The following is a 128,621-nucleotide window of genomic DNA, read 5'->3' as shown; positions in this document are numbered from 1 at the left end:
ACGCAGGAGGGAGAGGCCCTGGAGACAAGGACGCAGGAGGGAGAGGCACGAGGCCCTGGAGACAAGGACACAGGAGGGCGAGGCCCTGGAGACAAGGACACAGGAGGGAGAGGCCCTGGAGGCAAGGACACAGGAGGGAGAGGCCCTGGAGACTAGGACACAGGAGGGAGAGGCCCTGGAGACTAGGACACAGGAAGGAGAGGCCCTGGAGACAAGGACACAGGACGGAGAGGCCCTGGAGACAAGACACAGGATGGATAGGCCCTGGAGACCGGGATACGGGAGGGAGAGGCACTGGAGACCAGGCGCAGGCGGGAGAGGCGCTGGAGACAAGACACAGGATGGAGAGGAACTGGAGACAAGGACACAGGAGAGAAAGGCACTGGGAACAAGGACACAGGAGTGAGAGGCCATGGAGACAAGGACACAGGAGTGAGAGGCCATGGAGACAAGGACACGGGAGGGAGAGGCGCTGGAGACAAGGACACAGGAGGGAGAGGCGCTGGTGACAAGGACACTGGAGGGAGAGGCGTTGGTGACAAGACACAGGAGGGAGAGGCCCCGGAGACAAGACACAGGAGGGAGAGGCCCCGGAGACAAGACACAGAAGGGAAAGGCGCTGGAGACAAGACACATGAGGGAGAGGGCCTGAAGACAAGACACAGGAGGAAGAGGCACTGGAGACAAGGACACAGAAGGGAGAGGCCCTGGAGACAGGACACAGGAGAGAAAGGTGCGGAGACAAGGACACAGAAGGGGGAGGTCCGAAGACAAGACACAGGAGTGAGAGGCCCTGGAGACAAGACACAGGAGGGCGAGGTCCTGGAGACAAGGACACAGAAGGGAGAGGCCCTGGAGACAAGGACACAGGAGGGTGAGGCCCTGGAGACAAGGACACAGGAGGGCGAGGCCCTGGAGACAAGGACACAGCAGGGCGAGGCCCTGGAGACAAGGACACAGGAGGGAGAGGCACTGGAGACAAGGACACAGGAGGGAGAGGCACTGGAGACAAGGACGTAGGAGGGAGAGGCCCTGGAGACAAGGACACAGGAGGGAGAGGCACGAGGCCCTGGAGACAAGGACACAGGAGGGCGAGGGACTGGAGACAAGGACGCAGGAGGGAGAGGCACTGGAGACAAGGACGCAGGAGGGAGAGGCACTGGAGACAAGGACACAGGAGGGAGAGGCACTGGAGACAAGGACACAGGAGGGAGAGGCCCTGGAGGCAAGGACACAGGAGGAAGAGGCCCTGGAGGCAAGGACACAGGAGGGAGAGGCCCTAGAGACAAGACACAGGAGGGAGAGGCCCTGGAGGCAAGGACACAGGAGGGAGAGGCCCTGGAGGCAAGGACACAGGAGGGAGAGGCCCTGGAGGCAAGGACACAGGAGGGAGAGGCCCTGGAGACAAGAACACAGGAGTGAGAGGCCCTGGAGACAAGGAAGGAGGAGGGAGAGGCCTGGAGACAAGGACACAGGACGGAGAGGCCCTGGAGACAAGACACAGGATGGATAGGCCCTGGAGACCGGGATACGGGAGGGAGAGGCACTGGAGACAAGACACGGGATGGAGAGGAACTGGAGACAAGGACACAGGAGAGAAAGGCACTGGGGACAAGGACACAGGAGTGAGAGGCCATGGAGACAAGGACACGGGAGGGAGAGGCGTTGGAGACAAGGACACAGGAGGGAGAGGCGCTGGAGACAAGGACACAGGAGGGAGAGACTCTGGAGACAAGGACACAGGAGAGAGAGGTGCTGGAGAGGAGGACACAGGGGGGAGAGGCCCTGCAGACAAGACACATGGGAGAGAGGCCCTGGAGACAAGACACAGGAGGGAAACGCGCCGGAGACAAGGACACAGGAGGGAAACGCGCCGGAGACAAGACACAGGAGGGAGAGGCCCCAGAGACAAGACACAGGAGGGAGAGGCCCTGGAGACAAGACACAGGAGGGAAACGCGCCGGAGACAAGGACACAGGAGGGAAACGCGCCGGAGACAAGACACAGGAGGTAGAGGCCCCGGAGACAAGACACAGGAGGGAGAGGCCCCAGAGACAAGACACAGGAGGGAGAGGCCCCAGAGACAAGACACAGAAGGGAAAGGCGCTGGAGACAAGACACATGAGGGAGAGGCCCTGAAGAAAAGACACAGGAGGAAGAGGCACTGGAGAAAAGGACACAGAAGGGAGAGGCCCTGGAGACAGGACACAGGAGAGAGAGGTGCGGAGACAAGGACACAGAAGGGGGAGGTCCGAAGACAAGACACAGGAGTGAGAGGCCCTGGAGACAAGACACAGGAGGGAGAGGCCCCGGAGACAAGACACAGAAGGGAGAGGCCCCAGAGACAAGACACAGAAGGGAGAGGCCCCAGAGACAAGACACAGAAGGGAAAGGCGCTGGAGACAAGACACATGAGGGAGAGGCCCTGAAGACAAGACACAGGAGGAAGAGGCACTGGAGACAAGGACACAGAAGGGAGAGGCCCTGAGGACAGGACACAGGAGAGAGAGGTGCGGAGACAAGGACACAGAAGGGGGAGGTCCGAAAACAAGACACAGGAGTGAGAGGCCCTGGAGACAAGACACAGGAGGGAGAGGCCCCGGAGACAAGACACAGGAGGGAGAGGCCCCGGAGACAAGACACAGGAGGGAGAGGCCCCGGAGACAAGACACAGAAGGGAAAGGCGCTGGAGACAAGACACATGAGGGAGAGGCCCTGAAGACAAGACACAGGAGGAAGAGGCACTGGAGACAAGGACACAGAAGGGAGGGGCCCTGGAGACAGGACACAGGAGAGAAAGGTGCGGAGACAAGGACACAGAAGGGGGAGGTCCGAAGACAAGACACAGGAGTGAGAGGCCCTGGAGACAAGACACAGGAGGGCGAGGTCCTGGAGACAAGGACACAGAATGGAGAGGCCCTGGAGACAAGGACACAGGAGGGCGAGGCCCTGGAGACAAGGACACAGGAGGGCGAGGCCCTGGAGACAAGGACACAGCAGGGCGAGGCCCTGGAGACAAGGACACAGGAGGGAGAGGCACTGGAGACAAGGACACAGGAGGGAGAGGCACTGGAGACAAGGACGCAGGAGGGAGAGGTCCTGGACACAAGGACACAGGAGGGAGAGGCACGAGGCCCTGGAGACAAGGACACAGGAGGGCGAGGGACTGGAGACAAGGACACAGGAGGGAGAGGCACTGGAGACAAGGACGCAGGAGGGAGAGGCACTGGAGACAAGGACACAGGAGGGAGAGGCACTGGAGACAAGGACACAGGAGGGAGAGGCACTGGAGACAAGGACACAAGAGGGAGAGGCCCTGGAGGCAAGGACACAGGAGGAAGAGGCCCTGGAGGCAAGGACACAGGAGGGAGAGGCCCTAGAGACAAGACACAGGAGGGAGAGGCCCTGGAGGCAAGGACACAGGAGGGAGAGGCCCTGGAGGCAAGGACACAGGAGGGAGAGGCCCTGGAGGCAAGGACACAGGAGGGAGAGGCCCTGGAGACAAGAACACAGGAGAGAGAGGCCCTGGAGACAAGGAAGGAGGAGGGAGAGGCCTGGAGACAAGGACACAGGACGGAGAGGCCCTGGAGACAATACACAGGATGGATAGGCCCTGGAGACCGGGATACGGGAGGGAGAGGCACTGGAGACAAGACACGGGATGGAGAGGAACTGGAGACAAGGACACAGGAGAGAAAGGCACTGGGGACAAGGACACAGGAGTGAGAGGCCATGGAGACAAGGACACAGGAGGGAGAGGCGCTGGAGACAAGGACACAGGAGGGAGAGGCGCTGGAGACAAGGACACAGGAGGGAGAGACTCTGGAGACAAGGACACAGGAGAGAGAGGTGCTGGAGAGGAGGACACAGGAGGGAGAGGCCCTGGAGACAAGACACAGGGGGGAGAGGCCCTGGCGATAAGGACACAGGAGGAAGAGGCCATGGAGAAAAGGACGCAGGAGGGAGAGGCCTGGAGACAAGGACACAGGAGGGAGAGGCCCTGGAGACAAGGACACAGGAGGGAGAGGCCCTGGAGACAAGAAAACAGGAGGGAGAGACCTGAAGACAAGACATATCAGGAGGGCATAGGAGACATGACACAGGAGGGAGAGGCGCTGGAGGCAAGGACACAGGAGGGAGAGGCACTGGAGGCAAGGACACAGGAGGGAGAGGCCCTGGAGGCAAGGACACAGGAGGGAGAGGCCCTGGAGACTAGGACACAGGAGGGAGAGGCCTGGAGACAAGGACACAGGAAGGAGAGGCCCTGGAGACAAGGACACAGGACGGAGAGGCCCTGGAGACAAGGACACAGGACGGAGAGGCCCTGGAGACAAGACACAGGATGGATAGGCCCTGGGGACCGGGATACGGGAGGGAGAGGCACTGGAGACCAGGCGCTGGCGGGAGAGGCGCTGGAGACAAGACACAGGATGGAGAGGAACTGGAGACAAGGACACAGGAGAGAAAAGCACTGGGAACAAGGACACAGGAGTGAGAGGCCATGGAGACAAGGACACAGGAGTGAGAGGCGATGGAGACAAGGACACGGGAGGGAGAGGCGCTGGAGACAAGGACACAGGAGGGAGAGGCGTTGGTGACAAGGACACTGGAGGGAGAGGCGTTGGTGACAAGGACACTGTAGGGAGAGGTCCTGGAGACAAGACACAGGATGAAGAGGCCCTCTAGACAAGAATACAGTAGGGAGAAGCGCTGGAGACCAGACACAGGAGGGAGAAGTGCTGGAGACAAGGACACAGGAGGGAGAGACTCTGGAGACAAGGACACAGGAGAGAGAGGTGCTGGAGAGGAGGACACAGGAGGGAGAGGCCCTGGAGACAAGACACAGGGGGGAGAGGCCCTGGCGATAAGGACACAGGAGGAAGAGGCCATGGAGAAAAGGATGCAGGAGGGAGAGGCCTGGAGACAAGGACACAGGAGGGAGAGTCCCTGGAGACAAGGACACAGGAGTGAGAGGCCCTGGAGACAAGGACACAGGAGGGAGAGGCCCTGGAGACAAGGACACAGGAGGGAGAGACCTGAAGACAAGACATATCAGGAGGGCATAGGAGACAAGACACAGGAGGGAGAGGCGCTGGAGACAAAGACACTGGAAGGAGAGGCCCTGGAGACAAGGACACAGGATGGAGAAGCGCTGGGGACCAGACTCAGGAGGGAGAGGCACTGGAGACAGGGACACAGGAAGGAGAGGCCCTGGAGACAAGACACAGGATGGAGAGGCCCAGGAGACAAGGACACTGGAGGGAGAGGCCCTGGAGACAAGGACACTGGAGGGAAAGGCCCTGGAGACAAGGACACTGAAGGGAGAGGCCCTGGAGACAAGGACACTGGAGGGAGAGGCCCTGGAGACAAGACACAGGATAGAAAAGTGCTTGAGAACAGACACAGGATGGACAGGCACTGGAGACAAGGACACAGGAGAGAGAGGCGCTGGAGACAAGGACACAGGAGGGAGAGGCGCTGAAGACAAGGACACTGGAGGGAGAGGCGCTGAAGACAAGGACACTGGAGGGAGAGGCCCTGGAGACAAGACACAGGATGGAGAGGCCCTGGAGACAAGGACACAGGAGAGAGAGGTGCTGGAGAGAAGGACACAGGAGAGAGAGGTGCTGGAGAGAAGGACACAGGAGAGAGAGGCGCTGGAGAGAAGGACACAGGAGAGAGAGGCGCTGGAGAGAAGGACACAGGAGAGAGAGGCGCTGGAGAGAAGGACACAGGAGGGAGAGGCCCTGGAGACAAGGACACACTAGGGTGACGCACTGGAGACAAGACACAGGAGGGAGAGGCACTGGAGACAAGACACAGGAGGGAGAGGCCATGGAGACAAGGACACAAGAGGGAGAGGCCATGGAGACAAGGACACAAGAGGGAGAGTCACTGGAGACAAGGACACCGGAGGGAGAGTCACTGGAGACAAGGACATAGGAGGGAGAGGCCCTGGACACAAGACACAGGAGAGAGAGGCGCTGGAGACAAGGATACAGGAGGGAGAGTTCCTAAGACAAGGACACAGGAGGGAGAGGCCCTGGAGACAAGGACACTGGAAGGAGAGGCCCTGGAGACAAGGACACAGGATGGAGAAGCACTGGAGACCAGACACAGGAGGGAGAGGTGCTGGAGACAAGGACAAAGGAGGGAGAGGCCCTGGAGACAAGACACAGGGGGGAGAGGACCTGGCGATAAGGACACAGGAGGAAGAGGTCATGGAGACAAGGACGCAGGAGGGAGAGGCTTGGAGACAAGGACACAGGAAGGAGAGGCCCTGGAGACAAGACACAGGAGGAAGAGGCACTGGAGACAAGGACACAGGAGAGAGAGGCACTGTACACAAGGACACAGAAGGGAGAGGCCCTGGAGACAAAATACAGGAGGGAGAGGCCCTGGCGGCAAGGACACAGGAGGGAGAGGCCCTGGAGGCAAGGACACAGGAGGGAGAGGCCCTGGAGGAAAGGACACAGGAGGGAGAGGCCCTGGAGGAAAGGACGGAGAGGTCCTGGAGGCAAGGCCACAGGAGGGAGAGGCCCTGGAGGCAAGGCCACAGGAGGGAGAGGCCCTGGAGACAAGGACACAGGAGGGAGAGGCGCTGGAGACAAGGACACAGGAGGGAGAGGCCCTGGAGACAAGGACACAGGAGGGAGAGGCCCTGGAGACAAGGACAGAGGAGAGAAAGGCGCTGGAGACAAGGACAGAGGAGAGAAAGGCGCTGGAGACAAGGACACAGGAGGGAGAGGCGCTGGAGACAAGGACACGGGAGGGAGAGGCACTGGAGACAAGGACACAGGAGCGAGAGGCGCTGGAGACAAGGACACAGGAGGGAGAGGCGCTGGAGACAAGGACACGGGAGGGAGAGGCGCTGGAGACAAGGACACAGGAGGGAGAGGCGCTGGCGACAAGGACACTGGAGTGAGAGGTCCTGGAGACAAGACACAGGAAAGAGAGGTGCTGGAGAGAAGGACACAGGAGGGAGAGGCCCTGGAGACAAGATACGGGGGGAGAGGCCCTGGCAATAAGGACACAGGAGGAAGAGGCCATGGAGACAAGGACGTAGGAGGGAGAGGCCTGGAGACAAGGACGCAGGAGGGAGAGGCCCTGGAGACAAGGACACAGGAGGGAGAGGCCCTGGAGACAAGGACACAGGAGGGAGAGGCCCTGGAGACAAGGACACAGGAGGGAGAGGCGCTGAAGACAAGGACACGGGAGGGAGAGGCACTGGAGACACTGGAGACAAGGACACGGGAGGGAGAGGCACTGGAGACAAGGACACGGGAGGGAGAGGCACTGGAGACAAGGACACGGGAGGGAGAGGCGCTTGTGACAAGGACACTGGAGAGAGAGGTCCTGGAGACAAGACACAGGAGGGAAAGTTCCTGGAGAGAAGGACACTGGAGGGAGAGGCCCTGGAGAGAAGGACACTGGAGGGAGAGGCCCTGGAGAGAAGGACACTGGAGGGAGAGGCCCTGGAGTCAAGGATACTGGAGGGAGGGGCCCTGGAGACAAGACACAGGATAGAAAAGTGCTCAAGAACAGACACAGGATGGACAGGCACCGGAGACAAGGACACAGGAGAGTGAGGCCCTGGAGACAAGACACAGGAGGGAGAGGCACTGGAGACAAGGACACAGGAGAGAGATGCACTGTACACAAGGACACAGAAGGGAGAGGCCCTGGAGACAAAATACAGGAGGGAGAGGCCCTGGAGGCAAGGACACAGGAGGGAGAGGCCCTGGAGGCAAGGCCACAGGAGGGAGAGGCCCTGGAGACATGGACACAGGAGGGAGAGGCCCTGGAGACAAGGACACAAGAGGGAGAGGCCCTGAAGACAAGGACACAGGAGGGAGAGACCCTGGAGACAAGGAAGGAGGATGGAGAGGCCTCTAGAGAAGACACCGAATGGATAGGCCCTGGAGACATGGACACAGGATGGACAGGCACTGGAGACAAGGACACAGGAGAGAGAGGCGCTGGAGACAAGGACACAGGAGGGAGAGGCACTGGAGACAAGGACACAGGAGGGAGAGGCGTTGGTGACAAGGACACTGGAGGGAGAGGTCCTGGAGACAAGACACAGGATGGAGAGGCCCTGTAGACAAGAATACAGGAGGGAAAAGAGCTGGAGACCAGACACAGGAGGGAGAAGTGCTGGAGACAAGGACACAGGAGGGAGAGACTCTGGAGAAAAGGACACAGGAGAGAGAGGTGCTGGAGAGGAGGACACAGGAGGGAGAGGCCCTGGAGACAAGACACAGGGGGGAGAGGCCCTGGCGATAAGGACACAGGAGGAAGAGGCCATGGAGAAAAGGACGCAGGAGGGAGAGGCCCTGGAGACAAGGACACAGGAGGGAGAGGCCCTGGAGACAAGGACACAGGAGGGAGAGGCCCTGGAGACAAGGACACAGGAGGGAGAGACCTGAAGACAAGACATATCAGGATGGCATAGGAGACAAGACATAGGAGGGAGAGGCACTGGAGGCAAGGACACAGGAGGGAGAAGCCCTAGAGACAAGACACAGGAGGGAGAGGCCCTGGAGGCAAGGACACAGGAGGGAGAGGCCTTGGAGGCAAGGACACAGGAGGGAGAGGCCCTGGAGACAAGGACACAGGAGGGAGAGGCCCTGGAGACAAGAACACAGGAGGGAGAGGCCCTGGAGACAAGAACACAGGAGGGAGAGGCCCTGGAGACAAGGAAGGAGGAGGGAGAGGCCCGGAGACAAGGACACAGGACGGAGAGGCCCTGGAGACAAGACACACGATGGATAGGCCCTGGAGACCGGGATATGGGAGTGAGAGGCACTGGAGACCAGGCGCAGGAGGGAGAGGCGCTGGAGACAAGGACACAGGAGGGAGAGACCTGAAGACAAGACATATCAGGATGGCATAGGAGACAAGACACAGGAGGGAGAGGCGCTGGAGACAAAGACACAGAAGGGAGAGGCCCTGGAGACAAGGACACAGATGGGAGAGGCCCTGGAGACAAGGACACAGATGGGAGAGGCCCTGCAGACAAGGACACAGGAGGGCGAGGCCCTGGAGACAAGGACACAGGAGGGAGAGGCACGAGGCCCTGGAGACAAGGACACAGGAGGGCGAGGCCCTGGAGACAAGGACACAGGAGGGAGAGGCACTGGAGACAAGGACGCAGGAGGGAGAGGCACTGGAGACAAGGACGCAGGAGGGAGAGGCACTGGAGACAAGGACACAGGAGGGAGAGGCACTGGAGACAAGGACACAGGAGGGAGAGGCCCTGGAGGCAAGGACACAGGAGGAAGAGGCCCTGGAGGCAAGGACACAGGAGGGAGAGGCCCTAGAGACAAGACACAGGAGGGAGAGGCCCTGGAGGCAAGGACACAGGAGGGAGAGGCCCTGGAGGCAAGGACACAGGAGGGAGAGGCCCTGGAGGCAAGGACACAGGAGGGAGAGGCCCTGGAGACAAGAACACAGGAGGGAGAGGCCCTGGAGACAACGAAGGAGGAGGGAGAGGCCTGGAGACAAGGACACAGGACGGAGAGGCCCTGGAGACAAGACACAGGATGGATAGGCCCTGGAGACCGGGATACGGGAGGGAGAGGCACTGGAGACAAGACACGGGATGGAGAGGAACTAGAGACAAGGACACAGGAGAGAAAGGCACTGGGGACAAGGACACAGGAGTGAGAGGCCATGGAGACAAGGACACGGGAGGGAGAGGCGCTGGAGACAAGGACACAGGAGGGAGAGGCGCTGGAGACAAGGACACAGGAGGGAGAGACTCTGGAGACAAGGACACAGGAGAGAGAGGTGCTGGAGAGGAGGACACAGGAGGGAGAGGCCCTGGAGACAAGACACAGGGGGGAGAGGCCCTGGCGATAAGGACACAGGAGGAAGAGGCCATGGAGAAAAGGACGCAGGAGGGAGAGGCCTGGAGACAAGGACACAGGAGGGAGAGGCCCTGGAGACAAGGACACAGGAGGGAGAGGCCCTGGAGACAAGAAAACAGGAGGGAGAGACCTGAAGACAAGACATATCAGGAGGGCATAGGACACATGACACAGGAGGGAGAGGCGCTGGAGGCAAGGACACAGGAGGGAGAGGCCCTGGAGGCAAGGACACAGGAGGGAGAGGCCCTGGAGGCAAGGACAAAGGAGGGAGAGGCCCTGGAGACTAGGACACAGGAGGGAGAGGCCTGGAGACAAGGACACAGGAGGGAGAGGCCCTGGAGACAAGGAGACAGGACGGAGAGGCCCTGGAGACAAGACACAGGATGGATAGGCCCTGGAGACCGGGATACGGGAGGGAGAGGCACTGGAGACCAGGCGCAGGCGGAAGAGGCGCTGGAGACAAGACACAGGATGGAGAGGAACTGGAGACAAGGACACAGGAGAGAAAGGCACTGGGAACAAGGACACAGGAGTGAGAGGCCATGGAGACAAGGACACAGGAGTGAGAGGCCATGGAGACAAGGACACGGGAGGGAGAGGCGCTGGAGACAAGGACACAGGAGGGAGAGGCGTTGGTGACAAGGACACTGGAGGGAGAGGCGTTGGTGACAAGGACACTGGAGGGAGAGGTCCTGGAGACAAGACACAGGATGAAGAGGCCCTGTAGACAAGAATACAGTAGGGAGAAGCGCTGGAGACCAGACACAGGAGGGAGAAGTGCTGGAGACAAGGACACAGGAGGGAGAGACTCTGGAGACAAGGACACAGGAGAGAGAGGTGCTGGAGAGGAGGACACAGGAGGGAGAGGCCCTGGAGACAAGACACAGGGGGGAGAGGCCCTGGCGATAAGGACACAGGAGGAAGAGGCCATGGAGAAAAGGATGCAGGAGGGAGAGGCCTGGAGACAAGGACACAGGAGGGAGAGGCCCTGGAGACAAGGACACAGGAGTGAGAGGCCCTGGAGACAAGGACACAGGAGGGAGAGGCCCTGGAGACAAGGACACAGGAGGGAGAGACCTGAAGACAAGACATATCAGGAGGGCATAGGAGACAAGACAAAGGAGGGAGAGGCGCTGGAGACAAAGACACTGGAAGGAGAGGCCCTGGGGACAAGGACACAGGATGGAGAAGCGCTGGGGACCAGACTCAGGAGGGAGAGGCACTGGAGACAGGGACACAGGAAGGAGAGGCCCTGGAGACAAGACACAGGATGGAGAGGCCCAGGAGACAAGGACACTGGAGGGAGAGGCCCTGGAGACAAGGACACTGGAGGGAGAGGCCCTGGAGACAAGGACACTGGAGGGAGAGGCCCTGGAGACAAGAACACTGGAGGGAGAGGCCCTGACGACAAGACACAGGATAGAAAAGTGCTTGAGAACAGACACAGGATGGACAGGCACTGGAGACAAGGACACAGGAGAGAGAGGCGCTGGAGACAAGGACACAGGAGGGAGAGGCGCTGGAGACAAGGACACAGGAGGGAGAGGCGCTGAAGACAAGGACACTGGAGGGAGAGGCGCTGAAGACAAGGACACTGGAGGGAGAGGCCCTGGAGACAAGACACAGGATGGAGAGGCCCTGGAGACAAGAACACAGGAGAGAGAGGTGCTGGAGAGAAGGACACAGGAGAGAGAGGTGCTGGAGAGAAGGACACAGGAGAGAGAGGCGCTGGAGAGAAGGACACAGGAGGGAGAGGCGCTGGAGAGAAGGACACACTAGGGTGATGCACTGGAGACAAGACACAGGAGGGAGAGGCACAGGAGACAAGACACAGGAGGGAGAGGCCATGGAGACAAGGACAAAAGAGGGAGAGTCACTGGAGACAAGGACACCGGAGGGAGAGGCGCTGGAGACAAGGACATAGGAGGGAGAGGCCCTGGACACAAGACACAGGAGAGAGAGGCGCTGGAGACAAGGATACAGGAGGGAGAGTTCCTAAGACAAGGACACAGGAGGGAGAGGCCCTGGAGACAAGGACACTGGAAGGAGAGGCCCTGGAGACAATGACACAGGATGGAGAAGCACTGGAGACCAGACACAGGAGGGAGAGGTGCTGGAGACAAGGACACAGGAGGGAGAGACCCTGGAGACAAGGACAAAGGAGGGAGAGGCCCTGGAGACAAGACACAGGGGGGAGAGGACCTGGCAATAAGGACACAGGAGGAAGAGGCACTGGAGACAAGGACACAGGAGAGAGAGGCACTGTACACAAGGACACAGGAGGGAGAGGCCCTTGAGGAAAGGACACAGGAGGGAGAGGCCCTGGAGGCAAGGCCACAGGAGGGAGAGGCCCTGGAGACAAGGAGACAGGAGGGAGAGGCCCTGGAGACAAGGACACAGGAGGGAGAGGCCCTGGAGACAAGGACACAGGAGGGAGAGGCCCTGGAGACAAGGAAGGAGGAGTGAGAGGCCTGGAGAGAAGACACCGAATGGATAGGCCCTGGAGACAGGGATACGGGAGGGAGAGGCACTGGAGACCAGACGCAGGAGGGAGTGGCGCTGGAGACAAGGACACAGGAGGGAGAGGCACTGGAGACAAGGACACAGGAGAGAAAGGCGCTGGAGACAAGGACACAGAAGGGAGAGACACTGGAGACAAGGACACGGGAGGGAGAGGCGCTGGAGACAAGGACATGGGAGGGAGAGGCACTGGAGACAAGGACACAGGAGGGAGAGGCGCTGGAGACAAGGACACAGGAGGGAGAGGCGCTGGAGACAAGGACATGGGAGGGAGAGGCGCTGGAGACAAGGACACAGGAGGGAGAGGCGCTGGCGACAAGGACACTGGAGGGAGAGGTCCTGGAGACAAGACACAGGAAAGAGAGGTGCTGGAGAGAAGGACACAGGAGGGAGAGGCCCTGGAGACAAGACACGGGGGGAGAGGCCCTGGCAATAAGGACACAGGAGGAAGAGGCCATGGAGACAAGGACGTAGGAGGGAGAGGCCTGGAGACAAGGACGCAGGAGGGAGAGGCCCTGGAGACAAGGACACACTAGGGAGAGGCCCTGGAGACAAGGACACAGGAGGGAGAGGCGCTGGAGACAAGGACACGGGAGGGAGAGGCACTGGAGACAAGGACACGGGAGGGAGAGGCACTGGAGACAAGGACACGGGAGGGAGAGGCACTGGAGACAAGGACACGGGAGGGAGAGGCACTGGAGACAAGGAAACGGGAGGGAGAGGCGCTTGTGACAAGGACACTGGAGAGAGAGGTCCTGGAGACAAGACACAGGAGGGAGAGTTCCTGGAGACAAGGACACAGGAGAGAGAGGTGCTGGAGACAAGGACACAGGAGGGAGAGACCTGAAGACAAGACATATCAGGATGGCATAGGAGACAAGACACAGGAGGGAGAGGCGCTGGAGACAAAGACACAGATGGGAGAGGCCCTGGAGACAAGGACACAGACGGGAGAGGCCCTGGAGACAAGGACACAGAAGGGAGAGGCCCTGGAGACAAGGACAGAGGAGGGAGAGGCACGAGGACCTGGAGACAAGGACACAGGAGGGCGAGGCCCTGGAGGCAAGGACACAGGACGGAGAGGCCCTGGAGACAAGACACAGGATGGATAGGCCCTGGAGACCGGGATACGGGAGGGAGAGGCACTGGAGACAAGACACGGGATGGAGAGGAACTGGAGACAAGGACACAGGAGAGAAAGGCACTGGGGACAAGGACACAGGAGTGAGAGGCCATGGAGACAAGGACACGGGAGGGAGAGGCGCTGGAGACAAGGACACAGGAGGGAGAGGCGCTGGAGACAAGGACACAGGAGGGAGAGACTCTGGAGACAAGGACACAGGAGAGAGAGGTGCTGGAGAGGAGGACACAGGAGGGAGAGGCCCTGGAGACAAGACACAGGGGGGAGAGGCCCTGGCGATAAGGACACAGGAGGAAGAGGCCATGGAGAAAAGGACGCAGGAGGGAGAGGCCTGGAGACAAGGACACAGGAGGGAGAGGCCCTGGAGACAAGGACACAGAAGGGAGAGGCCCTGGAGACAAGAAAACAGGAGGGAGAGACCTGAAGACAAGACATATCAGGAGGGCATAGGAGACATGACACAGGAGGGAGAGGCGCTGGAGTCAAGGACACAGGAGGGAGAAGCCCTGGAGGCAAGGACACAGGAGGGAGAGGCCCTGGAGGCAAGGACACAGGAGGGAGAGGCCCTGGAGACTAGGACACAGGAGGGAGAGGCCTGGAGACAAGGACACAGGAAGGAGAGGCCCTGGAGACAAGGACACAGGACGGAGAGGCCCTGGAGACAAGACACAGGATGGATAGGCCCTGGAGACCGGGATACGGGAGGGAGAGGCACTGGAGACCATGCGCAAGCGGGAGAGGCGTTGGAGAGAAGACACAGGATGGAGAGGAACTGGAGACAAGGACACAGGAGAGAAAGGCACTGGGAACAAGGACACAGGAGTGAGAGGCCATGGAGACAAGGACACAGGAATGAGAGGCCATGGAGACAAGGACACGGGAGGGAGAGGCGCTGGAGACAAGGACACAGGAGAGAGAGGTGCTGGAGAGGAGGACACAGGAGGGAGAGGTGCTGGAGAGGAGGACACAGGAGGTAGAGGCCCTGGAGACAAGACGCAGGGGGGAGAGGCCCTGGCGATAAGGACACAGGAGGAAGAGGCCATGGAGAAAAGGATGCAGGAGGGAGAGGCCTGGAGACAAGGACACAGGAAGGAGAGGCCCTGGACACAAGGACACGGGAGGGAGAGGCGCTGGAGACAAGGACACAGGAGGGAGAGGCGTTGGTGACAAGGACACTGGAGGGAGAGGCGTTGGTGACAAGGACACTGGAGGGAGAGGTCCTGGAGACAAGGACACTGGAGGGAGAGGTCCTGGAGACAAGACACAGGATGAAGAGGCCCTGTAGACAAGAATACAGTAGGGAGAAGCGCTGGAGACCAGACACAGGAGGGAGAAGTGCTGGAGACAAGGACACAGGAGGGAGAGACTCTGGAGACAAGGACACAGGAGAGAGAGGTGCTGGAGAGGAGGACACAGGAGGGAGAGGCCCTGGAGACAAGACACAGGGGGGAGAGGCCCTGGCGATAAGGACACAGGAGGAAGAGGCCATGGAGAAAAGGATGCAGGAGGGAGAGGCCTGGAGACAAGGACACAGGAGGGAGAGGCCCTGGAGACAAGGACACAGGAGTGAGAGGCCCTGGAGACAAGGACACAGGAGGGAGAGGCCCTGGAGACAAGGACACAGGAGGGAGAGACCTGAAGACAAGACATATCAGGAGGGCATAGGAGACAAGACACAGGAGGGAGAGGCGCTTGAGACAAAGACACTGGAAGGAGAGGCCCTGGAGACAAGGACACAGGATGGAGAAGCGCTGGGGACCAGACTCAGGAGGGAGAGGCACTGGAGACATGGACACAGGATGGAGAGGCCCAGGAGACAAGGACACTGGAGGGAGAGGCCCTGGAGACAAGGACACTGGAGGGAGAGGCCCTGGAGACAAGGACACTGGATGGAGAGGCCCTGGAGACAAGGACACTGGAGGGAGAGGCCCTGGAGACAAGACACAGGATAGAAAAGTGCTTGAGAACAGACACAGGATGGACAGGCACTGGAGACAAGGACACAGGAGAGAGAGGCGCTGGAGACAAGGACACAGGAGGGAGAGGCGCTGGAGACAAGGACACAGGAGGGAGAGGCGCTGAAGACAAGGACACTGGAGGGAGAGGCGCTGAAGACAAGGACACTGGAGGGAGAGGCCCTGGAGACAAGACACAGGATGGAGAGGCCCTGGAGACAAGAACACAGGAGAGAGAGGTGCTGGAGAGAAGGACACAGGAGAGAGAGGTGCTGGAGAGAAGGACACAGGAGAGAGAGGCGCTGGAGAGAAGGACACAGGAGGGAGAGGCCCTGGAGACAAGGACACACTAGGGTGATGCACTGGAGACAAGACACAGGAGGGAGAGGCACTGGAGACAAGACACAGGAGGGAGAGGCCATGGAGACAAGGACACAAGAGGGAGAGTCACTGGAGACAAGGACACCGGAGGGAGAGGCGCTGGAGACAAGGACATAGGAGGGAGAGGCCCTGGACACAAGACACAGGAGAGAGAGGCGCTGGAGACAAGGATACAGGAGGGAGAGTTCCTAAGACAAGGACACAGGAGGGAGAGGCCCTGGAGACAAGGACACTGGAAGGAGAGGCCCTGGAGACAAGGACACAGGATGGAGAAGCACTGGAGACCAGACACAGGAGGGAGAGGTGCTGGAGACAAGGACACAGGAGGGAGAGACCCTGGAGACAAGGACAAAGGAGGGAGAGGCCCTGGAGACAAGACACAGGGGGGAGAGGACCTGGCGATAAGGACACAGGAGGAAGAGGCCATGGAGACAAGGACGCAGGAGGGAGAGGCTTGGAGACAAGGACACAGGAAGGAGAGGCCCTGGAGACAAGGACACAGGAGTGAGAGGCCCTGGAGACAAGGACACAGGAGGGAGAGGCCCTGGAGACAAGGACACAGGAGGGAGAGACCTGAAGACAAGACATATCAGGAGGGCATAGGAGACAAGACACAGGAGGGAGAGGCGCTTGAGACAAAGACACTGGAAGGAGAGGCCCTGGAGACAAGGACACAGGATGGAGAAGCGCTGGGGACCAGACTCAGGAGGGAGAGGCACTGGAGACAGGGACACAGGAAGGAGAGGCCCTGGAGACAAGACACAGGATGGAGAGGCCCAGGAGACAAGGACACTGGAGGGAGAGGCCCTGGAGACAAGGACACTGGAGGGAGAGGCCCTGGAGACAAGGACACTGGATGGAGAGGCCCTGGAGACAAGGACACTGGAGGGAGAGGCCCTGGAGACAAGACACAGGATAGAAAAGTGCTTGAGAACAGACACAGGATGGACAGGCACTGGAGACAAGGACACAGGAGAGAGAGGCGCTGGAGACAAGGACACAGGAGGGAGAGGCGCTGGAGACAAGGACACAGGAGGGAGAGGCGCTGAAGACAAGGACACTGGAGGGAGAGGCGCTGAAGACAAGGACACTGGAGGGAGAGGCCCTGGAGACAAGACACAGGATGGAGAGGCCCTGGAGACAAGAACACAGGAGAGAGAGGTGCTGGAGAGAAGGACACAGGAGAGAGAGGTGCTGGAGAGAAGGACACAGGAGAGAGAGGCGCTGGAGAGAAGGACACAGGAGGGAGAGGCCCTGGAGACAAGGACACACTAGGGTGATGCACTGGAGACAAGACACAGGAGGGAGAGGCACTGGAGACAAGACACAGGAGGGAGAGGCCATGGAGACAAGGACACAAGAGGGAGAGTCACTGGAGACAAGGACATAGGAGGGAGAGGCGCTGGAGACAAGGACATAGGAGGGAGAGGCCCTGGACACAAGACACAGGAGAGAGAGGCGCTGGAGACAAGGATACAGGAGGGAGAGTTCCTAAGACAAGGACACAGGAGGGAGAGGCCCTGGAGACAAGGACACAGGAGGGAGAGGCCCTGGAGACAAGGACACAGGATGGAGAAGCACTGGAGACCAGACACAGGAGGGAGAGGTGCTGGAGACAAGGACACAGGAGGGAGAGACCCTGGAGACAAGGACAAAGGAGGGAGAGGCCCTGGAGACAAGACACAGGGGGGAGAGGACCTGGCGATAAGGACACAGGAGGAAGAGGCCATGGAGACAAGGACGCAGGAGGGAGAGGCTTGGAGACAAGGACACAGGAAGGAGAGGCCCTGGAGACAAGACACAGGAGGAAGAGGCACTGGAGACAAGGACACAGGAGAGAGAGGCACTGTACACAAGGACACAGAAGGGAGAGGCCCTGGAGACAAGGACACAGGAGGGCGAGGCCCTGGAGACAAGGACACAGGAGGGAGAGGCACGAGGCCCTGGAGACAAGGACACAGGAGGGCGAGGCCCTGGAGACAAGGACACAGGAGGGAGAGGCACTGGAGACAAGGACGCAGGAGGGAGAGGCACTGGAGACAAGGACGCAGGAGGGAGAGGCACTGGAGACAAGGACACAGGAGGGAGAGGCACTGGAGACAAGGAAGGAGGAGTGAGAGGCCTGGAGAGAAGACACCGAATGGATAGGCCCTGGAGACAGGGATACGGGAGGGAGAGGCACTGGAGACCAGACACAGGAGGGAGAGGCGCTGGAGACAAGGACACAGGAGGGAGAGGCCCTGGAGACAAGGACACAGGAGAGAAAGGCGCTGGAGACAAGGACACAGAAGGGAGAGACACTGGAGACAAGGACACGGGAGGGAGAGGCGCTGGAGACAAGGACATGGGAGGGAGAGGCACTGGAGACAAGGACACAGGAGGGAGAGGCGCTGGAGACAAGGACACAGGAGGGAGAGGCGCTGGAGACAAGGACATGGGAGGGAGAGGCGCTGGAGACAAGGACACAGGAGGGAGAGGCGCTGGCGACAAGGACACTGGAGGGAGAGGTCCTGGAGACAAGACACAGGAAAGAGAGGTGCTGGAGAGAAGGACACAGGAGGGAGAGGCCCTGGAGACAAGACACGGGGGGAGAGGCCCTGGCAATAAGGACACAGGAGGAAGAGGCCATGGAGACAAGGACGTAGGAGGGAGAGGCCTGGAGACAAGGACGCAGGAGGGAGAGGCCCTGGAGACAAGGACACAGGAGGGAGAGGCCCTGGAGACAAGGACACAGGAGGGAGAGGCCCTGGAGACAAGGACACAGGAGGGAGAGGCCCTGGAGACAAGGACACAGGAGGGAGAGGCGCTGGAGACAAGGACACGGGAGGGAGAGGCACTGGAGACAAGGACACGGGAGGGAGAGGCACTGGAGACAAGGACACGGGAGGGAGAGGCACTGGAGACAAGGACACGGGAGGGAGAGGCGCTTGTGACAAGGACACTGGAGAGAGAGGTCCTGGAGACAAGACACAGGAGGGAGAGTTCCTGGAGACAAGGACACAGGAGAGAGAGGTGCTGGAGACAAGGACACAGGAGGGAGAGACCTGAAGACAAGACATATCAGGATGGCATAGGAGACAAGACACAGGAGGGAGAGGCGCTGGAGACAAAGACACAGAAGGGAGAGGCCCTGGAGACAAGGTCACAGACGGGAGAGGCCCTGGAGACAAGGACACAGAAGGGAGAGGCCCTGGAGACAAGGACACAGGAGGGCGAGGCCCTGGAGACAAGGACACAGGAGGGAGAGGCACCAGGCCCTGGAGACAAGGACACAGGAGGGAGAGGCACTGGAGACAAGGACGCAGGAGGGAGAGGCACTGGAGACAAGGACGCAGGAGGGAGAGGCACTGGAGACAAGGACACAGGAGGGAGAGGCACTGGAGACAAGGACACAGGAGGGAGAGGCCCTGGAGGCAAGGACACAGGACGGAGAGGCCCTGGAGACAAGACACAGGATGGATAGGCCCTGGAGACCGGGATACGGGAGGGAGAGGCACTGGAGACAAGACACGGGATGGAGAGGAACTGGAGACAAGGACACAGGAGAGAAAGGCACTGGGGACAAGGACACAGGAGTGAGAGGCCATGGAGACAAGGACACGGGAGGGAGAGGCGCTGGAGACAAGGACACAGGAGGGAGAGGTGCTGGAGACAAGGACACAGGAGGGAGAGACTCTGGAGACAAGGACACAGGAGAGAGAGGTGCTGGAGAGGAGGACACAGGAGGGAGAGGCCCTGGAGACAAGACACAGGGGGGAGAGGCCCTGGAGACAAGGACACAGGAGGAAGAGGCCATGGAGAAAAGGACGCAGGAGGGAGAGGCCTGGAGACAAGGACACAGGAGGGAGAGGCCCTGGAGACAAGGACACAGGAGGGAGAGGCCCTGGAGACAAGAAAACAGGAGGGAGAGACCTGAAGACAAGACATATCAGGAGGGCATAGGAGACATGACACAGGAGGGAGAGGCGCTGGAGGCAAGGACACAGGAGGGAGAGGCCCTGGAGGCAAGGACACAGGAGGGAGAGGCCCTGGAGGCAAGGACACAGGAGGGAGAGGCCCTGGAGACTAGGACACAGGAGGGAGAGGCCTGGAGACAAGGACACAGGAAGGAGAGGCCCTGGAGACAAGGGCACAGGACGGAGAGGCCCTGGAGACAAAGACACAGGATGGATAGGCCCTGGAGACCGGGATACGGGAGGGAGAGGCACTGGAGACCAGGCGCAGGCGGGAGAGGCGTTGGAGACAAGACACAGGATGGAGAGGAACTGGAGACAAGGACACAGGAGAGAAAGGCACTGGGAACAAGGACACAGGAGTGAGAGGCCATGGAGACAAGGACACAGGAGTGAGAGGCCATGGAGACAAGGACACGGGAGGGAGAGGCGCTGGAGACAAGGACACAGGAGGGAGAGACTCTGGAGACAAGGACACAGGAGGGAGAGGCCCTGGAGACAAGAACACAGGAGGGAGAGACCTGAAGACAAGACATATCAGGAGGGCATAGGAGACAAGACACAGGAGGGAGAGGCACTGGAGACAAAGACACTGGAAGGAGAGGCCCTGGAGACAAGGACACAGGATGGAGAAGCGCTGGGGACCAGACTCAGGAGGGAGAGGCACTGGAGACAGGGACACAGGAAGGAGAGGCCCTGGAGACAAGACACAGGATGGAGAGGCCCAGGAGACAAGGACACTGGAGGGAGAGGCCCTGGAGACAAGGACACTGGAGGGAGAGGCCCTGGAGACAAGGACACTGGAGGGAGAGGCCCTGGAGACAAGGACACTGGAGGGAGAGGCCCTGGAGACAAGACACAGGATAGAAAAGTGCTTGAGAACAGACACAGGATGGACAGGCACTGGAGACAAGGACACAGGAGAGAGAGGCGCTGGAGACAAGGACACAGGAGGGAGAGGCGCTGGAGACAAGGACACAGGAGGGAGAGGCGCTGAAGACAAGGACACTGGAGGGAGAGGCGCTGAAGACAAGGACACTGGAGGGAGATGCCCTGGAGACAAGACACAGGATGGAGAGGCCCTGGAGACAAGAACACAGGAGAGAGAGGTGCTGGAGAGAAGGACACAGGAGAGAGAGGTGCTGGAGAGAAGGACACAGGAGAGAGAGGCGCTGGAGAGAAGGACACAGGAGGGAGAGGCCCTGGAGACAAGGACCCACTAGGGTGACGCACTGGAGACAAGACACAGGAGGGAGAGGCACTGGAGACAAGACACAGGAGGGAGAGGCCATGGAGACAAGGACACAAGAGGGAGAGTCACTGGAGACAAGGACATAGGAGGGAGAGGCCCTGGACACAAGACACAGGAGAGAGAGGCGCTGGAGACAAGGATACAGGAGGGAGAGTTCCTAAGACAAGGACACAGGAGGGAGAGGCCCTGGAGACAAGGACACTGGAAGGAGAGGCCCTGGAGACAAGGACACAGGATGGAGAAGCACTGGAAACCAGACACAGGAGGGAGAGGTGCTGGAGACAAGGACACAGGAGGGAGAGACCCTGGAGACAAGGACAAAGGAGGGAGAGGCCCTGGAGACAAGACACAGGGGGGAGAGGACCTGGCGATAAGGACACAGGAGGAAGAGGCCATGGAGACAAGGACGCAGGAAGGAGAGGCTTGGAGACAAGGACACAGGAAGGAGAGGCCCTGGAGACAAGACACAGGAGGAAGAGGCACTGGAGACAAGGACACAGGAGAGAGAGGCACTGTACACAAGGACACAGAAGGGAGAGGCCCTGGAGACAAAATACAGGAGGGAGAGGCCCTGGAGGCAAGGACACAGGAGGGAGAGGCCCTGGAGGAAAGGACACAGGAGGGAGAGGCCCTGGAGGCAAGGCCACAGGAGGGAGAGGCCCTGGAGACAAGGACACAGGAGGGAGAGGCCCTGGAGACAAGGACACAGGAGGGAGAGGCCCTGGAGACAAGGACACAGGAGGGAGAGGCCATGGAGACAAGGAAGGAGGAGTGAGAGGCCTGGAGAGAAGACACCGAATGGATAGGCCCTGGAGACAGGGATACGGGAGGGAGAGGCACTGGAGACCAGACGCAGGAGGGAGAGGCGCTGGAGACAAGGACACAGGAGGGAGAGGCCCTGGAGACAAGGACACAGGAGAGAAAGGCGCTGGAGACAAGGACACAGGAGGGAGAGACACTGGAGATAAGGACACGGGAGGGAGAGGCGCTGGAGACAAGGACATGGGAGGGAGAGGCACTGGAGACAAGGACACAGGAGGGAGAGGCGCTGGAGACAAGGACACGGGAGGGAGAGGCGCTGGAGACAAGGACACAGGAGGGAGAGGCGCTGGCGACAAGGACACTGGAGGGAGAGGTCCTGGAGACAAGACACAGGAAAGAGAGGTGCTGGAGAGAAGGACACAGGAGGGAGAGGCCCTGGAGACAAGACACGGGGGGAGAGGCCCTGGCAATAAGGACACAGAAGGAAGAGGCCATGGAGACAAGGACGTAGGAGGGAGAGGCCTGGAGACAAGGACGCAGGAGGGAGAGGCCCTGGAGAGAAGGACACAGGAGGGAGAGGCCCTGGAGACAAGGACACAGGAGGGAGAGGCCCTGGAGACAAGGACACAGGAGGGAGAGGCGCTGGAGACAAGGACACGGGAGGGAGAGGCACTGGAGACAAGGACACGGGAGGGAGAGGCACTGGAGACAAGGACACGGGAGGGAGAGGCACTGGAGACAAGGACACGGGAGGGAGAGGCACTGGATACAAGGACACGGGAGGGAGATGCGCTGGAGACAAGGACACGGGAGGGAGAGGCGCTTGTGACAAGGACACTGGAGAGAGAGGTCCTGGAGACAAGACACAGGAGGGAGAGTTCCTGGACACAAGGACACAGGAGAGAGAGGTGCTGGAGAGAAGGACACAGGGGGGAGAGGCCCTGGAGACAAGATACAGGGGGGAGAGGCCCTGGCAATAAGGACGCAGGAAGGAGAGGTCTGGAGACAAGGACGCAGGAGGGAGAGGCCCTGGAGACAAGGACACAGGAGGGAGAGGCCCTGGAGACAAGAAAACAGGAGGGAGAGACCCTGGAGACAAGGACACTGGAGGGAGAGGCCCTGGAGACAGGGACACAGGAAGGAGAGGCCCTGGAGACAAGACACAGGATGGAGAGGCCCTGGAGAGAAGGACACTGGAGGGAGAGGCCCTGGAGACAAGGACACTGGAGGGAGAGGCCCTGGAGACAAGACACAGGATAGAAAAGTGCTCAAGAACAGACACAGGATGGACAGGCACCGGAGACAAGCACACAGGAGAGCGAGGCCCTGGAGACAAGACACAGGAGGGAGAGGCGCTGGAGACAGGGACACAGGAAGGAGAGGCCCTGGAGACAAGACACAGGATGGAGAGGCCCTGGAGAGAAGGACACTGGAGGGAGAGGCCCTGGAGACAAGGACACTGGAGGGAGAGGCCCTGGAGACAAGACACAGGATAGAAAAGTGCTCAAGAACAGACACAGGATGGACAGGCACCGGAGACAAGAACACAGGAGAGCGAGGCCCTGGAGACAAGACACAGGAGGGAGAGGCACTGGAGACAAGGACACAGGAGAGAGATGCACTGTACACAAGGACACAGAAGGGAGAGGCCCTGGAGACAAAATACAGGAGGGAGAGGCCCTGGAGGCAAGGACACAGGAGGGAGAGGCCCTGGAGGCAAGGACACAGGAGGGAGAGGCCCTGGAGGCAAGGCCACAGGAGGGAGAGGCCCTGGAGACATGGACACAGGAGGGAGAGGCCCTGAAGACAAGGACACAAGAGGGAGAGGCCCTGAAGACAAGGACACATGAGGGAGAGGCCCTGGAGACAAGGAAGGAGGATGGAGAGGCCTCTAGAGAAGACACCGAATGGATAGGCCCTGGAGACATGGACACAGGATGGACAGGCACTGGAGACAAGGACACAGGAGAGAGAGGCGCTGGAGACAAGGACACAGGAGGGAGAGGCACTGGAGACAAGGACACAGGAGGGAGAGGCGTTGGTGACAAGGACACTGGAGGGAGAGGTCATGGAGACAAGACACAGGATGGAGAGGCCCTGTAGACAAGAATACAGGAGGGAAAAGAGCTGGAGACCAGACACAGGAGGGAGAGGCCCTGGAGACAAGGACACAGGAGGGAGAGACCTGAAGACAAGACATATCAGGATGGCATAGGAGACAAGACACAGGAGGGAGAGGCGCTGGAGGCAAGGACACAGGAGGGAGAGGCCCTAGAGACAAGACACAGGAGGGAGAGGCCCTGGAGGCAAGGACACAGGAGGGAGAGGCCCTGGAGGCAAGGACACAGGAGGGAGAGGCCCTGGAGGCAAGGACACAGGAGGGAGAGGCCCTGGAGGCAAGGACACAGGAGGGAGAGGCCCTGGAGACAAGAACACAGGAGGGAGAGGCCCTGGAGACAAGAACACAGGAGGGAGAGGCCCTGGAGACAAGAACACAGGCGGGAGAGGCCCTGGAGACAAGGAAGGAGGAGGGAGAGGCCCGGAGACAAGGACACAGGACGGAGAGGCCCTGGAGACAAGACACACGATGGATAGGCCCTGGAGACCGGGATACGGGAGTGAGAGGCACTGGAGACCAGGCGCAGGAGGGAGAGGCGCTGGAGACAAGGACACAGGATGGAGAGGAACTGGAGACAAGGACACAGGAGGGAGAGACCTGAAGACAAGACATATCAGGATGGCATAGGAGACAAGACACAGGAGGGAGAGGCGCTGGAGACAAAGACACAGAAGAGAGAGGCCCTGGAGACAAGGACACAGACGGGAGAGGCCCTGGAGACAAGGACACAGAAGGGAGAGGCCCTGGAGACAAGGACACAGAAGGGAGAGGCCCTGGAGACAAGGACACAGGAGGGCGAGGCCCTGGAGACAAGGACACAGGAGGGCGAGGCCCTGGAGACAAGGACACAGGAGGGCGAGGCCCTGGAGACAAGGACACAGGAGGGCGAGGCCCTGGAGACAAGGACACAGGAGGGCGAGGCCCTGGAGACAAGGACACAGGAGGGCAAGGCCCTGGAGACAAGGACACAGGAGGGGGAGGCCCTGGAGGCAAGGACACAGGAGGGAGAGGCCCTCGAGGCAAGGACACAGGAGGGAGAGGCCCTAGAGACAAGACACAGGAGGGAGAGGTCCTGGAGGCAAGGACACAGGAGGGAGAGGCCCTGGAAGCAAGGACACAGGAGGGAGAGGCCCTGGAGGCAAGGACACAGGAGGGAGAGGCCCTGGAGACAAGAACACAGGAGGGAGAGGCCCTGGAGACAAGAACACAGGAGGGAGAGGCCCTGGAGACAAGGAAGGAGGAGGGAGAGGCCCGGAGACAAGGACACAGGACGGAGAGGCCCTGGAGGCAAGGACACAGGAGGGAGAGGCCCTGGAGGCAAGGACACAGGAGGGAGAGGCCCTGGAGGCAAGGACACAGGAGGGAGAGGCCCTGGAGACAAGAACACAGGAGGGAGAGGCCCTGGAGACAAGAACACAGGCGGGAGAGGCCCTGGAGACAAGGAAGGAGGAGGGAGAGGCCCGGAGACAAGGACACAGGACGGAGAGGCCCTGGAGACAAGACACACGATGGATAGGCCCTGGAGACCGGGATACGGGAGTGAGAGGCACTGGAGACCAGGCGCAGGAGGGAGAGGCGCTGGAGACAAGGACACAGGATGGAGAGGAACTGGAGATAAGGACACAGGAGGGAGAGACCTGAAGACAAGACATATCAGGATGGCATAGGAGACAAGACACATGAGGGAGAGGCGCTGGAGACAAAGACACAGAAGGGAGAGGCCCTGGAGACAAGGACACAGACGGGAGAGGCCCTGGAGACAAGGACACAGAAGGGAGAGGCCCTGGAGACAAGGACACAGAAGGGAGAGGCCCTGGAGACAAGGACACAGGAGGGCGAGGCCCTGGAGACAAGGACACAGGAGGGCGAGACCCTGGAGACAAGGACACAGGAGGGCGAGGCCCTGGAGACAAGGACACAGGAGGGCGAGGCCCTGGAGACAAGGACACAGGAGGGCGAGGCCCTGGAGACAAGGACACAGGAGGGCGAGGCCCTGGAGACAAGGACACAGGAGGGGGAGGCCCTGGAGGCAAGGACACAGGAGGGAGAGGCCCTGGAGGCAAGGACACAGGAGGGAGAGGCCCTGGAGGCAAGGACACAGGAGGGAGAGGCCCTGGAGGCAAGGACACAGGAGGGAGAGGCCCTGGAGACAAGAACACAGGAGGGAGAGGCCCTGGAGACAAGGAAGGAGGAGGGAGAGGCCCGGAGACAAGGACACAGGACGGAGAGGCCCTGGAGACAAGACACACAATGGATAGGCCCTGGAGACCGGGATACGGGAGGGAGAGGCACTGGAGACCAGGCGCAGGAGGGAGAGGCGCTGGAGACAAGGACACAGGATGGAGAGGAACTGGAGACAAGGACACAGGAGAGAAAGGCACTGGGGACAAGGACACAGGAGTGAGAGGCCATGGAGACAAGGACACGGGAGGGAGAGGCGCTGGAGACAAGGACACGGGAGGGAGAGGCGCTGGAGACATGGACACGGGAGGGAGAGGCACTGGAGACATGGACACGGGAGGGAGAGGCACTGGAGACAAGGACACAGGAGGGAGAGGCGTTGGTGACAAGGACACTGGAGGGAGAGGTCCTGGAGACAAGACACAGGATGGAGAGGCCCTGTAGACAAGAATACAGGAGGGAGAAGCGCTGGAGACCAGACACAGGAGGGAGAAGTGCTGGAGACAAGGACACAGGAGGGAGAGACTCTGGAGACAAGGACACAGGAGAGAGAGGAGCTGGAGAGGAGGACACAGGAGGGAGAGGCCGTGGAGACAAGACACAGGGGGGAGAGGCCCTGGCGATAAGGACACAGGAGGAAGAGGCCATGGAGAAAAGGACGCAGGAGGGAGAGGCCTGGAGACAAGGACACAGGAGGGAGAGGCCCTGGAGACAAAGACACAGGAGGGAGAGGCCCTGGAGACAAGAAAACAGGAGGGAGAGACCTGAAGACAAGACATATCAGGAGGGCATAGGAGACAGGACACAGGAGGGAGAGGCGCTGGAGACAAAGACACAGGAGGGAGAAGCCCTGGAGACAAGGACACTGGAAGGAGAGGCCCTGGAGACAAGGACACAGGATGGAGAAGCGCTGGGGACCAGACTCAGGAGGGAGAGGCACTGGAGACAGGGACACAGGAAGGAGAGGCCCTGGAGACAAGACACAGGATGGAGAGGCCCTGGAGACAAGGACACTGGAGGGAGAGGCCCTGGAGACAAGACACAGGATAGAAAAGTGCTTGAGAACAGACACAGGATGGACAGGCACTGGAGACAAGGACACAGGAGAGAGAGGCGCTGGAGACAAGGACACAGGAGGTAGAGGCGCTGGAGACAAGGACACAGGAGGGAGAGGCACTGGAGACAAGGACACAGGAGGGAGAGGCGTTGGTGACAAGGACACAGGAGGGAGAGGCGCTGAAGACAAGGACACAGGAGGGTGAGGCGCTGGTGACAAGGACACTGGAGGGAGAGGCCCTGGAGACAAGACAAAGGATGGAGAGGCCCTGGAGACAAGAACACAGGAGGGAGAGGTGATGGAGACCAGACACAAGAGGGAGAGGTGCTGGAGACAGGGACACAGGATGGAGAGGCGCTGGAGACAAGACACAGGAGGGAGAGGCCCTGGAGACAAGGACACAGGAGAGAGAGGTGCTGGAGAGAAGGACACAGGAGAGAGAGGTGCTGGAGAGAAGGACACAGGAGAGAGAGGTGCTGGAGAGATGGACACAGGAGAGAGAGGCGCTGGAGAGAAGTACACAGGAGGGAGAGGCCCTGGAGACAAGGACACACTAGGGTGATGCACTGGAGACAAGACACAGGAGGGGGAGGCACTGGAGACAAGGACATAGGAGGGAGAGGCCCTGGAGGCAAGGACACATGAGGGAGAGGCCCTGGAGGCAAGGACACAGGAGGGAGAGGCCCTGGAGGCAAGGACACAGGAGGGAGAGACCCTGGAGACAAGGACAAAGGAGAGAGAGGTGCTGGAGAGAAGGACACAGGAGGGAGAGGCCCTGGAGACAAGACACAGGGGGGAGAGGCCCTGGCGATAAGGACACAGGAGGAAGAGGCCATTGAGACAAGGACGCAGGAGGGAGAGGCTTGGAGACAAGGACACAGGAAGGAGAGGCCCTGGAGACAAGACACAGGAGGGAGAGGCACTGGAGACAAGGACACAGGAGAGAGAGGCACTGTACACAAGGACACAGAAGGGAGAGGCCCTGGAGACAAAATACAGGAGGGAGAGGCCCTGGAGGCAAGGACACAGGAGGGAGAGGCGCTGGACACAAGACACAGGAGAGAGAGGCGCTGGAGAGAAGGACACAAGAGGGAGAGTCACTGCAGACAAGGACACGGGAGGGAGAGGCGCTGGAAACAAGGACATAGGAGGGAGAGGCCCTGGACACAAGACACAGGAGAGAGAGGCGCTGGAGACAAGGATACAGGAGGGAGAGTTCCTAAGACAAGGACACAGGAGGGAGAGGCCCTGGAGACAAGGACACTGGAAGGAGAGGCCCTGGAGACAAGGACACAGGATGGAGAAGCACTGGAGACCAGACACAGGAGGGAGAGGTGCTGGAGACAAGGACACAGGAGGGAGAGGCCCTGGAGGCAAGGACACAGGAGGGAGAGGCCCTGGAGGCAAGGACACAGGAGGGAGAGGCCCTGGAGGCAAGGACACAGGAGGGAGAGGCCCTGGAGGCAAGGACACAGGAGGGAGAGGCCCTGGAGGCACGGACACAGGAGGGAGAGACCCTGGAGACAAGGACAAAGGAGAAAGAGGTGCTGGAGAGAAGGACACAGGAGGGAGAGGCCCTGGAGACAAGACACAGGGGGGAGAGGCCCTGGAGACAAGACACAGGGGGGAGAGGCCCTGGAGACAAGACACAGGGGGGAGAGTCCCTGGAGACAAGACACAGGGGGGAGAGGCCCTGGAGACAAGACACAGGGGGGAGAGGCCCTGGCAATAAGGACACAGGAGGAAGAGGCCATGGAGACAAGGACACAGGAGGGAGAGGCTTGGAGACAAGGACACAGGAAGGAGAGGCCCTGGAGACAAGACACAGGAGGGAGAGGCACTGGAGACAAGGACACAGGAGAGAGAGGCACTGTACACAAGGACACAGAAGGGAGAGGCCCTGGAGACAAAATACAGGAGGGAGAGGCCCTGGAGGCAAGGACACAGGAGGGAGAGGCCCTGGACACAAGACACAGGAGAGAGAGACGCTGGAGAGAAGGACACAAGAGGGAGAGTCACTGCAGACAAGGACACAGGAGGGAGAGGCGCTGGAGACAAGGACATAGGAGGGAGAGGCCCTGGACACAAGACACAGGAGAGAGAGGCGCTGGAGACAAAGATACAGGAGGGAGAGTTCCTAAGACAAGGACAAAGGAGGGAGAGGCCCTGGAGACAAGGACACTGGAAGGAGAGGCCCTGGAGACAAGGACACATGATGGAGAAGCACTGGAGACCAGACACAGGAGGGAGAGGTGCTGGAGACCAGACACAGGAGGGAGAGGTGCTGGAGACAAGGACACAGGAGGGAGAGGCCCTAGAGACAAGACACAGGAGGGAGAGGCCCTGGAGGCAAGGACACAGGAGGGAGAGGCCCTGGAGGCAAGGACACAGGAGGGAGAGGCCCTGGAGGCAAGGACACAGGAGGGAGAGACCCTGGAGACAAGGACAAAGGAGAGAGAGGTGCTGGAGAGAAGGACACAGGAGGGAGAGGCCCTGGAGACAAGACACAGGGGGGAGAGGCCCTGGAGACAAGACACAGGGGGGAGAGGCCCTGGCGATAAGGACACAGGAGGAAGACGCCATGGAGACAAGGACGCAGGAGGGAGAGGCCATGGAGACAAGGACACAGGAAGGAGAGGCCCTGGAGACAAGACACAGGAGGGAGAGGCACTGGAGACAAGGACACAGGAGAGAGAGGCACTGTACACAAGGACACAGAAGGGAGAGGTCCTGGAGACAAAATACAGGAGGGAGAGGCCCTGGAGGCAAGGACACAGGAGGGAGGGGCGCTGGACACAAGACACAGGAGAGAGGTGCTGGAGAGAAGGACACAAGAGGGAGAGTCACTGCAGACAAGGACACAGGAGGGAGAGGCGCTGGAGACAAGGACATAGGAGGGAGAGGCCCTGGACACAAGACACAGGAGAGAGAGGCGCTGGAGACAAGGATACAGGAGGGAGAGTTCCTAAGACAAGGACACAGGAGGGAGAGGCCCTGGAGGCAAGGACACAGGAGGGAGAGGCCCTGGAGGCAAGGACACAGGAGGGAGAGACCCTGGAGACAAGGACAAAGGAGAGAGAGGTGCTGGAGAGAAGGACACAGGAGGGAGAGGCCCTGGAGACAAGACACAGGGGGGAGAGGCCCTGGAGACAAGACACAGGGGGGAGAGGCCCTGGAGACAAGACACAGGGGGGAGAGGCCCTGGCGATAAGGACACAGGAGGAAGAGGCCATGGAGACAAGGACGCAGGAGGGAGAGGCTTGGGAACAAGGACACAGGAAGGAGAGGCCCTGAAGACAAGACACAGGAGGGAGAGGCACTGGAGACAAGGACACAGGAGAGAGAGGCAATGGAGACAAGGACACAGGAGAGAGAGGCACTGTACACAAGGACACAGAAGGGAGAGGCCCTGGAGACAAAATACAGGAGGGAGAGGCCCTGGTGGCAAGGACACAGGAGGGAGAGGCCCTGGAGACAAGGACACAGGAGGGAGAGGCCCTGAAGACAAGGACACAGGAGGGAGAGGCCCTGAAGACAAGGACACAGGAGGGAGACGCCCTGGAGACAAGGACACAGGAGAGAGAGGCACTGTACACAAGGACACAGAAGGGAGAGGCCCTGGAGACAAAATACAGGAGGGAGAGGCCCTGGAGGCAATGACACAGGAGGGAGAGGCCCTGGAGGCAAGGACACAGGAGGGAGAGGCCCTGGAGACAAGGACACAGGAGGGAGAGGCCCTGAAGACAAGGACACAGGAGGGAGAGGCCCTGGAGACAAGGACACAGGAGGGAGAGGCCCTGGAGACAAGGACACAGGAGGGAGAGGCCCTGGAGACAAGGAAGGAGGAGGGAGAGGCCTGGAGAGAAGACACCGAATGAATAGGCCCTGGAGACCGGGATCCGGGAGGGAGAGGCACTGGAGACCAGACGCAGGAGGGAAAGGCGCTGGAGACAAGGACACAGGAGGGAGAGGCCCTGGAGACAAGACACAGGATGGAGAGGCACTGGAGACAAGACACAGGATGGAGAGGCACTGGAGACAAGGACACAGGAGAGAAAGGCGCTGGAGACAAGGACACCGGAGGGAGAGGCACTGGAGACAAGGACACGGGAGGGAGAGGCGCTGGAGACAAGGACACGGGAGGGAGAGGCGCTGGAGACAAGGACATGGGAGGGAGAGGCACTGGAGACAAGGACATAGGAGGGAGAGGCGCTGGAGACAAGGACACTGGAGGGAGAGGCGCTGACGACAAGGACACAGGAGGGAGAGGTCCTGGAGACAAGACACAGGAAAGAGAGGTGCTGGAGAGAAGGACACAGGAGGGAGAGGCCCTGGAGACAAGACACAGGGGGGAGAGGCCCTGGCAATAAGGACACAGGAGGAAAAGGCCATGGAGACAAGGACGCAGGAGGGAGAGGCCTGGAGACAAGGACGCAGGAGGGAGAGGCCCTGGAGACAAGGACACAGGAGGGAGAGGCCTTCGAGACAAGGAAACTGGAGGGAGAGGCCCCGGAGACAAGGACACAGGAGGGAGAGGCCCCGGAGACAAGGACACAGGAGGGAGAGGCCCCGGAGACAAGGACACAGGAGGGAGAGGCCCCGAAGACAAGGACACAGGAGGGAGAGGCCCCGGAGACAAGACACAGGAGGAGGGCACAGGAGACAAGGGCACAGGAGGGAGAGGCTCTGGAGACAAACACATAGGAGGGAGAGGCCCTGGAGACAGGACACAGGAGAGAGACGCGCTGGAGACAAGACACAGGATGGAAAGACGTTGGAGACAAGCACACAGGAGGGAGAGACCCTGGAGAGAAGGACACAGGAGGAAGATGCCCTGTGACAAGGACACAGGATGGAGAGGCGCTGGAGACAAGACACAGGGGGGAGAGGCCCTGGAGACAAGGACACAGGAGGGAGAGACGCTGGAGACAAGACACAGGAGGGAGAGGCGTTGGAGACAAGGACGCAGGAGGGAGAGGCCCTGGAGAGAAGGACACAGGAGGGAGAGGCCCTGAGACAAGGACACAGGAGGGAGAGGCCCTGGAGACAAGACACAGGAGGAGAGTACCATAGACAGACGCAAAGGACATGGAGCACAGCTGGGAGACGCGCTGCAGACAAGGACACAGGAGGAAGAGCCCTGCAGACAAGACACAGAAGGGAAAGCCCTGGAAACAAGGGCACAGCAGGGAGACGTGCTGGAGACAAGGACCAGGAGGTAGAGGCCCTAACGACAAGACCCAAGAGGGAGAGGCCCTGGAGACAGGCGGGAGATGTGCTGGAGACAAGACACAGGAGGTAGAGGCCCTGGAAAGAAGACACGGGAGGCAGAGGCCCTGGAGAAAAGGAATCAGGAGGGAGAGGCCCTGGAGACAAGGACACAGGAGGGAGAGGCCCTGGAGACAAGGACACAGGAGGGAGAGGCCCTGGAGACAAGGACACAGGAGGGAGAGACCGTGGAGACAAGTCACAGGAGGGAGACAAGCTGGAGAGACGACACAGGAGGTTGAGGCACCGGAGACAAGACACCGGAGGGAGAGGCCCTGGAGACAAGAAAACAGGAAGGAGAGGCCTGGAGTCAAGACACAGGAGGAGGGCACAGGAGACAAGAACACAGGAGGGAGAGGTGCCAGAGACAAAAACACAGGAGGGAGAGGTGCCAGAGACAAAGACACTGGAGGGAGAGGCCCTGGAGACCAGACACAGGCTAGAGAAGTGCTGGAGACCAGACACAGGAGGGAGAAGCCCCGGAGACAAGACACAGGATGGAGAAGCCCCGGAGACAAGACACAGGATGGAGAGGCGCTGGAGACAAGACACAGGAGGGAGAGGCGCTGGAGACAAGACACAGGAGGGGAAAGTCCTGGAGACAAGAACACAGAAGGGAGAGGCCCTGGCGACAAGGACACAGGAGGAAGAGGCCGTGGAGACAAGGACACAGGAGGGAGAGGCCCTGGAGACAAGGACGCAGGAGGGAGAGGCCTGGAGACAAGGACACAGGAGGGAGAGGCCTGGAGACAAGGACACAGGAGGGAGAGGCCCTGGAGCACAGGTGCAGGAGATGGGGACACAGGGGCAGGAGATAGAGGGACAGGAAATGGGGACACCAGGACAGGAGATGTAGGGACAGGAGATGAGACCACATGGACGGGAGATGGGGATGGAGGGACAGGAGATGGGAGTACAGGTACAGGAGATGGAGAGACAGGAGATCGGGACACAGGGGCATGAGATGGGGATACAGGGACAGGAGATGGGGACACAGGGAGATCAGATTGGGACACAGGGACATGAAATGGAGGGAGAGGAGATGGGAGCATAGGGACAGGAGATGAGGGACAGGAGATGGAGGGACAGGGACATGAGATGGGGACACAGGTGCAGGAAATGGTGGGACAGGAGAAGGAGGGACAGGAGATGGGAGCACAGGGACAGGAGATGGAGGGACACGAGATGTGGACACAGGGACAGGAGACGGAGGAACAGGAGATGGGGACCCAGGGACAGGCAATTATAACATGAGATGGGGACACAGGGATAGGCAATAATAACATGAGATGGGGGCACCGGGACACAAGATGGGAGCCCAGGGACAGGAGATGGAGGGTCAGGAGATGGGAGCACAGGGACAGGAGATGGGGACACAGAGAAAGCCAATAAGGACAGGAGATGGGGACACAGGGACAGTCAATAAAGACATGAGATTGGGACACCTGGGACAGGTAATTGGGACACAGGGACAGGCAATAAGGATATGAGACAGGGACAGGAGATGGAGGGGCAGGAGATGAAAGCACAGGGACAGGAGATGGGGACACAGGGCCAGGCAATAAGGACATGAGATGGGACACAGGGACTGGAGATGGGGACACATGGACAGGGAATGGGACACATGGACATGAGATAGGGACAGGAAATAAGGACATGAGTTGGGGACACAGGGACAGGAGATAAGAACACAGAGGCATGTGATGGGGACACAGGCACAGGAGATGCCTGGGGACACAGGGACAGGAGATGGGGACACAAGCACAGACAATAAGGACATGAAATGGGGACACAAGGACAGGAGAGGAAAGGAAATGAGATGGGGACACAGGGACATGAAATGGAGGGACGGGAGATAAGGACACAGGGTTAAGGGATAGGGACATGGGCTAGAATTTGCACTGCCCTACATTATTCAAGATTTACGAAGCCTCATTTTGAGTGTGTTGTGTGTTTGCATGTGTACCCAGTGTAGCACATGAATGCTGTGCGTGAGTGAGCCAGAGGAATGCAAAGCTGGAATTTCCAGGATATAATAAATCAGAGCATTTCCCTCAACCGTAAACAAGGATTGACAAATATAATGAATTTGACACTTAAAAACTTTTTCACCAAAAAGTTGGTTTAGTTGAAACGCGGTTGGTTAGATTTACTTTGGGTGACCAACTCTGGCAGCGAGCCAGACAGCGGGCCAGCAAGGCTCTCAGAAACAGTTACCTCCACAGAAGAAATAGTCTCCAGACAGTTCCAGGCATGTTATCCTCATTCAGTTGATTCCTTTGGAAGTGGTCCTGATGCTAGGGATACAGGATGTTAAAGATGCTCAAAGATGCTGTGAAGGCAGCATGGTCGACAGGGTCTACCTGCAGCTGCTCTGCAGTCCACGGGGGTGGTGAGGTGATACTGCCCACAGGGGTTAACATCCCTCAAGGTCTTCCTGGGCCAGGCAGAAGTCCAGTTGCCAGTGTATTGCCAGTCGTCCAGTGTTGCGGTGTATAGTGGGTAGCTATGGTATTTACACATTCTACCACGTCCTTTAGTGAAGTGTAGGCAGTGTCAAGAAGCCAGGCTCTCTAGAGGTAGCTGTAGGTGAGGAGTCAAAGCTTATCTAGGAGACGTGCAAAGCTCATTCAATACCTCTGTAGTCTCACAGTACTCATGCACATGAAAGGAAATACTCAGTGTTAAAAAAGAAAGGGACACAAATGCCAAAAATATCATAGAGACTATACTCCCTTAGGAGTTAAGTAATACACAAATTATGTACACTAGTATGCAAAAACATCTGTGAAAACAGTGCAATGAGTGAAAATCACAATGCTTTGCAATGGGCCTAGGAGGAACACAAACCATATACTAAGAAAGTGGAATGCGAATATCGGTTTCTAACCTAGGCAAGTGTAGTGTGTAGAGGGTCACTGGGAGTACTAGAAAACATCGAAGGTAAGTACTAGAACCCAACCCAGTGCCCAGGAAAGCAGGCGTAAAACACAGTAACTTTCCCAGTACACACAGAAACACAAGAAAAAATATTATGCAAGAACCAGAAAAGACTGCAAGACACCAACAGTGGATTCCTGGACCTGAGGACCTGTGAAAGAGGGGGACCAAGTCCAAGAAGCACAGAAGAGTCCAGGGAGAACAGGAGCCTCTGCTAATCCAGATGAAGGTGCAAAATAAGAACCACCGGTGAAGAAGAACAGAGAGTTGCACCCAATAAGAAGGCATAAGGTTCCAGGTTGGTGCAAGTGATGTCTTACACCAGATGGAGGATTGCAGTCTGGTTTGTGTCACTGAAGTCTGCCAACAAGCCTTGGCATACACAAAACTCGCAGTTAGCGGAAAATAGCACTGCCTGGGACCTGGAAGGACCAGGTGAACTCTACCCAGGAGGGGGAGTCAGAATGGGCTCTCAGAAACTCAGAGAGTCCACAGAAGACCAGGCAGTGCGCACATGAGTCCCACAGCACGGGGACAAAGGAGAAGCAAAAGGAGGCCCATGCAGCACTACGACAAAGGCTCCCACGCCACCAGAGAACCACTCAGGAAGATGTATGGTGCAGTATAGAGTGCTGGGGTGGAAGTTGCATGGTGCACGAACAACTTTGTGGAAGGATGCCAACAAGCCTTGGCAACTGCAAAGCATGGGGTGCATGGGGGTACTGTCTTGCATGGGGAGGCAAGCTCTTACCTCCACCAAAGTTGTACTGTAGGACGTCAGGACCACTTTAGTGCACATCTGTGATGCAGGATCCACGCAGCTCAGCAGGAGAGGGGATCCACGCAGCCGTCGTAATTGCAGTAGGTGCCTGCAGAAGCAGGGGAGTGACTCCTTCACCCCAAGGGTGATGCCTTCACTCTTCTGGTGAAGGCTGAAGACAGGCTGTCCTCTGAGGATGCACAACCGGGAAACAGTTGCAGTTGCTGGCAAGAGCTGAAGATACAATGTTGCAGAAGTCATCCCTGCTTCTCTGTTGCAGTTGTAGAGTTCCTGGAGGGTCCAGAAGCAGTTTCTTCGGTGAGAAGGTGAAGTGAAGGATGCAGAGGATTCCTGCTGTAGTCTTGCAATCCAAATCTGAAGAACCACCCAAAGGAGAGACCCTAAATAGCCCTGGAAGGGGGATTGGTCATCTAACCAGGTAAGCACCTATCAGGGGGGCTCTGATGTCAGCTGCTGGCACTGGCCACTCATATGCTCCCAGGAGTTCCCTGTCAACTTGGAATCCAAGATGGCAAAATCCAGGAACCCTCTGGAGGAGCTCTGAGCACCACCCCTGGTGTGGTGATGGACAGGGGAGTGATCACTCCCCTTTCCTTTGTCCGGTATCGCGCCAAAGCAGGGACTGGGGATCCCTGAACCAGTGTAGAATGGATTATGCAAGAGGGCACCAAATGTGCACTTCAAAGCATTTCCAGTGGCTTGGGGAGGCCACCCCTCCCAAGCCTGTAACACCTATTTCCAGAGGGTATAACAGCCTTCTCCCAAAGGAAATCCTTTGTTCTGCCTTCCTGGGTTCGAGCTTTTCAAGCAACTGGAGGGCAGAAACCTGTCTGTGAGGTGGCAGCAGCTGGAGCTGCCTGGAAAACCTCAGAAGGCTGTAATGGCAGTACTGTGGGTCCTCTAAGGAGTCCCCAGAGTGCATGGGATCATACAACCAACGCTCGAAAAAGCATGGTAGTATGATTCCTACATGTTTGATACCAACCATGCCTATGTTCAGAGTTAACATTATGTAGCTAGACATAGGTAGTGACCCATGTCCAGTACATGGGTAAAAATCGGCATCCCCGCACTCACGAAGTCTGGGAAAATCGTCCTGGAGGTCATGGGGGCACCTCTGCTAGTGCAGGGGTGCCCTCACACACAGGTACTCTGCACCCTGCCCTCAAGGCTGAAGGGCCTGCTATGGGGTGACTTATAAATTACCTGCTGCAGTGTAAATGGCAGTGAAAGGGTGCATGCACCTTTTCACACAGGCTGCAATGGCAGTCCCGTAGAAGCCTTTGCATGGGCTCCCAACGGGTGGCAAAAGAAATGCTGCAACCCATAGGGATCCCCTGGAACCTCAATGCCCTGGGTACCTAGGTAACATATACTAGGGACTTATAAGGGGGCACCAGCATTTCAATTGTGGGTGAAATACTGGATTGCCAGTATCCTACAAACATAATTTAAAGGGAGAGAGCATAACTACTGGGGTCCTGATTAGCAGGATCCCAGTAGACACAAACACACTGACTAAACAGGCCAAAAGTGGGGGTAACAATGCTAGAAAGAGGCTACTTTCCTACAAGCGGCGCCTAGCAAAACAAGATTGAAGAGACCTGTTACCATGTCCAAAGTCTTTGAAAACTGTGTAGGGCTAATGCCTCGCCATACAGAATGCCCAATGAAAGGAAAGAAGTTCAATAATTTCCTCAAATATGCCGATCACCAAGAGGACCTACTTCAAGATCAGCAGTCAACATGGTCGGTGGGGCACAAGTCTCCACCAGCAACATGGATGACGACAAAGGGGGTGAGCACTTAATACAGTCGATCTTCACGATAGGCGCGGTGGCCAGCATAACATGCCGATTGCTGAAATGCCTAATACTGGTTGAAAGTGGTTGAAACAGGTGCCTCAATCAACATTATGTCTGCGGACGTTTACCAAGAGATGGAGCCAAGGTCTACCTTAAACCCCACAGCAGTCAAAGTGTTCGCCTACGGTCAATCAACCATGTTGAAGATGAGGGGCAAGTTCAAGTCAAAGATCACCCATGAATCGCGATCCATTGAGTATCAAGTGTATGTGGCTGAAGCAGGCCATGACATGTTACTGAGGTGTGGAGGGGCTGAATCTCTTGGCATAGCGGCATCTGCATGCAGGGTGCATGAGGAATTGATTGCCTAAACATTAGAAGAATTTCCAGAAGTATTGAATGGCATTTGCTGCCTAAAGGGCTGAGAGGTCAAGCTACACATTGACAAGACTATCCAACCAGTGGCACTACGCCATTGCCGAATCGCTTTTCATCTGAAACCACAAGTAGAGCAAGAGCTTGAGAAACTGGAGGCATCCAGCATAATCGAGACGGTGACGGGCCCACACCATGGGTCTCCCCAATTGTGGTCACCAAGTAACCCAAGCAGCCTGGGGAGGTGAGGATTTGTGTGGACATGAGGCTGCCCAACACAACCATAAAATGGGAAAGACACCTCACACCCACTATAGATTATGTAATATGGGAGTTGAGTGAAGCCTGCTGGTTTTCCAAGTTAGACCTCCGATCTGGATACCATCATCTGGTACTTCACGAGCAATTGAGATATATTACCACTGAGCTTTGGAAGTGCTGCAGAGGTATTTTAAAATGTCATCTACGAACTACTCGCTGATCTTCCAGGTGTTATCAATGTCAGTGATGACATCCTTGCCTATGTACCCTTACCGGCAGAACACCGTGCTCAATTGAAAAGAGCTCTCCAGTGGTTACAAGACTCAGGCCTGACTTTGCAATGAGGCAAGTGTGAATTCTTAAAGGACAAATTTAACTTTTTTGGGCATGTGTTCTCCGCAGCCGGTGTTGCTTCCGACTCCGCAAAAGTCAGGGACATCCACAATGCTCCACCACCAACAATGGTAACCGAAGTCCACAGTTTCCTGGGAATGGTAAACTACTGCAGCCGGTTTATCAAAGACCTCATGCTACTGACTCAAATGCTGAGGGACCTCACGAAAATCACCATTCCATGGGGGTGGGGCCCCAAACAGGAAACAGTGTTTCAAGAAACAAAAAAGGCCCTGTCGGCCAACACCACTCTTAGATATTTTGACCCTAAAAAATAGTCTACTATCGCTGTCTAAGCTGGTGCTAAAGAACTTGGAGAATGGCTGCTCCAACAAAAGAATGAAGAAGAATGAGCTCCTGTCGCCTACGCCAGCAGGTCTCTCACATTAACTGAACAGCGATACTCGCAAATCAAAAAGGAAGCGATCACCATCCAACTGGTTTCCCCTTTTCTGTGCCTAGTGCCAGCCTGTCTACAAAGACAATACAGTAGCCGCTCTCCTAAGTGTTTCCCATTTGCCCTTCAAAGGTGGATTTTCCTTTGAAGCTCACCTTTTGGACCAACACCTGTGTGGCTTTCTGCAGGAGGGAGATAATGTCTCCTTCCAGTGAAGGCCCTTGTTGTATTCTTTCCTGGGATGTGTTAGTGCATTTCCCTGGGAGAGGAGACAGCTATCTCAGCAACAAGACCCCATGTGCAACTGGAAAAAGCACATGGGATTAAAAACAACACAATGGCAACTTGGTAAAAGCACACCACAACTGGTTACATTAATTTCAACTTGAGTATCAAGTTGAGATTAATGTAATGATTGTTTGATACCTTGGAGAATCAACTTTGAGGTTGCACCTTTCCAGAGTTAGCACAGCTGAGGGGGTTCAGCGTGTAAATGTGCAGTCACCATACAAAAACATTGTACACTGGCAGAGAGTCAGAGCAACCACTCCCTTGTATCCAGAGACAAAAACAGATCACCTAATGCTCTATTTTTGTGACAGCTCAGACAAGCAGTTAGGCTAATCCAGGAGATTTGATAAGCAATTGTTTAACTCACAGCATCAATTAATGTGGACACACACTCAGAAGAGATAAATCAAGACCAATTTAGAAAAATACTTCAGATTGTTATAATATTTTAAGACAAAGATCATCAAAATCAGGTAAGTACTTCTTAAGTTATGATTTTTCAAAGCTTAGAAAATGTTCTTTTGCTGTGTGTAATTACGCACCATAGGAATCAATGAGAGAAAACTTTAAAATTATATATAAAATCAGGCAATACTCTCACAAGTGCCACCTTTTGTTTCTCAGTCGAGGTCATTGAGATGTCCTGTGGGCCAGCTGGAGAAGTTAAGGTGGTTCCCGGTTCTGGCAGGAGCAGCGGCTGAATGTCTTGGAGTGGGTGAGCCACAGGGAAGGGAACCATGTGGAAACAGACTGCACAGGGGGATTTAGAGGTAAGTCCAGTGGGTCCCCTTGGAGGGTCGAGGTCACAAGGGGTTAGGGACCTCAGCACAACTGGTTCTCCGATGCAGGGACCAGGGAGGCCGGGTGCAGAGCAGATAGGTCAGCCAAGGGTCATGAATCAAGGAATTTTTGGAGCCAGGTGTAGGTCACTTTGAGGTTGTATTGTAGGTCAGCAGGACCACTCTGTGGGTAGTTCTTGGGTGTCCTGAAGTCCTTTGACTGGTGCTTGCTTCTGGTCCCCAGATAGTCCAGAGTGGACTTTTCTTCTGGGTGTCCGGCATTGAGGTTCCAGTACCCCAAGGGTATGGAACATCTCTGCCATTGGAGGTCGCAGTGCCACCAAACCTGGCACATTGCAGGGTTTGTCCTCAGAGTCCGTCGGGTGGAAGTTGGTCAGGCTGTTATGGTCAGTTCATTGCTCAGGTGCCGGTCAGTGAACTTGACTTCACTGGTTTCTTTCCTGCAGGTTGCAGGGAGTGATGCCTTCACTTGAAGGGAGGTTCTTGGCAATTTTTAGAACAATGGAGGTCCTCTGGGGTTTCTTAGAGTCTGTCCAATGTCCAGTTGACCCCTCAACAGCAATGGTTGAGTCCTGGTTGCAGCAGGCAGGGTTTGGTGCCTTTTCCTTCTGGCAACCGGACATCCGTTCTTGAGAAGTCTTGGTCTTCTTTGTCGCTGGCCTTCTTGTGTCCATGGAATCGGATTTCCAAGTCTAGCGATGCCTACTAAATTAATATATTTAGTGGGTGTTCGGGAGAGTTCCTGGTAATGGCCAATGAGCCACTTACCTCTGAGTGGCTACACCCACTGTGGGAAGGAGTCACATCCCTAACCCTGGTTGGCTATTTTCCTGCCATCCAAGATGGAGGAAAATGAAATGGAGTGGCCACCTCATCTGATGGTGGTCACTCCCCCTAATCTTTGTGTGTTTTCTTGCCATTCCTCCCGTAAAAAGTGGGGTTTGGGATAGGGGATGGCCATCTGCTGCTAGCAGCAAATGGGTGGAATGGTGCTTCAAAGGCAGCATGGACTTTGAAGCTTCCTGCAAGAGCAGGGCACATTCCTGGGGGAGGAGGTGTGACACCTCCAACCAGGAAAGGCTTTGTGTTCTGGTCCCAGAGGGCAGAAGCCCTCACCTCAGGGATCCAGAATCGTATCTGGTGGTGGCAGGCCAGTTTGGACTAGCCAGCAACCATGTCAGGGTGGTGTAAGTTTTGCAGGAGCACCAGGGGTACAATTTACTAGAGACTTACAAGGAGAACTGAAGTGCAAATACATATAACAGCTTTGGGGAAAGAGATCTGGTCCTGGGAACCTGTATGGCAGGGGCCCAGGGTACTTACAATTTTGAAACCACATAATTTTCCAGGCAAAAAGTTGGGGGCTCACCATGCAAAAAGAGGCCTCTCCCTCATAGGTACGAGCTCCAGATTTTAGAAAAATGTTGAGCTCCCACAGAACAGCATGCATCTCCTGAATTAATGTAAAATCCATCTTAAATCTATTGAGGTATGCAATCACCAGTTGGGCCTTGTGGTGGTCATTCACCCCTCTCAAGTTCCAGGCAAGCAGTCTCATCGTACGTCCAGGGCCGGCCCCAGCCATATGTGCTGTATTTGCAGTTTTGACCCTCTCCACTAAGCTGACCTGTCAGATCAGAAGTATTTCTGACATCAAACCCTGTGCCACCTGTGTTCTAGTAACAGTTGCCCAAACAGCCCTTCCAACAAACCCCTACCCACATGAGTAACCTTAGCAGAGCATTACAGTCTAGCCTCAGGGTGGATAAACTGGCATCAATCACATTGTTGCCCAGACTCCTGTGACGCTCCACAGTGTTAGATATAACAACAGTGTTAGACGTCTGTCCTTCCTCCATTTTGATGAGAGATGAAACTTGTCTTGAGACTGTGGAAGGTTATTTAAGGATTAGTAGCTAGTGAATGGTGGGGGGGACCTTTTCTAACACATTGAGTGCCTCCCTTTTTTACAATCTTTAAAGCACAAGAGTACACCTTGTTCACTGCAAAATTAATAACAGTTCGCCTTTCATAAACAAGTGAAGAGAAGCTTCCAGTTTTTAATAGTCTCTATCCAAGTATCAATGTCTTCAGGAATGTGAAACAACGACCTATCAATTGCCTCTTCTGTCCATTCATGGCCTGAGGATTCATCTTTGTATTCTTCCCAGTGTGGCTCTCCGGTCACCAGATGGGCCCATTCAGTTCCGTAATATTATGTTTTTTATCATTGTTACTAGGAAGGAGCCCAATTGGACACCAGGTCGGACAGGAGTGTGGTACAGTGCTGTTTGTCTTGACAGTTTACTATAGTTGGCTCTGGAACAGGAAACAGGAAAATGGCTTTGTCAAGCTGCACAGTAACCATGAGTCAGTTTTGTAAAAAGGAGAAATCACTGGATGTGTTATCTTATCACCACACCCAGCAGTGACATCGTGGACCACTTCAATCTAAGTACGTGGGCATAGAGTTGATAACATTGATACAGTGTCTCTCTCGCAGCGGGCCTGATTCACAAAGGTAAACTTGCACTTTTGGTCCAAGTTTAGACCAGAAGTCTAAGTTTACAACTTTTAGGTATTCACAAAGGTAAGTTACGAGTAGTATCTCTACAGCCACACTCAGAATGGATTTCAGCCCCAAGTGGGGAGACTCAGTCCTGAGTGCAGAGATTCTACTCTGGATGAGGAGAGTACAATCCGGGCACGGAATGGCATCTCTGCACTCGTAGTGGAGATTCTGTCCTGAGTGCAGACATAAGATACTACTAGTAACTTACATTTGCTGTGTGAGCCATCTCATTAACCCCCCTCCAATTTTTCCCCAATGGTGGCCACAGAGTTTATCATTCTGGAGCAAGGCTTGTGGAGAGATAAAACCTTTGCATTGTCTTTCCCTATTCAGGAAAACAGATTTATTTATTTGTTTTGTTTCTACTGTGCGGGCATAGCCTGAATGGACATTAGAGAGCGTTAAAAACTTAAGAAACTATTTACACTTTATGGTATAAAAAAAGGTTACAGTGTTCAAACAACTAAGATTGCAGTCAGTACTTTCAGCACATATTCATTATATCACTGATCAGCACGTTAAGAAAAGATACTGTACAGTAGCAGGAAGAGTACAATTGTTGCCTACACGTGATATAGGAGATTGTAATCACTGCTCAAAGTAGAGGCTTCTTATTCACAGGTTGTCCAGAAAACTGTCCTGCAAAGTCTGTACAAATGGTGGCAGCTCCTGTCCCGCATGAAACCATAAACCTGATGCACACATACTTCGGGGGCTACAATCGTCTAAGGCCAGTGGCATCCGACTTCCAACCAACCCCAAAACTCCACTTGTCCTCCCTCAGACAGTGTTGTTAATGAAAGAAATAAAATGTCAACGATAGACAGCAAGAACATAAGATACTAGATAACACACAATGTCCCCAAAACTGTGGATACGAGCCCTAGAGAGTCTGGCAGAACAAATCCTACATAAATTAGTAAATAGGCAGAGCCAGATCTCATCATTAAGAAGCCAAAATAGTCCTTATACCACAGTAGACTGGGAACAGGCAAAGAAATCTGGCTGTTGCTTTGTGTAACATCTGCATTCTGTCGAAGTTTCATGCTCTCTGGAGTTTGCACATTGTCACCTCTGTGGGAAAGGGACCTTTCTGTTCCTTTGTTTCACATGTTGTTCAGGTATTTTATTCCCCCTATATCCGTGTGCAGGTGTGGTTTTTTTGATGTAGCAACTGATGACTGTTTCACATGAAAGACTTTCCAATCAGTACATCTTAAACCCTGTTAGTCTTTTCATGCCTCAGAGTTTCTGGTAGGAAATGCTCTTTCACATTATAATATTGAAATGGCTTCTCCCTGGTGTATAATTTCGGATCAGTAGTAAGCTATTTCTTTGTAAAGGATGACTTGTCACACTGAAGACGGATACAGTTTCTCCCTGGAATGCATGTAGACACATTAGGTTCCTCCTGTGAAAAAATGCTTTGCAAGAAAAGGTTGTATCTGCCAATATGACTATCTGATCAGCACCTGGTCACACTGATTGCATCAGTTACTTCCCAGCGTGGACCTTTAGATGCTGCATTAATAGTCCCTTTGTAATGATTGCTTTGTCACATTCAGTACATTCCTATGGGGTCGCTCCTGTGTGGGGGACACATATCCCACTAGTAATGACTTTCCATGTTTGTATTAACGTTGCAAAGGATGCCTTGCCACATTGAGTGCAGTGATATGCGTTCTCCATCATCATGACTTTCTCCTCTATCTTGACTTACTGTTGTATCAGAAGGGCCCTGCAGATAAATGAATTGTCACATTCAGTACATTTATATGGTTCTTCCCCAGGGTGGAGTTTCCGATGGTACATTGGTTGTGCCCTTCTTATAAATGCCTTGTCACTTTCTGTACATTCATATGGTTACTTCATTAAATACACTTTGCCATTCTACAGGAACTCACCCCAGGTTCTGCCATGCCACCTCGGACTTCATCGCCCAGCTCGCCACAGTCTCTGAACACTACGTATTCTTAGCAGATCTCAACTTCCACATGGACGACCTTAAAGACGACAGCACTGACAACCTTAAAGAAGGCATGAGCAACATCGCCCTCCACAAACTCGTTGCTGACCGAACACACATCACAAGGCACACGTTTGACCCCATCTTCACCTCCAGTGAAATAATTAACACCACATCACAGAACTCACCTGGACTGACCACTCCATCGTCCACCTCATCATCACAGGGCACAATGCTACGAAAACCAAAGCCAAACCACGCAAGGCACCTCAGCACAACTAGAAGACTGTCTTAAAGGATAACTGAAACAACACACCCCATGCCAACCGGCTGAACATAGTTCCCGACCTGAAACAGGCCATCAGGAATTCCTCGGACTGGATCACAGACTGCGTTGACGGTCACCCCACCAAGTCGACCAAGATCAGAAGAACCTTAAAGAGGGCCAACTGGTTTACCCCGTAACTTCAGAACTCTAAATGAGAATGTCATTGGCTAGAAAGAAGATGGCGCAACAGTAAGGATCCAAAGCAGTACACCTCTTTCAGGACATCGATCAACCAGTACCACCTCCTCCTTAAAGAAGCAAAGAAAAGCGCACTCACACGCCACATAGGGAATAAGCTCAAACCACACCAAGGAGCTCTTTTTGACATCATTATGGAATTTAGCAACCAGGTGGCCACTGAGAATATCATCAATCCCTCCCAGGATCTGTACGACACACTCACTGACTACTTTCACAACAAGATCATAGTCATCTACAGGGGCTTCGAACCTCAGCTCTCTGCCAATGACAGCCTCAACAGCCTCACACACTCCAACACTAACCCTGATCTCAGACTCACTACCTGGAACCCCCTCTCCATGAAAGATACCACCCCATCATGAACTCCATGCACTCTGCGGCACCCACCGAACCATGCTCGCAAACTTCCTGACCACATCCATCGCCATGGCCTCCTTCATGGAACAGTGGAAACACAAAGAAGTGAAACCCTTCCTGAAAAACCCTTTGGCAGACCCAGAACAACTGAGGAACTACCGACCGATATCTGCTCCCGTTCCCAGCCAAAGTCCTCAAGCTGACGATCAACAGTCAGTTGACTAGATACCTGGAGCACAACAACATCCTGAACTCCTCCCAGTCCAGCTTTCAAACCAATCACAGCACTGATACCGTCCTGATAGCAGCTGATGACAACATCAGAGCCCTCTTGGACCTTGGTGAGACTGCAGCCCTCATCCTCCTCGACCTCTCGGCCACCTTCGACGCGGTCTCCCACCAGATCCTGATCAACAGACCCCACCACATCAGAATCAAAGGAGATGCCCTCAAATGGATCACCTCCTACCTTACCGGAAGAATTCAGAAAATCTGATTCCCTCCCTACTCCTTGAAGCCCAAGAACATCATCTGTGGCATCCCACAAAGATCCTCCCTCAGCTCCACCCTCTTCAACACTTGCATGACCCCTCAGCCCCAGCCAACATCATCAAATCACCCGGGCTGAAGATCATCTCCTATGCCGACAACACCCACCTCATTCATTCTTTGTCAGAAACCTCACCACCTCCAGAGGCAACTTCTATAGGTGCATGGCCAATGTCGCCGATTGGCTGAAGCGCAACTGCCTCAAACTGAACACAGACAAGACGGAAGTCTTCATCTTTGGTAACTATGTCTCTCCTTGAAGCGACACATGGCAGAAATTGGACCCTCCCTAACCCCTATCAACCACACCTGTAACCTCAGCATTGTCCTGGACAACAAGCTCTCCATTAAGAAGCAAATCAACACAATCTCCACCGCCTGCTTCCTCATACTGCACATGCTCCACAAGATCGTCAGATGGCTCCCCGCCAGCACCAGACAATTAATCACCCAGGCGGTTGTGATCAGCCGGTTTGACTACAAGAATACTCTGTACGTAGGGTTAACCGCTCACCTCCAGCGACGACTGCAGACAACACAGAACACAGCAACAAGGCTAGTCCTCGACCTCCCGAAGCAGACCTACATCACGCCCCACCTCAGGAAACTCCACTGTCTCACAGTTCAGAAGAGATGCAAGTCCAAGATACTACCCATGGTTACAAGGCACTCCACAATGAAGGACTGGCCTATATCAACATATGCTTATTCTTTCACCAGACACCTGCATTGCGCCTCTCTCTTCCTCACTTACACTTCTAGAGTCAGACACAGTAAGCACAGTGGTGTTTTGCTTTCCTTATCTTATGACCGAGCTGACAAAACTTCTCTGGAATGCACTTCTTAGTTTAAAGAAGACATTTATTATTACTTCAGCACGAGGTTTCTGAGAGACGCGATTAGTAAGTTGGAAGCACACGTTTAAAAGTAGTCACAGCAATGAAAGGAAAATATAACAAAGTACTTCTCAATTGCAATGTACACAGCAAATACATGTGATTATATTATAGCATAACTTCAAAGCAAAGAATAAAAGTCAAAATTCATCACCGTAGGGCCTATCACTGATCGTCACCTTTCTCATGCCTGCAAGTTGATGACTCCTGTTCAACTGCGAGAAAGAGATTTGCCACCCAAACCGGAGGTCAGGCAGCTGACATCCGCTCATGACTGAAGTCTTGGAAACTTCCCCTTGCTGCTGCCCAGGGACACCGTTTTATAATTAAAAAAGCCTGCTAACAGGTCCTTTCCTCTAATAGTCAAAACATGAGGAATTGGGAAGAAAACAAGCCATCAGAGATTGGCCAGATTCCCTAAACCTCGCTCCTTCCCAAGGCTGAGTAGAGAGGAAAACACAAAATATATGCCCTATTATCACGCTAGGGTTTGGTGTGAACACAATATGAAAAACACAGCTTGGTCTACCATGTGGAAAAACACAGCTCATCTGCAATGTCTCAACTGCAATGTGGAACTCCATGATAAAGCCAATAGGCAGCTAAACTGAATACAGAATGTAATGTCTAATGCCAAGTTAAAGCCAATAGGCAGCTCACCTAAATACCAAATGTAATGTCTAATGCCACGTTAAAGCCAATAGGCAGCTAAACAGAATACAACATGTAATGTGCTACTGATGAGCATTGAACAACTAATATGCGCAGTGGTGAAGCACAAAGTCAGTGGTCAAACACAATTAATGGCATAACAAGTGGCTTCTTCTTCTCCCACCTGGTCACAAAGATCTGTAACAAACTTCCCCTGCATCTTGGACCCACCTCATCATTGCATCTGTTCAGGAAAGGACTCAAAACTTGGATGTTCAATTCATTAGTCCTTCCGGACACCAGCTCCTCCCCCAGTGCCTTGAGACTGTGACTTGCCATGCTTAATAAATACCTATTGACTGATTCTGCCCATTCATATAGATTTTCCCTAATGTGGACTTTCTGCTGTTGTTTTAACTCTCCCTTGCTAATAAATGCCTTGCTCGGTCAGTGCAGTGTTCAGGTTGGACTTTTGATGTTGCATTAACTCTATTTCTTATGATTGCATAGTCACATTCAGAACATTTATATAGTTTCTCTTCCATGTGAGCATTATGTCATTTTAAATTTTGTTTTGTACAAAATTCCTAGTCGCATTCTGTACATTAAAATGGTTTCTCCCCAGTGTGGATTTTTTTATGCTACATTAGCTTATATTTCCTACAGAAGACTTTATAACATTCTGTGCGTACTTAGGATTTCTCTCCATGTGGATTGTCTGATGTTGCTTTGGCCCTCCATTCGTTATAAATATTTTGTGAGATTCAATACATTGATATGGTCTCTCCCCGGTGTGGAGTTTCTGATGTTATTTAGGTTCCCATTTATTCTAAATGCCTTGTCACATTCAGAGCAGTTAAATGGTCTCTGTATAGTGTGGAATTTCTGATGTCGCTTTAGCATTCCATTTGTTATAAATCCCTTCTTGATATGGTCTCTTCCCAGTGTGAATTTTCTGATGTTGCTTTAGACCTCCATTTGTAATAAATGCTTTGTTGCATTCTGTACATTCATATGGTTTCTCCCCAGTGTGGATTTTCTGATGTTGTTTTAGATTTCCATTAGTTGAAAATGCTTTCTCACATTCTGTACATTGATATGGTTTCTCCCCAGTGTGGATTTTCTGATGTCGTTTTAGATTTCCATTAGTTGAAAATGCTTTCTCACATTCTGTACACTGATATGGTTTCTCCCAAGTGTGGATTTTCTGATGTTGCTTTAGCTCCCAATTTGTAATAAATGTTTTGTCACATTCTGTACATTGATATGGTCTCTCCACAGTGTGGATTTTCCAGTGCTGCTTTAGCTTCCAATTTCTAATAAATGCCTTGTCACATTCAGAGCTTTCATAGGGTTTCTCCCTAGTGTGGAATTTCCTGTGCTGCTTTAGCTTCCAATTTATAATAAATGCTTTGTCACATTCTGTACACTGATATGGTTTCTCCCCAGTGTGGATTTTCTGATGCTGCTTTAGCTTCCAATTTATAATAAATGCTTTGTCACATTCTGTACATTGATATGGTCTCTCTCCAGTGTGGACTTTCTGATGTCGCTTTAGCTGTCTATTTGTTATAAATCCCTTGTCACATTCTGTACATTGATATGGTTTCTCCCCAGTGTGGATTTTCTGATGTTGCTTCATCGCTCCATTTGTTATAAATCCCTTGTCACATTCTGTACATTGATATGATTTCTCCCCAGTGTGGATTTTCTGATGTTGCTTCATCGCTCCATTTGTTATAAAACCCTTGTCACATTCTGTACATTGATATGGTCTCTCCCCAGTGTGGATTTTCTCATGTTTCTTTAGCTCCCAATTTGTAATAAATGCTTTGCCACATTCTGTACATTGATATGGTTTCTCCCCAGTGTGGAATTTCTGATGTCGCTTTAGACCTCCATTTGTAATAAATGCTTTGCCACATTCTGTACATTGATATGGTTTCTCCCCAGTGTGGAATTTCTGATGTTGCTTTAGACCTCCATTTGTTATAAACGCTTTGTCACATTCTGTACATTGATATGGTCTCTCCCCAGTGTGGGTTTTCTGATGTTGCTTTAGCTCTCTATTTGTTATAAATGCTTTGTCACATTCTGTACATTGATATGGTTTCTCCCCAGTGTGGATTTTCTGATGTCGCTTTAGCTCTCCATTAGTTACACATGCCTTGTCACATTCAGAGCATTTACTGTATATGGTTTCTCCCCAGTGTGGACTTTCTGATGTTGCTTTAGTGCTTCATTTGTAATAAATGCTTTGTCACATTCTGTACATTGATATGGTTTCTCCCCAGTGTGAATTTTCTCATGTCGCTTTAGCTCTCCATTAGTTACAAATGCCTTGTCACATTGAGAGCATTCATAGGGTTTCTCCCCAGTGTGGACTTTCTGATGTTGCTTTAGTGCTTCATTTGTAATAAATGCTTTAACACACTCTGTACACTTATATGGTTTCTCCCCAGTGTGGACTTTCTGATGTCGCTTTAGGTCTCCATTTGTTATAAATGCTTTGTCACACTCAGTACATTCGTAGGGTTTCTCCCCAGTGTGGATCTTCTGGTGTCGCGATACTTGTCGATTGATAGTAAAAGCCTTGTTGCATTCTGTACATTTGTACGGGTTCTCCCCAGTGTGGATTTGTTGATGAAGCTTTAGCATTGGCTTCCTTCCGAACACTTTATTACATTCTGTACATTTATGTGGTTTCTCCTCTACGTGGACACTCTGATGCTGCATTAGATCTTTCATTACAAAGAACACCTTTCCACAGTCAGTCCCTCAATAGTTTTTTTTTTCCAGTATGAAGTTTCTGATGTCGCACTTGCTCTTTCTCCGACTAAAAAAATGTGTTGCTACATTCTAGATATTCATACGGTTTCTCTCCTGTGTGTTCTTTCTGATACCAGGTTAGCTCTTCCTTCGTGATGAGCACCTCATCAGACTTGCTTCAGTACGTCAGTGTGCTATGTCTTCAATGACTATCATCTGATGCCTAAGAGCCAAGTGCAGGCCTCATTGGGCAGGTTGGGTTTTCTGTGGAAGACGACTTTGGCGAGGCATTAGCCTTGAAGGGAAGAGATTTTGAGGTATTCTGTTTGTACATCACTTCCTACATAAGTAAAGCTTAATGTCTTTAAATTTTCATTTATTAATCAATTTATTTCACCTGTTAAAATAAGAAAAAGAAACACTGAATAAGCTTAAATGCAGAATCCACCACAAAACTTTATTGGCATTTAATGAGACATTTAATTGTCCATATAGACAAGTACGCTGAAGAAATTCTAGATTACACTTTCAATGTAAAGATGCAAAAGGCAGAGAGTAAGGGCATACGATCCTTTCGTGATCTCCTTCTAGCGAGGAGTGTGGACTAAAGGAGTAACCAAGACACCAGAGAAGGTTCAATGTTCAGTGAGTAAGACCCTCTCCCCAACACGCTACAATGTTAAAACCATAGCGACAAGATGTCTCCCTTCTTATCAATGGAATGCTTCCTATTATCACACGGCCTAACACATAATACAAGATGGAGCCTTTTCAGTGAATGGACCATGCAACAGAGAGCAATAATGGCAGGGAACATAAGCAACTGCTGCAAGGGAGCCGTTTATACTATCAGAGAACCCGGGCAGGTAATCTGAGCATCTTCTACATAGTGTAACTACAGAGATCCGAGGCTCGGAGCAGAGCTACACAAGGAAAAGGAGGTTTACAACCATTTTAAGCACACATTGAGAAAGTAAATAACATCAGAAAAAAGAAAAACAAAAAGGTGCATTGATGTGGATACTGTTGCATCCTTCAGTAGGCATGCAGATGTTTCTCCACAAATGTGCACACCTGCAGAATGACACATGCACCACTTTCCGTTTTTCATCTGATGTTAGGCAAGCGCTTTTATTTTGTAAAAATTACATGTACCACATACTTAAAGTGGCTTTCAGCTCTCCATCCATTGGTCTGCTGTTGTGCCATTTACATTTTGCTTCCGCCCACTACAGAATACAGCACGGGGTTCTGAGTCCGCCTACTTCAGCCACTGACTAACTTCACTTTGAGTGACTGCATTTTACTCTTTCACAAGGAGGTAGTTCCCTTCAGTGCCAGTGTTTTGGTTTGTACTTAATAATTACGTTAGCGCTGCCTTTGTGTTTAGAGGCTCGTGTGATAGCAGGACGCTTTCTACCAGCTCTTCACAGCACAGGGCACATTCCACCTTTATCAGTTTCTGCCTCCTGATAATGATTCTGTAAATTCCTTTTGGAGCTGCCTTTGTGTATTCGATTGCTGCTATATTAGAGTTTATCAGAAGGTGTCCATTTGCATCTATTCTTTATAAAGTAAGTCACTTTTTAGAATGCACCCAGTGAAGTACATTTTTACCTGCAATCCTGCATGTGTTTTAATTGAAGACTATTGCTGTGCTTGTAAACCAGCTAAATCTGTATGTCTCGCTAGTTTGCTTTCACTGCTTGTTTGTTGTGCTTATATAGATATTTAACTATTATATTCAATACAGTCAACCATCCAGCATTACTGGAGACACTCAATAACCGCACTGGTATCAATGGTAATATCCTGAGATAATTCTCAACAAATATAAATCCACAGCCGTCTCTCGAAGCCTGCACCAGTTCCACAAGGAGTACCGCAAGGTTTAATCCTCTCTCCAGCTCCATTTAATCTCCCCTTTAGGCTGACCCTCACAGTTATTCTGACCCACTGTAATGATATTTGTGTTTTTACCACTGACTCCACGTTGCACTTAGCCTAGCAGCACACCGCCACATTAGTGACCACCAGCTTCATTTTGCCTATTGACTTTATTTCAGCATTAGCCATTAAAAGCTGTAAGTAATTTTTCACATTGTACAACTTGCTCATGTTTTTATTCTACTTGTTTGCATGTTCTTTCCCACCACGGGCTTAGGCTGAGAAGAATGTACTAGGCGGTTGTTTTGATTAAGGACACCTTGGGATTTTGGCCAAGTCCCGACATGTTCTTTTCAAAGCTGGCCTAAAGTAACCAGCATTTTTTTAATAATAAACTTATGAGGAGGGAGTTTCTGGAATTGTACTCTCTTGTTTGTTCAAAGCATAAGAGGCCGAGACCAGATGAACTGGGGAGAGTGATTGAGATCTCAGACATGCTCAGGACGCTGAGGTCTGTCATCCTTCCCGTGAGGATAATTGATCTCTCTCTTCGATCGATTCCGGAATCTGGCAATCTGATGCTGATAGGAGGGAGATGAAGCAGATGGGCCCGTGCCTCATATTGATGCATACTTTTTAATTCTTGTTATCTGCTTTGCATTGTGATATATATACATATAGATACATGTATTTGCTATGTATATTGCAGTGGAGAATTATTTGTACATGTTTTCATTTCATTTCTGTGACCATTTTTAAATGTGCGCTTTCAGCATGCAAATCTCCCTTATGAATCTTGCATAGTGATATAATAAATGTCTTCTTTAGACAAAGAAGCACATTCCAGAGATTTTTGTCAGTGCATGAGTGTTTCAGCTCGGTCATTAGTGAAGCAAAACACCCACCTGGACTTAAATATCAATGGTATGTGGATGACACACAACTCTACTACAAAGTAACATCACCCAGAGACATCAGGCATTTGATTCCACACTAAAAAAGATACAAATACCTAAAAAAAAAAGAAGAAAAAAAAATGTATTCCCCTTGATGATCATAAGACCGTAGTACAATCCCTAGTCCTCCCAAAACGTGACTATGGCAACGTCATCATCACTGGAACCCCGAAGACACTTTGCACATCCAAGAAAAATTCTTAATGCCAGTACCAGATTCCCCACAGGAATTAAATGGTCCGACAACATCTCACCTGCACTCAAGAGCCTCAATTGGCTCCCCAATGAAGGAAGATGCATCTCAAAGACAGCGTGTATCACCCACAAAGAGCTTCATACAAAGAACCCCAGATACCAAGAAACCAAACTATCGAGAGCCGGAAGAGTCCAGGACTGAAAAGCTCCAACTCACTTCTTCTCATACCTACAAATCTGAAGAGGGAATCCTCCCAGGCGTGCTCTCTCTCTCAGGAAATGTTCAGAGGATTTGGAACTCATTCCCTGAGGACCTCCGCAGAAACCCCTCCCTTTTCTTGCTTCAAACCGGACAACAGATTTTTACTGCTGAACAACTCAACTTGCTCACAAGCTAATCCACGTTTCCCAAAGATCCAACCTTCAGCGACACAATCCTCCATTACCTTAATGCTGTATTGTTATTTACTTTTTGTCTGACTACCTTAATGTTGTATTGTTATTTACTTTTTCTTGACCGGGACTACCTTAACCCCTTCGCTGCCAGGCCTTTTCTCCCTCAGGTGCCAGGCCTCAACCCCCACACCCCCAGTGCTGAGCCTTTTCTTGGCTGTTTGGAACGGTTCGCGCTTAGGCCCTCATAAGCTTTTATCCACATAAGCTATCCACACCAAATTTGCGTCCTTTTTTCCCCCCGACATCCTAGGAATTCTAAAGGTGCCCAGAGTTTGTGGGTTCCCTTGGAGGAGACCAAGAAATTGGCCAACATACAGCTAAAACTTGTTTGGGGGTAAAGGGCCACAGAAGAAGGCTTGTGTTTTTTTCCCTGAAAATGGCATCAATGAAGGGTTTGTGGTGCTAAAAATCACCACCTTCCGAGCTTTCAGGAACAGGCATACTTGAATCAGAAAACCCAATTTTTCAACACAATTTTGGCATTTTACTGGAACATACTCCATTTTTACTATTTTTGTGTGCTTTTAGCCTCCTTCCAGTTAGTGACAGAAATGGGTCTGAAACCAATGCTGGATCCCCGAGAGATAAAAATTTCTAAAAAGTAGACAAAATTCTGAACTCAGCAAGGGGTCAGTTGTGTAGATCCTTCACGGCAGATTTTCAAAAGTAATATACTGTTACGTCTGCTGAACCCTTCTAGTTGTGGGGGGTATATAGGTCTTGTAGGTTAATCAAGAACCCAAGGTACTCAAAGGAAGGAGGCTGAAGCACAAAAAATAGTAACAAGCATTTGCAATGCAATAAGTCTTACACTTGCTTGAGTTAGCGCTATTAGCGTTGTAAACTCCTACCCGGACATTTCTTGCCACAGAAATTGGAGAAAAAAAATAAAATAAAAAGCAACAGCGCTATGTAAAATGCAGCGGGATTGCGCTGCATGGAAAATAGAGAAAGTAGTGCCGAAACATGTCTTACATTAATGAAAGCAATCGATTTTTAAAAGGCAAGCCCATGAAACAATGAAAGTGACAGGCGTAGTTACAAGCCCAAAGAGTCATTACAACAGGGACGGAACGCTTGTGCGCGCAACCTTAAAAAGTCAAACACATAGGGTACAGACATGAAGTCTTGCAACAAGATACTAACAAGCAATCCTGAACCAGCAGTGTGGGTGCACAAGATGCCAGGGTACAAGGGCAGATCCAGGCCGTTTCTACAGAATGGAAACCCCAGTTCTGCGTGAAGTATGCGACCATTAAGTGATACGGATAACTTCTGATGCAATATGGAAAGGGCACAGACTAAAAAGGTCGATAGTATGCCCGTCACGCATCTAAGCTATGTTTAGCTATAAGGAGTGATTGGCTGAGGTGGGGCGGCCGGTCCTGTGACTCCGCACCTTCGTCCGCCTGTGGGGGCAGGGGAGGGAATCGCAACATGGAGAGGGAGGGAGAGAGACTACGCGACCCAGTGGCAAGAAGCAGCACCAAGCAACACTAAGCGCTAGAACTAACCTAGCATTAGAAACAGGTCACGCTATTCTGGCTGATACACAGTCGCCCCAATAAAAAGTCAGTACATTACTCAGACAAGGCATTTCACACAATCCTTCTGAAGGAGGCACAATCCTTTTTAAGGACAGAAAAAAAGTCAGCAAACAGATTGGGGAAAGGTAAAAAACACTGCTAAAAGTGCAAGAAGGGAAACACCAGCATTACTGTTTTTTGGTGAACATATGTATTCTTGTTTAGCAAAAATAAATACATTGAGGTTTCGCCCTACCGTGAACAAAAAATACATCCTGTGCCCAAAATATGACCGCAATCAAACACCACATGGCATGTTAAAAGAGTTCGTGGTGGACCAGCATTTCCAAGTGAGAAGACCCTTATTGCAACTTTAACAGTCATGGATTCTCCCTGTGTCGATACTTAATTAGCTATTTAATTACCTTTGAATAATAGCCCATTTGTTGTACCGTGGCTTTATCTGCTGTGCAGTAAACGTTTCATGTCAGGGGCGGGGCTTACACTGTGCATGTTTATTATTTTGTAGGGTGAGGAGCATATATGCGATGAATGGCTTATAATGCTGTAGTCATGGCAGTGGCTGTAGGTATGGCACGCAGTTACTATGCCTAGTGTTGATTATTCTGCGCTCGCATGCTGCCGTCCCTTACACATCCTGACTCACAAGGCTTCTAAACATGGGTTTCCGAAGGAGAAGTATGGAGAGCAAGCACGTGTGTCATGAAAACAGCGGAGCTAGCCAGGGAGTGCGGGGAAGCCCAGAACTTCGTGGGGGAGAACGGGAAGTGAGCGTGCGCTTCACATACCTGCGTTAATTACTGACTGGACTTTTATTGCCACACAGAGTGAAAATAACAAAAGGAAGAGGGCGAGGGTGAGCTGAAAAAAGGCAGGACAAAGAGGCAGAACTGACCACTAGCAAGCAAGGATTTTTGAAGGACACTGCAACTAACAAATGAGAACACTGGAACTCACTCTATAGTATACTTAAAAGTATGCAGCAGGCCGAACGCTAACGCTCGACCTAAAAATGGAGTATATCCCAGTAAAATGCCAAAACCTTGTTGAAAAATTAGGTTTTCCGATTCAACTCTGCCTGTTCCTGAAAGTTTAGTTTAGTTTGGGTAATTTGTAAAGCGCATGGCTACCCGAAGGCCTCCCAGCGCTGAAGGGTAAGTGACAGCTCAGAACAGAAAACCCAAGAAAAGAACTATGATGAAAATAAGAAGGTCTTCAACTTTATTACGAAAAGCTAGTTCCAAAAGGTTCTTGTCGGAGTTCTAGGGGAAGGGAATTCCAAAGATGAGCTGCTTTAACAAAAAGAGTTACCTGCATGACAGTAGAAGATCTCAGAGTCCTTGTAGGAACGTAAAATGAGGAGTTTTGCCTAATAAATGTAGGGCCTTTATCATGAAGGGCTTTGTGTGACATGCATAGGGCCTTAAAGTTAATCCGATGTCTTATGGGTAGCCAGTGAAGATAGACTAAAGCAGGCTTAGCTGATAGATATCTTGGTATGTTCATGAGTAATCTTGCGGCCGCATTTTGTACAACCTGCAGTCTACTTATCACATAGCCAGCGGAGCTAAGAAAGAGGGAAATGCCATAGTCCAGTTTGACAATATCAGGGCCTGAATAAGAATTCTTCTGGCAAAGAAGAGGCAGGAGATTAAGAATTTTCCCTAAGGTTCTGAAGAGGCAAAAGCATGATGAAGCAATCTTTTGAGATTGCTGCTCCATCGTAAGGCCACTATGTAGCCAGAGGCCTAAACTCTTTTATGATCCTTAGGGAGCGGAAGATTATAAAAATCCTCTGGAAGTAGTGCTGGGAAGTTAGAGGGGGCACAGTTACCCACAATCATTACTTCTGACTTTCCATCATTAAGTTTAAGTTTGGACTCAGTCATCCACTTGGCTACATCTGCCAAACAGAGTGAAAGGTTCGTATGAGAAGGACCCTAGACATTAGAGAGTGACACTACTAACTGGGAGTCATCAGCATATGAGACCACAGAAAGGCCGTGGAGTTCCACGACATTGGCTAAAGAAGAGAGACAGATATTAAAAAGTGTAGGGCTCAATGAGGAGCCCTGGGGGACACCACATGTAAGGGAGAGTGTTTTAGACAGAAACGAGCAGTCAAGGACTTGAAAGGTTCTACCTTTCAGGATTGAGGAAAACCAGCTGAGTACTGTGCCTTCTAATCCTACAGCAGAAAGTCTTTGAAAGAGGATGTTCTGGTCTAAAGTGTCAAATGCGGCACTGAGATCTGACAGGATGATGGCTGCATGTCCACCGCGATCTAACAATTGGCGGGGGCTTTCTGAGACTGCTAGTACCGCTGATTCTGTGCTGTGCTGAGGCCTGAATCCCATTTGAGAAGAGTCCAGAAGTTCATGGTCTTCAAGAAAACATGTCAACTGATTATTGACATGCTTTTCCATAATCTTAGCCAGAATCGGAAAAGAACAATAGGCCTGTAGATGCTTAGCAATGTGGGGTCGAGCTTAGGTTTTTTCAGTAAGGATTTGACCACGGCATGTCTAGGGGATTGGGGTATAAATCCTGACGTTAAGAATGGTTAAGAATATTTGTCAAAGGAGGAGATATTATATTGGAGGCCAGCGCTAGAATAGAGGGAGGAGCAGGGTCAAGGGGAGATCCTGATTTTATGTTGTGGAGATAGTTAGTAACAAGCGCCTCTGTCAGAGGCTGAAAGACTGCAAATGGAACCGGTGAAGGCTGGATGCTAATATACAGGTCACCATCTATTTCGTGGCCAGAAATGACCGGAAAGGAGGAGTAGATATCGGTGATCTTTTCCTAAAATAAAGCTGCCAGATTGTTACTATGATCAAAAGAAAGCTGGAAAGATGGTGGTTTTAGCACCACAAACCCTTTGTTGATACTTGTAGGAAGCTGTCTCTGTATATACCATATCAAAATGAGATATAGTGTGCACAGAGTTCAAGGGTTCCCCTTAGAGGTTGAAAGTGGCAATAATAGATAATACTAATGCTCTATTTGTGGTAGTGTTACTGAAAATATAGAAAAAGGAGAAGGCCCACTTTTGCTAATGCATGAATTAGGAGCAAGATGTGTAGAGTCATACATGATCAGAGAAGAAAACAAGCCCAGAATGCTCATGGCATCCCAATAGAGCTCAGGACAGGAGGCATGAGGCAAGCCAAGGACAAACAAACATTTATTCAGAATGCAGCTGCATGTAGAAGGCCATAGAAAGCTTGAGTCATAACCTGATGATACTCACACACACACACACACACACACACACACACAGGGAGGGCACGCATTCCAATCCACATTCACAAGGGAAGATACACCATGGTGGTTCTAGAAAGCGAATATGATAATCTATGCTGATGAAGGGCAGCAGCTGTGCAAGGGAGGCAAGACAGAAATGCTTCCAAGTCTGAAATTAGTTGAAGGAGACAGTAACAATAGGCTTCGGAATGTAAGATGTGTGGTTTATTAGCAAAATGAGCTCATGGCAGATGTGTAACCTTCGCTTTTTTGCAAGTGCGTAAGTAGATGTTTCTCAAGAATAAACGTGCTTCATGCCAACGTAGGTCGAGACACCCTGCACGAAGCAGGCGCTTCAATCAAAATGTATGATAAGTGATAAGACTTCAAGGTGTCGTGAACATATAAAAAAGGCTGTTTGTACTGGCAGAGCTGAGTGCGGTATCAGTCACAGAGATGTGATGCCCTCCCGGCCGTTATTAATAAATGTTCATATTATTTGCCAAACAGAGTTGTGTCGTTCTATTATTCCTGAGCCTGTAACATCTGGCGAGCCTGCCAGGAGCCATCCATCTCTTCCCCGGACTGCAGCGGAAGGGAGCACTGCCTGCACTGCTAGAATAGAATACTGCGTGTAACAAAAACAGGTGAGCTTACACCTGCCTATTCAAACAGGCAGTCAAGGATTCCAGATATTGCTGTCCTAAAGGGTTGCGAGAGGTTGGGCTTCGTACCTTATTATTTTAATTGCATGATTCTTTTTGGCAACTATAATATGACAAAATGCATGCAAGATTTATGTGGGGTTTAAATGCAATGTTATGTTGTTATGCTAAAAATGAACTGTGATTTCCCGGTTAGACGGGAAGACTACTTAGGGGGTTAATGCAATGTTTTGATGGTATGGTACAAATGAATTGCGATTTCCCGGTCAGACCGGAAGACTAGCTAGTGCGACAAGCAGCAGTGCATTACCCAGGGGGCAGCCCCTGGAAGAGACATTAATTTGGGAATGCCTACCAGGTATCCCAGTTAGATCCGGAGGATCAGAGTAGAAATAGTGAGGTGGACCGAGTAACAAGTGTGCACACTTTGTCCTGACTGAGTCAGATGCCCGGTTCACCCAATTCCCAGATTTAGTAACATCTGGAAGGCATCTTTGAGGGAGAGCGACTAAGGCTGAGATATCAGTGGGAGTCTGAGCACAGACAGACCCTTGGTTGCAAACCTGCAAAGCGCAATAGGGACAAGTGAATGCATTTCATGAGTAATGAGCAAAAAAGAGGACACAAATAGTACAGTGTTTTACAATCATAAGGGTCAGGTTATAGAGAAATGGCAGGCACCCCCACCAGTTGTCACGTAGTCAGATACAAGTGAGGAGGAGAGGGTGCGAGATCTCTGCCATATTTTTGACATCCCAATAGATACCCTTAAAGCGTCCAGTAAGTGGGAAATAATTAGTGTGAATAAAACACAGGGGGGCCTGAATAAACCATCCCAAAGTAAGTAAAGGTTGATAATAAATCCCTATGAGTGAGGTTGATGATTCTCTGTGGCAGGAGGCAGATACCAATGAGTTACAATTAGTATTTAAATGGGCTAGCGGGCAACCCCCATGCCTGTGCAACACCCCGCAGTTTGAAATAATAACACAATCACTCCTTATATTAGAGGCTCTTCTTGATGCATTTCTCACAGATATTCATAATTTTACAGCCTTAAACAATGAATGTCTCAACACATCCCAGAGCACCACAAGTAGTTATCTACATACATCACAACGTTATAACACGCACTGCGTCAGGTACTAATCCACTCAGACCCCCCATAAATTCCCCCGCCCCAGACATCACCACAGAAGAGGTGTTACACAGACTGGCGAGAAGTATGGCTGATGTTCACCAATACGGTCTCACAACCATATATGTGAAGTCAGGCAATACTGAGTAGGACTGTCCCTACACAACACTGCTATAGGTCAGTAACAGTGGTAAAGCTAAAATACACACAAGACGAGGGACAAGAAGCGGAAAAGAGATACACAGTGTAGTGGTCAGACTGTAATAAATACGCATAGGAAACGCCCATCCTGTGGGGATCATGGATACCCCTGTGGACCATATGATAAAAATTTTCCCTTCAGATAAGAAAAGAATACTAAAATATTGTAAGCAGTGGCATTAATGCACCGAGGGTCACGTTCAACCATGGCCAAAAGAAGGGACATTTGATAATGACATAGCTGAACATACACTGACTTACATTCGCTCAACATATAAGAAAAAGAAAAGACAGAAGAGGGAAGCTATTTTGTCACTATGGCGAGTATTCTGTCATGTAAAACAAAAGGAAAAGTCTATTGCGCCCGAAGAGGCAGTGGCACAAACAGAATCCCCAGGAGAGTCATTAGGGGGGCCCCCCACCTTATGGTCTTTTTCCTATCCTGCCAGCTACAGGGTACCAAGATCCTGTGCGGGTTGAGCCTAAGGAGGAGAGGTTAGAGGCACAGGGAGCTGAGGTAACCCCGCTCCCGTCCCATCAGCTCCTCGAGCTGACCCAGAACAGAGCGGGAGAGACAGGCTAGTAAGTGAGTTGCAACACACGGTGAGACAGGCAGAGCAATCTAGGAGTCTTACCCCCCCCTGGGGACAATGGACTACAGGGCATGTCATTCTTAGGCTTGGAGACACATCTGCAGACGCACTGAGAGAGGCAGCAGAGGAGTGGATAGAAGAGGAAGAAGAATGGGAGGGAGGTGTAGAGACGCCACAATACGAGGAGCCCCCGGATGGCTCACAGGTCGTAACAGGGGCAGAAGATGATGAGGAGTGGGACAATGGGTTTAATAGGAGTGCGCATGAGCAAGGAGTTAACAGAAGGTTATACAATTTTCGTCTGCACCCTACACGAGAACTAGTAATGACAACCAGAGATGGCACAGACACAAAAAGGCGGTCAATCCTCAAAACAAGGTCAGAATTAACACCTATAGAGATATTAGAGCAAGAGGAGGGTAGCTATTATTGTTTCCCCTTCTCAGATGAATTGGCGAGGTGGACTAAAAGAGAAGGAAGGAAGCCATGGCTCGACAAGGGTCTTTTCAACCCTTTGATTTAGAGACTGCAGAAGATTGCATACGGCAGGGATGGGGTGACAAAAGGTTGGAATTACCCTTACATGCAAGAAGGCCTTGCAGTTTGAGAAAAATATGCCATAGACAAACCAACTAAAGTGACACGCAGTACTAGACCAGATCCAATGTTCAGGTCAGGAAGCCCTCAGCCAATAACTCAGCTGCCCCTTATTTGTAAGGGAGGGCAAGTGCCAACATACGTACCATGGCCACAAACGGAAAAAGAGAATTTAAAAAGAGCACTACCCCTGCTGTCTGAAGGTGTAGGGAAATGGATAGGATGTTTTGAAAAACACACTGCCGGGGTCAACCTTGCCCTAGGTGATGTCAAAAGCCTGCTCAGCTCCTTAGTGGGAGACGAAGTAAACACAATTTTTGTTAAGGCAGGGTTCCCTCAAGTAACAATGATAAATACACAGTTTGATGGGTCAACGTTTAACAATGTCCGCCAACATGTTTGGGATGCGCTTAGACGGACGTATCCAGATAGGCCAGACATTGGAGCCCTTATGGCAGAAAGTATAAAGCCAACTGAGGATATTGCAGAATTCATAACTAGAATGAAAGAAATATGGGTGCAGGAGGTAGGATGTAACTGGGAAAACACAGGAGGAAATGCAGTTTTGTTTTATAATGTATTAAAGCGAGGCCTTCCCACTGGTATACAAGCAAATTTAGGTGGAGTGGTGGGAATAGAGGCTAAACCATGGCCCGAAATACAGGCCCACATAATACATTATTTTAAGCGAAAGCAAGAAAAAGACAAGGAGAGGACAGAACAGGCAGAAAGGACCACAGCAAAGTTGGTGCAACAAAAACTTAAGAAGCCGAGTACAGAAGGGGCACTTGTGACTGCACCACCAATGTCTGTCACAATGCCAGTACAGGTACAGGCACCAGGAGAACAACCTGCAAGTGATACAAGGAAGGGACAGAGGAGTTTTACAGGAGAGCAAGGGACAACACAAGGGAAAAGACAGGGAAGCTATAGGGCAGGACAGCAATGTTATTATTGTGTTAAGATGAGCCATTTTGCAAGAGAATGCATAGCCAGAAAAAATGATGAGAGAGTGCAAGGTTGGAATACCCCACAGGGGCAGATGAGGCCTCAACAAATGCAATGGGCGCCCCAGAAGCAAGCAATGCATGGACCCCCACAGGGCCCCCAAGCCCAGTGGACTGCACCCCAAGGGCCAATGTCGCAAGGCGGGCCCCAATGCATCAACAACCCTACGGGAGGACAAGCACAGGTACAGGTAGGAGGGGTAACAGTGCAAGGAGGCAACCCCTTCCATGCATCACCCCAAATGTTCGGGGTAACACCAACTCAAAATTATACCCAATGACAGAGCCTGCAGATGGCCACTGTGTGTGCAATACTATCGGTAACCCGCAGGTCAGATGAGGAACCCACTGTGACGGTAGCCATAGAAGGTCGCCCCTATAGGGTTTTAATTGACATTGGGGCCACCAAATCGTGTATTAAGGAAGGAACACTACCACTTTCTTGCAACTCAATGGACACACAAGGGTTTTCTGGAGCTGTGAGCAGGGTTCTATTCACCAAATCAGTAAACATGATTGTGGGAGATAAACAAATTGAAGGGCCATTACTGTACTCCCCAGAGTCACCAGTCAATCTTCTTGGGAGAGATTTAATGAGTAAACTGAACATGACCATCTCCTTTTTGGAGGATGGGTCAATGGTATGTTACACACCAGGTGTCACACGGAGCAGGATATTGTCCCTCATAGCTCATGAGGCGCTAGGACAACAGGTCAGAGCAGTTCCTGTCGACACAGAGGCTTTTTTGCGCGGTGTATATGCTTTGATAGCACACACACCAGCACTACAAGGGAAAACAGTGCAGTTACAAAAGGAACTGCTGTTCAGGCCTTACGAGCCCGTGGATCCTATTAAAGAACCTGAAATGATATTGGAAATATACGCCCTTGAAATAAGATAAACATATGCCATGCTGCTGGCAACTGACAGAAGACAGGCGATGTGGGCATGAATAATATTCTCAGATCTTGGGGTTAAATTAAGAGATATATCAGATGAAGAAATATTTGATGATTGCCCACTAACTGAGACAGTTGTGTTTGAGATGGACATTGCTATTAGAGTGCAGCTACAATACAGAACAGTGTCCAGACACGCACAAGACCAAACAATATTTGAGAGAGTTTTGGCAAAAGTCCCAGAGGCGTTGTGGATTAAGGGCCCATACGATGTGGGACTGATCAAAGGGGCTGAGCCTGTGAAGATTACCATGAAACCTAGAGCAATTCTGCCCAGGATACTCCAGTACCCTTGTCCAAGGAGGCAGAAGAGGGCATTCTCCCTGCAATACAAGCATTACTTGAGCAGGGAGTAATTTATGAGAGGTCGACACCGTGCAACACTCCAATTTTACCGATACGCAAGGCAAAGGGGGGGAACTTGGAGAATGGTTCAAGATTTCCACCCCCTTAACGATGTAGTGATACCAGAATTTCCAGTGGTACCTGACCCATCAGTCATACTAATAAACATTCCTAAAGAAGCCACTTATTTCTCAGTGGTCGATCTCAAGAATGCGTTTTTCAGTATTCCACTGCATTCTGACAGCCAATATTTGACTGGATTCACGTTTAGACAGACCAAGTTCTGCTCCCAGCATCTTCCTCAAGACTTCTGTGAGTCCCCAAGCATTTTTAACAGAACAGTGAAAAAGGATTTAGCAAACATAAACTGCAAGAGTACTCGGTTACAATACGTAGATGATATCCTGGTTTGCAGTGCCACTGAAGACATATGTAGAGATGACACCATTGGTCTCCCCTGCATGCTTGAGGAAAAGGGTTACAAAGTGGACAAGAATAAATTGCAGTACGTGCGGACAGAGGTCCACTACTTGGGACAGATAGACATGTTCCTAATACTCTCTACTCTGTCCGGTGTCACCCTCCTCCCCTCTTTAGGTACTAAGCCCACAACCACAAAGCAAATGCAGAAGTTTTTAGGACTCTGCAATTATGTGAGGCAGTGGGTATTTGACTACGCCACTCTGACCGCACCACTTCTAACTGCTTTAAAAGAGTCCCATGCAAACGCAAACAAAGTAGACTGGACTGATGAAAGGGAGACAGCCTTCCTGGAGCTAAAGAGAGCAATAACAAATGCTCCAGTGTTAGGTACACCTGATTATAATAAAACTTTGTACCTCTTCTGTCATTGTAGTGGAACAACGATGACAGCAGTATTAACTCAAAAGACATCTATGGGACACAAACCAATCGCCTACTACAGGGGGCTGCTAGATCCTGTCATGAAAGGGCATTACCCATGTGAGCAAGCTCTGGCTACAGCAGCTTTTGCAGTTCAGAAGAGCACCTCCATAGTGATGGGATCACCTTTAACACTGTATGTAGAGCATGCGGGATTCGCTATCTTGCAAAAGAGCAAGAGCACCCTTACAACTCAGAGGGTATCTGGATATGAAGTAATATTGTCAATACCATCATTGCAAGTGGTACCGTGTTACACAGTTAATCCAGCGACATTCTTTGCGCACCCAGTTTCTGATGATGAACAAGTACGTGACTGTGCCACTTACACCCCAGAGAAAGAGAGTGGGATAGGAGAAGACCCCATCCCTGGGAGCATGCTGCTCTTTGTCGATGGGTCCTCTTTCATAGATCAGGAGACTGGGATTAGGCACTCAGGAGCAGCTGTTGTAAAAGCCGAGCAGCAGGGATCCTTTAACACCTTACAGATAGTGAGTCAAATACCACTTCCATCCCATTTTTCAGCACAAGCTGCAGAATTAGTAGCTATTATTGAAGCGCTGCAACACGCTGAAGGACTAGAGGTTACCATTTATTCAGATTCAGCATATGTCACCACCACTGTGCATTCTAGCATACACAGGTGGGAAAGGAGGGGATTTCTCAAATCTGATGGATCCCCTGTAATGCATAAAGATCTATTGGCGATACTGATAAAGGCCTTAACTCTCCTCTAAAGAAGCAGTTATAAAATGTGCAGCGCACACCAATCAGCAAGACCTTGTCTCCAGGGGAAACGCCTTGGCAGACTGGGCAGCAAAAGAAGCAGCTAAAACATCTCCAAATTATAGTGAACAGGATGAACACACGTTAGGGATGATGACAAGCAGACAACAGAATGCTACCGAGTTACCACCCCCATACACAGAGACAGCACAATTACATTTACACGAATTGCAAGAACAAGCACTACCTCATGAAAGGGAGCTGTGGGAGCAGCGAGGGTGTATACAGTCACCAACAGATTTTATCTATAGGCAAGAAAGCACAGGTAAGCCAGTGATGCCACAAGCCCTGCTGTATACAGCCCTAGAGCAACTACACCTCCCTGCACACACTGCCAAGGAATATCTTCTTGCTACTTTACAGACGGATTGGTTCATTACACAATTATCTGAAATGATTACGATGTACATTGCAGAATGCGCAGTATGCCAACAATACAGCCCTAGGCCCACACTAAAAGTAATTACTTCAACAATACCACGTCCAACAGGCCCATTAAAAAATTTACATATAGATTTTGTTGACATGATTGAGAGATGTAATAATTACAGATACCTTATCGTGGTGGTCTGCCCCTTTTCAAGGTGGATCGAGGGCAGACCATGTGTACATAATGATGCCAAAGCAGCAGCCAACTTTTTGATAAGAGAGGTCATGCCTAGGTGGTGAATCGCAGAAGAGATCCGCTCAGATAACGGCACACACTTTGTTAATGCAATGTTTCAGCACATCTGCGCCTCTTTAGGCATAAAACATAAACTATCATCTGTCTATCATCCCCAAAGTAATGCTATAGTGGAACGCCTTAACGGCCTGTTGAAGAACAAAATTAGTAAATTATGTGTCACAATGCAGAAGAACTAGCTGTATTGCCTTCTCCTAGCCTTATATGCCCTCAGGAACCAACCAGGAAGTGACCATCACTTGACCCCTCACCAGATAGTAACAGGGCGTCCCATGCCAACTCCTTTAAAAATAGCTCGACAGAGGACAGATGCTCAAAAGACAGCTGAGGTTTTAGGACAGGAGATGAGAAGTTATTTATCTCAGTTATTGAAGTCTGTCAAGTTCGTCTCTAAACAGGTGGCAGGACAGGAGAAGTGCACCACCGCAGCCCAGCAGACCAGTCCAATTTCTGTGGTCCAGCAAGTGTACATCTGCAATTTTGTACGAAGATGGAGAGACAGCAAATTCAAGGGCCCCTACTCAGTTACCCAGAGCACCCCCACAGCAGTGAAGGTGGAGGGCAGAAAGCCATAAATATACCTGTCAGACGTTCGCTTATACCCGGCTTCATGTCACACATCACTATCTTCACAGGAAGTTTTAGAGGAATACAAAGACAGACAAAGATGAAGGACAGTGTCCTTCCTAAGGAGGCCAGAGGAGCTCCCATTCGACACTGCTAGTGGACAGTTATGTATTTCGATTTTGTTTTTCTGTTCATGCTTTGTTATGTTAGCAATTACATTTCAATGGTATTTTAGCCCACGCATGGCAATGTGTCAGTATACTAAGCGCTTGCAGAGAGAAGTATATAAGTATGAAAATGTATCCCACAATATTCATGTTAGGTTACTAGACAACATATGGTATCAGTACATGACAGATAGGCATGCAGACTACTAATGAATCATGTTTTGTTTGTTACCGGATTCCGCATGCTAGTGAGACAAACAGGCTGCACTCGTCAAAAGAGGTATCTCCAAATATTACTCAATGTTTCTTACATTTGTATCTTTGCAGAATGAGAGCACGAATGCAACCCTTACGGATAAGACAGGGAGCGTTCCTAGTAAACACCACACAATATGAGGAGGAGTTAGCTGATATAACAGATGTCCTGACAGATCGCAAGGAGTTAATAGTGAAGTTAGAGAAAATGGCTGAGACAGGGATAATGATGTACAGGAGTAAAAAATTGAAAAATAGAATATTAGAGCAGGGATTCCTGGGAATATCACAACCTAAACTTTTCTGTACAAACTATTCAGCCACACCTATGCCCCCACACTGTCAGGAAAGGCCATATTTTTGAGTAAATGGATCAGTATACGTCCATGGTCAGTTGTACCATGGTGCAACATTTGGGTGTAGAGCTCTCTCTTTATGGATGGGAAATCAGAGTGACAATAGCACACAGCAGAAGTGTCAGGCTATATGGGATGAAAACATATCTAAATTACCTTGGGTAGAAACGCCATCCACTCTTCGAGCAGGTAGAACACCAATTGGTTTCTTTTTATGTTTCAGAGGGAATGGAACAGTCCCGGTAGTGAGAAACATCAATTGCATCACCACAAAGTACAATGTTGACATGCAATGGGGCACCTCCAGTCTGATGGACTACTATTGGAAATGCGGAGAATGGCTGTACTCGCAACTTCCTTCCAGATGGAGAGGTCTCTGTTCCTTAGTTACTGTGCACACCCCTTTCCTGGTGATTCCAGGGGTGGATATCTCAAAGTTACATGACCACCCTGTAGGAAAGTACCATCTTGCCTGGCATGTTACTGTAGGAAAGTACCATCTTGCCTGGCATGTTACCCCCATTTTTCACTGTATATATGTTGTTTTAGTTGTATTTCAGGAGCGACCTCTGACCTGTTTCAGGTCCTGAGCTCGCCCCCCACGACCGCAGCACCAACCTGCTGCCTCCTGCCTCTGTCCCCCGACCACGCTGCTGTTTGCGTGTTCGAGGCCCTCCTCCACCCGCAGGCATCCTCCTGCGCCTCATCCCTGGTGTCTAGTGGGCTCACTTGACCCGTGTGCCGCTTCCGCCGTCCTGTAAGTTGTTTTTCGCTTTTTTCTGCGCCTCGCCGCCGGCGCTTCTGCCCCCGTTGTGCCCCCCTGATTGCTGTCTCCCCGATCGTGTATTGTGCCATTATTGTATTTCATATTGTGTGTTTTTCTTATTGTGACTGCCTTTAATTTTGCTCGATTTCTGTGCTTTTTTGCCCCTTGTGCGCTCCCCCAAGCTCTCCGATCCCTGCCGCTGCCTCCCTGCGGCCCCGCCCCCCTCGCGCCCCCATTCGCCGCTCCCTCCTGCCTCCCGCCTCCCAGCTGCTCCTCCCTCCCCCCTCCCTTCTTAATGGCTGGAGCTGCGCGTCGCGAGTGAGCGACCTCTGACCTGTTTCAGGTCCTGAGCTCGCCCCCCACGACCGCAGCACCAACCTGCTGCCTCCTGCCTCTGTCCCCGACCACGCTGCTGTTTGCGTGTTCGAGGCCCTCCTCCACCCGCAGGCATCCTCCTGCGCCTCATCCCTGGTGTCTAGTGGGCTCACTTGACCCGTGTGCCGCTTCCGCCGTCCTGTAAGTTGTTTTTCGCTTTTTTCTGCGCCTCGCCGCCGGCGCTTCTGCCCCCGTTGTGCCCCCCTGATTGCTGTCTCCCCGATCGTGTATTGTGCCATTATTGTATTTCATATTGTGTGTTTTTCTTATTGTGACTGCCTTTAATTTTGCTTGATTTCTGTGCTTTTTTGCCCCTTGTGCGCTCCCCCAAGCTCTCCGATCCCTGCCGCTGCCTCCCTGCGGCCCCGCCCCCCTCGCGCCCCCATTCGCCGCTCCCTCCCGCCTCCCGCCTCCCAGCTGCTCCTCCCTCCCCCCTCCCTTCTTAATGGCTGGCGCTGCGCGTCGCGAGTGAGCGACCTCTGACCTGTTTCAGGTCCTGAGCTCGCGCCCCACGACCGCAGCACCAACCTGCTGCCTCCTGCCTCTGTCCCCTGACCACGCTGCTGTTTGCGTGTTCGAGGCCCTCCTCCACCCGCAGGCATCCTCCTGCGCCTCATCCCTGGTGTCTAGTGGGCTCACTTGACCCGTGTGCCGCTTCCGCCGTCCTGTAAGTTGTTTTTCGCTTTTTTCTGCGCCTCGCCGCCGGCGCTTCTGCCCCCGTTGTGCCCCCCTGATTGCTGTCTCCCCGATCGTGTATTGTGCCATTATTGTATTTCATATTGTGTGTTTTTCTTATTGTGACTGCCTTTAATTTTGCTCGATTTCTGTGCTTTTTTGCCCCTTGTGCGCTCCCCCAAGCTCTCCGATCCCTGCCGCTGCCTCCCTGCGGCCCCGCCCCCCTCGCGCCCCCATTTGCCGCTCCCTCCCGCCTCCCGCCTCCCAGCTGCTCCTCCCTCCCCCCTCCCTCCCCCCTCCCTTGTTAATGGCTGGCGCGCCGGAGGCGCGCCAGAGGCAAGCCCGTCTGCGCCCGTCCGCGCCTGGACCGCGCCCAGCGCCACCCCCCCTGGTCCTCGCGCCCCCCCCGCATCCCCTGCGTCCACTACTCTGCCAACGAACTCCACGCTTTCAACCCGGCCCCTCCACTGAATGCTTCCTGGCGTCCCCGAAGCACACTAAAGGACCTTTTTCCTGCCGCACCTGCAACTTCTCCTGCATCAGAACGACAAAACCAACAACAAAAACATTCAACCCCAACCACCTGAACTGCATCCTCATCAACACCCGCTCCGCACGCAAACACGCCATCGAGCTCTGGGATTTGCTCGACACCACTGCACCTGACGTGGCCTTCCTGACCGAAACCTGGTGGAACGATTCCTCGGCTCCGGACATCGCCATCGCCATACCGGACGGCTACAAAATCACCAGAAGAGATCGAACCAACGGAATCGGCGGTGGAATAGCCATCGCTCACAAAGCTACCCTCAAAATCCACACCCACACGGACGACACCCTCAAGACAGCCGAACACCTCCACTTCCAGATCCACACGGACCCCAACACGACCCTCAGAGGAACCCTCATATACCGCCCTCCAGGACCAAGAGCCCCCTTCAGCGACACCATCGCCGACCTCGCAAGCACCCACGCCCTCACTTCCACTGATTACATCCTCCTGGGAGATCTAAACTACCATCTGGAAAATAACAACGACGTCAACACAGCATCACTGACCTCCAACCTCCTCAACCTCGGACTCCGCCAGCTGGTCAACACTCCCACCCACATCGCCGGACACACCCTTGACCCCCTCTTCACCTCAAGCAACCACATCTCTTTCAGCCACACCTCCCGACCATCACTGCGTCCATTTCGCCTATAAGAAAATCACCGAGCAACACCGCATCCATCTACCTCCTCACCGCCGCTGGGGCAAAGTCACCCAAGACCAACTGACCAGCACCCTCGTCAAAAACCCTCCACCCGACGCAACCGACCCGAGCACAGCCGCCATCAACCTCCATCAATGGATCCTCGACTGCGCCAACTCCTTAGCCCCACTCAAGAAACCCACCGCCAACCAAGGAAAGAAAAAACCAGCCTGGTTCACAGACGAACTTACCGCCTCCAAAAGCCTCTGCCAGAAGCTCAAAAAGAAATGGATCCTAGAACGCACACCCGACAACCTCGCCTCCCTCAAAGACGCCAACCGTGAACACCACCAACGGATCTGAGTCGCCAAGCGGGCCCACTTCACCGAACGCATCAACAACAACGCCCACGACTGCAAAGAACTCTTCGGCATTGTGAAGGAACTCTCAAATCCAAAAGCCAACTCCAACGACATCCCGCCCTTCCAGAAACTCTGCGACGACCTTTCCACCTTCTTCCACCAGAAAATCGCTACCATCCACGACAGCTTCAACACCGGTCCACCGCCAGACCCCACCCCCGACGTCTCCACCCACGCCTGTCGCCTCACCGCCTGGACCCACGTGGACGATGCAGAAACCATAACAACCATGAACACCATCCACTCAGGCTCCCCTACGGACCCATGCCCTCATCATGTATTCAACTCAGACAACGCCACCATCGCCCCCAAACTCCGCAAGATCATCAACCTCTCCTTCACTTCCGCCACCTTCCCGGACAGCTGGAAACACGCAGAAATCCAACCCCTCCTCAAGAAACCCAAGGCCGACCCCAACGATCTCAAAAACTTCCGACCGATCTCTCTCCTCCCTTTTCCAGCTAAAGTCATCGAGAAGATCGTCAACACACAGCTCACCCACTTCCTCGAAGACAACTCCATCCTGGACCCCTCACAATCCGGATTCAGACGAAACCACAGCACCGAGACTGCTCTCCTCGCCGCCACAGATGACATCAGACATCAAATGGACAACGGCGAAACCTCAGCCCTCATCCTCCTCGACCTATCAGCCGCTTTTGACACAGTCTGCCACCGCACCCTACTGACCTGCCTCCAGGAAGCCGGCATCCAAGATAAAGCCCTCCACTGGATCTCATCCTTCCTCTCCGACAGAACCCAGAGAGTCCGACTCTCCCCTTTTCGCTCCAAAGCCACCAACCTCATCTGCGGCGTCCCCCAAGGATCCTCCCTCAGCCCTACGTTGTTCAACGTCTACATGGCCCCCCTCGCTAAACTGGCCCGCCAACATCACCTCAGCATCATCTCCTACGCCGACGACACCCAGCTCGTCCTCTCCCTGACCAAAGACCCACTCACCGCCAAAACAAACCTCCACGAGGGACTAAAATCCATCGCCGAATGGATGAACAACAGTCGCCTGAAACTCACCTCCGACAAGACGGAAGTCCTCATCCTCGGGCGCACTCCCTCGGCCTGGAACGACTCATGGTGGCCCTCCGACCTCGGACCCCCACCCACCCCTGCCAGCCACGCAAGAAACCTCGGTATCATCCTGGACTCCGCCCTCACCATGTCCAAACAGGTCAGCGCTTTCTCCTCCTCTTGTTTCAACACCCTTCGAATGCTCCGCAGAATCTTCAAGTGGATTCCAACAGAAACCAGAAAGACGGTGACCCAGGCCCTCGTCAGCAGCAGACTTGACTACGGCAACGCACTCTACACAGGCATCCCAACCAAAGACATCAAACGTCTCCAGCGCATCCAAAATGCTTCCGCCCGACTGATCCTCGACATACCCCGCCGATGTCACATCTCCCCTCACCTGAAGGAACTCCACTGGATCCCGGTGGACAAGAGGATCACCTTTAAACTCCTCACCCACGCTCACAAGGCGCTTCACAACATCGGACCTACCTACCTCAACTCCAGACTAAACTTCTACGCTCCCACACGTCAACTCCGATCCGCCAACCTCGCCCTCGCCGTCGTCCCCCGAATCCAGCCCAAGACCTCCAGCGGCAGATCCTTCTCCTTCCTCGCCGCCAAGACCTGGAACTCCCTCCCCACATCTCTACGCCAGACCCAGGACCTCCTCGCATTCAGGAGACTCCTCAAAACCTGGCTCTTCGACCGCTAACAGCCGCGCGCACCCCCCCCCCAGCGCCTCGAAACCCTGACGGGTACATAGCGCGCTTTATAAATAATGTGATTGATTGATTGATTGATTGATAGATATGTGTCACTGGGACCCTGCCAGCCAGGGCCCCAGTGCTCATAAGTGTGCCCTGAATGTGTTACCTGTGTTATGACTAACTGTCTCACTGAGGCTCTGCTATCCAGAACCTCAGGGGTTATGCTCTCTCATTTCTTTCCAAATTGTCACTAACAGGCTAGTGACCAACTTCACCAATTCACATTGGCATACTCGAACACCCTTATAATTTCCTAGTATATGGTACTAAGGTACCCAGGGTATTGGGGTTCCAGGAGATCCCTATGGGCTGCAGCATTTCTTTTGCCACCCATAGGGAGCTCTGACTATTCTTACACAGGCCTGCAACTACAGCCTGAGTGAAATAATGCACACATTATTTCACAGCCAATTTCACTGCACTTGAGTAACTTATAAGTCACCTATATGTCTAACCTTTACCTGGTAAAGGTTAGGTGCAAAGTTACTTAGTGTGTGGGCACCCTGGCACTAGCCAAGGTGCCCCCACATAGTTCAGGGCAAATTCCCCGGACTTTGTGAGTGCGGGGACACCATTACACGCGTGCACTACACATAGGTCACTACCTATGTGTAGCTTCACAATGGTAACTCCGAATATGGCCATGTAACATGTCTAAGATCATGGAATTGCCCCCTCTATGCCATCCTGGCATTGTTGGCACAATCCCATGATCCCACGGGTCTCTAGCACAGACCCGGGTACTGCCAAACTGCCTTTTCAGGGGTTTCACTGCAGCTGCTGCTGCTGCCAACCCCTCAGACAGGTTTCTGCCCTCCTGGGGTCCAGCCAGGCTTGGCCCAGGAGGGCAGAACAAAGGACTTCCTCAGAGAGAGGGGGTTACACCCTCTCCCTTTGGAAAAAGGTGTTAAGGCAGGGGAGGAGTAGCCTCCCCCAGCCTCTGGAAATGCTTTCATGGGCACAGATGGTGCCCATTTCTGCATAAGCCAGTCTACACCGGTTCAGGGACCCCTCAGCCCTGCTCTGGCGCGAAACTGGACAAAGGAAAGGGTGAGTGACCACTCCCCTGACCTGCACCTCCCCTGGGAGGTGCCCAGAGCTCCTCCAGTGTGCTCCAGACCTCTGCCATCTTGGAACCAGAGGTGCTGCTGGCACACTGGACTGCTCTGAGTGGCCAGGGCCAGCAGGTGACGTTAGAGACTCCTTCTGATAGGCTTCTTCAGGTGTTGCTAACCTATCCTCTCTCCTAAGTAGCAAAACCCTCTTTTCGGGCTATTTAGGGTCTCTGTTGTGGGGAATTTCTTAGATAACGAATGCAAGAGCTCATCAGAGTTCCTCTGCATCTCTCTCTTCACCTTCTGCTAAGGAATCGACTGCTGACCGCGCTGGAAGCCTGCAAAACTGCAACAAAGTAGCAAAGACGACTACTGCAACTCTGTAACGCTGATCCTGCCGCCTTCTCGACTGTTTTCCTGGTGGTGCATGCTGTTGGGGTAGTCTGCCTCCTCTCTGCACTAGAAGCTGCGAAGAAATCTCCCGTGGGTCAACGGAATCGTCCCCCTGCAAACCGCAGGCACTAAAGAACTGCATCACCGGTCCCCTGGGTCTCCTCTCAGCACGACGAGCGAGGTCCCTTGAATCCAGCAACTCTGTCCAAGTGACTCCCACAGTCCAGTGTCTCGTCAGTCCAAGTTTGGTGGAGGTAAGTCCTTGCCTCCCCACGCCAGACTGCATTGCTGGGAACCGCGTCTTTTGCAGCTACTCCGGCCTCTGTGTACTTCCGGCAGAAATCCTTTGTGCACAGCCTGGTTCCACGGCAGTCTAACCTGCATTGCACGACCTCCTAAGTTGTCCTCCGGCGGCGTGGGACTCCTTTGTGCAACTTCGGGTGAGCACCGTTTAACTCCTCTTCGTAGTGCCAGTTCCAGCACTTCTCCGGATGCTGCTTGCTTCTGAGAGGGTTCCTTGTCCTGCTGGGCATCCCCTCTGTCGCCTGACGCAATTGGCGACATCCTGGTCCCTCCTGAGCCACAGCAGCATCCAAAAACCCTAACTGCATGATTTGCAGCTAGCAAGGCTTGTTTGCAGTCTTTCTTCAGGAAAACACTTCTGCACGACTCTTCACGACGTGGGACATCCATCCTCCAAAGGGGAAGTTTCTAGCCCTTGTCGTTCCTGCAGAATCCTCAGCTTCTACTGCCTAGTAGCAGCTTCTTTGCACCCACAGCTGGCATTTCCTGGGCATCTGCCCACTCTCGACTTGATCGTGACTCTTGGACTTGGTCCCCTTGTTCCACAGGTACTCTAGTCTGGAAATCCATCATTGTTGCATTGCTGGTGTTGGTCTTTCCTGCAGAATTCCCCTATCACGACTTCTGTGCTCTTTGGGGAACTTTAGTGCACTTTGCACTCACTTTTCAGGGTCTTGGGGTGGGCTATTTTTCTAACCCTCACTGTTTTCTTACAGTCCCAGCGACCCTCTACAAGGTCACATAGGTTTGGGGTCCATTCGTGGTTCGCATTCCACTTTTGGAGTATATGGTTTGTGTTGCCCCTATCCCTATGTGTCCCCATTGCATCCTATTGTAACTATACATTGTTTGCACTGTTTTCTAATACTATACTGCATATTTTTGGTATTGTGTACATATATCTTGTGTATATTTGCTATCCTCATACTGAGGGTACTCACTGAGATACTTTGGCATATTGTCATAAAAATAAAGTGTTTTCTTATGATATTGTGCAAGTGACACTAGTGGTACTGTAGGAGCTTCACTCGTCTCCTAGTTCAGCCTAAGCTGCTCTGCTAAGCTACCATTATCTATCAGCCTAAGCTGCTAGACACCCTATACTCCCTAATAAGGGATACCTGGGCCTGGTGCAAGGTGCAAGTACCCCTTTTTACTCACTACAAGCCAGTCCAGCCTCCTACATTGGTTGTGCAGCGGTGGGATAAGTACTTTGCAACTACTTACCACTTTTGTCACTGTACTTTTCATAAGAGAAAAATATACAAAACAAGTTCAGTGTATGTACATCTAACCAAAAAGTTTTGCTTTTCTCCTTTCACTTCTTTTTTAAAGTGCTGAAAAGTACTTCTAAACTTTCTAAAAAGTTTCTAAAAAGTTTTTTTTAAAGTTTTTTTTTTCTGTCTTTCAAAAAGTTCTGAAAAACTTTTTTTTTCACTTTTTCTGTCACTTAAACACTTTCTAAAATGTCTGGCACAGGCCAAACTGTTGATCTCTCCAAACTTGCTTATGATCACCTTAGCTGGAAAGGAGCAAGGAGTCTATGCATAGAAAGAGGTTTAAGTGTAGGGAAGAATCCCCCTAGAGAACTGTTGGTTAACATGCTTGCTGAACAGGATAAAGCCAGAGGTGGCACTTCTGTTGAAAAGTTAGCTGATGGTTCCCAATCTGATCCTGGGGCACCCCTAGCAAAAGATTTAGAAGGGAAACTTCCTAGCCTGCCCATTAGCAGACAACCTAGCATAGCTGGTACTGATGTAGAGTCACATCATACAGATAGTGTGGTCTCTCATCACAGTAAGAGTATTCCTTCTCATCATAGTAGAAGTGCTGTTTCTGTTAGCCAAGCTGTTAGGGTGCCATCTGTTAGGGACAGGTCTCCTTCTGTTCATTCTCACCATACTTCTGTTTCAAGGCATGTCCCTCCCACCCACCCTGATGACAGAGTGTTAGAAAGGGAGCTCAATAGATTGAGAGTGGAGGAATCCAGGCTGAAGCTCAAGAAGCAACAGCTGGATTTAGATAGGCAGTCCTTAGAGATAGAAAGAGAAAGACAGAAAATTGGGTTGGAAACCCATGGTGGCAGCAGCAGTATTCCCCATAGTCATCCTGCAAGAGAGCATGATTCTAGGAATCTGTGTAAGATAGTTCCCCCTTATAAGGGGGGGATGACATTAACAAGTGGTTTGCTGCACTTGAGAGGGCCTGTGTTGTACAGGATGTCCCTCAAAGGCAGTGGGCTGCTATCCTATGGCTATCATTTAGTGGAAAGGGTAGGTATAGGCTCCTTACTGTAAAAGAAAGTGATGCCAATAATTTTACAGTTCTTAAGAATGCACTCCTGGATGGTTATGGCTTAACCACTGAACAGTACAGGATGAAGTTCAGAGAGACCAAAAAGGAGTCTTCACAAGACTGGGTAGACTTTGTTGACCATTCAGTGAAGGCCTTGGAGGGGTGGTTACATGGCAGTAAAGTTACTGATTATGAAAGCCTGTATAACTTAATCTTGAGAGAGCATATTCTTAATAATTGTGTGTCTGATTTGTTGCACCAGGACCTGGTGGACTCTGATCTGACCTCTCCCCAAGAATTGGGAAAGAAGGCAGACAAATGGGTCAGTACAAGGATGAACAGAAAAGTTCATACAGGGGGTGACAAGGATGGCAAGAAGAAGGATGGTAAGTCTTCTGACAAGGGTGGGGACAAATCTAAAAATGAGTCTTCATCAGGCCCACAAAAACACTCTGGTGGGGGTGGTGGGCCCAAATCCTCTTCCAATCAAAACAAAGAAAAGAAACCATGGTGCTATTTATGTAAAATAAAAGGCCATTGGACAACAGATCCCAGTTGTCCAAAGAAAAGCACCAAGCCTCCTACCACTACAACCCCTACTGCTACACCTAGTGTCCCTACTAATAGCAGTGGTGGTGGGAGCAAATCTACTAATAGCCAATCCAAGGGAGTAGCTGGGCTCACTATTGGTAACTTAGTTGGGGTTGGTCTGATTAGGGAGACCACAGAGGCTGTGTTAGTCTCTGAGGGGGCTATTTATTTAGCCACCTTGGTTGCTGGTCCCCTTAACATGGATAAGTACAAGCAACTGCCCCTAATAAATGGTGTTGAGGTTCAGGCCTACAGGGACACAGGTGCCAGTGTTACAATGGTAATAGAGAAACTGGTCCACCCTGAACAACACCTACTTGGTCACCAGTACCAAGTAACCGATGCTCATAACAACACCCTTAGCCACCCCATGGCTGTTGTGAATCTCAACTGGTGGGGGGGGGGATACTGGCCAAAAGAAAGTTGTGGTTGCCTCAGATTTACCTGTAGACTGTCTATTAGGAAATGATTTAGAGACATCAGCTTGGTCAGAAGTGGAGTTGGAGGATCATGCAGCAATGCTGGGCATTCCAGGGCATATTTTTGCTTTAACCAGGGCTCAGGCCAAAAAGCAAAAAGGGCAGGGTGACTTGGATCCTGGAAGAATGGACCAAGTGCTCCCTAAAGCTAGGGCTAGTAGAAGTAAAGCACTACCTACTATCCCTCCCTCTACAGGGGATTCAACTTCTGAGGAAGAAGAATTTCCACCCTGTGCAGAACCTACACCAGAGGAGCTGGAAGCAGACACTGCTGAGCTTTTGGGTGAAGGGGGGCCTGCCAGGGAGGAACTGAGTTTGGCACAGCATACCTGTCCCACACTAGAGGGTCTAAGGCAGCAAGCTGTCAAACAAGCAAATGGGGATGTCAGTGACTCTCACAGAGTTTACTGGGAGGACAACCTCTTGTACACTGAAGCAAGGGATTCAAAACCTGGAGCTGCCAGGAGATTGGTGATTCCTCAGGAGTACAGAAAGTTCCTCCTAACTCTAGCCCACGACATTCCCTTAGCTGGACATTTGGGGCAAATGAAAACTTGGGACAGGCTTGTTCCCTTGTTTCATTGGCCTAGAATGTCAGAGGACACAAAAGAATTTTGTAAGTCCTCTGAAACCTGTCAAGCCAGTGGCAAGACAGGTGGCACTCCAAAGGCACCCCTTATTCCACGGCCTGTGGTTGGGGTTCCCTTTGAAAGGGTAGGGGTTGACATAGTTGGCCCCCTTGACCATCCTACTGCTTCAGGCAATAGGTTTATCTTGGTGGTAGTGGACCATGCCACCAGGTATCCTGAAGCAATTCCTCTAAGGACCATTACAGCTCCTGCAGGGGCAAAGGCCCTCCTGGGAATCTTTTCCAGGGTGGGCTTCCCAAAAGAGGTGGTATCAGACAGGGGAAGCAATTTCATGTCTGCTTACTTAAAGGCCATGTGGAAGGAGTGTGGTGTTACATACAAGTTCACCACACCCTATCATCCACAACCAAATGGACTGGTGGAGAGATTTAACAAAACTCTCAAAGGCATGATTATGAGACTCCCTGAAAAACTCCGCAGGAGATGGGATATCCTGTTACCTTGCCTCGTTTTTGCTTACAGGGAGGTACCCCAGAAAGGAGTGGGCTTCAGCCCCTTTGAACTCCTATTTGGTCACCCTGTGAGAGGTCCTCTAACACTTGTTAAGGGGGGTTGGGAACAACCTTTAAAAGCTCCAAAGCAAGACATAGTGGACTATGTACTTGGCCTAAGATCAAGGATTGCTGAGTACATGAAAAAGGCCAGTAAAAAACTTCAGGCCAGCCAAGAGCTCCAAAAGCAATGGCATGACCAGAAGGCTGTTCTGGTTCAGTACCAACCAGGGCAGAAAGTGTGGGTCTTGGAGCCTGTGGCCCGAAGAGCACTCCAAGATAAATGGAGTGGACCCCACATAATTGTTGAGAAAAAGGGTGAAGTCACCTACTTAGTTGACTTAGGCACTGCCAGGAGTCCCCTCAGGGTGCTCCATGTCAATCGCCTGAAACCCTACTATGACAGGGCTGATCTCACCCTGCTCATGGCAACTGATGAGGGACAGGAAGAAGAGAGTGACCCTCTCCCTGATCTCTTCTCTTCCACAGAACAAGATGCTCTGGTGGAAGGTGTAGTACTGGCAGATTGTCTTACTGCTGAGCAGAAAGACCACTGCATAAATCTCCTGGGTCAGTTTTCTGAACTCTTCTCTACTGTGCCAGGTACCACTTCTTGGTGTGAGCACACTATAGATACTGGAGACAGCTTGCCTGTCAAAAGTAAGATCTATAGGCAGCCTGACCATGTCAGAGACTGCATAAAGCAAGAGGTGCAGAAATTGCTTGAACTGGGAGTGGTTGAGCACTCTGAAAGTCCATGGGCCTCTCCTGTGGTACTTGTACCAAAACCTCATTCCAAGGATGGAAAGAAGGAAATGCAGTTTTGTGTAGACTACAGAGGTCTCAACCAGGTAACCAAAACTGATGCTCACCCTATACTCAGGGCAGATGAGCTAATAGATACACTGGCATCTGCCAAGTATCTAAGCACTTTTGATTTGACTGCAGGGTATTGGCAGATCAAATTATCAGAAGATGCAAAAGCAAAAACTGCATTTTCAACCATTGGAGGCCATTACCAATTCACAGTAATGCCTTTTGGATTGAAAAACGCACCCGCCACTTTTCAGAGGTTGGTGAACACAGTCCTGCAAGGGCTGGAAGATTTTAGTGCAGCATATCTAGATGATATAGCTGTCTTTAGCTCCAGCTGGGATGATCACCTGGTCCACCTATGGAAAGTTTTGGAGGCCCTGCAAAAGGCAGGCCTCACTATCAAGGCTTCAAAGTGCCAGATAGGGCAGGGGAAGGTGGTTTATCTGGGACACCTGGTAGGTGGAGAACAGATTGCACCACTGCAGGGGAAAATCCAAACTATTATAGATTGGGTTCCCCCTACTACTCAGACTCAGGTGAGAGCCTTTTTAGGCCTCACTGGGTACTATAGGAGGTTCATAAAGAACTTTGGCTCCATTGCAGCCCCTCTTAATGACCTCACATCTAAAAAAAAATGCCTAAGAAGGTATTATGGACAGCAAACTGTCAGAAAGCTTTTGAGGAGCTGAAGCAAGCCATGTGCTCTGCACCTGTCCTGAAAAGCCCCTGTTACTCCAAGAAATTAATTGTCCAAACTGATGCATCTGAATTAGGGGTAGGGGCAGTCCTATCACAACTTAATTCTGAGGGCCAGGATCAACCTGTTGCTTTTATCAGCAGGAGGTTGACCCCTAGAGAAAAGCGTTGGTCTGCCATAGAGAGGGAGGCCTTTGCTGTGGTCTGGGCACTGAAGAAGTTGAGGCCATACCTGTTTGGCACTCACTTCATTGTTCAGACAGACCACAAACCTCTACTTTGGCTAAAACAAATGAAAGGTGAAAATCCAAAATTGTTGAGGTGGTCCATATCCCTACAGGGAATGGACTATACAGTGGAACATAGACCTGGGAGTACCCACTCCAATGCAGATGGACTCTCCAGATATTTCCACTTAGACAATGAAGACCCATCAGGTAATGACTAGTCTTATTGTCCTTGGTTTGGGGGGGGGGTTGTGTAGGAAAGTACCATCTTGCCTGTCATGTTACCCCCATTTTCTACTGTATATATGTTGTTTTAGTTGTATGTGTCACTGGGACCCTGCCAGCCAGGGCCCCAGTGCGCATAAGTGTGCCCTGAATGTGTTATCTGTGTAACTGTCTCACTGAGGCTCTGCTATCCAGAACCTCAGTGGTTATGCTCTCTCATTTTTTTCCAAATTGTCACTAACAGGCTAGTGACCAATTTCACCAATTCACATTGGCATACTGGAACACCCTTATAATTCCCTAGTATATGGTACTAAGGTACCCAGGGTATTGGGGTTACAGGAGAGCCCTATGGGCTGCAGCATTTCTTTCGCCACCCATAGGGAGCTCTGACAATTCTTACACAGGCCTGCCACTGCAGCCTGAGTGAAATAATGCACACATTATTTCACAGCCATTTTCACTGCACTTAAGTAACTTATAAGTCACCTATATGTCTAACCTTTACCTGGTAAAGGTTAGGTGCAAAGTTACTTAGTGTGTGGGCACCCTGGCACTAGCCAAGGTGCCCCCACATAGTTCAGGGCAAATTCCCTGGACTTTGTGAGTGCGGGGACACCATTACACGCGTGCACTACACATAGGTCACTACCTATGTGTAGCTTCACAATGGTAACTCCGAATATGGCCATGTAACATGTCTAAGATCATGGAATTGCCCCCTCTATGCCATCCTGGCATTGTTGGCACAATCCCATGATCTCACGGGTCTCTAGCACAGACCCGGGTACTGCCAAACTGCCTTTTCAGGGGTTTCACTGCAGCTGCTGCTGCTGCCAACCCTCAGACAGGTTTCTGCCCTCCTGGGGTCCAGCCAGGCTTGGCCCAGGAAGGCAGAACAAAGGACTTCCTCAGAGAGAGGGTGTTACACCCTCTCCCTTTGGAAAAAGGTGTTAAGGCAGGGGAGGAGTAGCCTCCCCCAGCCTCTGGAAATGCTTTCATGGGAACAGATGGTGCCCATTTCTGCATAAGCCAGTCTACACCGGTTCAGGGACCCCTCAGCCCTAATCTGGCGCGAAACTGGACAAAGGAAAGGGGAGTGACCACTCCCCTGACCTGCACCTCCCTTGGGAGGTGCCCAGAGCTCCTCCAGTGTGCTCCAGACCTCTGCCATCTTGGAAACAGAGGTGCTGCTGGCACACTGGACTGCTCTGAGTGGCCAGGGCCAGCAGGTGACATCAGAGACTCCTTCTGATAGGCTCCTTCAGGTGTTGCTAGCCTATCCTCTCTCCTAAGTAGCCAAACCCTCTTTTCTGGCTATTTAGGGTCTCTGCTTTGGGGAATTCCTTAGATAACGAATGCAAGAGCTCATCAGAGTTCCTCTGCATCTCTCTCTTCACCTTCTGCCAAGGAATCGACTGCTGACCGCGCTGGAAGCCTGCAAAACTGCAACAAAGTAGCAAAGACGACTACTGCAACTCTGTAACGCTGATCCTGCCGCCTTCTCGACTGTTTTACTGGTGGTGCATGCTGTTGGGGTAGTCTGCCTCCTCTCTGCACTAGAAGCTGCGAAGAAATCTCCCGTGGGTCAACGGAATCGTCCCCCTGCAAACAGCAGGCACCAAAGAACTGCATCACCGGTCCCCTGGGTCTCCTCTCAGCACGACGAGCGAGGTCCCTTGAATCCAGCAACTCTGTCCAAGTGACTCCCACAGTCCAGTGACTCTTCAGTCCAAGTTTGGTGGAGGTAAGTCCTTGCCTCCCCACGCCAGACTGCATTGCTGGGAACCCTGTCTTTTGCAGCTACTCCGGCCTCTGTGCACTTCCGGCGGAAATCCTTTGTGAACAGCCAAGCCTGGGTCCACGGCACTCTAACCTGCATTGCACAACCTCCTAAGTTGTCCTCCGGCGACGTGGGACTCCTTTGTGCAACTTCGGGTGAGCACTGTTTCACTCCTCTTCGTAGTGCCTCTTCTGGCACTTCTGCGGGTGCTGCCTGCTTCTGAGAGGGCTTCTTGTCTTGCTCGATGCCCCCTCTGTCGCCTGACGCAATTGGCGACATCCTGGTCCCTCCTGGGCCACAGCAGCATCCAAAAACCCTAACCGCATGATTTGCAGCTAGCAAGGCTTGTTTGCAGTCTTTCTTCAGGAAAACACTTCTGCACGACTCTTCACAACGTGGGACATCCATCCTCCAAAGGGGACATTTCTAGCCTTTGTCGTTCCTGCAGAATCCTCAGCTTCTACTGCCTAGTAGCAGCTTCTTTGCACCCACAGCTGGCATTTCCTGGGCATCTGCCCACCCTCGACTTGATCGTGACTCTTGGACTTGGTCCCCTTGTTCCACAGGTACTCTAGTCTGGAAATCCATTGTTGTTGCATTGCTGGTGTTGGTCTTTCCTGCAGAATTCCCCTATCACGACTTCTGTGCTCTTTGGGGAACTTTAGTGCACTTTGCACTCACTTTTCAGGGTCTTGGGGTGGGCTATTTTTCTAACCCTCACTGTTTTCTTACAGTCCCAGCGACCCTCTACAAGGTCACATAGGTTTGGGGTCCATTCGTGGTTCGCATTCCACTTTTGGAGTATATGGTTTGTGTTGCCCCTATACCTATGTGCCCCTATTGCAATCTACTGTAGCTTTACATTGCTTGCATTACTTCCTTTTGCTATTACTGCATATTGTTAGTATTGTGTACATATATCTTGTGTATATTTGGCATCCTCATACTGAGGGTACTCACTGAGATACTTTTGGCATATTGTCATAAAAATAAAGTACCTTTATTTTTAGTATATCTGTGTATTGTGTTTTCTTATGATATTGTGCATATGACACCAGTGGTATAGTAGGAGCTTTGCATGTCTCCTAGCTCAGCCTAAGCTGCTCTGCTATAGATACCTTCTATCAGCCTAAGCTGCTAGAAACACCTCTTCTACACTAATAAGGGATAACTGGACCTGGTACAGAGTGTAAGTACCTCTTGGTACCCACTACAAGCCAGGCCAGCCTCCTACACACCCCATGAGCCGTCCAACAACGTTGCTACATCATCAGAAGAAGAGGTATGCAGATGATATGGGTCCTACAACCTGGGAAGACGTTCCACAAGAGTACAGGTTGTTCAAAGATGCCCAATTGTTCTTCGGAAGCATCTTCCCATTTGTCCAAGCAAAGGCAACTGCCCGCTGGCTGCAAATAACCTGATGGGAACTGATGAAGACCATTAACGCGACTGAAGATGAGTTCAATGCAGTCAAGGAAGAGATGCTGGCTGTGAGGGTGATGCTGATGCAACATAGGTATGTGCTAGATTTGATGACGGTAATGGAGGGTGGGGTTTGTGCCAAGATCGGAACTACCTGTTGCACATACGTGTCAGCCAATGAAACAATAACGGAGGCCATACAGACTCTACATAACCTACAGAAGAAAATGGCAGACAAGGGGGGCGCCCCCGACGAATGGTTTTCAGGGTGGTTTGTATGGATGCCATCCTGGTTGTCAGGACTGGTTAAGGGGTTATTCCCGATATTCGTGGTGATCTTATTGATGTTTTGTATCTTTCAAATAGTGGTAGGATTCTGCAAGAGGGTTAGCCAGAAGTTAGGTGGGATGTTCACTATTAGGGTAGCCAGGAAAGTGCAGGAGGACGAGGACAATATATATACACTAATGAATGTATGTGGCAGGGAAGGTGAAGAAGTAGTTGAAAGTTCAACTAAAGGGGGGAATGTTACTGAAAATATAGAAAAAGGAGAAGGCCCACTTTTGCTAATGCATGAATTAGAAGCAAGATGTGCAGAGTCGTACATGATCAGAGAATAATACAGGCCCAGAGTGCTCATGGCATCCCAATAGAATTCAGGACAGGAGGCATTGAGGCAAGCCAAGAACAAACAGAAACATGTATTCAGAATGCAGCTGCATGTAGACGGCCATAGAAAGCTTGAGTCATAACCTGATAACACACACACAGGGAGGGCACGCATTCCAATCCACGTTCACAAGGGAAGATACACCATTGTGGTTCTAGAAAGGGAACATGATAAGCTTTGCTGTTGAAGGGCAGCAGCTGTGCAAGGGAGGCAAGACAGAAATGCTTCCAAGTCTGAAATTAGTCGAAGGAGACAGTACCAATAGGCTTCGGAATGTAAGATAAAAGACAGTGTGGTTTATTAACAAAACGAGCTCATGGCAGATGTGTAACCTTCGCTTTTTTGCAAGTGCGTAAGTAGATGCTTTCTCAAGAATAAACGTGCTTCATGCCAACGTAGGTAGAGACACCCTGCACCAAGCAGGAACTTCAATCAAAATGTACATATAAAAAAGGCTGTTTGTACTGACAGAGCTGAGTGCGGTATCAGTCACAGAGCTGTGCTGCCCTCCCGGCCGTTATTCATAAATCTTCATATTATTTGCCAAACAGAGTTGTGCTGTTCTTTTATTCCTGACCCTGAAACAGTAGTGTGGTCAAGCAGTAGGCTTATCAGAGGATAGTGTTAAGCATTTGTTGTACACATACACACAAGCAATAAGTGAAAACACACACTCAAAGACTTAACTCCAGACCAATAGGTTTTTATATAGAATAATATATTTTGTTAATTTATTTCTAGAACCACAAGATTCAGATTTCAGGTAAGTACATTAGATTAAAGGTACTACATATAGGTATAGTTAGAACTTTGAACTATAGCAGTAATGTACACCGTTTTTCATAAAATGGCAATATGCTATTTTAAAAGTGGACACTGCAATTTTCAACAGTTCCTGGGGGAGGTAGGTACAGTTTAGTTATTACAGTAAGTAAAGGACTTACAAGTTCAGTCTCCAGGGAATAGGTAGCCCACCGATGGGGATTCAAGTCAACCCCAAACACCCACCACCAGCAACAAAGGGCCGGTCAGGTGCAGAGGTCAAACATGGGCGCCTATGGAGACAGAAGAGGTGCTCCGGTTCTGGTCTTCTGGCAGGTGAGTACCTGCGTCCTTGGGGGGCAGACCAGGGGGGTTTGGTAGAGCACTGAGGGGTCCCCAAGTAGGCACACAAACCACACCCTCAGCCGCACAAGGGCAGCCGGGTGCAGTGGGCAAATAGGGCTCCGGGTTTGCATTAGGATTTAATAGAGGGACCTGGGCGTCACTCAGACATTGCACAGTGGGGCTTCTCGGGCCAGCCACCAACTGGGCAAGGGTGAGGGCTGTCTGCTGGTCACTGCAGCACCAGTGGTCGGTTTCTCATGGGCCTGGGGGCTGTAGATGCAGAGCTTCTCCAGGTGTTGGATATCTTCGTCCCAGGCAGTCGCCGTCAGGGGGGTCCTCGGGATTCGTTGTACAGACGTTGTCGTGGGGGTGCAGAGAGGTCAGGCCAGGATGGACACATCGGAGTCACCTGGGGGTCCTCTCTGGGTCGTTGGTTTCTCTGGAAACGGACCATGGACGTCGGGTGCATAGTGATGGGGACTCACGCTTCTGGAGTGAGGTGAGAGTCCCCTTAAAGATGGTTTCTTCTTTCTTGGTTGGACAGGTCCTCTGTCCACAGGAGTTCTTGATCCTTCTTGGGTGCAGAGTAGTCCTCTGAGTCGCAGAGGTCACTGGGCCCGCAGGAAGCATCGCAGGTGCAGGTTCTCTGAAGTAGGAGACAGGCCGGTAGGGCTGGGGCCCACGCAGTTGTCTTCATTCTTCTCTGCGGGGTTTTCAGCTAGGCAGTCCTTCTTTGTAGGTCATCAGGAATCTGATTTCCTGGGTTCAGGGTCTCCCCTAAATACTGAATTTAGGGGTGTGTTAGGGCAACAGAGCATTAGCCAGTGGCTACTGTCCTTGAGGGTGGCTACACCCTCCTTGTGCTCACTCCCTATTGAGAGGGGAGCACATCCCTATTGGGCTAAATCCTCCAAAACAAGATGGAGGATTTTCTGAGAAGGGAGTCACTTCAGCTCTGGTCACCTTAGGGGTGGACCTGGCTGAGAGAGTGACTCCTCCTTGTTTTTCTCATTATCTACCCAGACTTGGCACCAAACGTGGGGGCTGTGTCCGGGGGGAGGGGCATCTCCACTAGCTGGAGTTCCCTGGGTCACTGTAACACCAGGCTTGAGCCTTTGAGGCTCACCGCCAGGTGTTACAGTTCCTGCAGGGGGAGGTGTGAAGCACCTCCACCCAGTGCAGGCTTCGTTTCTGGTCACAGAGTGCACAAAGGCACTCACCCCATGTGGCCAGAAACCCGTCTGGATGTGGCAGGCTGGCAGAAACTGGTCAGCCTAGTACAAGAAGTTTGGCTAACATTCATGGGGCATCTCTAAGATGCCCTCTGTGTGCGTTTTTCAATAAATCCCACACTGGCATCAGTGTGGGTTTATTGTGCTAAGAAGTTTGATACCAAACTTCTCAGTATTCAGTGTAGCCATTATGGAAATGTGGAGTTAGTTTTTCACAACCTCCCAGACCATATACTCAGTATGGCTACCCTGCACTTACAATGTCTAAGAATCGACTTAGACACTGTAGGGTCATAGTGCTCGTGCAGCTATGCCCTCACCTGTGATATAGTGCACCCTGCCTTAGGGCTGTAAGGCGTGCTAGAGGGGTGACTTACCTATGCAACAGGCTGCGAGTTGTGGGCATGGCGCTCTGAGAGGCAGTGTGCATGTGCTGAGTGAGGGGTCCCCAAGGTGGTATAATACATGCTGCAGCCCTTAGAGACCTTCCATTGCCACAGCGCCCTTGGTACCAGTTACAAGGGACTTATCTGTGTGTCAGGGCTGTGCAAATTGTGGAGACAAAGGTACAGTTTAAGTGAAAGAACACTGGTGCTGGGGCCTGGTTAGCAGGGTCCTAGCACACTACCAATCAAACTGGTATCAACCAAAGGCAAAAGGTTAGGGAATAATCATGCCAACAGTGGCCCCTAGAGAGCATAACCACATAAAAACAGAATGGCAGAAATGAAGGCAGTGGAACCATATAATTAGCCCCTAGAAGGCATAGTACATTGCACATTTTCAAGGATTGCAGGCCTACCACAATGATATTACAAACAAGACTCTTAAAACAGAAACGAGCCTCAGATGTAAAACAAAAGTTCCAGCCATGAGAGAGCTTAAATAAACACTGAATGTGGGGGGGTTATTTTGGAGGTCCCCACTAACCTAGTGTGGGGACTCACAGTTGACCTAGACAGAAAGACTGTGTTGTGCTGAATGTTTTGGTGGTGGTCCCATTATCCCAGAACCACCACAGGCTGAGATATGATGAAACATGTTTTGAAAAAAGAAAGAATCCCCCTCAAAGGATTATGGGGCGAGTTACGTTGACTGTAATGCTCAGAACAGCCCCTAAAGAACACCACAATAAAAATAGCAGGTATAAGAAACATGCTCATGTAACCATATATTTAGTCTCTAGAGGGCATTACCACATGAAAACAGAATGGCAGAAAATAATGCAGAGCAGCCACATATTTAGCCCTAGAGAGCGTAGTGCATTACACATTTTCAGGGCTAGCAAGCCTACTGCAATGATACTACGAATAAGACCCTTAATACAGAATCTACTTTCAGCTGCAAGACAAAACTTCCAGCCATGAGAGAGCTTAAAAACACACAGAATGGTGGGAGGGGTTATTATTTTGACTCCCCACTAACTTAGTGTGGAGGCCCAGAGATGACCTAGACAGAAAGACCAGGTCGTGATGAATGGTTTGGGGGTGGTCCCATTGTCCTAGGACCACCACTGGCTGAGTTATGGGCAAAAATGTTTTCTAAAAGTAATACCTTGCAAAGCATTATGGGCAGAGTTTCCCCGAGTGCAGTGAGTATTGTAGTATCGGCTATTGGGAAGGAGAGGGGGGAAACAGAAGGGGGAGGAAGGGGGCAAAGGGGGAGAGGGGGAGGCAGAGGGTAGCGAGGGGGGAAAGCGTGGAGATGGATGAGAGGAAGTGCGGGGGAGGGGGGAAGAGAGAGAAGGGAAGGAGGAACAGAGGGGGAGAGGGAGCAGTGGGAGGCAAATGGGAGCAGAAGGGACAGAGGGGGTAGAGGAAGGCAGAGGGGAGAGAGGGGGCAGAGGGGAACAGAGGGGGAGACAGAGGGGAACAGAGGGGGAGAGAGGGGACAGAGAACAGAGGGGAAAATAGAGGAGGGCAGAGGGGAGGGAGGGGGAGACAGAGGGGAACAGAGAGAGAGACAAAGGGGAACAGAGGGGAGAGAGGGGGCAGAGGGGAACAGAGAGGGGGGCAGAGGGGAACAGAGAGGGGGGCAGAGGGGAGCAGAGAGGGGGGCAGAGGGGAGCAGAGAGGGGGTAGGGGGGAACAGAGAGGGATACAGAGGGGAATAGAGAGTGAGACAGAGGGGAACAGAGAGGGAGATAGAGGGGAACAGAGAACAGAGGGGAACAAAGGGGAGAGAAGGGGCAGAGGGGAACAGAAAGGGGGAGAGAGAGGGGAACAGAGAGGGAGAGAGAGAGGGGAACAGAGAGGGAGAGAGAGAGAGGGGAACAGAGAGGGAGAGAGGGGGCAGAATGTGCAGAGGTGTTAGAGGAAGGCAGAGGAGAACAGAGGGGAGGGGGCAGAGACGAACAGAGGGGACAGTGGGAGGCAGAGGGAGCAGAAGGGGAATAGGGACGGGGCCTATGTTGTGGTTCTAAAAATTCTGGACCCATGTAATTTACTTTGCCACAGCAGTACGATTTTAGTATCAAAAGACCGATAATGACTAGTACACTAAGCATGAGCATTTTCGCTCAATTCCAGCAGCGTTTTCACCTCGAAATCGCCATTTTCGTCCTGCACTCGTGGCTCCCATTTTATAAACGGCAGCCATTTTTAAAAGTTGCCCTCACATAGGCTTATAATACAGTCAGATTTGATTCCAAGGACACATACACCTTGATTGACTTTTCTCTGACCTGGGCAAGCTGGAACCATTGCCTCAGGCCAAACCTGTTTGGTCAGTCCCTCTCCCAGTGGCCGAATCAGATAGCATCAAGGCACACCATGCCATAAAACCCTTATTATCGCTCACACACCCTGCCTAATCTTGCTCACACCTGCACCTGCTCTTTTCTTCTTCTTACTTTACGAGGGGGAGGTGCCCGTTTTTATTGGGGGTCCACACTTATCTGATGTAAAATACTAGGCCTTGCCGGGTAATTTATTATGGGTTGGATGACATGAAATATGAGGTTTCATCATGACACTGTTTTTTCCTTTGTAGTGAAAACATGTGAATGACCAACCAAAATGTCAAGAATGTTTGCCTGAAGCTTAAAAAACTGTATATAAGGAAACCTGACTTTGCATTGAAACACAGTCTCCTGAGAACATACAAACCGTGCTGTTGTACTTCTAGGACGCTTGTTACTTGGTTGCAGCCAATAAATTCGATCTTTGACTTCACCTAGAAGACTCTGAGTTTCTGTGGTCTGAATCAGGAAAGTACCCGAGGTCTTTGGGTGTACCCTGGCACCGCTGGGTTACCGGATCACTACCGGTTCTGAAAAACCCAGTACCTCAGTTGCCGCCCAACGTGGGGCGATACCAGCGGTACCGGTCCAAGCCTGAGGTCCGTGGGGAGCTTTGTGTGAAAATTCTGGAGGAAGGCCGCCACTTCATCGACCCCTGCATGTCGACGTGGTCCGAAAGTCTTTGCTGCGAGGTTCCCCGCTTCCCGACGGCTACGAAGGACTGCTGCCCTGGCTGTCGCCCTGATTTGGACCCTTGATGTTTGGTAGAGCGAAACGATAAGACGAGTCTTCTGGTGACGTCATCGATATTTTCAGTTAAGTATAAGTGGAGCGTCTCCCAGTCCTTAGTTGGACACTTGGTTTGGTCCTTAGTTGGACATTTGGTTTGGTATCCCTTCGGGATCACTTTGATTTGGAACTTGCAAGTACCAAAGCCGAAGGACTCGTGTATTCACGAGACTATCATAAACGATAATCCTTTGAAGTTTGAAGCTAGACTAGTGAGCGAAGATGCCTGGTCTTAGCAGACTTGGAAATTTGTTTTGTCTTGGTTGTAAAAGGGACTCCCGGTTGGAGGACTCATGTCCGGTTCCTCCGATTGGAACTCCAACCTATGAACTATATGTGAAGCACGGAGTAGGCCCCATCACGTTTAATAAAGTATGGGTCCGCTATTCTTGGAAATAATTGAGAAAAGTTTTCCTTTTTTTTTCTTGTAAATATGACTTACAACTAGGATCTGCAAACGGTTCTGTAAGTAAATTGCAACGGCGCTATTTATGAAAAATGGCTAAAGCGCGCTGTATTGTGTGTACTGAGTGTTTTCTGTTTATATCTGAAATGAGCTCAATGTGTGTTTGTGGGTCTTCTTGATGTTTACAGTTTGTTAAGTAAAATGTTGGTTAATTAATATTAAGTAGAAACTTAGAAAACATCCAGAAATGAACCATGTGATGTGCTAACATAGCTATATGTTGCTCTTTAATTTATAGAATGAGCAACTGTGCACATATACAAAACTGCCGTTAAATGCTTAATAAATTAGAAAACACATTCAATAGATATAAATAGGGCCCCAAAAAAACGAAATTATCTATTTTTGCAAAAAAAAAAAAAATACATTTACAGCATTTTTCTTAGATGCATTGTATTAGATGTTCACAGGCAAACTTTTCAGCTGCAGTATATTTGATAGGAATGTTCAATTCAGCCAGCACTTTCCCAGTTAAACACGGGTGGAATTTTGCATAACCTTCCTTTTAAATGAAAGTGGCGCAAAAATGTGACGCATTTCAAGTTAGGCTTATGCGCTTAGGCTTGTGAGTTAATGTATCCCAAATAACAGGCAAGGGATGCAGCTTGCTTTTATATGTGGAATTATCACAAAAAAAAGAATAATTGGGGTTTTATTTTATTTTTAAAAAATAAAATTATTAATTATGGAAAAATTATTTAAAAATAAGTGCCTTTCAAAATCGTTTTTTAATATTTATAAAGCTTAATACCTATACTATGACCTCCTAACATTAAAATTTAATTTAAGTTATGTTGCACCGCTAAAATGACATTTGTTTGTGCAATTTTCCCTTGGCGCAGGAGCAAACAAGCTCATTTCTATAAAGTATAAGTTAATATTTTTCAATGGCTGACTCATGGATTGTGTAATAGACATTCTGGTAATGCATATTATGCAAGAAAATTGTAGGATATTGATTTTTTAATGCCTAAAATATCAATGTCGATTTTGGGCAAAAGCACTGTTTAAACTACATTTTCTTTCATTCAGAGTACTTTTTAAAGTGTCTCAGGCTTCAGTAAATGCATACATTTAGGTTTGATATATATTTGCAGGTTGTGCCTTCTTATGATTCAATGAGTCAATGTGCCAGTACAAAGGCTTGTTTTAATATCAAGGTTGAAGGTTCTAACTTCAGCTGGGCCTACTGAGACGTTCATTCATTCGAGGTTGATGAAATATGTACCATTGCATGGGATTTCAACAAGCATTTATTCTAACAACTGGTATGTGTGTTATTAAGGTTTGTGAATTATTCACAGTAAATGTAGTTTAATAATCTGGAAATAGAGATAATTTTTTTAGCGCCTAAAAAAGAAAAAAATATTTTTTTTAAAATAGAGTGAATTATTGCAGGTTAGAAGGAAAATAGGAAGGCCTACTGCCTTTGACAGATTCAGAGTGGCAGAAGCTAGGAGAGCTACAGAGGCTGGCTCAAGTCACGCTGCTGAGATGCTATCTTTAGTTTTCCCATAAACAATGGAGGAGGCTGTCATGTTGACACTTGTGACCTTTTAAATTAGGGCCTTGTCTCTGTGAAATGCAGAATGACCCTAGGCCTCTAAAAGTGGGATTTCTGGTTTCTCCAGAAGAACATCAATACAATTAAATAACTTAATTCCAAAGGGAAAATATAAAAAAAGGGGTTTCTTCGAAAGTCCCAACATCATGTTAAATGCTCTGCAGAACTGATACATTTGTGTCTCCGCTCTAAAAAAATAAAATGATGCCTGCTAGTTGCTTTTATTTGACAGAAAACGAATTGTTGCATTAAGTCTTAGACAGAAAATAAGATGCAGCCCTTTTCTCAAATTTTGAAGGCTACATGCCTTAATGAGAACGATTTGCCAATTAAGACTTATTTTTCACAGTGGAAATTGTAGGTGCCAAATTAATATGGAGTGTCAGTGTAACAATTTTTACTTTTAGAAAGGTAAAACTAAGGTGGCTTGATGTTGCGAAGTAACTGACAAGAGGGTAACAGTTAAGTAATGGAAATTTATTTTCTATATTTGGTCCTATCATGAATTGTTCTTGCTGGTCCTGTATGTTAGAAGAGAAACAATAAAGTTATATTTGACAGCAGATTTCCATTGCCTGGTGATCTACTGTCAAAAGGAGGGTAAGGATTTTAAACCTGACAAATTAAACAGGCCCAAATATTGGGTTTTGGGCTGCAGGTTTACAGTGCATAAAGTACATGACATGGTGTTGTGTGTCACCGCTTATTCACACATGCTATTGTTTTGTCTATGCTTTTTGTGCTTGATACACAGCAAGTATATCTGATGGCTTGACGTTTTGTGAGTTTTTATTATTTTTTATTTGTTTTTTGCATGTTTGTTGCTGCTTTTGATACTATTACAAGCTCCCCTGTGTTGTTAGGGGATGGTCATGACGATGCCCATCGCTACGCAACAGTTGGTTGAACTTGTTCTGGTTACTAAATTCCACAGATAATGATATTTCATGCTGTGAACATAAAGAGACAACACTTCACCAGTGCATGTCTATTTGGCTATATTGGTATTGAAGGAAAATAAAAAGAGATATACAGGATCAAAGTGTGTCACCTGCAGTTAGTCACGTTACTGCCCCTTCCCTTAAAGGAACAGGCAGCCCTACATTTATGTAGCCTTGATTGGACCTAAGGATGAAATTATAGATCTGTGACTCAAGGTGGCCTAATTTCTATATTACATTAGTTAATGATGTTCTGTTTCCTAAGTAGCATATGGCTTTCGTTCCTTAAAAGAAAACCAGGTTTTCATTTTTTCCTGAAGAAGGAACTGAAACATTAGCTAGGAGTACCGTATATGGTGTAGTCGCCAACGGTAGAGTTAAAATTTGTGTAACTTTGGCCTTTGTGTATCACCCGTACTCTCGGTGTTGTGTCACATGCCTGACTATCACCCAAATCATTTTTTTTGTTCTTCCTATAGATTTTTTCTTTTGTTACTTCCCCTGACCAATGTCGCATCATGCTTAGTTATTGAGATTTTAGCTATGTCCTAGTCCCATTTCTCTTTTTCGAATTCCTTTCACCAGTCAGCCCTTTTATTATTATTGATGTATTGTTCAGGTTCACATTTCCAGACTGCAGTGATGTACCAGGGACCCCCATGTTATGTATAATTCCCTTTGGTATGACAAGACTGGTTTTCAAGAATTTGCCTGCTTCAATGTTTTCCAGCCTGACTGTCAGGATAGCGATAGACTGGTTAACTGATTCAATATTATAGTAAGACAAGTTTTCCATTTCAATAGGAGATATCTTATGTTTACCTTTTTGAACATGACAAATTTTCAATGTCTATTTTAATTTGGTTTTCGGTTCCCTTCTGTTCCTGCTACTTTAATTTTGGGTGGGATCAGATGTGTCCTAATCATGCAAATATCAGGACCCTCTAGTTCTTGTCTTTTTGTTTGCACATTTGACTATTAGCCTGTGTATTGCATAGTGCACCTGATGCACAGTTTTTAAAGGAAGGTTTCTACATGTCCCTGATAATCGGTATCATGTGATTTCTCTATTGAGATGTTCTAAGGTAAGGAGGAACACCTAGACTTAATCATTGAGGAAAATATGTGTTTACCCCATTAGACAATGCCACTGTGTGAGTGTAGGAGGCTGGACTGGCTTGTAGTGAGTACCAAGGGGTACTTGCACCTTGCACCAGGCCCAGTTATCCCTTATTAGTGTATAGGGTGTCTAGCAGCTTAGCCTGATAGATAATGGTAGCTTAGCAAAGCAGCTCAGGCTGAACTAGGAGACGTGTGAAGCTACTACAGTACCACTTAGTGTCATATGCACAATATCATAAGAAAACACAATTCACAGTTAAACTAAAAATAAAGGTACTTTATTTTTATGACAATATGCCAAAGTATCTTAGAGTGTACCCTCAGTGAGAGGATAGGAAATATACACAAGATATATATACACAATAGCAAAAATATGCAGTATAGTCTTAGAAAACAGTGCAAACAATGTATAGTTACAATAGGATGCAATGGGGAAACATAGGGATAGGGGCAACACAAACCATATACTCCAAAAGTGGAATGCGAACCACGAATGGACCCCAAACCTATGTGACCTTGTAGAGGGTCGCTGGGACTATTAGAAAATAGTGAGAGTTAGCAAAATAACCCTCCCCAAGACCCTGAAAAGTGAGTGCAAAGTGCACCAAAGTTCCACTAAGGACAAAATAGTCGTGTTAGAGGGAAAATGCAAGGAAAACACAAATCAGCAATGCAACCACGATGGATTCCTGACTGAGGGTACCTGTGGAACAAGGGGACCAAGTCCAAAAGTCACAAGCAGCTCGGAGATGGGCAGATGCCCAAGAAATGCCAGCGGTTGGTGCAAAGAAGCTCTTACTAGGCTGAAGAACTGTGAATACTGCAGGAACGACAAGGGTTAGAGACTTTCCCTTTGGAGGATGGATCCCACACGCCTTGGAGAGTCGTGCAGAAGTGTTTTCCCGCCGGATGGACGCCAACAAGCCTTGCTACACGCAAATCGTGCGTTTGGCGTTTTTGGACGCTGCTGGGGCCCAGGAGGGACCAGGAGGTCGCAAATTGGACCTGCAGAGAGAGGAGACGTCGAGCAAGACACAGAGCCCTCACTGAAGCAGGTAGCACCCGGAGAAGTGCCAGAAACAGGCACTACGAGGATGCGTGAAACGGTGCTCGCCGAAGTTGCACAAAGGAGTCCCACGTCGCCGGAGACCAACTTAGAAAGTCGTGCAATGCAGGTTAGAGTGCCGTGGACCCAGGCTTGGCTGTGCACGAAGGATTTCCGCCGGAAGTGCACAGGGGCCGGAGTAGCTTGCAAAGTCGCGGTTCCCAGCAATGCAGCCCAGCGAGGTGAGGCAAGGACTTACCTCCACCAAACTTTGGGCTGAAGAGTCACTGGACTGTGGGGGTCACTTGGACGGTGTCGCTGGATTCGAGGGACCTCGCTCGTCGTGCTGAGAGGAGACCCAAGGGACCGGTAATGCAGCTTTTTGGTGCCTGCGGTTGCAGGGGGAAGATTCCGTCGACCCACGGGAGATTTCTTCGGAGCTTCTGGTGCAGAGAGGAGGCAGACTACCCCCACAGCATGCACAAGCAGGAAAACAGTCGAGAAGGCGGCAGGATCAGCGTTACAGAGTTGCAGTAGTCGTCTTTGCTACTATGTTGCAGGTTTGCAGGCTTCCAGCGTGGTCAGCGGTCGATTCCTTATCAGAAGGTGAAGAGGGAGATGCAGAGGAACTCGGCTGAGCTCATGCATTCGTTATCTAAAGTTTCCCCAGAGACAGAGACCCTAAATAGCCAGAAAAGAGGGTTTGGCTACCTAGGAGAGAGGAAAGGCTACTAACACCTGAAGGAGCCTATCACAAGGAGTCTCTGACGTCACCTGGTGGCACTGGCCACTCAGAGCAGTCCAGTGTGCCAGCAGCACCTCTGTTTCCAAGATGGCAGAGGTCTGGAGCACACTGGAGGAGCTCTGGCCACCTCCCAGGGGAGGTGCAGGTCAGGGGAGTGGTCACTCCCCTTTCCTTTGTCCAGTTTCGCGCCAGAGCAGGGGCTAAGGGGTCCCTGAACCGGTGTAGACTGGCTTATGCAGAATTGGGCACATCTGTGCCCAACAAAGCATTTCCAGAGGCTGGGGGAGGCTACTCCTCCCCTGCCTTCACACCATTTTCCAAAGGGAGAGGGTGTCACACCCTCTCTCAGAGGAAGTTTTTTGTTCTGCCATCCTGGGCCAGGCCTGGCTGGACCCCAGGAGGGCAGCTGCCTGTCTGAGGGGTTGGCAGCAGCAGCAGCTGCAGAGAAACCCCAGGAAGGGCAGTCTGGCAGTACCAGGGTCTGTGCTACAGACCACTGGGATCATGGAATTGTACCAACAATGCCAGGATGGCATAGAGGGGGCAATTCCATGATCATAGACATGTTACATGGCCATATTCGGAGTTACCATGGTGAAGCTACATATAGGTAGTGACCTATATGTAGTGCACGCGTGTAATGGTGTCCCCGCACTCACAAAGTTCAGTGAATTGGCTCTGAACAATGTGGGGGCACCTTGGCTAGTGCCAGGGTGCCCTCACACTAAGTAACTTTGCACCTAACCTTTACCAGGTAAAGGTTAGACATATAGGTGACTTATAAGTTACTTAAGTGCAGTGTAAAATGGCTGTGAAATAACGTGGACGTTATTTCACTCAGGCTGCAGTGGCAGGCCTGTGTAAGAATTGTCAGAGCTCCCTATGGGTGGCAAAAGAAATGCTGCAGCCCATAGGGATCTCCTGGAACCCCAATACCCTGGGTACCTCAGTACCATATACTAGGGAATTATAAGGGTGTTCCAGTAAGCCAATGTAAATTGGTAAAAATGGTCACTAGCCTGTCAGTGACAATTTGGAAAGAAATGAGAGAGCATAACCACTGAGGTTCTGATTAGCAGAGCCTCAGTGAGACAGTTAGTCACTACACAGGTAACACATTCAGGCACACTTATGAGCACTGGGGCCCTGGGTTACCAGGGTCCCAGTGACACATACAACTAAAACAACATATATACAGTGAAAAATGGGGGTAACATGCCAGGCAAGATGGTACTTTCCTACACAACCCCCCCCAAACGAAGGACAATAAGACTAGCCATTACCTGATGAGTCTTCATTGTCTAAGTGGAAATATCTGGAGAGTCCATCTGCATTGGAGTGGCTACTCCCAGGTCTATGTTCCACTGTATAGTCCATTCCCTGTAGGGATATGGACCACCTCAACAATTTAGGATTTTCACCCTTCATTTGTTTTAGCCAAAGTAGAGGTTTGTGGTCTGTCTGAACAATGAAGTGAGTGCCAAACAGGTATGGCCTCAACTTCTTCAGAGCCCAGACCACAGCAAAGGCCTCCCTCTCAATGGCAGACCAACGCTTTTCTCTAGGGGTCAACCTTCTACTAATAAAAGCAACAGGTTGATCCTGGCCCTCAGAATTAAGTTGTGATAGGACTGCCCCTACTCCTAATTCAGATGCATCAGTTTGGACATAGAATTTTTTAGAGTAACAAGGGCTTTTCAGGACAGGTGCAGAGCACATGGCCTGCTTCAGCTCCTCAAAAGCTTTCTGACAGTTTGCTGTCCATAATACCTTTTTAGGCATTTTCTTGGATGTGAGGTCATTAAGAGGGGCTACAATGGAGCCATACTTCTTAATGAACCTCCTGTAATACCCAGTGAGGCCTAGGAAGGCTCTCACCTGAGTCTGAGTGGTAGGGGGAACCCAATCAATAATAGTTTGGATTTTCCCCTGAAGTGGTGCAATCTGTTCCCCACCAACAAGGTGTCCCAGATAAACCACCTTACCCTGCCCTATCTGGCACTTTGAAGCCTTGATAGTGAGGCCTGCCTTTTGCAGGGCCTCCAAAACTTTCCATAGGTGGACCAGGTGATCATCCCAGCTGGAGCTAAAGACAGCTATATCATCCAAATATGCTGCACTGAAAGCTTCCAGCCCTTGCAGGACTGTGTTCACCAACCTCTGAAAAGTGGCAGGTGCATTTTTCAAACCAAAAGGCATTACAGTAAACTGGTAATGTCCTCCAATGGTAGAAAATGCAGTCTTAGGTTTAGCATCTTCTGACAATTTGATCTGCCAATACCCTGCAGTCAAATCAAAAGTGCTTAGATACTTGGCAGATGCCAGTGTATCTATGAGCTCATCTGCCCTGGGTATAGGGTGAGCATCAGTTTTGGTTACCAAGTTGAGACCTCTATAGTCGACACAAAACCTCATTTCCTTCTTTCCATCTTTAGAATTGGGTTTTGGTACCAGTACCACAGGAGAAGCCCATGGACTGTCAGAGTGCTCAACCACTCCTAGTTCCAACATCTTCTGAACTTCTTGCTTTATGCAGTCCCTGACATGGTCAGGCTGCCTATAGATCTTACTTTTGACAGGTAAACTGTCTCCAGTATCTATAGTGTGCTCACACCAAGAAGTGGTGCCTGGCACAATGGAGAAGAGTTCTGAAAATTGTCCTAGGAGATTTATGCAATTATCTTTCTGCTCAGCAGTAAGACAATCAGCCAAAACTACACCTTCCACAAGAGCATCTTGTTCTGTGGAAGAGAAGAGATCAGGTAGAGGATCACTGTCTTCTTCCTGTCCCTCATCTGTTGCCATGAGCAGGGTGAGATCAGCCCTGTCATAGTAGGGTTTCAGGCGGTTGACATGGAGCACCCTAAGGGGACTCCTGGCAGTGCCTAAGTCAACCAAGTAGGTGACTTCACCCTTCTTTTCAACAATTGTGTGGGGTCCACTCCATTTATCTTGGAGTGCTCTTGGGGCCACAGGCTCCAAGACCCACACTTTCTGCCCTGGTTGGTACTGAACCAAAACAGCCTTCTGATCATGCCATTGCTTCTGGAGCTCTTGGCTGGCCTGAAGGTTTTTACTGGCCTTTTTCATGTACTCAGCCATCCTTGATCTGAGGCCAAGTACATAATCCACAATATCCTGCTTAGGAGCTTTTAAAGGTTGTTCCCAACCCTCCTTTACAAGTGTGAGTGGACCCCTAACAGGGTGTCCAAAAAGAAGTTCAAAGGGGCTGAAGCCCACTCCTTTCTGGGGTACCTCCCTGTAGGCAAAAAGGAGGCATGGTAGAAGGATATCCCATCTCCTGCGGAGTTTTTCAGGGAGTCCCATAATCATGCCTTTGAGAGTTTTATTAAATCTCTCCACCAGTCCATTTGTTTGTGGATGATAGGGTGTTGTGAACTTGTAAGTTACACCACACTCCTTCCACATGGCCTTTAAGTATGCAGACATGAAATTGCTTCCTCTGTCTGATACTACTTCCTTTGGGAAGCCCACCCTGGAAAATATTCCCAGGAGGGCCTTTGCCACTGCAGGAGCTGTAGTGGTCCTTAAAGGAATTGCTTCAGGATATCTTGTGGCATGGTCCACTACCACCAAGATAAACCTATTGCCTGAAGCAGTAGGAGGGTCAAGGGGGCCAACTATGTCAACCCCTACCCTTTCAAAGGGAACCCCAACCACAGGCAGTGGGATAAGGGGTGCCTTTGGAGTGCTACCTGTCTTGCCACTGGCTTGACAGGTTTCACAGGACTTACAAAATTCTTTTGTGTCCTCAGACATCCTAGGCCAATGAAACAATGGTACCAATCTGTCCCAAGTTTTCATTTGACCCAGGTGCCCAGCTAAGGGAATGTCATGTGCCAGTGTTAGGAGGAACTTTCTGTACTCCTGAGGAATCACTAATCTCCTGGCAGCTCCAGGTTTAGGATCCCTATGCTCAGTGTACAAGAGGTTGTCCTCCCAGTAAACTCTGTGTGAGTCACTGACATCCCCATTAGCCTGTTTGACAGCTTGCTGTCTGAGACCCTCTAATGTGGGACAGGTTTGCTGTGCCACACTCAGCTCCTCTCTGGCAGGCCCCCCTTCACCCAAAAGCTCAGCAGTGTCTGCTTCCAGCTCCTCTGGTGTAGGTTCTGCACAGGGAGGGAATTCTTCTTCCTCAGAAGTAGAATCCACTGTAGAGGGAGGGATAGTAGGAAGTGGTTTGCTTCTACTAGCCCTAGCTTTAGGGAGCACTTGGTCCATTGTTCCAGGATCCAAGCTTCCCTGTCCTTTTTGCTTTTTGGCCTGAGCCCTTGTCAAAGCAAAAATATGCCCTGGGATGCCCAGCATTGCTGCATGGGCCTCCAACTCCACATCTGACCAAGCTGATGTCTCCAAATCGTTCCCTAATAGACAGTCTACAGGTAAATCTGAAGCTACCACAACTTTCTTTGGACCAGATACCCCCCCCCAGTTGAGATTTACAACAGCCATGGGGTGGCTTTGTGTTATGTTGTGAGCATCGGTTACTTGGTACTGGTGTCCAAGTATGTGTTGTTCAGGGTGCACCAGTTTCTCAATCACCATTGTGACACTGGCACCTGTGTCCCTGTAGGCCTGGACCTCAACACCATTTATTAGGGTTAGTTGCTTGTACTTCTCCAAGTTATGGGGGCAAGCAACCAAAGTGGCTAAGTCAATAGCCCCTTCAGAGACTAAAGTAGCCTCTGTGGTCTCCCTAATCAGACCAACCCCAACTAAATTACCAAAAGTGAGCCCAGCTACTCCCTTGGATTGGCTATTAGTAGGTTTGCTCCCACCACCACTGCTATTAGTAGGGACACTAGGTGTAGCAGTAGGGGTTGTAGTGGTAGGAGCTGTGGTGCCTTTCTTTGGACAACTGGGATCTGTTGTCCAATGGCCTTTTATTTTACATAAATAGCACCATGGTTTCTTTTCCTTGTTCTGATTAAAGGAGGATTTGGGCCCACCACCCCCACCAGAGTGTTTTTGTGGGCCTGATGAAGACTCATTTTTAGATTTGTCCCCACCCTTGTCAGAAGACTTACCATCCTTCTTTTTGTTGCCATCTTTGTCACCCCCTGTATGAACTTTTCTGTTCACTCTTGTTCTGACCCATTTGTCTGCCTTCTTTCCCAATTCTTGGGGAGAGGTCAGATCAGAGTCCACCAAGTACTGGTGCAACAAATCAGACACACAATTATTAAGAATATGCTCTCTCAGGATCAAGTTATACAGGCTGTCATAATCAGTAACTTTACTGCCATGTAACCACCCCTCCAAGGCCTTCACTGCCTGGTCAATGAAATCAACCCAGTCTTGTGAAGACTCCTTTTTGGTATCTCTGAACTTTATCCTGTACTGTTCAGTGGTTAAGCCATAACCATCCAGGAGTGCATTCTTAAGAACTTGGAAATTGTTAGCATCATTTTCTTTTACAGTAAGGAGCCTATCCCTACCTTTTCCAGTAAATGATAGCCATAGGATAGCAGCCCACTGCTTTTGAGGGACATCCTGTACAGCACAGGCCCTCTCAAGTGCAGCAAACCACTTGTTAATGTCATCCCCCTCCTTGTAAGGGGGAACTATCTTATGCAGATTCCTGGAATCATGCTCTTTTGCAGGATGACTATGGGGAATACTGCTGCTGCCACCATGGGTATCTAAACCCATCTTCTGTCTTTCCCTCTCTATTTCTAAAGACTGTCTATCCAAATCCAGCTGTTGCTTCTTGAGCTTCAGTCTGGTTTGCTCCACTCTCAATCTATTGAGCTCCCTTTCTAACAATCTGTCATCAGGGTGGGTGGGAGGGACATTTCTAGATACAGAGGTATGATGGGAATGAACAGAAGGAGACCTGTCCCTTACCAAGGGCACCCTAACAGCTTGGCTACCAGCATAATGTGAGAGCACATCATCAGTATGATGTGATTCAACCTCTGTACCAACTATGCTAGACTGTCTAGTAATGGGCAGGCTGAGAAGTTTCTTTCCTGAACCTTTTCCTGGGGGAGTCCCTGGATCAGATTGAGAACCATTATCTACTTTTTCTACAGATTGGGCACTTATGGCCTTATCCTGTACTCTAAGCATATTAATTAACAGTTCTAAGGAAGGATTCTTCCCTACACTCAAACCTCTCTCTATGCAGAGACTCCTTGCTCCTTTCCAGCTAAGGTGATCATATGCAAGTTTGGACAGTTCAACTTTTTGGCCTGTGCCAGACATTTTTAGAGAGAGTTAAAGTGATAGACAAAGAGAAAAAAGTTTTCAGAACTTTTTGGAAAGACAGAAAAAAACTTTTAAAACTTTTAAGAACTTTTTGAAAGTTTAGAAGTACTTTTCAGCACTTAGAAAAGAGTGAAAAGAGGAAATGCAAAACTTTTTGGCTATGTGTATATACACTGACCTTGTTTTGTATATTTTTCTCTTATGAAAAGTACAATGACAAGAGTGGTAAGTAGTCTCAAAGCACTTATCCCACCGCTGCACAACCAATGTAGGAGGCTGGACTGGCTTGTAGTGAGTACCAAGGGGTACTTGCACCTTGCACCAGGCCCAGTTATCCCTTATTAGTGTATAGGGTGTCTAGCAGCTTAGGCTGATAGATAATGGTAGCTTAGCAAAGCAGCTCAGGCTGAACTAGGAGACGTGTGAAGCTACTACAGTACCACTTAGTGTCATATGCACAATATCATAAGAAAACACAATACACAGTTATACTAAAAATAAAGGTACTTTATTTTTATGACAATATGCCAAAGTATCTTAGAGTGTACCCTCAGTGAGAGGATAGGAAATATACACAAGATATATATACACAATAGCAAAAATATGCAGTATAGTCTTAGAAAACAGTGCAAACAATGTATAGTTACAATAGGATGCAATGGGGAAACATAGGGATAGGGGCAACACAAACCATATACTCCAAAAGTGGAATGCGAACCACGAATGGACCCCAAACCTATGTGACCTTGTAGAGGGTCGCTGGGACTATTAGAAAATAGTGAGAGTTAGCAAAATAACCCTCCCCAAGACCCTGAAAAGTGAGGGCAAAGTGCACCAAAGTTCCCCTAAGGACAAAATAGTCGTGTTAGAGGGAAAATGCAAGGAAAACACAAATCAGCAATGCAACCACGATGGATTCCTGACTGAGGGTACCTGTGGAACAAGGGGACCAAGTCCAAAAGTCACAAGCAGCTCGGAGATGGGCAGATGCCCAAGAAATGCCAGGAGTTGGTGCAAAGAAGCTCTTACTAGGCTGAAGAACTGTGAATACTGCAGGAACGACAAGGGTTAGAGACTTCCCCTTTGGAGGATAGATTCCCCACGCCTTGGAGAGTCGTGCAGAAGTGTTTTCCCGCCGGATGGACGCCAACAAGCCTTGCTACACGCAAATCGTGCGTTTGGCGTTTTTGGACGCTGCTGGGGCCCAGGAGGGACCAGGAGGTCGCAAATTGGACCTGCAGAGAGAGGAGACGTCGAGCAAGACACAGAGCCCTCACTGAAGCAGGTAGCACCCGGAGAAGTGCCAGAAACAGGCACTACGAGGATGCGTGAAACGGTGCTCGCCGAAGTTGCACAAAGGAGTCCCACGTCGCCGGAGACCAACTTAGAAAGTCGTGCAATGCAGGTTAGAGTGCCGTGGACCCAGGCTTGGCTGTGCACGAAGGATTTCCGCCGGAAGTGCACAGGGGCCGGAGTAGCTTGCAAAGTCGCGGTTCCCAGCAATGCAGCCCAGCGAGGTGAGGCAAGGACTTACCTCCACCAAACTTTGGGCTGAAGAGTCACTGGACTGTGGGGGTCACTTGGACGGTGTCGCTGGATTCGAGGGACCTCGCTCGTCGTGCTGAGAGGAGACCCAAGGGACCGGTAATGCAGCTTTTTGGTGCCTGCGGTTGCAGGGGGAAGATTCCGTCGACCCACGGGAGATTTCTTCGGAGCTTCTGGTGCAGAGAGGAGGCAGACTACCCCCACAGCATGCACAAGCAGGAAAACAGTCGAGAAGGCGGCAGGATCAGCGTTACAGAGTTGCAGTAGTCGTCTTTGCTACTATGTTGCAGGTTTGCAGGCTTCCAGCGTGGTCAGCGGTCGATTCCTTATCAGAAGGTGAAGAGGGAGATGCAGAGGAACTCGGCTGAGCTCATGCATTCGTTATCTAAAGTTTCCCCAGAGACAGAGACCCTAAATAGCCAGAAAAGAGGGTTTGGCTACCTAGGAGAGAGGAAAGGCTACTAACACCTGAAGGAGCCTATCACAAGGAGTCTCTGACGTCACCTGGTGGCACTGGCCACTCAGAGCAGTCCAGTGTGCCAGCAGCACCTCTGTTTCCAAGATGGCAGAGGTCTGGAGCACACTGGAGGAGCTCTGGCCACCTCCCAGGGGAGGTGCAGGTCAGGGGAGTGGTCACTCCCCTTTCCTTTGTCCAGTTTCGCGCCAGAGCAGGGGCTAAGGGGTCCCTGAACCGGTGTAGACTGGCTTATGCAGAATTGGGCACATCTGTGCCCAACAAAGCATTTCCAGAGGCTGGGGGAGGCTACTCCTCCCCTGCCTTCACACCATTTTCCAAAGGGAGAGGGTGTCACACCCTCTCTCAGAGGAAGTTTTTTGTTCTGCCATCCTGGGCCAGGCCTGGCTGGACCCCAGGAGGGCAGCTGCCTGTCTGAGGGGTTGGCAGCAGCAGCAGCTGCAGAGAAACCCCAGGAAGGGCAGTCTGGCAGTACCAGGGTCTGTGCTACAGACCACTGGGATCATGGAATTGTACCAACAATGCCAGGATGGCATAGAGGGGGCAATTCCATGATCATAGACATGTTACATGGCCATATTCGGAGTTACCATGGTGAAGCTACATATAGGTAGTGACCTATATGTAGTGCACGCGTGTAATGGTGTCCCCGCACTCACAAAGTTCAGTGAATTGGCTCTGAACAATGTGGGGGCACCTTGGCTAGTGCCAGGGTGCCCTCACACTAAGTAACTTTGCACCTAACCTTTACCAGGTAAAGGTTAGACATATAGGTGACTTATAAGTTACTTAAGTGCAGTGTAAAATGGCTGTGAAATAACGTGGACGTTATTTCACTCAGGCTGCAGTGGCAGGCCTGTGTAAGAATTGTCAGAGCTCCCTATGGGTGGCAAAAGAAATGCTGCAGCCCATAGGGATCTCCTGGAACCCCAATACCCTGGGTACCTCAGTACCATATACTAGGGAATTATAAGGGTGTTCCAGTAAGCCAATGTAAATTGGTAAAAATGGTCACTAGCCTGTCAGTGACAATTTGGAAAGAAATGAGAGAGCATAACCACTGAGGTTCTGATTAGCAGAGCCTCAGTGAGACAGTTAGTCACTACACAGGTAACACATTCAGGCACACTTATGAGCACTGGGGCCCTGGGTTACCAGGGTCCCAGTGACACATACAACTAAAACAACATATATACAGTGAAAAATGGGGGTAACATGCCAGGCAAGATGGTACTTTCCTACACAACCCCCCCCAAACGAAGGACAATAAGACTAGCCATTACCTGATGAGTCTTCATTGTCTAAGTGGAAATATCTGGAGAGTCCATCTGCATTGGAGTGGCTACTCCCAGGTCTATGTTCCACTGTATAGTCCATTCCCTGTAGGGATATGGACCACCTCAACAATTTAGGATTTTCACCCTTCATTTGTTTTAGCCAAAGTAGAGGTTTGTGGTCTGTCTGAACAATGAAGTGAGTGCCAAACAGGTATGGCCTCAACTTCTTCAGAGCCCAGACCACAGCAAAGGCCTCCCTCTCAATGGCAGACCAACGCTTTTCTCTAGGGGTCAACCTTCTACTAATAAAAGCAACAGGTTGATCCTGGCCCTCAGAATTAAGTTGTGATAGGACTGCCCCTACTCCTAATTCAGATGCATCAGTTTGGACATAGAATTTTTTAGAGTAACAAGGGCTTTTCAGGACAGGTGCAGAGCACATGGCCTGCTTCAGCTCCTCAAAAGCTTTCTGACAGTTTGCTGTCCATAATACCTTTTTAGGCATTTTCTTGGATGTGAGGTCATTAAGAGGGGCTACAATGGAGCCATACTTCTTAATGAACCTCCTGTAATACCCAGTGAGGCCTAGGAAGGCTCTCACCTGAGTCTGAGTGGTAGGGGGAACCCAATCAATAATAGTTTGGATTTTCCCCTGAAGTGGTGCAATCTGTTCCCCACCAACAAGGTGTCCCAGATAAACCACCTTACCCTGCCCTATCTGGCACTTTGAAGCCTTGATAGTGAGGCCTGCCTTTTGCAGGGCCTCCAAAACTTTCCATAGGTGGACCAGGTGATCATCCCAGCTGGAGCTAAAGACAGCTATATCATCCAAATATGCTGCACTGAAAGCTTCCAGCCCTTGCAGGACTGTGTTCACCAACCTCTGAAAAGTGGCAGGTGCATTTTTCAAACCAAAAGGCATTACAGTAAACTGGTAATGTCCTCCAATGGTAGAAAATGCAGTCTTAGGTTTAGCATCTTCTGACAATTTGATCTGCCAATACCCTGCAGTCAAATCAAAAGTGCTTAGATACTTGGCAGATGCCAGTGTATCTATGAGCTCATCTGCCCTGGGTATAGGGTGAGCATCAGTTTTGGTTACCAAGTTGAGACCTCTATAGTCGACACAAAACCTCATTTCCTTCTTTCCATCTTTAGAATTGGGTTTTGGTACCAGTACCACAGGAGAAGCCCATGGACTGTCAGAGTGCTCAACCACTCCTAGTTCCAACATCTTCTGAACTTCTTGCTTTATGCAGTCCCTGACATGGTCAGGCTGCCTATAGATCTTACTTTTGACAGGTAAACTGTCTCCAGTATCTATAGTGTGCTCACACCAAGAAGTGGTGCCTGGCACAATGGAGAAGAGTTCTGAAAATTGTCCTAGGAGATTTATGCAATTATCTTTCTGCTCAGCAGTAAGACAATCAGCCAAAACTACACCTTCCACAAGAGCATCTTGTTCTGTGGAAGAGAAGAGATCAGGTAGAGGATCACTGTCTTCTTCCTGTCCCTCATCTGTTGCCATGAGCAGGGTGAGATCAGCCCTGTCATAGTAGGGTTTCAGGCGGTTGACATGGAGCACCCTAAGGGGACTCCTGGCAGTGCCTAAGTCAACCAAGTAGGTGACTTCACCCTTCTTTTCAACAATTGTGTGGGGTCCACTCCATTTATCTTGGAGTGCTCTTGGGGCCACAGGCTCCAAGACCCACACTTTCTGCCCTGGTTGGTACTGAACCAAAACAGCCTTCTGATCATGCCATTGCTTCTGGAGCTCTTGGCTGGCCTGAAGGTTTTTACTGGCCTTTTTCATGTACTCAGCCATCCTTGATCTGAGGCCAAGTACATAATCCACAATATCCTGCTTAGGAGCTTTTAAAGGTTGTTCCCAACCCTCCTTTACAAGTGTGAGTGGACCCCTAACAGGGTGTCCAAAAAGAAGTTCAAAGGGGCTGAAGCCCACTCCTTTCTGGGGTACCTCCCTGTAGGCAAAAAGGAGGCATGGTAGAAGGATATCCCATCTCCTGCGGAGTTTTTCAGGGAGTCCCATAATCATGCCTTTGAGAGTTTTATTAAATCTCTCCACCAGTCCATTTGTTTGTGGATGATAGGGTGTTGTGAACTTGTAAGTTACACCACACTCCTTCCACATGGCCTTTAAGTATGCAGACATGAAATTGCTTCCTCTGTCTGATACTACTTCCTTTGGGAAGCCCACCCTGGAAAATATTCCCAGGAGGGCCTTTGCCACTGCAGGAGCTGTAGTGGTCCTTAAAGGAATTGCTTCAGGATATCTTGTGGCATGGTCCACTACCACCAAGATAAACCTATTGCCTGAAGCAGTAGGAGGGTCAAGGGGGCCAACTATGTCAACCCCTACCCTTTCAAAGGGAACCCCAACCACAGGCAGTGGGATAAGGGGTGCCTTTGGAGTGCCACCTGTCTTGCCACTGGCTTGACAGGTTTCACAGGACTTACAAAATTCTTTTGTGTCCTCAGACATCCTAGGCCAATGAAACAATGGTACCAATCTGTCCCAAGTTTTCATTTGACCCAGGTGCCCAGCTAAGGGAATGTCATGTGCCAGTGTTAGGAGGAACTTTCTGTACTCCTGAGGAATCACTAATCTCCTGGCAGCTCCAGGTTTAGGATCCCTATGCTCAGTGTACAAGAGGTTGTCCTCCCAGTAAACTCTGTGTGAGTCACTGACATCCCCATTAGCCTGTTTGACAGCTTGCTGTCTGAGACCCTCTAATGTGGGACAGGTTTGCTGTGCCACACTCAGCTCCTCTCTGGCAGGCCCCCCTTCACCCAAAAGCTCAGCAGTGTCTGCTTCCAGCTCCTCTGGTGTAGGTTCTGCACAGGGAGGGAATTCTTCTTCCTCAGAAGTAGAATCCACTGTAGAGGGAGGGATAGTAGGAAGTGGTTTGCTTCTACTAGCCCTAGCTTTAGGGAGCACTTGGTCCATTGTTCCAGGATCCAAGCTTCCCTGTCCTTTTTGCTTTTTGGCCTGAGCCCTTGTCAAAGCAAAAATATGCCCTGGGATGCCCAGCATTGCTGCATGGGCCTCCAACTCCACATCTGACCAAGCTGATGTCTCCAAATCGTTCCCTAATAGACAGTCTACAGGTAAATCTGAAGCTACCACAACTTTCTTTGGACCAGATACCCCCCCCCAGTTGAGATTTACAACAGCCATGGGGTGGCTTTGTGTTATGTTGTGAGCATCGGTTACTTGGTACTGGTGTCCAAGTATGTGTTGTTCAGGGTGCACCAGTTTCTCAATCACCATTGTGACACTGGCACCTGTGTCCCTGTAGGCCTGGACCTCAACACCATTTATTAGGGTTAGTTGCTTGTACTTCTCCAAGTTATGGGGGCAAGCAACCAAAGTGGCTAAGTCAATAGCCCCTTCAGAGACTAAAGTAGCCTCTGTGGTCTCCCTAATCAGACCAACCCCAACTAAATTACCAAAAGTGAGCCCAGCTACTCCCTTGGATTGGCTATTAGTAGGTTTGCTCCCACCACCACTGCTATTAGTAGGGACACTAGGTGTAGCAGTAGGGGTTGTAGTGGTAGGAGCTGTGGTGCCTTTCTTTGGACAACTGGGATCTGTTGTCCAATGGCCTTTTATTTTACATAAATAGCACCATGGTTTCTTTTCCTTGTTCTGATTAAAGGAGGATTTGGGCCCACCACCCCCACCAGAGTGTTTTTGTGGGCCTGATGAAGACTCATTTTTAGATTTGTCCCCACCCTTGTCAGAAGACTTACCATCCTTCTTTTTGTTGCCATCTTTGTCACCCCCTGTATGAACTTTTCTGTTCACTCTTGTTCTGACCCATTTGTCTGCCTTCTTTCCCAATTCTTGGGGAGAGGTCAGATCAGAGTCCACCAAGTACTGGTGCAACAAATCAGACACACAATTATTAAGAATATGCTCTCTCAGGATCAAGTTATACAGGCTGTCATAATCAGTAACTTTACTGCCATGTAACCACCCCTCCAAGGCCTTCACTGCCTGGTCAATGAAATCAACCCAGTCTTGTGAAGACTCCTTTTTGGTATCTCTGAACTTTATCCTGTACTGTTCAGTGGTTAAGCCATAACCATCCAGGAGTGCATTCTTAAGAACTTGGAAATTGTTAGCATCATTTTCTTTTACAGTAAGGAGCCTATCCCTACCTTTTCCAGTAAATGATAGCCATAGGATAGCAGCCCACTGCTTTTGAGGGACATCCTGTACAGCACAGGCCCTCTCAAGTGCAGCAAACCACTTGTTAATGTCATCCCCCTCCTTGTAAGGGGGAACTATCTTATGCAGATTCCTGGAATCATGCTCTTTTGCAGGATGACTATGGGGAATACTGCTGCTGCCACCATGGGTATCTAAACCCATCTTCTGTCTTTCCCTCTCTATTTCTAAAGACTGTCTATCCAAATCCAGCTGTTGCTTCTTGAGCTTCAGTCTGGTTTGCTCCACTCTCAATCTATTGAGCTCCCTTTCTAACAATCTGTCATCAGGGTGGGTGGGAGGGACATTTCTAGATACAGAGGTATGATGGGAATGAACAGAAGGAGACCTGTCCCTTACCAAGGGCACCCTAACAGCTTGGCTACCAGCATAATGTGAGAGCACATCATCAGTATGATGTGATTCAACCTCTGTACCAACTATGCTAGACTGTCTAGTAATGGGCAGGCTGAGAAGTTTCTTTCCTGAACCTTTTCCTGGGGGAGTCCCTGGATCAGATTGAGAACCATTATCTACTTTTTCTACAGATTGGGCACTTATGGCCTTATCCTGTACTCTAAGCATATTAATTAACAGTTCTAAGGAAGGATTCTTCCCTACACTCAAACCTCTCTCTATGCAGAGACTCCTTGCTCCTTTCCAGCTAAGGTGATCATATGCAAGTTTGGACAGTTCAACTTTTTGGCCTGTGCCAGACATTTTTAGAGAGAGTTAAAGTGATAGACAAAGAGAAAAAAGTTTTCAGAACTTTTTGGAAAGACAGAAAAAAACTTTTAAAACTTTTAAGAACTTTTTGAAAGTTTAGAAGTACTTTTCAGCACTTAGAAAAGAGTGAAAAGAGGAAATGCAAAACTTTTTGGCTATGTGTATATACACTGACCTTGTTTTGTATATTTTTCTCTTATGAAAAGTACAATGACAAGAGTGGTAAGTAGTCTCAAAGCACTTATCCCACCGCTGCACAACCAATGTAGGAGGCTGGACTGGCTTGTAGTGAGTACCAAGGGGTACTTGCACCTTGCACCAGGCCCAGTTATCCCTTATTAGTGTATAGGGTGTCTAGCAGCTTAGGCTGATAGATAATGGTAGCTTAGCAAAGCAGCTCAGGCTGAACTAGGAGACGTGTGAAGCTACTACAGTACCACTTAGTGTCATATGCACAATATCATAAGAAAACACAATACACAGTTATACTAAAAATAAAGGTACTTTATTTTTATGACAATATGCCAAAGTATCTTAGAGTGTACCCTCAGTGAGAGGATAGGAAATATACACAAGATATATATACACAATAGCAAAAATATGCAGTATAGTCTTAGAAAACAGTGCAAACAATGTATAGTTACAATAGGATGCAATGGGGAAACATAGGGATAGGGGCAACACAAACCATATACTCCAAAAGTGGAATGCGAACCACGAATGGACCCCAAACCTATGTGACCTTGTAGAGGGTCGCTGGGACTATTAGAAAATAGTGAGAGTTAGCAAAATAACCCTCCCCAAGACCCTGAAAAGTGAGGGCAAAGTGCACCAAAGTTCCCCTAAGGACAAAATAGTCGTGTTAGAGGGAAAATGCAAGGAAAACACAAATCAGCAATGCAACCACGATGGATTCCTGACTGAGGGTACCTGTGGAACAAGGGGACCAAGTCCAAAAGTCACAAGCAGCTCGGAGATGGGCAGATGCCCAAGAAATGCCAGGAGTTGGTGCAAAGAAGCTCTTACTAGGCTGAAGAACTGTGAATACTGCAGGAACGACAAGGGTTAGAGACTTCCCCTTTGGAGGATAGATTCCCCACGCCTTGGAGAGTCGTGCAGAAGTGTTTTCCCGCCGGATGGACGCCAACAAGCCTTGCTACACGCAAATCGTGCGTTTGGCGTTTTTGGACGCTGCTGGGGCCCAGGAGGGACCAGGAGGTCGCAAATTGGACCTGCAGAGAGAGGGGACGTCGAGCAAGACAAAGAGCCCTCACTGAAGCAGGTAGCACCTGGAGAAGTGCCAGAAACAGGCACTACGAGGATGCGTGAAACGGTGCTTGCCGAAGTTGCACAAAGGAGTCCCACGTTGCCGGAGACCAACTTAGAAAGTCGTGCAATGCAGGTTAGTGTGCCGTGGACCCAGGCTTGGCTGTGCACGAAGGATTTCCGCCGGAAGTGCACAGGGGCCGGAGTAGCTTGCAAAGTCGCGGTTCCCAGCAATGCAGCCCAGCGAGGTGAGGCAAGGACTTACCTCCACCAAACTTTGGGCTGAAGAGTCACTGGTCTGTGGGGGTCACTTGGACGGTGTCGCTGGATTCGAGGGACCTCGCTCGTCATGCTGAGAGGAGACCCAAGGGACCGGTAATGCAGCTTTTTGGTGCCTGCGGTTGCAGGGGGAAGATTCCGTCGACCCACGGGAGATTTCTTCGGAGCTTCTGGTGCAGAGAGGAGGCAGGCTACCCCCACAGCATGCACAAGCAGGAAAACAGTCGAGAAGGCGGCAGGATCAGCGTTACAGAGTTGCAGTAGTCGTCTTTGCTACTATGTTGCAGGTTTGCAGGCTTCCAGCGCGGTCAGCGGTCGATTCCTTATCAGAAGGTGAAGAGGGAGATGCAGAGGAACTCGGCTGAGCTCATGCATTCGTTATCTAAAGTTTCCCCAGAGACAGAGACCCTAAATAGCCAGAAAAGAGGGTTTGGCTACCTAGGAGAGAGGAAAGGCTACTAACACCTGAAGGAGCCTATCACAAGGAGTCTCTGACGTCACCTGGTGGCACTGGCCACTCAGAGCAGTCCAGTGTGCCAGCAGCACCTCTGTTTCCAAGATGGCAGAGGTCTGGAGCACACTGGAGGAGCTCTGGCCACCTCCCAGGGGAGGTGCAGGTCAGGGGAGTGGTCACTCCCCTTTCCTTTGTCCAGTTTCGCGCCAGAGCAGGGGCTAAGGGGTCCCTGAACCGGTGTAGACTGGCTTATGCAGAATTGGGCACATCTGTGCCCAACAAAGCATTTCCAGAGGCTGGGGGAGGCTACTCCTCCCCTGCCTTCACACCATTTTCCAAAGGGAGAGGGTGTCACACCCTCTCTCAGAGGAAGTTCTTTGTTCTGCCATCCTGGGCCAGGCCTGGCTGGACCCCAGGAGGGCAGCTGCCTGTCTGAGGGGTTGGCAGCAGCAGCAGCTGCAGAGAAACCCCAGGAAGGGCAGTCTGGCAGTACCAGGGTCTGTGCTACAGACCACTGGGATCATGGAATTGTACCAACAATGCCAGGATGGCATAGAGGGGGCAATTCCATGATCATAGACATGTTACATGGCCATATTCGGAGTTACCATGGTGAAGCTACATATAGGTAGTGACCTATATGTAGTGCACGCGTGTAATGGTGTCCCCGCACTCACAAAGTTCAGTGAATTGGCTCTGAACAATGTGGGGGCACCTTGGCTAGTGCCAGGGTGCCCTCACACTAAGTAACTTTGCACCTAACCTTTACCAGGTAAAGGTTAGACATATAGGTGACTTATAAGTTACTTAAGTGCAGTGTAAAATGGCTGTGAAATAACGTGGACGTTATTTCACTCAGGCTGCAGTGGCAGGCCTGTGTAAGAATTGTCAGAGCTCCCTATGGGTGGCAAAAGAAATGCTGCAGCCCATAGGGATCTCCTGGAACCCCAATACCCTGGGTACTTCAGTACCATATACTAGGGAATTATAAGGGTGTTCCAGTAAGCCAATGTAAATTGGTAAAAATGGTCACTAGCCTGTCAGTGACAATTTGGAAAGAAATGAGAGAGCATAACCACTGAGGTTCTGATTAGCAGAGCCTCAGTGAGACAGTTAGTCACTACACAGGTAACACATTCAGGCACACTTATGAGCACTGGGGCCCTGGGTTACCAGGGTCCCAGTGACACATACAACTAAAACAACATATATACAGTGACAAATGGGGGTAACATGCCAAGCAAGATGGTACTTTCCTACACAACCCCCCCCAAACGAAGGACAATAAGACTAGCCATTACCTGATGAGTCTTCATTGTCTAAGTGGAAATATCTGGAGAGTCCATCTGCATTGGAGTGGCTACTCCCAGGTCTATGTTCCACTGTATAGTCCATTCCCTGTAGGGATATGGACCACCTCAACAATTTAGGATTTTCACCCTTCATTTGTTTTAGCCAAAGTAGAGGTTTGTGGTCTGTCTGAACAATGAAGTGAGTGCCAAACAGGTATGGCCTCAACTTCTTCAGAGCCCAGACCACAGCAAAGGCCTCCCTCTCAATGGCAGACCAACGCTTTTCTCTAGGGGTCAACCTTCTACTAATAAAAGCAACAGGTTGATCCTGGCCCTCAGAATTAAGTTGTGATAGGACTGCCCCTACTCCTAATTCAGATGCATCAGTTTGGACATAGAATTTTTTAGAGTAACAAGGGCTTTTCAGGACAGGTGCAGAGCACATGGCCTGCTTCAGCTCCTCAAAAGCTTTCTGACAGTTTGCTGTCCATAATACCTTTTTAGGCATTTTCTTGGATGTGAGGTCATTAAGAGGGGCTACAATGGAGCCATACTTCTTAATGAACCTCCTGTAATACCCAGTGAGGCCTAGGAAGGCTCTCACCTGAGTCTGAGTGGTAGGGGGAACCCAATCAATAATAGTTTGGATTTTCCCCTGAAGTGGTGCAATCTGTTCCCCACCAACAAGGTGTCCCAGATAAACCACCTTACCCTGCCCTATCTGGCACTTTGAAGCCTTGATAGTGAGGCCTGCCTTTTGCAGGGCCTCCAAAACTTTCCATAGGTGGACCAGGTGATCATCCCAGCTGGAGCTAAAGACAGCTATATCATCCAAATATGCTGCACTGAAAGCTTCCAGCCCTTGCAGGACTGTGTTCACCAACCTCTGAAAAGTGGCAGGTGCATTTTTCAAACCAAAAGGCATTACAGTAAACTGGTAATGTCCTCCAATGGTAGAAAATGCAGTCTTAGGTTTAGCATCTTCTGACAATTTGATCTGCCAATACCCTGCAGTCAAATCAAAAGTGCTTAGATACTTGGCAGATGCCAGTGTATCTATGAGCTCATCTGCCCTGGGTATAGGGTGAGCATCAGTTTTGGTTACCAAGTTGAGACCTCTATAGTCGACACAAAACCTCATTTCCTTCTTTCCATCTTTAGAATTGGGTTTTGGTACCAGTACCACAGGAGAAGCCCATGGACTGTCAGAGTGCTCAACCACTCCTAGTTCCAACATCTTCTGAACTTCTTGCTTTATGCAGTCCCTGACATGGTCAGGCTGCCTATAGATCTTACTTTTGACAGGTAAACTGTCTCCAGTATCTATAGTGTGCTCACACCAAGAAGTGGTGCCTGGCACAATGGAGAAGAGTTCTGAAAATTGTCCTAGGAGATTTATGCAATTATCTTTCTGCTCAGCAGTAAGACAATCAGCCAAAACTACACCTTCCACAAGAGCATCTTGTTCTGTGGAAGAGAAGAGATCAGGTAGAGGATCACTGTCTTCTTCCTGTCCCTCATCTGTTGCCATGAGCAGGGTGAGATCAGCCCTGTCATAGTAGGGTTTCAGGCGGTTGACATGGAGCACCCTAAGGGGACTCCTGGCAGTGCCTAAGTCAACCAAGTAGGTGACTTCACCCTTCTTTTCAACAATTGTGTGGGGTCCACTCCATTTATCTTGGAGTGCTCTTGGGGCCACAGGCTCCAAGACCCACACTTTCTGCCCTGGTTGGTACTGAACCAAAACAGCCTTCTGATCATGCCATTGCTTCTGGAGCTCTTGGCTGGCCTGAAGGTTTTTACTGGCCTTTTTCATGTACTCAGCCATCCTTGATCTGAGGCCAAGTACATAATCCACAATATCCTGCTTAGGAGCTTTTAAAGGTTGTTCCCAACCCTCCTTTACAAGTGTGAGTGGACCCCTAACAGGGTGTCCAAAAAGAAGTTCAAAGGGGCTGAAGCCCACTCCTTTCTGGGGTACCTCCCTGTAGGCAAAAAGGAGGCATGGTAGAAGGATATCCCATCTCCTGCGGAGTTTTTCAGGGAGTCCCATAATCATGCCTTTGAGAGTTTTATTAAATCTCTCCACCAGTCCATTTGTTTGTGGATGATAGGGTGTTGTGAACTTGTAAGTTACACCACACTCCTTCCACATGGCCTTTAAGTATGCAGACATGAAATTGCTTCCTCTGTCTGATACTACTTCCTTTGGGAAGCCCACCCTGGAAAATATTCCCAGGAGGGCCTTTGCCACTGCAGGAGCTGTAGTGGTCCTTAAAGGAATTGCTTCAGGATATCTTGTGGCATGGTCCACTACCACCAAGATAAACCTATTGCCTGAAGCAGTAGGAGGGTCAAGGGGGCCAACTATGTCAACCCCTACCCTTTCAAAGGGAACCCCAACCACAGGCAGTGGGATAAGGGGTGCCTTTGGAGTGCCACCTGTCTTGCCACTGGCTTGACAGGTTTCACAGGACTTACAAAATTCTTTTGTGTCCTCAGACATCCTAGGCCAATGAAACAATGGTACCAATCTGTCCCAAGTTTTCATTTGACCCAGGTGCCCAGCTAAGGGAATGTCATGTGCCAGTGTTAGGAGGAACTTTCTGTACTCCTGAGGAATCACTAATCTCCTGGCAGCTCCAGGTTTAGGATCCCTATGCTCAGTGTACAAGAGGTTGTCCTCCCAGTAAACTCTGTGTGAGTCACTGACATCCCCATTAGCCTGTTTGACAGCTTGCTGTCTGAGACCCTCTAATGTGGGACAGGTTTGCTGTGCCACACTCAGCTCCTCTCTGGCAGGCCCCCCTTCACCCAAAAGCTCAGCAGTGTCTGCTTCCAGCTCCTCTGGTGTAGGTTCTGCACAGGGAGGGAATTCTTCTTCCTCAGAAGTAGAATCCACTGTAGAGGGAGGGATAGTAGGAAGTGGTTTGCTTCTACTAGCCCTAGCTTTAGGGAGCACTTGGTCCATTGTTCCAGGATCCAAGCTTCCCTGTCCTTTTTGCTTTTTGGCCTGAGCCCTTGTCAAAGCAAAAATATGCCCTGGGATGCCCAGCATTGCTGCATGGGCCTCCAACTCCACATCTGACCAAGCTGATGTCTCCAAATCGTTCCCTAATAGACAGTCTACAGGTAAATCTGAAGCTACCACAACTTTCTTTGGACCAGATACCCCCCCCCAGTTGAGATTTACAACAGCCATGGGGTGGCTTTGTGTTATGTTGTGAGCATCGGTTACTTGGTACTGGTGTCCAAGTATGTGTTGTTCAGGGTGCACCAGTTTCTCAATCACCATTGTGACACTGGCACCTGTGTCCCTGTAGGCCTGGACCTCAACACCATTTATTAGGGTTAGTTGCTTGTACTTCTCCAAGTTATGGGGGCAAGCAACCAAAGTGGCTAAGTCAATAGCCCCTTCAGAGACTAAAGTAGCCTCTGTGGTCTCCCTAATCAGACCAACCCCAACTAAATTACCAAAAGTGAGCCCAGCTACTCCCTTGGATTGGCTATTAGTAGGTTTGCTCCCACCACCACTGCTATTAGTAGGGACACTAGGTGTAGCAGTAGGGGTTGTAGTGGTAGGAGCTGTGGTGCCTTTCTTTGGACAACTGGGATCTGTTGTCCAATGGCCTTTTATTTTACATAAATAGCACCATGGTTTCTTTTCCTTGTTCTGATTAAAGGAGGATTTGGGCCCACCACCCCCACCAGAGTGTTTTTGTGGGCCTGATGAAGACTCATTTTTAGATTTGTCCCCACCCTTGTCAGAAGACTTACCATCCTTCTTTTTGTTGCCATCTTTGTCACCCCCTGTATGAACTTTTCTGTTCACTCTTGTTCTGACCCATTTGTCTGCCTTCTTTCCCAATTCTTGGGGAGAGGTCAGATCAGAGTCCACCAAGTACTGGTGCAACAAATCAGACACACAATTATTAAGAATATGCTCTCTCAGGATCAAGTTATACAGGCTGTCATAATCAGTAACTTTACTGCCATGTAACCACCCCTCCAAGGCCTTCACTGCCTGGTCAATGAAATCAACCCAGTCTTGTGAAGACTCCTTTTTGGTATCTCTGAACTTTATCCTGTACTGTTCAGTGGTTAAGCCATAACCATCCAGGAGTGCATTCTTAAGAACTTGGAAATTGTTAGCATCATTTTCTTTTACAGTAAGGAGCCTATCCCTACCTTTTCCAGTAAATGATAGCCATAGGATAGCAGCCCACTGCTTTTGAGGGACATCCTGTACAGCACAGGCCCTCTCAAGTGCAGCAAACCACTTGTTAATGTCATCCCCCTCCTTGTAAGGGGGAACTATCTTATGCAGATTCCTGGAATCATGCTCTTTTGCAGGATGACTATGGGGAATACTGCTGCTGCCACCATGGGTATCTAAACCCATCTTCTGTCTTTCCCTCTCTATTTCTAAAGACTGTCTATCCAAATCCAGCAGTTGCTTCTTGAGCTTCAGTCTGGTTTGCTCCACTCTCAATCTATTGAGCTCCCTTTCTAACAATCTGTCATCAGGGTGGGTGGGAGGGACATTTCTAGATACAGAGGTATGATGGGAATGAACAGAAGGAGACCTGTCCCTTACCAAGGGCACCCTAACAGCTTGGCTACCAGCATAATGTGAGAGCACATCATCAGTATGATGTGATTCAACCTCTGTACCAACTATGCTAGACTGTCTAGTAATGGGCAGGCTGAGAAGTTTCTTTCCTGAACCTTTTCCTGGGGGAGTCCCTGGATCAGATTGAGAACCATTATCTACTTTTTCTACAGATTGGGCACTTATGGCCTTATCCTGTACTCTAAGCATATTAATTAACAGTTCTAAGGAAGGATTCTTCCCTACACTCAAACCTCTCTCTATGCAGAGACTCCTTGCTCCTTTCCAGCTAAGGTGATCATATGCAAGTTTGGACAGTTCAACTTTTTGGCCTGTGCCAGACATTTTTAGAGAGAGTTAAAGTGATAGACAAAGAGAAAAAAGTTTTCAGAACTTTTTGGAAAGACAGAAAAAAACTTTTAAAACTTTTAAGAACTTTTTGAAAGTTTAGAAGTACTTTTCAGCACTTAGAAAAGAGTGAAAAGAGGAAATGCAAAACTTTTTGGCTATGTGTATATACACTGACCTTGTTTTGTATATTTTTCTCTTATGAAAAGTACAATGACAAGAGTGGTAAGTAGTCTCAAAGCACTTATCCCACCGCTGCACAACCAATGTAGGAGGCTGGACTGGCTTGTAGTGAGTACCAAGGGGTACTTGCACCTTGCACCAGGCCCAGTTATCCCTTATTAGTGTATAGGGTGTCTAGCAGCTTAGGCTGATAGATAATGGTAGCTTAGCAAAGCAGCTCAGGCTGAACTAGGAGACGTGTGAAGCTACTACAGTACCACTTAGTGTCATATGCACAATATCATAAGAAAACACAATACACAGTTATACTAAAAATAAAGGTACTTTATTTTTATGACAATATGCCAAAGTATCTTAGAGTGTACCCTCAGTGAGAGGATAGGAAATATACACAAGATATATATACACAATAGCAAAAATATGCAGTATAGTCTTAGAAAACAGTGCAAACAATGTATAGTTACAATAGGATGCAATGGGGAAACATAGGGATAGGGGCAACACAAACCATATACTCCAAAAGTGGAATGCGAACCACGAATGGACCCCAAACCTATGTGACCTTGTAGAGGGTCGCTGGGACTATTAGAAAATAGTGAGAGTTAGCAAAATAACCCTCCCCAAGACCCTGAAAAGTGAGGGCAAAGTGCACCAAAGTTCTCCTAAGGACAAAATAGTCGTATTAGAGGGAAAATGCAAGGAAAACACAAATCAGCAATGCAACCACGATGGATTCCTGACTGAGGGTACCTGTGGAACAAGGGGACCAAGTCCAAAAGTCACAAGCAGCTCGGAGATGGGCAGATGCCCAAGAAATGCCAGGAGTTGGTGCAAAGAAGCTCTTACTAGGCTGAAGAACTGTGAATACTGCAGGAACGACAAGGGTTAGAGACTTCCCCTTTGGAGGATAGATTCCCCACGCCTTGGAGAGTCGTGCAGAAGTGTTTTCCCGCCGGATGGACGCCAACAAGCCTTGCTACACGCAAATCGTGCGTTTGGCGTTTTTGGACGCTGCTGGGGCCCAGGAGGGACCAGGAGGTCGCAAATTGGACCTGCAGAGAGAGGGGACGTCGAGCAAGACAAAGAGCCCTCACTGAAGCAGGTAGCACCTGGAGAAGTGCCAGAAACAGGCACTACGAGGATGCATGAAACGGTGCTTGCCGAAGTTGCACAAAGGAGTCCCACGTTGCCGGAGACCAACTTAGAAAGTCGTGCAATGCAGGTTAGAGTGCCGTGGACCCAGGCTTGGCTGTGCACGAAGGATTTCCGCCGGAAGTGCACAGGGGCCGGAGTAGCTTGCAAAGTCGCGGTTACCAGCAATGCAGCCCAGCGAGGTGAGGCAAGGACTTACCTCCACCAAACTTTGGGCTGAAGAGTCACTGGTCTGTGGGGGTCACTTGGACGGTGTCGCTGGATTCGAGGGACCTCGCTCGTCATGCTGAGAGGAGACCCAAGGGACCGATAATGCAGCTTTTTGGTGCCTGCGGTTGCAGGGGGAAGATTCCGTCGACCCACGGGAGATTTCTTCGGAGCTTCTGGTGCAGAGAGGAGGCAGACTACCCCCACAGCATGCACAAGCAGGAAAACAGTCGAGAAGGCGGCAGGATCAGCGTTACAGAGTTGCAGTAGTCGTCTTTGCTACTATGTTGCAGGTTTGCAGGCTTCCAGCGCGGTCAGCGGTCGATTCCTTATCAGAAGGTGAAGAGGGAGATGCAGAGGAACTCGGCTGAGCTCATGCATTCGTTATCTAAAGTTTCCCCAGAGACAGAGACCCTAAATAGCCAGAAAAGAGGGTTTGGCTACCTAGGAGAGAGGAAAGGCTACTAACACCTGAAGGAGCCTATCACAAGGAGTCTCTGACGTCACCTGGTGGCACTGGCCACTCAGAGCAGTCCAGTGTGCCAGCAGCACCTCTGTTTCCAAGATGGCAGAGGTCTGGAGCACACTGGAGGAGCTCTGGCCACCTCCCAGGGGAGGTGCAGGTCAGGGGAGTGGTCACTCCCCTTTCCTTTGTCCAGTTTCGCGCCAGAGCAGGGGCTAAGGGGTCCCTGAACCGGTGTAGACTGGCTTATGCAGAATTGGGCACATCTGTGCCCAACAAAGCATTTCCAGAGGCTGGGGGAGGCTACTCCTCCCCTGCCTTCACACCATTTTCCAAAGGGAGAGGGTGTCACACCCTCTCTCAGAGGAAGTTCTTTGTTCTGCCATCCTGGGCCAGGCCTGGCTGGACCCCAGGAGGGCAGCTGCCTGTCTGAGGGGTTGGCAGCAGCAGCAGCTGCAGAGAAACCCCAGGAAGGGCAGTCTGGCAGTACCAGGGTCTGTGCTACAGACCACTGGGATCATGGAATTGTACCAACAATGCCAGGATGGCATAGAGGGGGCAATTCCATGATCATAGACATGTTACATGGCCATATTCGGAGTTACCATGGTGAAGCTACATATAGGTAGTGACCTATATGTAGTGCACGCGTGTAATGGTGTCCCCGCACTCACAAAGTTCAGTGAATTGGCTCTGAACAATGTGGGGGCACCTTGGCTAGTGCCAGGGTGCCCTCACACTAAGTAACTTTGCACCTAACCTTTACCAGGTAAAGGTTAGACATATAGGTGACTTATAAGTTACTTAAGTGCAGTGTAAAATGGCTGTGAAATAACGTGGACGTTATTTCACTCAGGCTGCAGTGGCAGGCCTGTGTAAGAATTGTCAGAGCTCCCTATGGGTGGCAAAAGAAATGCTGCAGCCCATAGGGATCTCCTGGAACCCCAATACCCTGGGTACCTCAGTACCATATACTAGGGAATTATAAGGGTGTTCCAGTAAGCCAATGTCAATTGGTAAAAATGGTCACTAGCCTGTTAGTGACAATTTGAAAGAAATGAGAGAGCATAACCACTGAGGTTCTGGATAGCAGAGCCTCAGTGAGACAGTTAGTCACTACACAGGTAACACATTCAGGCACACTTATGAGCACTGGGGCCCTGGGTTACCAGGGTCCCAGTGACACATACAACTAAAACAACATATATACAGTGAAAAATGGGGGTAACATGCCAGGCAAGATGGTACTTTCCTACAGTGAGGAAATCCATTCAGATAGATTTCTCATGTAGCTATAGATGGCAGAGAATAATGGAGAGAACCCAATTAAAGATGCTAGAGACCCTGTTTTGCCCTTCTACCTTTGTCTTTGTATTTTATGCCCATGGTGTATGGCTACTCCTTCGAAGATTGCAGACCACCTGCTTGCAGTCCCCTTGTTAAAAACCATGAACTGTTTTTGTACTAAATTGAAGGAAACTAACAACTGTGGCACACTTCCTACGTCACTAGATTCTGCGGGTATCAAGTCATAATAACCTGCAGGACATTGATTTAAGCCTAATTCCCATCAGTGACAGCTACAGATGAAAGACGGACGTTTTGGCCCTACAGTCTCAGCACCCAGAAAGTAGCAAAGCTGGACAGCGATCGCCAGCGCATGGTATCGTACTTGCTCCATCAGACGGCGTTGGACATCACAAAACCAAAGTTTCAGTGTAAAAGAGCTAAAGAGAAGGATTCCTGTTGTTGATAGCAGAGCTGTTTTGAGGTTTCATTTCTCTACCTGTCATGTGCTGGTAACCTCTGACAGTGTGCAATCCCTTTCTTTGCTCCAACGGAAGAAGGGCAGTGCACCGGAGATTTCAAGTTTGGAAAAAGGCACTATATTGTGGTGCCCATGAAAGAGCAGCTTGAGCGTCCTCTGACGCTAAATAATGAGTGTTGGAGTCTGAAAGTGCTGCTGAGCTTGAGCTATTTCCCAATTAATGGTGTTTGGGTCTGCACAAGATGATTTGTGCCCTTGATCAATGAAGAGCACATTGTTTGTAGTGTCTGCCACAGAGGAGAGACACTGGTGCATTGCTTTAAGACATTGAGACTTTCGAGTGAGCTGTGGGTGTTTGCCAGGAGGGCACTCCAACTAAGCAGTACTTTTCTCACGAAGAGGCCTGAATTGAGAGGCCCATGTGAAAGAAAACAACAAAAGAAAATTTGATGGACAATAGAAGCCTGCCAGAGAGGCTTTTTGAACGGACTCTGGGCATAGTTGGTTTCACAAGAGGTTTCCGTGTGATTGTATAGACTAGGTGTTAGGAGACTGATTGTTTTGCTGGCATTGTTTTAAAGTACTATTCTGTTTAGTAAAAGCAGAATAAAGTCCATTTTCTGTGGAAAGAGTACCCCCTTTTCACCTTAGAGCATTGATGAGAGTCACCACTGTTCCACCTGAACATACAAAAATTACTGAAATGCAGAGGAGCCCTAAAAATGTTACTAGATAATTTTATGATTTGCTTTTTGGTTAGGGTTGTGAAAAATTATTATTTCATTTGTAATAGTGGTCACTACTTTCTCCCGTTATCTATATGTTCTTAATAACGTGTTTTCTAGAGTCTTTTAAACATGACGTTGTCATTTATGGGTGGGATTGTTTTTCTCTACTTAATTGACTTCTGCACCCACTTCCCAACCTATGTATTTTCCTACTATTGTTTCTTTGCACTCTTTTCACCCTTTTCCTGAACATGAGCAGGTTAGAAGATCAGAATTCGTAAGTAATTCTTTTGTACAGCTTCTGCATCAACATTAGTTAGTAGTGAACATCACTAATTAATTGTTGGGTGTGTGATCTTATGCCACCTACTGCAGATAGAGGTATTCCTTATTTTGTCCTGCCATATGTGGCCTTTTGTGCTACTTCATGTTCGAGGAGACCTGTCCAAAGAGAGTTACCAAGTACTAGAATTTTGCTCCAGCAACATCTCCATGGCCTTATCAACATAGACCTGGACTCAGATTAGCATGAGAATAGGTTTATTGCCTATGTAAGGGCAAAAGGAGGGTTTGTGGTTCTAAAAATTCTGGACCCATGTAATTTACTTTGCCACAGCAGTACGATTTTAGTATCAAAAGACCGATAATGACTAGTACACTAAGCATGAGCATTTTCGCTCAATTCCAGCAGCGTTTTCACCTCGAAATCCCCATTTTCGTCCTGCACTCGTGGCTCCCATTTTATACACGGCAGCCATTTTTAAAAGTTGCCCTCACATAGGCTTATAATACAGCCAGATTTGATTCCAAGGACACGTACACTTTGATTGACTTTTCTCTGACCTGGGCAAGCTGGAACCATTGCCTCAGGCCAAACCTGTTTGGTCAGTCCCTCTCCCAGTGGCCGAATCAGCTAGCATCAAGGCACACCATGCCATAAAACCCTTATTATCGCTCACACACCCTGCCTAATCTTGCTCACATCTGCACCTGCTCTTTTCTTCTTCTTACTTTACGAGGGGGAGGTGCCCGTTTTTATTGGGGGTCCACACTTATCTGATGTAAAATACTAGGCCTTGCTGGGTAATTTATTATGGGTTGGATGACATGAAATATGAGGTTTCATCATGACACTGTTTTTTCCTTTGTAGTGAAAACATGTGAATGACCAACCAAAATGTCAAGAATGTTTGCCTGAAGCTTAAAAAACTGTATATAAGGAAACCCGACTTCGCATTGAAACGCAGTCTCCTGAGAACATACAAACCTGCTGTTGTACTTCTAGGACGCTTGTCACTTGGCTGCAGCCAATAAATTCGATCTTTGACTTCACCTAGAAGACTCTGAGTTTCTGTGGTCTGAATCAGGAAAGTACCCGAGGTCTTTGGGTGTACCCTGGCACCGCTGGGTTACCGGATCAGTACCGGTTCTGAAAAACCCAGTACCTCAATGTAGCCCAATGCTGCTACTTCTAGGAAGGAGGGGCAGGGGCAGAGTCAACCAGGCAGTAAATGGAGATTTGTGCCCGAACCCTTCCGCAGAGGGGGTGGGCGCGGAATGTCTGCTCCTGCTAACTGCTTACTTTCTCTCTGAGTCCTCATGGGGGGCATTTTCAGGGAGCTGAAGCTCGACCCAGGGGTACTGGGGGGCTTTACTTGACACTAGTTACATTACACAAGGGCACATTATTCATTTATTTTATGCACAGGGCAATTAAGTGATCTGCCCAGGGTCACAGGATGTTGAGCCAGCGCCGAGACTGGATCCTGACTCCCCAGTTCTAAGTCACCAGCTCTGGCGAATTTTAAGCAAAGTTGTCAAATGAGATTGTTAATGTGAGGAGCTGAGATTTCTTTCCATGGACTCGGTTACCTTCCTTCCACCTGGGAAACTGTCCAACAAACTGTGGATTAAACAAGCAGGGCTTTCATGCTGGCAAATCACAGGGTCCTGCGCCCACAAAGGGGATTTAAATGGCGTCGAGGCGCTATCTGCCGCGCTGTATAATAAAGGTTTATGTTGTTAAACTCCCATTGTTCAGGGAAGCTTCTGGAAGTGCAGATGTGGGGGGAGGAGGGGAGGGGCTGCTGAAATGCAGGTGACCCCGCTGCACTTCTAAAGTTTCTTCACTTCTCACCTTGCAGGGGCTCCGAGCTCAGGGGCACAACCCACAAAAGACTGATCCTGTAACCCACACACATTTCTAAATTCCAGCCCAATATGCTAAAAATAGCAGAAAGTCATTTATAAAACAGACCAATATTTACCAATCCACAACACCGGGAAAAATGTGGCCCCACTGTGCGTGATGTGGACCAACCTGGCCCCTTCCCAGGACAGAGGTCACTTTTATACCAATATAGACCAGTGTCAGGGGTCACCGGCCTGAGACCCCCGGGAGGGGTCGGGGAGAAGGAAACCATTCACCGTTTTTATTCCACTAATTACACTGTAAACAGGAGGAGGGAGCAAAGCCCCTCACTCAGTGACTTCCCGGCTCCGACCCTCCCACCCCGATAACTCACCCGCAGCAGATCACACGGCGACAACTCACTCACCTGCAGCAGATCACACGGCCACAACTCACTCACCCGCAGAAGATCACACGGCGACAACTCACTCACCCGCAGAAGATCACACGGCGACAACTCACTCACCCGCAGCAGATCACACGGCTACAACTCACTCACCCGCAGCAGATCACACGGCTACAACTCACTCACCCGCAGAAGATCACACGGCGACAATTCAGTCACCCGCAGCAGATCACACGGCGACAACTCACTCACCCGCAGCAGATCACACGGCGACAACCCACCCGCAGCAGATCACACGGCCACAACTCACTCACCTGCCACAGATCACACGGCCACAACTCACTCACTCACCTGCAGCGGATCACACGGCTACAACTCACTCACCTGCAGCAGATCACACGGCAACAACTCACTCACCTGCAGCAGATCACACGGCCACAACTCACTCACCTGCCGCAGATCACACGGGGACAACTCACTCACCTGCAGCAGATCACACGGCTACACCTCACGTGCAGCAGATCACACGAACACAACTTACTCACCTGCAGCAGATCACACGGCGACAACTCACTCACCCGCAGCAGATCACAGGGCTACAACTCACTCACCCGCAGCAGATCACAGGGCTACAACTCACTCACCCGCAGCAGATCACTCGGCAACAACTCACTCACCCGCAGCAGATCACACGGCCACAACTCACTCACCTGCCACAGATCACACGGCAACAACTCACTCACCTGCAGCAGATCACACGGCAACAACTCACTCACCTGCAGCAGATCACACGGCCACAACTCACTCACCTGCAGCAGATCACACGGCTACACCTCACCTGCAGCAGATCACACGGGGACAACTCACTCACCTGCAGCAGATCACACGGGGACAACTCACTCACCTGCAGCAGATCACACGGCTACACCTCACGTGCAGCAGATCACACGAACACAACTTACTCACCTGCAGCAGATCACACGGCGCGCTCCCTTCACACGGCACTTCTGGGTGATAATAATTCACTGTCTGTGTCCATCCAGGGCTTGTGTGGTCGCCCCCACCTCTGCCATTAGGAGGGACTCCGGAAGTGCTTCGTCCAGTGGGGGTGGTCAGCACCCCCCAATCACGCCCACCCGAGGGATGGTGAAAGGATGCAGCAGGGAGGGATAGGGGGCGCGATGCTCTCTCTCTCCTCACACAATAAATGTGCCCAGCCCCCGCACCCCCATGAGATCTGTGGTTCAGCCTCCCGAAGAGATGAGTGAAGTACCCCCCACACCTGGCGCTTGCACCCCTGTCCTGGCTGCACCCCTCGGAGTACAGACAACTTCCCTTCTCCGACGCCTCTATCCTGCCCCCTCCCTGCAGACTCCTCCCCCCTCCCACAAATTCCTGCGGGAGGGGCTGTTATTCTTTTCTCCCCCTCCCTCCCTCCCTCCCTCCCTCTAAGCAC

General features: G+C 50.4%; 1 pseudogene; it reads right to left on the bottom strand.

Moving 5' to 3' along the window:
- Positions 1-42,550: 42,550 nt before the first annotated feature.
- Positions 42,551-127,731, bottom strand: LOC138295265 (zinc finger protein 546-like; annotated as a pseudogene).
- Between the last annotated feature and the right edge of the window lie 890 nt (positions 127,732-128,621).

The sequence above is a fragment of the Pleurodeles waltl genome, chromosome 5 (assembly GCF_031143425.1).
Source record: "Pleurodeles waltl isolate 20211129_DDA chromosome 5, aPleWal1.hap1.20221129, whole genome shotgun sequence".
In the NCBI taxonomy this organism is placed as follows: Eukaryota; Metazoa; Chordata; class Amphibia; order Caudata; family Salamandridae; genus Pleurodeles; species Pleurodeles waltl.
This window is presented reverse-complemented; position numbering and strand designations above follow the sequence as displayed.